At 39.1% G+C, this 144,179-nt stretch overlaps 4 protein-coding genes, 2 long non-coding RNA genes and 6 pseudogenes across 9 annotated transcripts; 5 read left to right on the top strand and 7 right to left on the bottom strand.

Annotated features, from left to right (window-relative positions):
* The first annotated feature begins 784 nt into the window (after positions 1-784).
* On the top strand, positions 785-19,749 carry LOC110041647 (2-(3-amino-3-carboxypropyl)histidine synthase subunit 1-like). Its single transcript, XM_089280282.1, has 12 exons — positions 785-993; positions 1,340-1,425; positions 2,892-2,961; positions 6,073-6,136; positions 11,584-11,705; positions 12,814-12,968; positions 13,388-13,506; positions 15,265-15,333; positions 16,413-16,569; positions 17,350-17,450; positions 18,416-18,494; positions 19,203-19,749. Exons 1-12 carry the CDS (start codon positions 870-872, stop codon positions 19,476-19,478), a joined length of 1,422 nt encoding a protein of 473 aa, XP_089136408.1. The 5' UTR covers positions 785-869; the 3' UTR covers positions 19,479-19,749.
* Positions 19,750-20,517: 768 nt separating this feature from the next.
* Positions 20,518-32,737, bottom strand: LOC110040801 (uncharacterized; annotated as a pseudogene). The gene is made up of 5 exons (XR_016204335.1): positions 31,925-32,737; positions 27,030-27,073; positions 25,397-25,459; positions 24,010-24,743; positions 20,518-21,247 (listed from the first exon to the last, which is right to left on the bottom strand). The product of XR_016204335.1 is annotated as an uncharacterized LOC110040801 (transcript).
* Positions 32,738-37,651: 4,914 nt separating this feature from the next.
* LOC110041646 (2-(3-amino-3-carboxypropyl)histidine synthase subunit 1-like) lies at positions 37,652-59,539 on the top strand. Its single transcript, XM_089280285.1, is given in 13 exon segments — positions 37,652-38,131; positions 39,449-39,966; positions 40,050-40,115; positions 40,362-40,590; positions 44,377-44,498; positions 45,749-45,819; positions 45,822-45,908; positions 46,279-46,397; positions 47,732-47,800; positions 56,278-56,434; positions 57,136-57,236; positions 58,202-58,280; positions 58,993-59,539. Coding segments are annotated over 8 exon segments (741 nt in total). The 5' UTR covers positions 37,652-38,131; positions 39,449-39,966; positions 40,050-40,115; positions 40,362-40,590; positions 44,377-44,401; the 3' UTR covers positions 58,242-58,280; positions 58,993-59,539.
* Positions 49,030-53,949, top strand: LOC110063042 (uncharacterized; annotated as a pseudogene).
* A 775-nt stretch (positions 59,540-60,314) lies between the features above and the next one.
* LOC110040809 (uncharacterized) lies at positions 60,315-61,057 on the bottom strand (annotated as a pseudogene).
* Positions 61,058-63,579: 2,522 nt separating this feature from the next.
* On the bottom strand, positions 63,580-70,576 carry LOC110040822 (uncharacterized). Of its 2 annotated transcripts, XM_089280283.1 has the most exons (4): positions 70,514-70,576; positions 66,720-66,763; positions 65,099-65,161; positions 63,580-64,446 (listed from the first exon to the last, which is right to left on the bottom strand). In XM_089280283.1, exons 1-4 carry the CDS (start codon positions 70,574-70,576, stop codon positions 63,711-63,713), a joined length of 906 nt encoding a protein of 301 aa, XP_089136409.1. In that variant the 3' UTR covers positions 63,580-63,710. The 2 variants fall into 2 exon arrangements, with proteins under 2 accessions (XP_089136409.1, XP_020601753.1); XM_020746094.2 differs by lacking the exons at positions 66,720-66,763; positions 70,514-70,576 and adding an exon at positions 65,716-65,771.
* Positions 70,577-81,249: 10,673 nt separating this feature from the next.
* Positions 81,250-96,761, bottom strand: LOC149097449 (uncharacterized). The gene is made up of 5 exons (XR_016204349.1): positions 96,009-96,761; positions 95,723-95,771; positions 83,283-83,341; positions 82,967-83,023; positions 81,250-81,842 (listed from the first exon to the last, which is right to left on the bottom strand). It is a non-coding gene; the product is annotated as an uncharacterized LOC149097449 (long non-coding RNA).
* A 102-nt stretch (positions 96,762-96,863) lies between these two features.
* On the top strand, positions 96,864-104,077 carry LOC149097450 (2-(3-amino-3-carboxypropyl)histidine synthase subunit 1-like; annotated as a pseudogene).
* Positions 104,078-104,851: 774 nt separating this feature from the next.
* Positions 104,852-105,594, bottom strand: LOC149097451 (uncharacterized; annotated as a pseudogene).
* Positions 105,595-108,116: 2,522 nt separating this feature from the next.
* Positions 108,117-115,128, bottom strand: LOC149097452 (uncharacterized). 2 transcript variants are annotated; one of them, XM_089280356.1, is made up of 4 exons: positions 115,051-115,128; positions 111,257-111,300; positions 109,636-109,698; positions 108,117-108,983 (listed from the first exon to the last, which is right to left on the bottom strand). In XM_089280356.1, the coding sequence occupies exons 1-4, from the start codon at positions 115,111-115,113 to the stop codon at positions 108,248-108,250; spliced, it is 906 nt and encodes a 301-aa protein (XP_089136482.1). In that variant the 5' UTR covers positions 115,114-115,128; the 3' UTR covers positions 108,117-108,247. The 2 variants fall into 2 exon arrangements, with proteins under 2 accessions (XP_089136482.1, XP_089136483.1); XM_089280357.1 differs by lacking the exons at positions 111,257-111,300; positions 115,051-115,128 and adding an exon at positions 110,253-110,308.
* A 10,643-nt stretch (positions 115,129-125,771) lies between these two features.
* On the bottom strand, positions 125,772-137,012 carry LOC149097453 (uncharacterized). Its single transcript, XR_016204350.1, has 5 exons — positions 136,472-137,012; positions 136,186-136,234; positions 127,805-127,863; positions 127,489-127,545; positions 125,772-126,364 (listed from the first exon to the last, which is right to left on the bottom strand). It is a non-coding gene; the product is annotated as an uncharacterized LOC149097453 (long non-coding RNA).
* A 130-nt stretch (positions 137,013-137,142) lies between these two features.
* Positions 137,143-144,179, top strand: part of LOC110041794 (2-(3-amino-3-carboxypropyl)histidine synthase subunit 1-like) — a 7,398-nt pseudogene continuing 361 nt past the window's right edge.

Here is a 144,179-nt window from a genome sequence, read left to right on the forward strand (position 1 = left end):
AGTGAGAAAGTAAAGGCAATTGTAAGACATTCATGCTTGTAGCAGAAGAGTCTTCTCAGAGCTGGCCAACCAACACTGAGAAATGCCAGGACATTGACACAAAATGACAACAGGGCAAGTGCTGACAACAGTGAAACGGATGAAAGTGACAATGATGAGTATGACAGTGATGCCATTGACTCTGGGGAAGAAGATGACTCAAGTGACGTCATTCTTGCATTCATCAATTCAGATGAGGAAGATGCCAATGAGAGGCCAAATGCCACACGCTCAGGGCGAGCCATAACTAGGAGATCCGAAATTGACTTCTCTTTCTTTTGATTTGTTTTTTAAACAACAGCTCTCTGTAGTATAGGGATTGTAAATATTGCCTTCGTAGTGAGCACAATAACGTGAAGTAGGGGGATAATAGAGAAATATTAAAAAAGTTGAAATCTAAATATTGTTTGTTCAATTTTTTTTTTGGGGGGGGTCATCCCAAAAAATTACCGCTGTAAGGGGGGGGGCATGTGAAAAAATTGGTAAGCTGAGGGGGGGTCATGTGATTTTTAAATGGTGCTTCCCAAATCCCACCAGCCCCCCCTCCCTCATAAAAAATGAACGGTCCCTAGGTAGCAACTTTTGAAATTTAGGTAGCAACGTTTTGGATTTTGGGCAACTTTTTAAACAACTTTTTGTCATTTCAGTGGGCAACTTTCCAGCATTTTACGAGCACAATCGGGGTACGTCTAGTTGTCCCTAGGAGAGCGTTTACGAGGGATTTATGGATCGAGGTTTACCCTGGCGTTGAGGTAACCTGTGAGGAAGAAGTATATCTTCGGAATCTTACATGCAGTGAGACTCAGAATGGTCAGCGGAAAAGAAACAGCATGGCGGAAGTAACGGGGGAAAATAAGGAAACGAGTTTAACCCGTGTTTCTGCCAAGAGCAGCAACAGAAGAAGATTTGTTGGAACTAAGTCCCATCCTGGTCAGAAAACAGACAAACTTGCAGGTAAATTTTGATTTTTTTCCCCTAGAAACCCCGTACGTGCATATAGTCACGATTCTCACGTCATTGACATGGAGGTCATGTTAACTTAATAATTGTAAAACCTAAACCTTTACATATATGAAATGTAAACAGTTGAAATGGTGAAAGTATTAGAATTTAATGTTGAAAATTAAAGGGATAACAGGCCCACGTAGTCTCATCTCACATCCTGATGTACTATTAAAGAAGATGTTTCCATATGGGCATTGGGACATTCCATTTTTTTATTCGCACCCCTCACCCCCACCATGTTATCATCTGATCTGCTGTTTCTTTTTTTCCTTTGGAAACTACTATCGTTGTTCAGAGGTTGGTGCAAATTCCCGACGAGTTGTGCGACAAATTCCCGATGAGATACTTCACAATTCAGAGCTACAGGATGCTGTTAGGCAGGTGAAGAATATTTGGAGCATTTCCTTTGCTTATAATTTTTTTAAACCAAGTGGAAATTTACATGGTTTTGGTACCTCTTAGGGTGTTCAGTCTCAAAAGGTCCACAGCGGGAGCTTTTGCAGTACAAAAAGCTCCTCTTAGGGTGTTGAACTAAAAAAAATATGACGTGAGATAATGTGTTGTTTTAGGATTGGCACTTCTTAGTGGTGAAAAAAGTTCACAAAACAGGATCTTGGTGCCCCTTAGGGATTCTTATTCTTGTTTATACTGACCTTCATGTTACTGGGCAATCGACATAGTTCTCAAAGTGACTTTTCCTATTGGGCAATTCCAGAAAATATCCATACCCAACCACAGACAGCTTCCATGTTTTAACCCCCCCTTGCCTTCGGAAATTCCAGAATGCGTTACTCCACCCCCTGATGCCCTCAGAATTCCATAATCGAGAACTCCCCCTCCCCTTCGGAATTTCCGCTTCTTTTGGAAGTACATTTTCGACTTGGCAATGCCTATAGGAACAAACGAACATGAATTTATGCCTCCTCAAGGCTGTGATCTAGCAGCGCCAGGCAACAAGCTTTACTCCTAAGCAACAAGAAAAACCTTCCGCGAGTGGCCAGGCTGTGCAAACTCCTTTTTAAGTCTGAATTTGGCTATAAAAATAAACGCCAGTTATGGTAATTTTCCTCCTCTTTGTTTTCTTTTGTTGTTTTGACATTTACAAAGCAAAATAGCTCAAATTCAGACTGTTAAAATCTTTCGGCGGTCAAAAATACCATTGAGTCTTCGATCTGGCAGGCGTTCCTTGGAAGTGAGGGACTGGTGCAAGTTTTTTGCCATTCATCGGACGGGAGATGGGAGTAACAAGAAATTTGCAAGCGTTAAGTACATAGTAAGATACAATTTCAGATTTTATTCATGTGACAAGAAATTCATCAAGGTAAATGTGAAACCCACGTTTTACCGTTTACTTCTATAAGTTATGAGTGTAAACACGTGTCTGATCAATCGATGCTTGTCTTCTGCTTCTGTGGTCATATGTTCGTGGTTTATTTACGAACTACAAAAGTCCACAACAATAGCGTTTTCAAGGAACCCACTCTACTCTGTTTACTCCAGAAATCCCACCAGTGAAATCCCCCCATGCCTTCAGATTTCTAATCGTAAATACCCCCATGCCCTCAGAATTCCATAATCATAAACTCCCCCTCCCCTTCGGAAATCCTAAGAGCCGTCCGTGGTATAGGTATTGATATTTTCTGGAATCGCCCATTAAAAGCTTCATAAAAATGTGCATTACTTCAATTCATGCTACAGAATCCATGGTAAAATCCTGGTATGTTGGTATATTGACCACTATGGCCTAAGTTCGGACTTAGTGTTATGCGTAAGTTGAAGAATGTAGATGTGTCAATCAGTCATGTATAAATCAGTCTTACCTGTATGACTGTCTTTGTTTACCACAGTTACCTCCCAACTACAATTTTGAAATTTTTAAGACTGTGTGGAGGATCAAAGAAACAAACTCTAAAAGAGGTAAATAAATTCTGAGGTATCTGTTAGATAAGTCATTATTTGGCGTGTACATGTATAGACCTCAATGTTCATACAACTACTCAAGTACTGAGGGTTGTTGGCAACCAAAACTGAGAATTTTATGTAACTAGTGAGTACTCAGTTTTGATCATGGTTTCTCAGTATTACTCATATTTACGGCCTGACAAGTAAGAAATGATGATGATGATGACAATGAATATGATTATGATGCTTGATTTGAAATTTGTTAAATAGCATACATAGTTAATTCAAAGAGAATTGCCATCAGATGAAATATTTTGTGCTTATTAAAAATGATTCTTCATCGTACAATACAGAGTATACAGAAGCCTGTGATTATTTCATTAACTGGAACTGTGCCATGTACATTTGAAGAAGCTAGTCATAAAAGGGGATAAGTGACGATTTTGGTTGCTTTTCTTTTTTCTTGCTCCAAATTAGCTGAAGTTTTGCATGTGGTCTTCAATGTAATAGAAAAACGTTGTTCTGTATTTTTGTCGCTGGTTTTTGCTTTGTTTTCGAGTTAAAACGTAGGCAAAAAACTTGGCTTTTCCTAGCCATGTCTTTAGGAGTTCATTTGTTGAACAGCAAACAGGCAGACTGTTTATAGTGTATGAAGTCAAAACCAAATCCCACAGCATATAGAGCGGAAATCTGGGAACGGATTGTTTACACCGGTTATTGTGACGTGAACACAACACGTGAATCGATCGAGCGTCAAATGAAATGCCATCAAACAAAAAAGAGATGTGCCGCATTAGAGCTCTGTCAACTAATATCTTAAGCATTGTTTTAAAGTACCTTGTATGCCTGCCTGGTGATTGAGAGGCATCATAAAGCCTCGATAAACCCGTAAGTCATCAGCACGTTTTAAAGAATCAAAACGTGTTCTGAAACTTCGAAGGCAGCTGATATACCATAATTGTGTTATCGGCGTTCGAAGTCAGATCGAGCCAGGTAGCAAAGTCCAAGAGCAGTTCTTGCCCAAGAAAAATACCCTCTGGTGAGTTGTGGCCCATTTGCCAAGCATTGCTAGCGTCAAAGTTTGGAAAGCGAGAACTGGTTTTAGACTTATAAAATTTGTCTTGTATTGACCGCCATGTTTTCCCGCGCACGAGGTGTAAAGACCCTTCCCGGCATGCATTGCAATTATGTTCTGTGGACGTTTCTCAAACTGCTAACTAGATTTAAACATAATAATGGCCAGCAAGTGGCGATCGATTGTAACAGATCTGTGATCCAGTTTGCGTTGATTTTATTTCAAATCGGCATGACTTGTAGTGTTTTGAGCTTCTGGGATCAGGGGACATGCAGATGTATGGAGACCCGTACGTTGCGCAGAAGGGTTAATCTGTTAATCTGTCAGCCCTATTTATAGAGCGTTTTCACATGGAGTCATCGAATTCTTAAATCCAAAACTAAACAGCCACCAAAGTTGTTATCCTCATCAGGCATAAGAGGTACCAGCGCATTTTGAACTTGGAAGTTATGGCAGTGCGTGACATAAAGCTACGATCGCGTTTGTCGAAAACTATGTTTTAGCTCGTGATTTTTTAGCCATTTAAGATGTTGCCGTATTTGGAAAAGTGCTTATTGAAATGTTTATTTGTTTCATTTTATTTTTATTTACACCTTTTTTTGACCTGAAATCAATATTTTTGAGCTTATACGTTGCGTGAAATTACCATTTTCAGGAGCCCATCATGGGCTCCTACCATTTTGCCGTTTTCTAAGTGAAACCAACATCCTTGCCGTCACGCGTTAACGTCAAATCAACATTTTAACCTATTTAGACTTGAAATCAACATCATTGAACTTATGCGCTGCGTGAAATTACCATTTTGCTGTTTTCTAAGTGAAATTAACATCCTTGCCGTCATGCGTTAATGCGAAATTAACATTTTAACCTGTTTAGACTTGAAATCAACATCATTGAGCTTATGCGCTGCGTGAACTTGACATTTTGCTGGTTTCTAAGTGAAACCAACATCCTTGCTGTCACGCGTTAACGTGAAATCAACATTTTAACCTATTTAGACCTGAAATCAACATCATTAAGCTTATGCGTTGCGTGAAATTGACATTTTGCTGGTTTCTAAGTGAAACCAACATCCTTGCTGTCACGCATTAACGTGAAATCAACATTTAAACCTTTTTTGACCTAAAATCAACATTTTTGAGCTTATACGTTGCGTGGAATTGACATTTTGCTGGTTTCTAAGAGAAATCAACCTCCTTGCTGTCACGCGTTAACGTGAAATCAACATTTTAACCTATTTAGACCTGAAATCAACATCATTAAGCTTATGCGTTGCGTGAAATTGACATTTTGCTTGTTTCTAAGTGAAATCAACCTCCTTGCCGTCACGCGTTAACGTGAAATCAACATTTAAACCTTCTTTGACCTAAAATTAACATTTTTGAGCTTATACGTTGCGTGAAATTGACATTTTGCTGCTTTCTAAGTGAGACAAAGTCCCCACGGTCGCGGCAGGCCGATCCTTTGTTATGATAAACCGAGGCGAGACTTCGACTTATAACAAAGGCTTGGCTTGGTTATTATAACAAAGGATCGGCTCTGTTTATCATAACAAAGGCCCGGCTTCATTTATTTGCAGCCTCGGCGGGAAAAGGGCGTTAGGTATTTTAATCAAAAGTGAACTTTGACGAAAACGTTCCAAATTTCGCATAGAGTTTTGTTTAGGTATGTTTAGCAATGTCCCGTAGTTTTTCCGCTAAACTTTGCTTCGTTTTCAGGATATTGCATATGCAAAAAACCACTTGGTTTTCCTAGCGGCGTTGTTATAAAGCGAAGCAAAAACCAGCGGCAAAAATACAGGAACACGTTTTTCTATTACATTGAAGACCACATGCAAAAATTCAGCTAATTTGGAGCAAGAAAAAAGAAAAGCAACCAAAATCGTCACTTATCCCCTTTTATGACTAGCTTCTTCATTTATAAGATTATCCACAATGTTTACAGAGATTTAGTGTTGCATGATTATTGCTTTTTTATAGCTAATGATCTATATTTACAATTTACACATCAACACAATTTACAAGTCAACCTGTTTTGTTTTGTTCACATAGTGGCATTACAGTTCCCTGAAGGACTTCTCCTGTTTGCTTGCACTATAGCAGACATTTTGGAAAGGTAAACTGAACCAGTGCAAGCTAATATTGTTGTTGTTTATTTAACATATAAAGAAGCCTAAGCCATGTATTACACTGTGATAAAACACAACAGGCATTTGAGAACACGAGGGAAATGTAGAAAACATGTTGCAGGCAAGTGTTTTCCACATCTCTCGAGTGTTCTCAAATGTCCAAAGTGTTTTATCACAGTGTAATACACGGCTTGGGCTTCTTCATTTGCTTTATATAGAAGTAATGTGGTGAAAAACAATAAAACACACCAGGGATGGCGCTAGGATTTTTCAGTCTGGGTCCAGGGACCCATATATCTGGCCAAATATGGGTCCCTAGCTTTTTTTGTGGGTCCAAATAATTATCTTGACAGCCCTCCAAAAGAAAACTTGTTGCTTTTCAAATGAATAGCAAATAAACCATTTAATTCCAATTACAAATATTTCAACTTAGACACATTGACATTTCATAATGAAACAAGGGGCAACTGAAAGATGGGCACAGGGACACTAAGGCTTCTCTATTTTCTGCGACGACGCTGCTCTTTGAAGATTTCTTTTGCCCTCGCATTGTCACTCGCTGCTTTAAAACGCTGCTGTTGTTGCAAAACCTTAGCTGTACTTCTATGATCAACCTGTTGCATGTGCTGTACAAGTGCAGATCTTTGGAAATTTTGGCATCCAGTCGTGAACGTGTTCTTCTTTCCAGCTTTTAAACAATCCTTACAAAGCATTAATAAATCACCTCCGGTACCTCTGGTCTGGAGCCAATGAAATTCCTTCAGCCATTTATCCAAAAATTTGCCCTGCCTACCACCGGTTGTCATTATCACTTGAATACGCAACATGTGTTTCTTCGAGCGAGAAATCAATTCAAAATGGCGGATGCTTATGCAAGTGTCCCGGATGTGTAATTGTTACCAGTCTCCAACTCTGCTAAATCCAATATGGCAACCACGATTTTCTGACCTTTTCGATTCGTTCTTAAAGTTTCTTTGTTTCTCAAACAACAGAATCTAACTGACCTGTCAAGGCTAATGCGATAAGTCTTCCAAGTAGCCTGTTGTGTCCTGGGACGCATTAAAATTTTAAAAATGCATTTTTCAGGATTTTTTGCGTAAAAATGCACGGTTTCTGTGTTAACGTGATCCCTGCACACTTATCTATGTTTTATTTAACAAATAAAGAAGCCTCAACTGTGCTCTGTTCTGTCATAAAGCACGCAGGAAGTGATAGAGCACGAAAGAAGTGTAGGGGAAAACACGAGACGAAGTCGAGTGTTTTTCCCCACTTCTTGAGTGCTCTACCGCTTCCTAAGTGCTTTACAACGGAACAGAGCACAGTCAAGGCTTCTTTATTTGTCTTATGATAAAGAATCCAATAATATCCCCACGCATTCTGCTGAATTTTCAAGCCAAACTTTATTTTCCAAGTGGCATCAGCTGTACTCTGTTCTCTGATAAAGCACGCTAAAATAAGCCAATCACAATCCTTGACAGAATTGTTCAAGTAATTTGATTGGCTAACAAAGCGACAACTGTCAATCACAAACTGGACTTCATCTAAGCTTTCAGTTTCGAGTAGTTTCGAGCGGCTTTTGAGAGAAGAACAATGCCTTCAAAGTTTGCTTTTTAGTTAATTTTCAAATAAGAATCTAAAGGCAGGTAAAGGTTTGTCAGTTCAGAGGAATCCGGCCATATTGTGGCTCATGAAAATGTGCACTTTTCCAATGGAGATTACGAAACCAGAAGCTCAAAGCTTGCGCATGAAAATGCAAAATGTTGAGTTGAATTTGAAAGGAGCTACACTTATTTACGGCTTGCAGCTGCTTGCAGCAAGATCGCCCGAACTAGCGTAAAAGGTAGACAGACTAAGAGGAGAATACCAGAGCTAGCTTTGAGCTGACCACTGATCGGTTCACTTCGCTGAGATGACCAGAGAGCAAGCGTTACTACAGTGCATGTAAGTGTTGTTTTGAGCAATTGAGCATTTTTACAAAAATAAAGCTTCTCATCATAAACAGAGACAGCTCAGTTGTTGTATTCTGTCATTGTTTTACTTTTTAAGTATAATCCAACTTCGTAACAAATATAATGTCTTTTATCGAAGCACTGGTTAGGTTGAGAATTTGTTTATTTTGCTACGTGTTTTGTCTGCGGGAGTCTAGCAAAACTTGTTATTTTAGTACAGTTTTCACACTACTGTTGCTAACAATGGTCTCTGTGAGCCATATTTACTGTAGACATAGAGCTCGTTTCCATTGCATTTGTCTGAATCACAGGGGATGTTTAATTTGGGTCAAATTTGTCAAAATTCCGAAGCAAACATTTGAAAGCCAGCTTACTGTTATCAACCTGTGCTCAACCCATGCTCTGCTCTCTGATAAAGCACGCTATTTCAGCCAATCAGAGTGCGCGTTATATGGAAACTTTATTATAAACTCTGATAAAACATGGGTTTTTGACCAATCAGAGCATGTGCAGGGTCCTATCTATATTATATTTATATCTATTGCTATTAATAGTGATTAACCTGTAATTTAAGTTAAGTCTACATACGAGTCAAGTGGCTCATCAGGCCAGAGCTTAACCCGGTTTCAGTTGCATGAAGCGACTAGGAATATTTCTACTCCCCCCTGGTGGGATGCTAGTCCATTGCAGGGTTACCCCCAGAATTAAATTCACCAATACCCATTTATATATACCTGGGTGGAGAGAGGCACCATAAGAGTTAAGTGTCTTGCCCAAGAACACAACACAATGTCCCTGGTCAGGGCTCAAACGTAGACCGCTGGCTCCGGAGTCGAGCGCACCAACCATGAGGTTCTTATTGATGCAAAAGAGATCATGAGTCATGTCTGTCAATAACTTTTGCCCCATTATGGTCAATTGACAGTAGCTTATCAGCAGCAAAGTAAGGCACTCATTCATTTGCATTGTATAAGTGAACTATTACCTCATAGAGTGGATTACTCCCTTAAGGGGGCTCTCCAAGCCAACTCATTATTGAGTGGCCCGAGCAAAAGCTCTAATTTCTGGGTAACCTGAAAACACTGACCCCCGGTCTGCGGACCCCCACTATGGACCGGGTCCGCAGACTACCTGTGGACCGGTCCATGGACTCCCCCTACGGACCCCCTCTACGGAACACCCCCCAAAATATGACAAAAATAATAAATAAATAAATACTTCAGTTACAGGTTGTCTAATGGATTACTCATGACAGTGAAATTTCAAAAGTTACATTGTGCAAATGAAACAGACCTGGATTCACATATTGTTTCCTTTGCTGTGGCCATAAAGTATACGAAAGACATGTACAGGGAAGCCTCCAGTAAGCCTCAAAATTTGTGTTCTTTCTCCTCTGCCATTTTGTTCAGCCCATTCTCCCATGGGTTTGTGAACTCGTTCCAGGCTTCACAATTTGCTCAGCAGAATAACAGATACAACCAAGAATAAACAGCCTGAAAATATATCTTCCATAGCCAGATTGAGCCACGAATGGAAGATAAGAACTTTCCTTCTTACCATCGGCATGTCCTTATGCTGAAAATAGCTGTTAGGCATTTTTTTTTTGAGAGGGGGGATGGGGTGTTAAAAACCCAAGTCTGTTACATTTGCACAGTGTAACACTCGAAAAATCACGAACACGAGTCTGAATCTATTGGACAACCCATAAGTGAAATCTTTATTTATTATTGCTGCGGAACGAGCGTAGCAAACGAGCAGCAACATAATCAGGATTTAAGAAGAATATGTAGAAGGGAGCACAAATTCTCGAATTCATCGCTTTTTACCAGAATGCATTGCATTTAACCAGGGTGCACTGCGCCACTTTTTACTAAAGTGCATTGCGCCACGATCAACACGAAGATGTGACTCCATCTTTTCGCGTAGGTTCCAGTGAGAAAGGTTTAATAGTAGTTATGTTTTGCTCTGATTTACCTGTATTTTAAAACGATGTGAAGGAGATCGTGCTTGACTTTTACAAATCTTCCTTTTGTTCTTAATGTAGTATGTGAAAGTTTGTAAGTCTCGACGATCAATTGTGACATCTTAATTTTAAACTTAGTATGTCATTTCTTAGCAGTCTCGCCTCCTTGGTCGAATTCTTAAGTGAAGAGAAATCGTCGTTACTAAAGCTTGTAGAATGATTAAAACAAACGAAAACCGTAGAACACGCTAATTTCATAGATGCTGTGATCTATTCCTTTTCATCCAAACATGAATTTAAGTTAAAGTTTTAGCATTTTCACACATCGCGATGCACGCATCCTCGACACAGTCTGTCAACATTCTAGAGATATTTAATGCATACAAGTACATAATCTATAAGTTAGATTTCTGCTCCAACAATTTCCACATCTTTCGGTTTTCACAATCTGGTAAAGGGGAGGTTGATGTGTGTCGTTTTCTGTCCGAAAAAAGTTCAGATCACTATGTGCTTTTTTATCCCGGCCCTTGTTACAGCTCACCATCGATGCGTCATCATGCATGAAGTTGATGCATACAGGGACAGATTTTAAGTTACACACCACGATTTGACACTACTTTAAGAATTGATGCATTCAAGGACAGATTTTAAGTTACACACCACGATTTGACACTACTTCAGTTAAGAAATAAAGGTTATAGTAAATCTTGGAACACGCAGATAGATGAATTACTGCGTTAAATATGTCACTATCAACAGAATGTCCCACAGCAGTACTATCTTTTAGATACCCTAATTTTTACACTATTTTAGGGTGGTCCGTAGAGGGGGTCCGTAGGGTAGTCTGTGAACCTGGTCCGTTGTGGGGGTCCGTGGACCGGGGATCACTGTTTTCAGGTTACCCCTAATTTCTCCATTTAATGAATCCCTTGAAACCAGCCAACCTGTTAAAATGGTCAGATTTTTGTCACCCATCAATTGCCAAATTAATGTGGCTCCTCTATAATCATTTTTAGCCTTCACACCTGAGTACATGTATTATTAATAATGTACTTTCTCAAACTCATTAATAATTCATCAAATTTAAACAAAGGAAATCATGACGGTGACTGTGTTTGGATATCTGATCTTAATTAGCAACAATTTTTATGATTTTGTTTCTCCATTTTCTCCTTAGTTTTAGTTTCGATTGAGAAGATATATCAAACACTCAAGACAGCGTTTGACCACATTTCCAAACACCTGAAAGTTCGTCAAAAATACTCCGCTATATGTTTTACATATTTTCAACTTTTTTCTCAGTGTTTCAAAATGCAGTCAAACACGGTCTTTTGTGTTTGATATATTACTACAAATTCCTTTCAGTAAAACTGTTGATCAGTTGTACCTGGTATGTTCTGTGTCTTAGTGCTGGCATGAGAAAAATCTTGACTCTTGTGACACATATTCTCTTCTCCGGCCTTAACAATCAAAGTCATCTAAAGCTTACCACCATAAATTACTAATGGCATGATTGTGTCAGATTCACAGGCTGTGATACGGTTATCATGGGAGATGTCACATATGGTGCATGCTGTGTTGATGACTTCACTGCTAGGGCACTAGGATGTGACCTCATGGTCCATTATGGTCATAGTTGCTTGGGTGAGGCCTATAGTTGTAGTTCTAATTTATTTGTGTTATTCACCAGGGGTGGCCTAGGAAATCTTGGGTCCCTGAAAGTTTTGATTTAATCTTGAAATCTTGGAAGGGGTGGAAAATAATACCTAGAAAGTCTTTGGTCTCTGAAACTTGATTTGATCTCAAAATTTTGGAAGCATTTAAGTAAGTAAGTAAGTTTATTGTGTATATACACTTAGCTTTTGTGAGAAAACTCACCAGCTAGTTTGCAGGCATAACACAGAAAGCCAAAATAAAAGAACTAAAATTGAGAAAATACCTTCAACAAATAACTAAGAGGATATAAGTGTAAAATTTAAGATTGAAATCTATTTACATAGGTTGGACTAGATAGAACTTGTTCATAAAATTAGTCGTGAAGATTTATTTTTCTGTGTTTCTTTCATATCACAGTCTAAAATTGCTTGTCTTGAGCAGTCTCAGATTTTTAAACAAGGGTCTCGGTGTCTCGGTTAGTCTCAGATTTTTCCATTCATCACTCTATAAGGCAATGACTGGTATGATGATGTAATATGAATTGCAGCAAATTCAAACAGTCCTCCCACATGGAAGGAATGACTCTGGTCATCTGATTGAATACATGTACAAACTGATGAGGAAATTACTACTGAGTTGCAAACTTATTCTTACAAAGTCTTGGTATGGGTTTGTTGGATATAAAATGCAAAATTTAACATTTTTTTGTGTGTGTGTTTAACAGTTGACATAGACATATAGCAATTTTTCCTGGACAATTCTGTCCCAGGGGGAAAGGTGCTATGAGATAAACCCCACGTGAAGCGCCAACCTGTGAGACAAGGCCAGACCACAACACTGAGAACTTTGTGCCCTACTCTTTGCGTTAAGTTTGTGGGTTCTTTAACATCCCCTGCTAACCACTGCCCATGTAACACTGAAGATGCAGGAGATGGGGCCGTCGATTTATAGTCCTTATCCGAGAATACTAGTTAGAATAGGTACATGTATGTAGTACCCTTAGTGCTCCTACTAGGGATAAGACAAGGTGTAAGCTAGCATTAGATAAAAATGTAATAAATAGTATAGTTAAAAATATTTTTTTCTCTCTTCACAGTTCCAATTGACTCTACAAAAGGAATCAAGATGTTATATGTATTTGTGGACATCAAACTGGATGCCAGCCATTTCGTAGACACAGTTAGGTATAACTTTGAAGCTGGGACATCATTGGCGATAGTGAGCACGATACAATTTGTGGCAACTCTTCAGGTATGTCAACTGTTAGATTTGATTGTATGAATCAGTCGTTTAACATTTTAGAAAATTGGTGGCTGTGAATTCCTTCTGGCATTTTGGAATGAAAATCAAACTGTATTCACACAAGTTGAAATTTTGTGTTGCTCCAGAAAAATATCCATACCCTGCCCATGAAGGGTTATTGGGTTTGAAAACCCCACCCTCCCCCCCCCCCCCCCAACCCTTTACTCAGAAGATCACTGTCCTTTTGGCCTCCCCCTTCCAATCTCCTGTTAATGGTACTTGTGTGGATATTTTCTAGAACCACACATTCAGCGCCCTTTAAATTCCATTTTTCCATTTGAATGCAAAGCTGCATGCTCGTTCATACAGAATTTCAGTGATGCTTTTCTTGATTAAGTGTAATCATTCTTTTTGTGTTGATCATGCAGGCCGTGTATAAAGATTTGTGTAAAGACTACAAGGTGGAGATTCCACAGTGTAAGCCCTTGTCACCTGGAGAGATTCTTGGCTGTACAGCTCCTAGAATAAAAGACAAAGATGCTTTCATGTAAGATTTTGAGGAGAATCTTCACATTTCTGGCTTGAAATTCAAAGGGCTGTGCAAGTTGCACTGTAAGCCTTATTACTGTGCTTTTCAATAACATGTGGACTCTGAAATTCAAAGCTCAACCGACAAATGTGTTTTTCGCTACCGTCAATCAAATGTTCGGCGGCTCCTCCCAGCTTCAGACTATGTTGTCTGAACTGTGCTCAACGATTCGATTTGATCATCGCACACTCGGCAGTAGTCAGAAGCTGGAAAGAGCCGCCGAATATTTGATTGACGGTAGCGAAAGACGCATTCGTCGGTTGAACTTTGAATTTTAGAGTCCGCATGTTATTGAAAGGCTTAGTAACATTTATCAACTGAAATACAAATTTTATAGAAGTACAGTTTACAGCTGTACAGTCAAACTCATAACCATTCATTTGCCTAGAATTAACAACATTCCAAGATTGTTTCAAGTGACTTGCATGGGTTTCACTTAACAAAATCAGCAGAAGGGTTATTTCTCAAATTCCAATTTGATCCTTGAATGCACGGACATTTCTGAACGAGTTCTGTGAACTCCTTGGTGCTCCGTGGGTAAACAAATTACATTTACATTTACATTTACATTTACATTACATTTACAAAAATTACATTTTACATTTATCTGAACTCCTTTACGAGAAAACTTTCCTCTAGATGGTCAAACCAGTTGGAATGGGCAAAATCGTCCTCATAGCCAGTCGATTTTCCCCGATGTCCGACCCTTAATGAAACCCCTGGCCTGTACTCCTCAAGTTGTTTTGCATTCTTCAATATAATTACATGTAGCAATGATTGTGAGACTCCCCAGATTCCCTTCAAATGCAGTTCTGTACATTTTGTAGTAGTTTTAACATTTATTATTGCATGTTAAGAATTTTAAGAAAACGACAAAACGTTTGAGTGTATAAAACATGTTTTAACAGAAACTTCCGTCATCCTCAATTAATTCAAGTGCATGTTCCATTTCCTTGTACCACATTGATGAACTTTTTATGCATGATCCGAGAAACGTTGCCAATTGCTGTCAGTGCTACAAACAGACATACCAAGCAAGTCACGTTCAAACTGTTGAAAATGTGGTTAAAAAAGAAAAAAAGATCTGTACAATGTTCAAACCTTCACTTTAGAAGCAATAATTATTTTTCTCCCATGATAGCGAAACAGCTCTCTGGGTTTCCAGCTAGGACAATGTACATTACACTGACATTACTTGCCAAAAATGTTAATTTCGAGCCCAAAAAGTGTCCGAAAATAAAATCGTTGGAAATTTTCAAGCTTCTGAAATATTAACAGAACAATGTAAAACTTTGAAGTAGTTCCAAAGTGCTAAGTTTCCTTTATTCTGGGATTTATGGAGTGAACTCTAGTTGAGACACGACTTGACATACGTAGCGGCTTGATAGAATTTGTGTTATTTTCTTGTCGGTTTATCTGTAAAACCTTGACAGTGCAGTAAAACTAACATCTTTTGATGTTTTTTCAGTCTAATTCGTGTTTTGTATCCGTAAATTTGCGGTAGCTAAGTGTCCTAAATTTTTGTCTGAAATTTGTCCGAAATGAGATAAAAAGTGTCCGAAAATAAAACGTCCAACATTTTGTGCAAGTAATGTAGGTCATACATTTATCGTGAGGTTCCCAAGCTTTGTGACCTGCAAATTTCCATTTTCTGTGGCCTGCTGACCCAGATGTTAGGTTATTGAAGCCACTGACCAGTATTCTTCATCGTTTTAGTTATCTTGGAGATGGAAGGTTTCATCTGGAAGCTGTAATGATTGCTAACCCGTCTATACCAGCGTACAGGTACGAAACTTAAAAATAGTCAAGGAGTAGTGCCATGCCACATTTGGTTGCTCCAGATGGTATTTCTTTAAAAAAAAAAAAAAAAAAAAAGAATTCAAGATAAATTATTCTAACTCATATCTTCAATTTAAAAGTACAAGAGGTAGAATTTTCTGATGACATCTCAATGAACAAATGAACAAAGATGACTCTTAAAATAGTCAGTAGCTTAGCAGTGTGCGGTTGTTAACAAAATGATGGTCGCCTCTTTGCGTTTTCGAAGTGTCTGTGAAGAGGATTTAGATAAGTGTTTGAACAACTAGTATATGTTTACACTAAAACAATTAGATTATTCGCTCTCGATTTCTATGCAAGATGGAAATCTCGAGGTCATAATATAATATAAAGTATAGCCGTGTACTGTCGAATCGCTAGGGAAGTCCGGCCTGTAATTACTGTGTATTGCAAAGAATTGGTTGGGAGGGAGGGGGGAGGGGAAGGGGAAGGGGGAGGCGGAGGCGAAGGGGAAGGGGGAGGCGGGAGGGAGGGTTGCTGGACTAGCATTCCATCAAGTAACAATAACAATACTCCTGCAATGGTCTATCCATGCTACAGACTGAAAAAGGAATGATGAAGAACCCAAGGCTTGTTTGGCTTGTCAACAGAACGTTGTGTCATTCACAGGGTTGCCAGAGGTTAGGAAATGGCCAGGGAAAAATAAAATTCTTCAAGGTCAGGGAAAAGTCTGGGAATTTTATTCTGAGGCAGGAAAATCGACATTTTGAAGAAAAGTCAGGGGTAATTGAAATAATTTAATACGGCTGATTTAATACCATTGAAGGCTGGAAGAAACATTTGGGGTCACTTTCCTAAAAGAAGAAGGAAAATTTGTTGAAAACTCATCCGTCTTAATGAACGAGTAGAAATTAGGGCGGCTGTACGTTCACGCTAGAAGCCGCTACTATATCTGACATTTTGTGTTTTTTTGATCAGGGAAATTTTAATATTTTTATCAGGGACAAGTCAGGGAATTTTGAAAAGGATGTCTGCGGCAACCATGCATTCATCATTGCATGATAATGTTTATTCCCGTTTCACAGGTACGATCCATACAGTAAAGTATTTTCCAGAGAATATTACGATATTGAAGCCATGTTTAAAGCTAGAAAAGAAGCCATAAGTACCGCATCAAAGGCCAGGAAATTTGGACTTATTCTCAGCACATTAGGGAGACAAGGGAGTCCAAAGGTGTTAGAGGTACAGTAGTGACCAGTAGTTCCTTTATTTTAAGAGGCTTTGTGGTTATGTTTTGCAAATATTCTGTTTGTTTAAGTTTTTCATATGTGAAGTTTTTACACCTAATCGTACTTTTTTTGTACACTTCGGCAGCATATCGGGCGAGTTTCTTCGAGCCCTGGTTCGTATTTTGGCGAGACCACACGAGTCTGATATGCCGCCGAAGTGTACCAAAAAGGTACGATTAGGTATTTACTGTACCGAAATTTTCGGTCAAGTGATTATGATATCGCAGCCGCATCAAGTCAGTGACTTGATATCGCAAGATATCAGGACAGTAGACGCGGCTTCTGATTGGCTAATTGCGAATTTGGGTTACGTAAAAGATTAAATTACATTTTAAGTAGCTACAACCTCTGGGCGTATTGCTCGCCAACTTAAACTGGAATAAAATATTATTAACAGAAAATGTACCGATGTCAATAAATGTGTTTCCGGAAAAGTGCGTATTTCAAATGAACTCGCGCATGTTTAATACGAATTGAATGGGGCAATTTTCAAAAATAAAGCACATTAAGGGGAATGAAATGGCAATGTTTCTCCGTAAAGGAATTTAATGTGAATGTTAAAAAGAAAGTACTTTTTGCGATGAAAACAGAGACAGGGTCAGAGCGCTTATTATGGAGGTGTTAAGAAGCCTACAAGAATAAAGATTAACTTGTTAACTTTTTAACGTTTGAAACCCCTAAACAAAGAAGGCATTTCTAACTAAATTATTTATTATACGATTGTCATTTTCAGAATTTGGAACAGAGGTTTATCAAGGCAGGACTTGAGTATGTGATTGTGTTGATGTCTGAAATTTTCCCGGATAAACTTCGTTTGTTTGAAGATGTTGATGCGTAAGTTTCTTTTAGTGTTGAATTGTCGAATTATTTATCTACATAGAGGACAGTTGCTGTTGATTCTTGCACTAGCCACAGTCGTAACAGAGATGAAGGTAATAGAGGACCATTTTTTCAGTCAGGAACACAATTGTAGTTTTCAGCGAATCTTCGTTGAGGTAGCCGAAGGTTTTGCGATTCTTCTTTTCCAATTGGGCAATAGCGCGAGTATTTGACCGATTTTACGTCGACTTAACGTCATGAGGTGAAGTTCGTAACTAGGTAACACTTTGATGAACACCCCGTCAGGGGTACTCAAGGGAACACAAGACAGAGAGGTGCTAATGTGTGTTTTGAGCCAGACAGCAAAACGCTTCATTGGCCTATTTCTTCAATTACAGTGTAGGTGCATTAGGCAAAGGTAACTATCTTTTCTGTTACTCTGACCAAACCCCTGTTATTTCCTTAATTACACAGCTCCTTCCCTGTGAAGTTACTTCTTTACCACTTAAATGTTTGTCGGTAGAATAGCTTTTCACAGAGCTGTTGCGCAATCATTTCGTATCCATTTATCAGAATTTCCTCTTGTTTACCAACCCGACCAAAGTGCAGAACCTAACAGTGCAACCTGTTCTACCAAGAGAAAATGAGGGGAAAATGAGTCGCTCATTTTCTCTTGGTGGTACTCATGAAAATAGTTATAGTTACGTAGCAGCTCAGTCACGGTATCTGGGTTATTTTGGCTATGTACAAAATTACCTTTAAATTGAAGAAAAACTGAAAAAAGTAGTTTACTAAGATAGAAAAACACCAAAGAGATAATAACAAACCATAAAGGAACAAGGATGGTTAAGGATGGAGACGATTAACACGGATTGCAAACGACGAACTTTTCAGGATGTGCAAACCGTGACGTAGCTCCTTAAGATAATCAAGCCATCGTTACTTAATGGAACTAATCTTCCATCTTATCATTTTAACAGATGGGTACAGGTGGCATGTCCACGACTGTCCATCGATTGGGGTTACGCTTTTCCTAAACCTCTCCTGTCACCTTACGAGGTAAATCAACCGTTTGTTTTTTTTAATTACTTTGCTCTCCGATTTTATAAGTTCAACTTACGATTAACGTCTCGTTACCAGCAATTACATTTTCGTAGCCCATTACTCACTGCCACTATGGGCACACCTTGACAGTGAGACCCAAGTAGGTGACTGGACGAGCAGTCGCCATCTTGGATTGCAGTTCATGTCTTAAGCTTGTTTCTGAGAAGCGCGTGACAGAAGGTGACGTGACGTTAATATGTTTATTGATTTTTCTTACTGACCAATCCAAATGTAAGTAGTAGGAAAAATTGTTATGTCGGCCGCTTGGGAAGATGACGACACTGGCGGTTGAAGTGGATGACTGACAGAGGTTCTTGTTTGCAGTCTGTTTCCGACAACAACTTGACGATTTATCTAGATCAAAGCTCAGCTTGTGGTACAAGTTGTGCTGCTACGAACTAAAGAAGGCTCAATGTTGACTTAAATAATCTGATTCGAATTTCACAAGTTGACGGTTTGAGTGTTTCGATGGAAAAAATTTGGAAAATCAGGCAAAGAATTCTCGCTTTTCAGGCGATGAAAGTGAAAATAAATTCTGCAGAGAATGAAAATACATTGTGGAAATGCATTGTACGTGTACTAGCAAATTCTCAGAAGGAAATCTGTAGCAATTTGTATTAAGGAGTACCCGCTCTGACTAAGAGTTTTATGTCGACCCAACAGGCGTCAGTTGTACTTGAAGAGATTGAATGGCAACGGGATTATCCAATGGATTTCTACGCAAATGTCAGCTTGGGTCCGTGGACCGTGAATAATGAAAATAACAGACAGGTGTCTATAAGTAGGAGGAGAAAGAACTTACACACTGAAAAACTATCCTCAGAAAATATACACTCAAACATGGATAACAAAGATGGCTGTGGCGGACAAAGCACCGAATGTTGTGGAAAATGCCATCAAGAGAACCTACATAAGTTGAACAAGGTTGACGTGAGTTAACAAGAACGCACGCAGAATGATTCGAACGACAGAAGACAGCATTCCAAATAGCAGAGATCTAACTCGCGTGCAAGCTGCAACATAAAAGGGCTGTTGAAATATTTCAACGAAATAATATCTCGTCTGTAATTCTACAATTATACAAGCTGCTACCAGCGTATTGTAAAATATATCGTGAAAAAAGAGTCAAAATGGCAATGGCTAAACGAACGTTCACCCACAGCAATTTCCCAGGAACTGCAAATGAAAAATAAAATGTATGCAATCGTAACTGTACCAGATTCATACTTATTATAATCATATGGTAGAGCGAGGTTGAAAACGAAACCACCTCTTGGGCTTTGATTAAGTGCAAACAAATATGCGACAGCTCAAATTCAGACTTCTTTTCTTCTTACGGGCGTACCCTTAAAAGATCAATTTCCCCTGATATATACATTACCATTTTCCTCTTTATCCCCTGGTCCATGATTCTCCTCAGTATTCTCGTTATTTTTCTGTTTGACAGCGACTCGATATTGTAAGGAGAAATTAGAATTCGATCGCCCTTGAGACAAAAACAACATTAGGGTTGGCTATCATCTTGATTGAGACACATTAATTTTGACTGTTGCGCATTTTCTCCCATTATATTTAAGTATTACATAGCTTCAAAAACTTCGTGAGCCTGCAAGGTTTGAATTCTATTAAGTGGTAAAATACATTGGAAATTAGACAGAAAAAAGTCAAAAGGGGGGGGGGGGGGGTGAATAAACAAAAACGATAAAAAAGGACAAAATTGTTGAAAGGAATTTGTATCAGAACATAGTATGTCTTTGGCATGTGTTTGTCCAACTGATATTCCTTGGAAGGCAGATTGCGCATGAGATGGTTTTCGTCAGAGGACTAATTTTTAAAGAACTGAACTGGTCGTTACTAATGAGGTTGTCATAAAGCCAGACAGTGACGTTCACATTTGTTTGATGATTGTCACCGTCATCATAACGATTGTCACTGCATTTCACTGCATTTCAAGTTTTCGTCTGTGAGCCACACAGTTTTAGTGTCGACCGGGTACAGGAGACACCAGAAATTTGAACATAGACCAGCCAACTGAGCCAATAGTTTCTGCGGAGCCCATCCAATCATCACTGCTTGCATGGCTTGGGGGTGATCGCTTGAAAAATTTGTCTTGGCGGACGACGTACAAGTCGTTATCCGGCATGAAGAAGAGGAACTGAAAATCCTCCCAGCCCCCTGTGCCAATTTGTGAAGGGGTTACTAACCAGCAGTCAGTTGGATCCGTGGGAGGAGAACGCCGATACAGGTTTCCTTTAATGACTCCGTACAAGGTGCCTATTGGATCGAAGAAGAGGAATTTGAAGATTGACCACCCATCGGGTCCCACAAGTGATGCTATACCAAGCCAGTTAGGGTCAGTCCCTGGGAATCCAGGCGGGAGCCTCTTATACAACTTACCGTTGCAAACACCATACAGTATACCGTCAGGATCAAAGAAAAGGAACTGGAAGCACCTCCGTCCCACATTTCCGATAAGGGTGGCTTGGTTGATCCACTCTCTAGCCGAGGAGCTTTGAGGAGGCGGCTCCTTGTAGAACTTGTCATTCGTAACACATATAAGGTACCGTCTGGATGGAAGAATAGATGTTCGAAGTCGTTCCAGCCATCTGTTCCGATTTCTTTAGCTGTTCCAAGCCAGTCGGGGCTGGCACATTGTGGTGAAGTCCTCACGTAGAATTTGCCATCATGGTTCACGACACCAAAGAGTTCAAGACATGCCATGATACTACAAAAAAATAATAATAAAAATAAAAAACCAGACCAGTTCATCATTTTTATTGATTACCTTGTAGGTAATTTAACCTTGGTTTAACGTCTTGGGGCCTGTTTACAAGGAGGGAGGGTTACCCTAGCAAGCAGGTTAGCCCTAGCTGGAGAGCAAAAGATATTCAGGTTTACAAGCAAAATTTCACAGGTAGGGTAACCCTACAACCCCGGACAACTTAATGCAAGGAGTCTGGAAACAATTAGAAAGTTAACCCGGGTTGGCAGGTTAACCCTACCTGGAGTATTTACAGGGGTAAAAGTTGACGCGCCTGCTAGGGTAACCCTAGCACGCAGATAGGGTAACCCGCCTACCCGGGTAACCCTAGCTGCCTTGTAAACACGACGAACGAAAAAAGAGGGAATGTGTGACTGCTAGGGTAACCCGCTTGGCACGGTAACCCGCTTGGCAGGGTAACCCGCCTGGCAGGGTAACCCGCTTGCTAGAGTAACCCTCTTGCTAAGGTAACCCTCTCTCCTCGTAAACAGTCCCTGACTGTTCTTTGCACATTATACTCATTAATAGGGAGACTTGGACAGGTGTGATACATTTACCTGCACTCGTTTCAGTTCGTATAATTTTTTCTTTAAACTAATACAAGCCACTTAACTTAGGCCCTTCGCTCCAGGTGGTGAGTTTGAATGTTTTACCTTGCTTTGTGTTACACTTGAGTGATGTAGAGCTCTTTTGTCTTCTCTTGTGCTGCATGAAATATTAACGTAATTTTGAACATGACTGTTAGATTTATGAAGACCGAAGTTTGACTTGGAACCAATAACAACTCGAACATAATTTGCAAGGTGTGACAACCTATACAGAAGTAAACACGACACGAAGAACCGAACCAATATAACTATACTACTCACAATTAAGCTCCGAATACAGTGCAACGGTTTTTCCTAATCACTAGCATAAAGATACAGTGGAACCCCGTTAATCCGGTCAACAACGGACCACAAAAGTCTGGCCGTATTGACGGGGTGGCCATATTAAGGGGTTCTTTAAATAAGAAAATGACTGACTGAGCTTTTTTTCGGGCTAGAATAAAATGGCCGTAGTAACGTGACCGTATTCACGGGGTGGTCGTAAGGCGGGGTTCCACTCAACCTCGTTCCCAGGGTCTTTTCCCAAGCCAAGGAAAAGACCCTGGGAACGAGCTGAGGTTGGGTTCCACTGTACAATCCTTTTGTAAGTCTAGGTAATATCGCTGAACCAGTGGTATACCGTCGGCAACTAAGCATCATCAAGCGAGCGAACGGTTGAGTAATTTTGGTGTGAACAGATGAAACACTTTAGAATCAGTGGGTCTTTCTCTCTCATTTCGAATTTCCACCGCCACAATAGTCTGTAGAATTCAACTCTACAATCCTACCACTCTGCCTTGCAGTACAGGACATATAGATACAAGGAAGAAGTGGCCTTGCTGCTCGAGATGCGATTAAATTTGTGAAAACTGAAAAATTTGAGATATATTGCGTTGGTGAAAAGTGTTAATTCAAGCTTCCAAGGACGATATGTATTCTTGACAACTATGATGGGTGCTTTTAAATTTCGGTCTAAGCCGAAACAATTCAAGGAGTTGTGGCAAGTCTATAGTCGAATCTTAACAGTTTAAGGTGTTGTGACATTTGACAATTCTGTGAAGTAATTGTGACAAGCATTATTCGAGTCTTTGCTCTAATGCACAAACCTCTTAAGTCATCGTCTTAATTTTGCATATTCTGTTCTGCGATGAGCATGGCGCTTTCACTGATAAACGCGAAATATGGTGACGCTATATACTTACATCTGTCTAATTCGGCTGAAACCTTGTCATGAAATTTTAATAATGAATGGGTCCATCTTATAGTGTAATACCGAAGCGTTTAGTAAGAATACCTGTAGACAATTAAAAGGTATTTTCGAAGGGAAATAGCAAATTCTGTTGCATCCAAAAATATACCTCTTCAAAACTCATGAGCAAACGCCACTTGCCTCGGGTTATAGTAGTTAGGCCGTTCCAAAGCTAGGTAACACGCTCTCCCAAGATAACAAGATGTCTCTTGTATCCAATAGCTTACACTGGAAAACAGCTGTGGGCAAGAGCCTAAGAGGCCGCGCTAAAGCCTACGGGATTATTTTGGGGACCCCAATAATCAATTCAAATAGGATTTTGATCAGACAATTGCTTTTATGAGTGTTGATATTGACAGAGCTGCTTGAAGTCATATAAACTGCAAGTGCTAATTCCTTTTAAACGATATTATTTCTGGCATAGTCTTAATTCTGCTCCCACTACAATTTCTTCAACTGACAAATCTTAATTTAAATTCAGATAATGGTCACATGCTTCATCTAGCATTTCGAGTGTTGGTATTCCTAACTTGCAGAATAGCCCGTGGCTAGTGAGGGCTAGCGCGGAGTGAAAGAAATGAGGCAACCAAGACTTGGATGGTGCTTAGTAGGGAGGTCATCTACTGGGTACGTTCCGGATCTATGTGTTCATTACAACCTTACTCGAAAGACGAGTATAAAGGAAAGAACTCAAAAGTGTTCGTCATTCCCCTTTTATTTCTTGGTATTAACTCGTACAAAGAAAGAAACCCATAAACCATTTACTGATTTAGTGACCATTACAGTTACGTTTGACAGTCTATATTTTAATCCCATGTGTGTTCCCATCTACTAACTGCACTGTTGCAATGACTGCTGGTGCTCACTAGTTAGTGCCTGGTTGGTCCAGAGGCGACATCAGGTATTTGAACACAGACCAGCCACCTGTGCCGATCATCTTCGCGGAGCGCAACCAGTTATCACCTCCATGGGTTGGGACTGATCGTTTGTAGAACTTGCCACTGTGAACGCCGTACAAGTCACCATCAGCCATGAAGAAAAGGAACTGAAAACGATTCCAGCCGCCAGTGCCAATGAGTGTGGCTGATCCTACCCAGTTGTCACTCGCAAATTTGGGAGGAGCCCTCTTGTGAAACTTGCCGTTTTCCACGCCGTATAAGATTCCCAGTGGGTCGAAGAAGAGAAACTGAAAGACCGACCATCCACCTGACCCCACCAGTGTGGCGGATCCAATCCAGTTGTCATGACGGGAAGTTGGTGGGAGCCTTTTGTAAAACTTATCTCCATGAACGCCATACAGCACTCCCTCAGGATCAAAGAAGAGGAACTTGAAGGCGTTCCAACCATTTGTTCCAATCTGGGTGACTTTTTCGATCCAGTCTGCGGCCGAGGAGCCCTCGGGAGGTGGCCCCTTGTAGAACTTGTCATTCCAAACACCATATAAGGTACCATCTGGGTGGAAGAACAGGAATTGGAAGTCATTCCAACCCGCTGTCCCTATTTCTGTGGCTGATCCAAGCCAATTGTCTTTGGCATATTGGGGAGGAGTTCTCGCGTAGAGTTTACCATCAGTCACTCCAAACAGCAGATTCTCGCAAACTGGGGAGCTGGAACAAACGAGACAAGACGAAATGATTTAATCATTTTAATGCTGCATGTAGATGTGAAAATCTGCTGCTTCATTAAGGAAACACCCAGTAATTCCTTAATTTGCTTGCCAACCCTCTCGGCTTAGTGCAATGTATACAGATTTTGATAGTATCTGTTGAAACACTGGAAGTATCATTAACAATATAGGGTTTTTAAGATGCCAAACTTGTTTAAACACCGTAGAACTTGGTTTGTTTCATGTAAATAGTGTTTTGATAGTTTAGTCATGTGGTATTGTTCGCATCCAAAACCTTTTGAAACATCGGTTCGAATATAACCCAAGTATTGTTTGAAACGCAAAAGGATGACATTAAATAAGCATGGCCGGGTACGTGTAAAAAAAAACTTGATAGCAAAAAGATATGAACTCGGAGATTCAAAAGTTTACCAAAATTTTGACATCCTGTCTCGAAATTAAATTTGAAGAGTTGCTCCAAAATACTTGTTCTATTCTACCCTGTAGAATATTTTAATCCTATTTATTTGTATATTTGGTGGCATCTGGCGATATAATGGTGAAATCTGAAAGAAAACGTTCGATAATCATCCGGACCCTTTTAAGAAACGCATTTCCTATAACTTTCTTCAGTCCTTTAATTCTGATACCTACCAGCTAATGGCTCCAAAAACACTCAGCAAAAGGCACAGATGCAACTTGACGTCCATGATTGAACTAGAAAACAAATTTATACTTATATAGTTGAGTAAATTACCGGCTGTTGATAATTAAAACATGCATATGCACTATCTTTGTACTTTGTGATCTCTACATCGGGAGTCAATTCCAGGAGATTTATCGGAAATATTTTCTGACGACTCTATAACATTTTAATAATACTTTTGGGTCATATTGTTGAAACTCAAGAATCTTTGAAGTTCCTCTTGCAAACTATGCCGGATATTGTCGGATTATTTTAAGTGACTTGCTAGTAAAAACGCACTTTCTTTAAACTATTTAGACTAGTCAGATTTCGTAGCCATAATGCTGTAAAGAAATCCTAAACAAGACAGAAGATAAATTTGTACCCAAGTCACCTAGTCAGCATTAGAACAACTTGATTTACACAACAAAAGCGGTGAAGTCTGTATCAAAACAAGGTCACCTCCCGCCTCGCTGCCATTCAAAGGCCAGGTCACCGAGCAGACAACTCTAAAATGGTCTATTGGCAGTCAGTAAGGCAATATTGATATTTTTCATTCCCATTTCGCTTTGTCCACCTCGTTTGCCTTGAATACATCAAGTTCCACAGTCTTGGTAACGGCAATTGTTTTCAAAGGAATTCCAAAGGTAGAAAAGGTGTGAAATTTCCATATATGTTCGTTTAGACGCGGTAAAAGAGAAATGGGGGACTGATTTTATTTTTACTTTCTGCGTGATTCTTTGAAAATTCCTCGAGAATTGGAAGCGCTTGGTGTTATAATAGTCTATACTGACAAATATTCGCCAAATAAGCGAATCACGTTGTAGGAAAAGACATTTCGTCGCAAGAATGTAACTCTGTAATGTTTAATAACCATTTGAGAGCGTTTCATCAGTTTTGCAAATCACAAGGTGAGGCTCAACGACTTTAAGACTTAAATACTTCCTGCGTTTCCCGAAAAAGCGCGTCCTCAACGGCTTTCTATCTGACCAAAACTTTTGAGGACGAAACTCATTTTCGAAAATTGTGAATGGCCTGGAGACTGTCTTCTTTTTAGAAAATATGAGAAACCGTTTCTAGTTCTGTACATTTAACCAGAAAATGCTGCTCATTTGCTAATGGGAATGTTTTGAATTTCAATCTAAAATTGTAGGAAAGAGCCTCATGTTAGAGTTGATAACCACTGCACAGTTGGACATTATAGCATGCGAGAAAAACATTCAGAAAGTGTTACGTATAGGTCTCTTTGTAATTATTAGGAGTTGCCAAGAGATGACTCGATCTTCTCAGTTCCGAACACTTCGCGAACCCAAAACTCCGAGGAGGAGAAGTTAAAGCGCCTGTAACATATCAAGGCAAAGAAAACCTAGCTAAACTCAGACAACCTATTTATCACCGAAACTGCATGCACTCTCCCGGTAATTGTTCATTTAAAAAAAAAAAAAGCATCTCCTTGTGAAAACATATGCCTTGTTCTCAGAAAAAAATAGTAAAAAGCCTGCAACATGCCAAGTTCGCCATCAATAGAGAGTCTAAAACTTAGTTCGTGAACGGCGGTGTCATTAACGCAGTAACATTGCAATCCTTGATCTTTCTACCTACCCGTGATATTCGTGAAGAAAATGGGCACTGTACTGTTTGAAAATCTGCAGAAAAGGAATACATGCAAATCAGCAGTCAGTTTTTCGATTGTAGTTTGAATTTTGGTTGAAGGAGAAAATTTGAAACGGGAAAGTTTTTAGCGTATCCTACCTGTTTTACTCTGGAAAACTGATTGTCTAAATTACAGTGAAAACGGCGATTAAAACCAGTTGTGGGTGTGGATGGTCAAAATTGTCGCCTTTCCAGTGGTGCGTTGATTTATTTTTTTATTTTTTTTATTTTTTATTTAAATGAAGCACTTTATTAATACACCTAAAACACACGCACATTACACTTACATGCACTGTTGAAGTTTTACAATGTTCATTAACTTTTCTCATACATAAAAGAAAAAGAAAACGTGACAGCTAAATAACTACACAGAACAAGAAAAGAAAAAAAAATATACAAATACAAAAAAAACAAAAAACAAAAAAAAACGGGGGTCTATGCATTAGCTTTTATGTATTACAATTTTTTAACACTACATTATTGATATTAATTGAGAGCATTTTTGGATTTACTACGTTAACCTTGTATTGTAATAACTCTGTTAATTAATCAACTTAATACCCCATAAGTGGTGTTTTTTAGATAAGCGATTTTACGTTTAAGCACATTTTTCTAGTTTCCATTGAACGATCAGTTTATTTACAAGTTCATCTAGAGACAATTCTTTCTGAAGATATTTAGAAGCATAGATATATTGTTTGACCAGGATGATGAGCAGATCTAGCTTGCGTTTTAAAGGGTCTGACAGCACATCAGTCACGTGACATGTGTCATGAAAAGCAATTTGTTCTTTTGAAAGTATTATCTCAGTACTTTGAGAATGATTGAACCATGATATAATTTGTGAATAAAGTTTTACAGACTCCTTGAAATCAATGAACGTATGTTCTATTGAATCCGCGTTAAAGCAATATATACATTTATTGTCCTCGGCTAAATGATATAGTTTAAGTTCTTTCTTCGTTACAATTGTTCTATGTAAGAAACGAAAACAAAATTGGCGAAGTTTATTGTCCTTAGTGAGGCGATATATATCTTGAAAGCATCCAATCCAGTCACCAAGTTTTTCAGGAAATTTACTCTGCCACTTTTTTACACCACTCGGGACAATAGGGGTATGATTATTAAACAATTGGTAGTAATTTTTGCAGCGTGCTTCAGCCAGATTAATTAGAGTTTGATTTGAAAGAATGGATGGGGAGGTCGAAGAAAGATCAGCTGCAGGTATAAAAGTTTGAGTTGCTCTCCTTTTCAACTCCGATGGAATGGCTGAAATTAGCTGAAAGTAATGCATATAATTTGTGGTGATGTTAAACTTGTTGCTGAACTCTTCATATGACAGAAACTTTCCCTTAGAATTTAGCACATCCTTTATCGTCACAATTCCGCGTTCAAACCACGATTTCCAAAATAGAGTTGCATTATCTATAATTATTGAATTGTTACTCCAAAGAATGAGTTCGCCATTTGGAAAGATGTTAGCCGTATTTTTGAGATCTTGAAAATATTGAAGAAGTTCTCGATAAAAGAGTGGCAGACCTGTTTTCAAAAGTTTTACATTATAATTACACTTAAGGAGAAATAATAAACCACCATAATTTCGAAAATAGTAATTAGGGATTACCTTCCATTTATCGTCAGACTCTCCTAGTAATCTACCAATCCAAGCCAAGCGTAATGATTTAACGACCATGTAAAAATTAACAAAATTAATTCCTCCTTCTGCTACTGGTTGATACATAACCATTCTCTTTATTTTATCTTTCCTGTTTTTCCATAGAAAGGCGAACAGATTCTCTTGAACTGCCTTAATAACCGATTCTGGAACGGTCAACATAGATGCTGCATACACTAGCTGTGATATACCTAAAGCTTTCACCAGTAAAGACTTGCCATATATTGTGAGGTCTCTTGAAAGCCATAAATTTAATTTTGTTTTCATTTTGTTGATCTTATCATAAAAATTTTTCTCAGTACATTTACTATTGTTGTAGGATAAATGGACGCCAAGAACTTTAATGGGTTCTTTAGTTGTTTTAAAGTCAAGTACTTTCAAATTACTGTCTTTCATGGAGCCGATCCACATAACTTTAGTTTTCTTCTTATTTAATTTCAATCCAGAAATAATTCAAAAACAATCCAAGATCTGTATATAGGGTTTGAGAGATTCAACATTTTTCGTTATTATAGTGGTGTCATCAGTAAATTGTGAGATTTTGATCACCTGGTCATCTGGGAGGTCAACGCCTCTGCAGCTTGGTTCTTGGCGTATCTTTATTGCTAGCAGTTCCACCGCAAGGATAAATAAGAGAGGACTTAGCTGGCAACCTTGACGAACTCCTCTTGATATATTGAAATAGTTGGTCAAAAATCCACTATTTATAACTGCGCTTTGTACACCATTATAAAAGATTGATATCCATCTTTTGACATTTGGGCCAAAATTGATAACATTCAAGGCTTTAGCAATAAGATCCCATTCAAGGCTATCAAAAGCCTTCTCGAAGTCTATAAAAAGGAGAAGTCCCGAGGTCTTTTTAGCATTTAGATATTCCATTATATCGCTTAAAAGTCTTATGTTCTGGCCTATATACCTTCCCTTAACAAATCCGGTTTGATCTGGACCAATTAATTTTGGTAAGTATTTTTCTATTCTTTTTGCCAAAGCTTTAGTCAAAATTTTATAATCACTATTTAGCAGTGATATTGGACGCCAGTTGGAAAGTTCGGACAGATCCCCATCAGCTTTTGGTATTAACGTTATTACTCCCCTCCTTTGAGAAATAGATAAAGACCCACCTTGAAAAGCTGCATTATAAGAATTTAGCAGATCTCGCCAAATGAGATCATAAAAAGACTCATAAAATTCTTTAGTGAATCCATCCTCACCGGGAGTTTTGTTGTCCGAGAAAGAGCTCACCGCCTCTTTTAATTCTTCAAAGGTAAAATCACGTTCTAGCGAATCTTGCTCATCAACATTCAGTTGAGGGATTTCAATACCTTCAACAAAGGACTCGAAACTCTTGTTTTCACCTTGAGATTCACTTTTTAGATTTTTGGATGTGTACATATTACTATAAAATTTCTCCAATTCTTTCTCGATCTGTTTTGGTTCTGATACTCTATCGCCATTCTCTAATTTCACCTCGCGTATAAGCTTTTTTTCATAATTCGTCTTCTCCAAGTTAAAAAAATATTTTGTGGGTTTTTCGCCCTGTTCCAACCATTTTACTTTTGATCTAAAGATAGCCTCTTTTCCTTTCTGTTCATATATCTTTTTCAATTCTTCCTGGCGGCTTCATACTCCACAAAGATGTTTCGATCTAAAATTTCAAAATCCGTATTACAAATTTTATAGTCGAGGTCTTGTAGTTCTTTTTGAATTGTTGATTCCCTTTTCCTAAGTTCTAATCTTTTTTCTTTAGAATATTTAATTATTTTCATTCGTAATTCCATTTTGATTAATTCCCACAATAATTGCTTATCTTTAACATAGACGTATTTCTCGTGTATTTGGGGATAAAAGAATGCAATACGTTCTTTAAAATCATCGTCTTCTAGAAGAGAATTGTTGAATTTCCAGGTGCCCGGACCTCTGTTGAACTCATTTCTAATGCTAATTTTTAAAAAGGTAGCTTTATGATCCGGTGCAATTGACATTCGAATCTCAGCAGTTTGGACTTCAATGGAGATCGAGCGGGAAACAAGAATGAAATCTATTCTCGATTTCAAGTTTATAGTTTTAGATTCGTAGGTAAAGGATTTTGTGTTTGGATACAATTTTCGATAGATATCTAGAAGGTTCAATTCGTTCATAAGATTGCTAACCGCGTCTCTATAGTTTGTGGATTTCCAAACTACACCCCCACTTTTATCTGCTTTAGAAAGTGTACAGTTCCAATCACCCGCGATAATTAACCTAGGGGTGTCTGTTTTTCTCACGAGAAATTCACTTAAATTCTTTATAAATTCGTTTTGTTCTCGATAATCAGTTGGTGCATAGATATTTACAATGAAAAATGTTTCCTCGAAGATTTTAAGTTTTGAAATCAAAATTCTGCCTTGATGATCCGATTGAACGACGTCGAAGTTAATAGATGAATTTGGATTCAATAGAATGCATACGCCCTTAGAATGCGCAGTTCCGTGGCAAAAAAGAATTTTTCCACCCCATTCTGTCGACCATATTTTCTCATCATCCGGTTGCGAATACGTCTCCTGTAAACAAAAGATAGAAGCTTTTTGCTGTTTTAAATAACAAAACATTGCTCTCCTTTTGTTTGGATTTCTTATACCTCGCACATTTAGCGAGAGAATTTTTAATTTGCATGCCATTGCTGTGTGAAAAGGTTGATTGCATAACCTATATTGATAAAGAAATGCATGACCCAAAGACTGAAAATCTTTACGTAAAAAGAGACGAAAAAAGACATAAAGCTAACAAAACACTGCTTAATTAAGGTAAAAAAAGTACAAGACAAATTAAAGTTAAAGAATTAATTAGCAAAAAAAACAGAATAATGTACCTAGTAGCTCAACAAAGAAAGTTGGCACAACTAAACAACAACGTCTTCTCACTTCTGGGAATTAACAAACTAACCGGCTATCTGAGCCTCGAAATCCTAGGTGCTTACTAGAGAGGTCGACAACTTGACGTATTTAAGTATGCAAAATTAACAAAGCTAAAAATTTGTTTATAGTTCATCATTTTAGATTTATAAAGCCTTTAGATCTTCGAAGGAGTCAATCCTTTGAGCTTTGGAAGTGAGTTCCGGTTTGAAGAAAATTTTCCCGTCTACAGTCCACGCTTTGCCGTTATGATATTTTTTTCTAACTTTTCTTACCTCTTTAAAGAGCTCAGTCCTCCATGATGTTAAATTCTCATTGATGTAAATCTTGCCCGGTCCTAAGCCATGTGAGGTCACATTTCTAAGATACGATCTAGCTTTATATAACTTGTTCTTGGCGTTGTAACTTGCAAAACGGACGATAATTGGACGAGGTTCGGTCTTAGATTTTGTGTTTAATCTATGAACAATGTCAATGCCGCCTCGTGTTAAATTCACATTCAAAAGTTTTCCCAATTCAATTACATTCTCCGCATTATCTTCTTCTTCGCGTTCAGCGATCCCATGTATCACTAGATTAAACTTTCGAGTGTACTGTTCTAAATCGTCATGTCTTCCTTCAACATCGTCCACTCTTTGTTCTATTTCTTTCGAATGTGCTTTGGACTTCGACAGGTCATCTTCAAGTGATTTTACTTTGGATTTTAAGCTCTTGTTTTCTTCCATCAAAATATCTACTTGGACCTTTGTGGAAGCTAAATTTTCTTGCAGCTCTTTGTAAGTTACCTTCAACAAGTCACGTCATTTACTAGCTTCTCTGTGTTTGATTTGATTTCCGTGAGAACTTTCCACACATCGGCCAGTGATGGCGCCTCGTCGATGCTGTCTTCGGACGCCATTTGCGGGCCTGAAACTTCGTCTTGCAGTGTTGAAGAGCCTTCTAAACTTGAGGAACTGCTTAACTTCTTGCGTTTTCTTCTTCTATTTCTTGTCATATTCAACTATCCCCTACATTTGCAAGCATTTTGCCTCTCGAGCGAGCGAACTTAAAAACGTGCGTCCATCCTTGGCGTCAGCTCGTCCCAGTCTCCATTGGTGCGTTGATGACATTTCTAATTATTATTCAGCTGCATTCAAATGGTAAAATGTGTTCTACTTATTAAACTGTGTGGGGTTTCTATTGGTTGTTGACGTTTCCATCTTTGCTCTCGCAGTGGATGAGCCAAACACTCTTTCATAGGCTTGGCAATGACCACTGCTTTGTAAGAATTCAAAAGCCGACACGATCTTCAAAAGGCGCTTACATCTATTTCCTCATAACAGTTCTTTCTTTCCTGATATTCTGCGTTTGTCACAATCAAATTAACATTCGAAGTAACAGTAACAGTGTCGTTCTTTAAAAATTCTTAATGCTGTGATTAAAGAGATTGTTACCCCGGCAACAAATGTTTAGTTATTGTTATTTCTCAGGTAGACATAGAGCCGGTTTCAAGCTGTTTTAATACTAAAATAAATAACCTGCCTTCAGGCTGTGATCACCGGGGAGGCAAGGTATGATCGCATGTTAGGAAAAAGAGGACAAACTAGATTTCCTCAACCAAGTTTTTGCGAAATGACAACTTACGATAATGAGAATAGTACATCATTGAACAACGCAACATGAGCCACGTTTACGAAGAAGGACGAAGAAGCATTTGACAATTTTCCCGCCAAAATTTAATTAAAGCGGCGGCTGCACAATACGGGTCACGTACTGCAATCTCGCGGTTGTCCACTTGTTTGCGCCCGAAAACATGTACCTTCGTGTGTCGCTTGTATTTTAAAACCAGTTTCAAAACCGTTGGCTTATGCACTGCAAACGGACAACAACGCAAGCAAAGACATAAATCGGCAAAAAAACTGTGACTCCCGCTGTACTAATATGTCTAATATTTGGTCATACAGATCTTTTCCTCGCGATGCTTAGAGGGTTGTTTAAGTTTACCTTCGTATGTTACGCGAACAATTAGATATTTTTTGTGGGTTATTTTATGGAGAAAACCCTTGACGCATGCCTCCAAAAAAAAAAACAAAGCACAATGCTTTTTCTGAGAGCAAAATATAGGAAAGGTAGGCGAGATCACACAATAGTAAGCTAGAATTTAATTTCGGAGCTGCCTGCGCCTTTCGGAATGATTACGCCGATCAAATATTTTGTACCGTTTTTAAACAAACTACCTGACGCTCTTTAGTAAATATGTAGGTTTAGTAAAATAGTAGCAGTGGTTAAAAAGTATCGAGTTTGGGAAATATGCTGAGAACTCGAACTTTGTTATAGCCAAAGTAGCCTGCGAACAGGCTCCCGGTGAGCTCCCTGTCCCCGCCCCGATCGCTTCACTCTCCGAATTTTTCTGTTTCGCGCTTGCTGAAATTTTTTTCCGTCCTCGCCGGGAGCCTGTTCGCGGGCTATAGCCAAAGAAATCGATCATTGCGTTTTCTTTGTTTTGTTAACTGGTATTATTGAAAGGGTAACTCTTGTTCTTCGAGATGCCAGTCTAGGTTTTATATGCGAAAACTCTTTCACAGCCTTGACAACGGTCATTCATCTACCGCAAAAATGTAAACCCGTCAAGATCTGTGAAATGTGTTTGTACAGGAGCCATAATCGGGGACGGAGACCGTAAGCGCGCGCCATTTCAAGTATTGGGGTTGTCCCCATGATATGGGACAATAATTCTATTTTTAGAACAAATTGCGCCATCACCTGCGGCACACGCGCGTACATGCTGCGAGGATTTTTGCGGATGTCGCGCGGGGGAAATGGCGTCCGAAATTCCCGAAATTTTTCATGTTTTTGGCCCACAACTGAACGTGTTTACGTCTGTTGGAATTTTGCTTAGGTATTTTCGTCGTAAGCTGCTCCAGTTTGAGTGAAGTAAGACAGTGTCGAATTTAGGTATGTTCCGCTGTAAGCTTATATATATCGCTGACCAAGTTGTGTTCCGATGGATGCTTCTTTTGCATGAGCTGTACATTACTCCACTATACATTTCACATATGTTGAAGATTAACAGCTTTTCCATTACACAGCAAAAAACTAGCTGGATATATTACGATATAGCAGAGCTTCAGGACTTCATAGTTTCCTAGCTCCTCTTGCCACACGCTTGCGAGGAATTTGCCAGTCTACGCGACCGAAAACTAAACAAAATAATTGCTAGTTTGAGTTTCGCTTGAATTATAAGCAACGCTTGATGTTTCATCAAGGCCCAATAACTTTACGTCCGTAGATACTGCTCAGTTTTATTCGGGTAAAAGTCCAGTAAATTCTCTGTTGTCGATGAATGAGAGCGCCCGCCGATGCGTGTTTTGCACAGTCAGTAAACATGACAAATTGTAATTCCGCCGCACTTTCGTGTGAAAGCGAACATCGAACTCAAACAATAACTCTGTAGTTTTTAAATATGTTTAAGATTGATAAATGTTTGAGAACATAGTAAAAGCTAAGCTGAAAATATGCGAATAAAGCAGAAATAATCAGCAAAGTTACGACGACGCTTTCTTTAATCCGCTTCGAATAACGATTTCGATTTTGTTGATCGAGTTATCAAAACTCCTTGTCTATTTTCATTTTCGCAATGTAAAACTTCACTATGCTTATTTTGAAGAAACACACATAATGTTAGTAGCCTTTTTTGCGTTCGTGAAATTTGTTGCAGCATCTCAGCACAAAATATAACGAAAGAAATCTTTGTCAAGATTTGTTGACAATTGAAAACACCGACTCGGACTTGAAAGTGCACGAGCTGCACTATGCAAATGAGCAAATTGTACGCGTCAGACTTTCCTTTCCGGCAAAATCTTTTGCAAACTCACCAAACAAGCAGAAACAATAAGAAACCGTCAAAACAGGTTTTGGTTATGATTAACCATTGTCTGAGAAACTCACAAATTAACTCGATACCAGAGTAGAGAGTTTTCTTGCTATATTCTTAAGTCAGAACAAACGCAAAAACATACGCGTAAGCTTGCAACTAGCGTGAGCAGATCTTATTATTCATTCTCAGCGCGAGATTGAAGTCTTGTTTTCTACCCTGAAAAACCCACCTTTTCCGTTAGCTCAGAGCATAAAACTACATATAAGCGCCCCAGTTCGTATTCCCTGCCTTATTCCCTGCCATCGCCGTGAAAAATACGCAAGAGAATCTCTCAACTCTCACCATTAGATCACGCAACGTGACAACATCCACGCGAGAGCCCCCGACATGTGCGTGAATCCGCGCGGATATATGACGTCAGGATGGCGCAATTTGTCCTAAAAATAGAAAAATTGTCCCATATCATAGGTGCGCGCGAATCCCGAGACTTACGGTCTCCGTCCCCGATTATAGCTCCCGGTTTGTATCAATTTCCTTATATCGGTTCGTTCTTTCGCAATATCCTACCGTTAGTCAGTGTCACTCTTAATAATTTGTTAACGTTTTGTTTAATGAGATTGGGTTATTGTAATTTCTCAGCCACTAATGGTGACAATTAAAAACCCAATGTCATCTCAGTTTTTATTTTATTTTATTTTATTTTGTTTTATTTTATTTTATTTTTGACAAATTTCATTTAACGGCAAAACAATTTACACCTTTTGCTGTTCATTTACAGAAAATATCCATTCATTTGTGTTCAAGTTTGTTTCATTATGGCTAATATATTCTCATTATCACCAATATGACATTCATTTACGCGTAAGGAACGTTCAAGAATAACATTTGCATAGGTATTAACATTCAAAATCATCAAAAGATATAAACAATATCTTCCTTTGACATTCATTGGCTGTAAATGTATTTTCATTTTTGTCGGAATAAAATTCGTTGTCACGAAACGAGAATCATTTATACTTTTGGACAATCCTTTTTCAACAAAAGACTTCCAATAACACAATTTGCACGAGCACTCACAATCAATTGCATTATACAATCTTATCCGTGAAGGTGACAATCTTTAGTAAGTTGAGAGAGACATTGCCGTGTTTTCACCTAACGTTAAGAGAAAACAATAGCTCATTAGCGTAATTTTTTAGAACAGAGATATCGCGCCCAATTTTCCTCGAATATTTGATTATAGAACTAGGGACCGTATGTACCTTTTTTTAATCGTATTTTCACACTCCCCCCCTTGCAGATATAAATTCAGCCTCTTACGAACCTTTTGCGTACAACTCAGAGGGCGCACTACAGTATACATGTGATACATGTAATGTGACAGTTAGATTTCCCCACAAATGCCACGAAGAAATAGAATCCCATTTGAACACAGCGAAAGGATAACGAGGGCCTAAATGTGGACAATGGTATCGTTTCATGCAAACATATTTGCCACGATGCCTCAAAAGTGAGGCAATTGAGGGATAAATTGTTCAGCAAATTTGATATTCCCTCTTCCAAAAATAAATATTATTATGGCTGTAATGTTTCTCTCCCCGCGCTTACGATTGTCACCTTCATGGATATGGTTGTATAATAATGCAATTGATTGTGAGTGCTCGTGCAAATTGTGTTATTGAAAATCTTTTGTTGAAAAAGGATTGTCCAAAAGTGTAAATGATTCTCGTTTCGTGACAACGAATTTTATTTCGACAAAAATGAAAATACATTTACAGCCAATGAATGTCAAAGGAAGATATTGTTTATCTTTTGATGATTTTGAATGTTAAGAGTGCCTGCCTGTAAAAATCAAACAAATTCTTAATTTCGCGGCAAGGGTCGAAAATTTGATTTCGCTCATATTTTCATGGTAGACAGGAGTACCCGTCGGATCCGCTCCGCAAAATATCCGCTCTGCAGACTAAAGTTGAGCTGGCTGGGAATCTTAGCAATAAACAGAATCTTGCTGAGAATTTAGCTTATCGAGAGCTAGCTAGCTGGAAATTTTTTTTTGGTGTTCAAATAGCTTACATTGTGGTTTTACAAATCAGTTCTGGCTGGAAATTACATTCCGGATGCAATCACTGACTGAAGTGTATCACTTGACACTCTCTGACTGCTTGACCTTTTGTTTGAAAACATGCTTACAATATAATGTTAGTTGTTTATTAAAGTTTTATTTACCAGCAAACAATAGAAGTCTGTTCTGCTGTCATTTATAGCGTGAAATTAGATCGCTTTCTTTTCCCTTGACGCTCCTTTTTCCCACGTTCAGTTGTATGTTTTTAAACCACCGTTGATCCGGTCGCGGAAAATCATCGTCTGTTCTGCTTTCATGTTCTACCGTGATACAACTGGTTATCTAGTAATGGCGTTTCTTCGTTCGTGCAGTCTTTTCACATTTTTGACTGGGGCCCGGTGAGACTCCGGCAACCTCGTAATATTTTGGAACTAAAACACAGTTCCCGTATAATTTTGTGTCCAACGGTCGGTCTCAAGCGCGGTCAGATTTTGCCGACCAGTTGTTTGAGGGTTTGGCTGCCAGAGAACTCTGAGGACTCCACTGATAAATTCAAAGGTTCAGGTAAGAACTACTTTGGAGTTGAACTAGTTGAATCAGCCTATGTATTTAATATTGATAATATTAAGCAATGTGTGCGGGAAAAGCCGGCGCAGTTTTTCAAACTGTATTCGCCACTGTATTGTATTTCAAACCCAACGGAAAGTGCAGCTTCAGTGAAGACAGTGAAAGCAAGAAAAGGCCTAATATGTCTCAGAACTTGGAAGGGTTTTGGAAATTGTGAGTCCATTCATCCACAGTGATCCTACTTCCAAGTGTAATTTCAATTCTGTAATTTTAACGACCAGTAAAATCCGATCCCGGTGCTGCAGTCGACGATGACCGCTTTTTAACGCGTCGAACGTTAAACACGAGCTATTGAAACACATTTGCCGCGTCTTGGACAAACTGACGAGATATTGAAATGATCATTTTTTCCCGGTGTAAGAAAGTATTGTTTCCATCGCTTTCTTTACTGAAGTCCGATCATGTTCTTTGTATAACTGAAGGCTGGTTACCTATTGCTGCCTTTTGGTATCGCCGAAAATTTGCCCTGAAAGAGCTGTTGACCAGCACACCTGATTGATCTAGTTCCATGCTAATTGTACTGTACTTTGGCATTTAAAAGTAGGCAATCATATCATTCCAGATTTCGTTCTTTCGGTGCCGATAGCGCCAGGACAATAATGTGTAATTTAATTTCTTATGCTTTCCCATTTGTTAACGCGCGTGTTTTTCGCACATTCAGTTTCTGTCAGAGAACAAGTTATTTTGCATGCCTGCGTTGCTACCGGAATTGGAGACATTTCGCCTTATTGTCCCTCTTTTTATGACGGCACAGACAGTGATTTTGTGGTGGAACAATTATCGCGCGGTTCAGTTCATGTAGCTTAATGGCAAAGCGCGAAACATGGCACACGAAAAAAAGGGGAGGGATGTGGCACCAGTTCACACCATTCACTGAATTCACGCTTCTGGGTTATAGTTTGATGACGAAATGAGCGGTAAAAAATTATTCCACAATTATTGCTTTCTTAAACAGTTAAATCCTTGCTTCTTTGACTTGCCCCAGGGAATGTAATTTTCAGCAATTTAACATCAGTTAAAATCTAAGACATTTCATTGAATACTCTCATGAATGAGCTATTTTTGTGAACATAGTTCTTGATCTAGATCTTACATTGAGGGGCCCGATAGTATCACCAGCTTTGTATATTATTATGTGTCCGTGGCTGTATGCGTATTTGGATGCATTAATGTGTGTGTGTGGACGCGGGGAGGACGCCGGTATAAGAGGGATTGTGCAGTATGTTACATTTTCTAAAACATATCATTTTTCAGGTGTAAAATTAATTGCGTGAACTATAAGAAGCACAGCTGAAGATGCTACAAACGTTACCTGATGTCATGGACTGGTACCCAAGAAAAGATGAGCAAATTTGTTGATGAAACCACGAGATTAAGTTTGTGATCTTTTATGCTGATCGTCCAGTGTATATTTATGACATTAGATTGATCTGATTGATACATTTTGTTAACGAGTCTCTAGACGTAATGATGCTGTTAATAGCAATACTTCAGTTACGGTGAACGGCCTATAACATCCCAACAATGCCGGGGTCTTTGCTGCGAAACTTTGCACTTAACTGTGTGAAACTTTTACGGTGAACGGCCTTTAACATCCCTTCAATGGGTATTTATGAAATTTTTACGGTAAACTACCTCTAGGAATATGAGTGTCTTTAGTTGTTTAGCTTTCAAGTTAATTAATTTTGTGAAAGTTGTGTTGACAGTGCTTTGCAGTCTTGGGCAAGGCATGAAGCAGTGACATGGACTGAGATGGATCACCAACATTCAAGGTATGTATTATCAAGATTTTTTTTTATTCATTTTATGATAAAGATTCTAATGTGGTTTATACACTTTTATCTCGCAATTTCAGAGTGGGAAGCTCAGAGAAGACAGTGGTCCAAAGAAGAAGAAAAAGATGTTTTTCAATACTTTTGAGGTAAACATGGTGTTACTAATCAATACTAAACCAGCTCCCTTTAGTTGTTTTAGGGAGCTAGCATAGCCCTTTATTTTTCAAAAAAATCATTAGAAATAATTTTAAACTACTAAATCGGGGTAAACATATAAAGTGTGCTGCTGTTGTTGAAATTACAATCATTATTGGGCTAGCAATGTAGAAGTAAGGCCGATGTGTATTAGTAAAGGACTTCAATATTATTTTTTTTGTTCATTTCCCTTACAGCATTATATAAAAGTAATTTTGCAACAAACGTTTCTTTGGTGAAAGCAAGTTTAATCTGAATGTCTACAAGGATTAGAGGGGTCTTATTTTAAACATTAGCGTGAATCATTTTAGATGTCAGAACGTAAAGTGCCAAACTGTCACACGTATGCTGAACCTGGAAGGCATCTGAAGTATCGGAAAACAACGTGCTGGGAGACACCTTGCCCGACCACTTAAGACGTAAATGGTAAGTTGCATTGTTTTTAAGGGATAAGATAATCAAAGTGTAGATTTTGCTTATAGCGGCAAAAATAACCACATATTGCTAATTTATCTCTAATAATAGTCAACAGACAATAGGCTGTTCAATAAAGGTCCTAAACAGTGCGTTTGTTTTTAATCTAGGTCAAAACGCTGGCCAGAACATTTTTTTTCGCCTATAATTGCCTTGCTGGCATTTCAAATGTTACTCTTTACTGCTGGCTGGCTACTTGGCTAATTGCCATTTTTCTAGCTCGGTATTCAAAATTTTCATTATGTCTGGCTGGGAGTTTTATGAAATAAAGTCGATCTTGCTAGCAGTGAAGAGCGGATATTTTTTTCCCAGGAAAGTTAATTATTAATGGTAATTGACGTGGGAGCACAGAATCAGTGCTTGGGAAGTCACATCTTAAATTTCCAGTTAAAGTGTCGTTGGGTACTCCTGGGTAGATAGGCTAGGGCATGACAAAAACTACTGGACAGTTTTTTGGCAAAATATCCTTTTATTTCAAAGAAATATGCAAATTACCAAATTCCGTTGAAATCGTCATTTGACGCACCATTTTATTACACAAGTTTGAGAGCCTCGCATGCAAAACCACATCATTCTTCCGTCTTTAAAACACTCAAATATTTTTGTGCAATGTTTAAATATGTACTGGGTTGATTTTAGGGAATGTTGCGTTGTCTTTTTGGGTGCAAAATAATTAAATTTCGAAGACATGTATTTCATTCACTTAAAAGTACTTCGTGAATATAATTAATTTTCACCATGTGCGAAACCTTCAAATGGATCAAGCTTCTGATGTTTGAATCGCAGAAGGATGGTCTACAGACTCCTGTAAAAATTTCTTTGGGCAAATGATTGTGAACGACGCGAGAGCTTTTCAAAGTACGTCAAAAATGCAAATATGTGACCATCCGTCGTCAAATTTCAATTTACGGGTTAGACGTATATTTTAGCATGCGCCACACGACTTGACCTATAATAAGTTGAAATAGACACATGCACAGAGCTGATAATTTCGAAATGTTCTAACCTTATTTGTTGGTAAAGGCAGGTCCAAAGCCGATTTGACGTGTTTCTAGTCGATCTCTCACCATTCGTCGCACATAAAGCAGAAGTTTGCTATTGTTTACACAAGGTTAACGTCCGATGTACATCGCCTACTGTCAACCTACTATTGGTCGAATACTATGAATCTGTGACCATCTTTCTGCGCTTATGAACATCACTGCATCTAAGTCTAAAACGGCTAAGTCATTTGGAGAACGCACTAACTAATGGAATTGTTAGGCGTTGTATCACAGTAAACTAATGCATTGTAAATCACAGGCGGCCCAAGCTCACAATGCGAGGAGTTTTTTTTTTTTAATCTTTATGGGAACGTTCAGCGCGCGAAACGTGACACGGTTACCGGCGACATCTACTATTACATGGCCCTATTACATAACGACTGAGTTTGGTTACGCGAAACGTGACCTTCGCCTTGCAGTATGTGGTGGTGTTGTGTTACAACGGTTTGAATTTATAAAGGTTTGTATGGGGAAAAACGGTAATCGACATTATAGCTGAAATTTTGGTATTTTTGCAATAAAAATGACTCACCTCAATGCCTTGTTGTCTTTTCTATTGTCATCTCGCTTCTCAGCTCGATCCGAAGCCTTTTAAGCAAGTTGTCGCTTTTTGGTTTTCCTAAACACTCTTTCCTCTCAAGTGAATTGCTTAAAGGACAATTTTTTTTAGATTTTTATCTGAACATAATTAATAAACACCACTTGGCTTTGAATTGAATTTTCTACAGTCATCAGTATCACGATCCTTCAGAATATGTCATTTTTCTGTCAGTGGTATTATTTTCCTATAGATGTGATTTGTGGCTGTACCTGATCACTTTAATATATTTATTAATTAATGAAATGTTGTGCTTATTTAGTGTTGGAGTTAAAAGAAAATATTACTGGCATCATTTTCGGCATATGTCTAACTTACAGAAAAAAAGGACTTAAAACTAACAGCTTTGGGTTACATTGACATGCAATTGGCAGACACTATAGAAAATAGTACAAGTACACTAATTGCAAGACGATAATTATTACTAAAAAACAATAGAAAGCTTTGTTGAGGCACGCTGCCTGGAGTACAGTATAATTATAAATTTTAATATTCAGCATCTGTACTATAATTGTTATTAATAGTGACTAACCTGTAATTTAAGGGTTCTTATTAATCCAAAAGAGATCATGAGTCCAGACTGTCATTACGGTCAATTGCCAGTAGCCTAGCAGCGGCAAAGTAATGCACTCACTCATTCACATTGCATAAGTGAACTTTTGTCTCATTGAGTGGATCACTCCCTTAATGGGGTTCTTCAAGTCAACTGATTGTTGATTGGCCCGAGCAAAAGCTCTAATTTCTCTATTTAATGAATTGCTTTAAAACAGCCAACCTATTAGAATGGTCAGATTTTTGTCACCCATCGATTGCCAAATTAATGTGGTTCCTCTAGGAGGGGGTGAATAGGTTTGCGGATCGACAGATTTGGCCTTCAAAAGCGAATGGATTGCGGAATTTCGCAATAAATTGAGTGGATTCGCAAATTTCTAAAATACGGCGGATCGTGGATCAGCTGTGAGTTTCAGTGCAGATTCCGGACTATACATCTCTTGAAGTTCAGATCATGGATCCTCAACAAAGTTTTGGTCATAGATCTTTGGTCGGTAAGTTCAAGTTTCATCGACTTTATTTCTTTTTTCGGACGAAACTCAGTTATTTAAACTTGGGTTTGACCTTGTTATTGGAATTGTGTGATCCTTATCCAGTATGTTGAATCCTTTACAACTTTTGAAAACTTGACAATGGCATCCACATTAATTTTAGCAGTTTATGTAGCGATGAACTTTTACACTTCTGTTTCTTTCTCGCGCAAAACCAAGTGGCAAATCTGTTACTCAGATCAGTTATCCATTGTCTTAAGATTAGGAATTGAATTATCGTCCCATAATTTCCAAAATACTGCGATGTCCTCCGGTCTAGTTCAGACCAAAAGGCTCAAACACCATGGCCTTTGGTGTCGCATATACTTGTACGCACATACCCCAAAAGGGGGAGGGAAAAGTTGCAGTGAATCTACGCCACAGAAAGTTTTCAAAAAATGCGATTTCGTATTTGAACGAAAATGTTGGCGGATCAGCGGAAATGGCGAAAAAAAAAGCACGGATTGGCAGATTTATGTACCCCAATTTACCCCCCTCCTCCAGAATCCATTTTAGCCTTCAGCTCTGAGTGCATGTATTGTTAATAATTTACTTTCTCAAACTCATTAATAATTCATCAAGTTTAAACAAAGGAAATCATGACCTTGATGGTGTCTGGATATCTGATCTTAATTGGCAACAATTTTTATGATTTTGTTTCTCCATTTTCTCCTTAGTTTTAGTTTTGATTGAGAAGATATATCAAACACTCAAGACGGTGTTTGACCACATTTCCAAACACCTGAAAGTTTGTGAAAAATACTCCGCTATACGTTGTATTTTCAACTTTTTCTCTGTGTTCCAAAATGTGGTCAAACATGGTCTTTTTCTTGTTTGATACATAACTACAAAATCCCTTCAATTAAACTATTGATTAGTTGTACCTGGTATGTTCTGTGTCTTAGTCCTGGTATGAGAAAAATCTTGACTCTTGTGACACATATTCTCTTCTCCGACGTTAACAAAGTCATCAAAAGCTTACTACCGTAAATTACTAATGGCATGATGGTGTCAGATTCACAGACTGTGATACGGTTATCATGGGAGATGTCACGTATGGTGCATGCTGTGTTGATGACTTCTCCGCTAGGGCACTAACATGTGACCTCATGGTCCATTATGGTCATAGTTGCTTGGGTGAGGCCTATAGTTGTAGCTGTTCTAATTTATTTGCGTTATTCACCAGGAGTGGCCTAGAAAATCTTGGGTCCCTGAAAGTTTTGATTTAATCTTGAGATCTTGGAAGGGGTGGAAAATAATACCTAGGAAATCTTGGGTCTCTAAAACTTTTGATTTGATCTCAAAATTTTGGAAGTATTTATTATTAGTCATGAAGATTTTTTTAATTCTGTGTTTAGTTCATATCACAGTCTAAAATCGCTTGAGCACTCTCAGATTTTTAAACAAGGGTCTTGGTGTCTCAGTTAGTCTACTCAGATTTTTCCATTCATCACCCTACATGGCAATGACTGGTATGATGATGTAATATGAATTGTATCAACTAACAAGCAGCAAATTCAAGCAGACATCTACCATGGAAGGGATGACTCTGGTCTTTTGCTTCAATACATGTACAAATCGATGATGGAATTAGTAGTGAGTTACAAAGTTATTCTTACAAAGTCTTGGTATGGGTTTGTTGGATAGTATACACAAAATTTAACATTTCTTTTCTGTTAGTGATTAAAAGTTGACATAAATATATAGCAATTTTTCCTGGGCAATTCTGTGCAAGGGGGAAAGGTGCTATGAGATTGACCCTATATGAAGCACCAACCCGTGAGACAAGGCCAGACCACAACACTGAGAACTTCGTGCCCTACTCTTTGCGATAAGTGTGTGGGTTCTTTAACGTCCCCTGCTATTATAAACCATGTAACACTGAAGATGCAGGAAATGGAGCCTTTGATTTATAGTCGTTATCCGACAATACTAGTTAGAACACACAGGTACATGTATGTAGTACCCTTAGTGCTCCTACTAGGGATATAGGACAAGGCTAAAGCTAGCATTAGATAAAAATATAGTAACTAGTAGACATGATGATAGATGCGAATGCAGCTATAACACTACTGGAAAAACACCTGAAAAAATTTTCAGGCTTTGAACAGGATTCAAACCCACGACCTTCTCGATACTGGTGCAATGCTCTCCCAACTAAGCTATCAAAGCCACATGAGAGCGGTTGTGTGTTGGTTGGCCCTTTATGTTCATTGGACGTAATACTTGGCTCAAGTATGTAAATTCCATAGTAATAGTTGTCCAACAATAGCAATTAAATGTAGACATGATGATAGATATGATTGCAGCCATAACACTACTGGAAAAAGATCTGAAAAAATTTGAAAAAATTGACCTGTTAAAAATACTGATTACTCTCTTCACAGTTCCAATTGACTCTACAAAAGGAATCAAGATGTTATATGTACTTGTGGACATCAAACTGGACGCCAGCCATTTTAATTTGTAGACACAGTCAGGTACAACTTTGAAGCTGGGACATCATTGGCGATAGTGAGCACGATACAATTTGTGGCAACTCTTCAGGTATGTCAACTGTTAGATTTGATTGTATGAATCGGTTGTTTAACATTTTAGAAAATTGGTGGCCATGAATTCCCTTCTGGCATTTTGGAATAAAAATCAATAAAAATATCTATACCCTACCCATGAAGGGTTATTGAGTTTGAAGCCCCCACCCTCCCCTCCCAGCCCCTTACTCAGGAGATCACTGTCCTTTTGGCCTCCCTCTTCCAATCTCCTGTTAATGGTACTTGTGTGGATATTTTCTAGAGCCACGCATTCAGCACCTTTTAAATTCCATTTTCCCATTTGAGTGCAAAACTACATGCTCCTTCATACAGAATTTAAGTTATGCTTAACTAGGTATAATCTTCCTTTTGTGTTCATCATGCAGGCCGTGTATGAAGATTTGTGTAAAGACTACAAGGTGGAGATTCCACAGTGTAAGCCCTTGTCCCCTGGAGAGATTCTTGACTGTAGAGCTCCTAGAATAAAACACAAAGATGCTTCCATGTAAGATAGTGAGGCTCAGAATCTTCATATTTCTGGCTTGAAATTCAAAGGGCTGTGCAAGTTACACTGTAAGCCTTATTAGCATTTATTAACTGAAATACAAATTTTATAGTACAGTTTACAGCTGTACAGTCAAACTCATATCCACTCATTTGCCTAGAATAAGCAACATTCCAAGATTGTCTCAAGTGACTTGCAGGGGTTTCACTTAACGATTTCAGCAGGAAGGCTATTTTATCTGAACTCCTTTATAAAAAAACTTTCCTCTAGATGGTCAAACCAGTTAGAATAGGCAAAATCGTCCTCATAGCCAGTCGATTTTCCCGATCTCTGGCCCTTAATGAAACCCCTGCCCTGTACTCCTAAAGGTGTTTTGCATTCTTCAATGTAATTACACGTAGCAATGATTGTGAGACTCCCCAAATTTCCTTCAAATGCAGTTCTTTACATTTTGTAGTAGTTTTAACATTTATTGCAGATTAAGAATTTTAAGAAAACGACAAAACGTTTGAGTTTATAAAACATGTTTCGACAGAAACTTCTGTCATCCTCAGCTGACCCAAGTGCATGTTCCATTTCCTTGCACCACACTGATGAACGTTTTATGCATGACCCGAGAAACGTTGCCAATTGCTGTCAGTGCTACAAATAGACATACCAAGCAAGTCACGTTCAACCTGTTAAAAATGTGTTAAAAAAAGAAAAAAAGAACTGTACAATGTTCAAACCATCACTCTAGAAGCAATAATTATTTATCTCCCATGATAGTGAGACAGCTCTCTGGTTTTCCAGTTAGGACAACGTACATTACACTGACATTACTTGCCAAAAAGTTTAATTTGGAGCAAGGCAAGTGTCCGAAAACTTTCAAGCGTCTGAAATATTAACAGTACAATGTAAAACTTTGAAGTAGTTCCAAAGTGCCAAGTTTCCTTTATGCCGGGATTTATGGAGTGAACTCTAGTTGAGACACGACTTGACATACGCAACGGCTTGATAGAATTTGTTTTATTTTCTTGTTGGTTTATCTGTAAAACCTTGACAGTGCAGTAAAAGTAACATCTTTGATGTTGTTTCAGTCTAATTCGTGTTTTGTATGGCTATCCGTAAATTTACGGTAGCTATGTTTCAGCAAAGTGTCCTAAATTTTTGTCTGAAATTTGTCCGAAATGCGATAAAAAGTGTATGGAAATAAAACGTCCAACACGTTTTGCAAGTAATGTAGATAATACATTTTCCCAAGCTTTGTAAACTGCTAATTTCTATTTTCTGTGGCCTGCTGACCCAGATTTTAGATTATTGAAGCCATTGACCAGTATTCTTCATTGTTTTAGTGATCTTGGAGATGGAAGGTTTCATCTGGAAGCTGTAATGATTGCTAACCCGTCTATACCAGCGTACAGGTACGAAACTTAAAAAGAATCAAGGGGTAGTGTCATGCCACATCTGATTGCTCCAGATGGCAGTTCTTAAAAAAAAAAAAAAAGAATTCAAGATAAATTATTCTAACTCATATCTTCAAGTTAAAAGTATAAGAGGCAGAATTTCTTCAATTTGCCATTTCCACATCCCCCATAATACGCCTTGTTTGCCCCCCAAAATTCTCCATAACCTTTGTTTCCCGTTTCTCCTGGGTATTACAGTCATCCCAAGAGAAACTGAAGACAATGCTTATGCAAAATTTTTGGGGGGCAAACTAGGTGTATTATGGGGGATGTGGAAATGGCGAATAAACAAATGAACAAAAATGACTCTTAAAATAGTCAGTAGCTTAGCAGTGTGTGGTTGTTAACAAAGTGATGGCCGCTCCTTTGCGTTTTCGAAGTGTCTGTGAAGAGGATTTAGATAAATTTTTGAACGACTAATATATATTTATACTAAAACAGATTATTCGCTCTCGATTTCTATGCAAGATGGAAATCCCGAGCTCATAATGTAATTGTTAAGTATAGACGTGTACTGTTCAATCGCTAGGGAAGTCTGGCCTGTAATTACTGTATATTGCAAAGAATTGGTTGGGAGGGAGGGGGGATGGGGAGGGGAAGGGGAAGGGGAAGGGTGAGGTGGGAGGGGGGGTTGCGGGACTAGCATCCTATCAAGTAACAATAACAATACTCCTGCAATGGTCTATCCATGCTACAGACTGAAAAAGGAATGACGAAGAGCCCAAGGCTTGTTTGGCTTGTCAACAGAACGTTTTGTTATTTACAGGGTTGCCAGAGGTTAGGAAATGGCCAGGGAAAAATAAAATTCTTCAAGGTCAGGGAAAAATCTGGGAATTTTATTCTGAGTCAGGAAAAAATTGACATTTTGAAGAAAAGTCAGGGGAAATTGAAATATCTTAACACGGCTGATTTAATACCATTAAAGGCTGGAAGGAACATTTGGTATCACTGTGATCTCAATGATATTTTTCCTAAAAGAAGGAAATTTTTTTTTTTCCTAAAAGAAAGAAATTTGTTGAAAACTCATCCGTCTTAATGAACGAGTAGAAATTAGGGCGGCTCTACGTTCATGCTAGAAGCCGCTACTATATCTGACATTTTGTGTTTTGTTGATCAGGGAAATTTTAATACTTTTATCAGGGAAAAGTCAGGGAATTTTGAAAAGTGACGTTTGTGGGAAGCATGCATTCATCATTGCATGATAATATTTATTCCCGTTTCACAGGTACTGTTGCAGCCGCATTTAATTGTTATTTTTTCCGTTTGTGCGTGCATTCTTTCGTGATCATCGCATTCTTTTCGTGTATCTCGCTTTCACGTTATCGATGTTCTGTTAGGTTTTTTCGCTTAATTTTGCTTTGTTTCAGTCCCCTTTTGTATGCGTCTTTCTAGTTTATTTGTGCATTTTCTTCGCGACGCTACCGTCATCTCGTCTCGTTTACCTCCCTGTCGTTGTCCTTTTTTTTTTACGTGTACCTTAGCTTCCTAGTCATACAACGTTTGTAAGTATCGTCTACCTTCGGCTCGTTATTTCTGTTTCTTTTATTGTATTCGTCTATAACTTGTAATTTATTTTGTTTGTAGCAACCGCTCCCTTTTCATCGCTTCTGTTCGCACTCGTTAAATTGTACATTTCGTCTTAACGGTTAAAGGCCAAGTAGCGTGTTGGACGTTGACTACAATATTCGTTGAAACGTTATGGATCCAATCGAAAGCACTGGAAGCCAACAGGAACAAATCGGATTGGAAAGCGACAGTTTAGAATCTGCGGGCGCGGCCCTCGCAACCGGTGTAACAAGGTGAAGGCAGCGCACCGAGAAAGGAAAGGCCTATATCGCTCATCTTCGATGGACAGACTGTCAAACTGTCGATAAAAGAATCCAACGGCAAATTAAGGAAATTGTTTCTTCTGCGAGTATCGAAGAAAACGTGCACGTCATGGAAAAGAATCTGACTGCATTTCGTGTTACCGTGGAAGAATTAACGAGATGCGTCGCTGTATTGTTGGACGACCTCGAGGGTGAAGGTGACCAGCTAACCGTAGCTAACGATTGGTATGCCGAAAAGAGTAAGCAAATAAGCGATTTTATTGAAAAAACCATTCGTTGGATTTCGTCTGCGAAAGAGGTCCTCGAGCAGAATTTGGAGGTTAGATCTCAAGCCAGTTCAAGACGTACGCGAGCATCGCATCGCTCTCACGCAACATCGAGATCCTTAATCATCTCCAGCAGAGCGAAAGAAAAGGCGAAAGCGGCCGAATTAATGGCAAAAGTGGCTATGTTGGAACAAAGGCAAGAGCTAGAGAAAAGGGCCGAGAGGTTACGTTTAGAAGAACAATTAGCAGTCGCCCAAGTTCGTGAACGTGTGTTCGCAGAAATCGAGAATGGCGTCAAGGAAGATTTAAGCCACCAGCCGGAAATGCCTTCAGAAGCCTCTCGTGTACCAGGAATTTCTCTCTCTGGGCCGTCTTTTCTGCCTGTGTCCAGTATTTACACCGTTCCAAGCGCAACGTCGAACACTGTAACGAACGTGAACTTTACTGCGGGTTTCCATGATGACGCTCCTATTACACAAACACCTCCTAAGCCGACGCGATATCCTACGAAGTTAAACCCTCTCGCACCTGAGTTTCTCGTCGCCGACACGCAGCCAAATACGCAGTTTCGTGACGTTCTTCAGAAACAAAACAGATTAACTGAACTGTTGGCGGAACAACAACAACAGAGTTTACTTCCGTCACTCACGCTGACTAAATTTACTGGCGATCCTTTGGAATATTCCACATTTACTAGAAGCTTTGAATCCCAAGTGGAAGCTAGAGTGAGCGCTAACGATGTTCGTTTGCAATACTTGGAGCAATACTTACAAGGAGAACCGAAGGAGCTCATCAAAGGATGTCTTCACTTGGATAGAAACAGCGGCTACATAGAAGCTAAGAAACTCCTAAAGGAGAAGTACGGGGATCCTTACAAGATATCGAACGCGTACATTAAGAAGATTAACGAGTGGCCTCACATACGGTCAGGAGATGAACTGGCATTAGACCGACTTTCCATCTTTCTTGGTCAGTGCCGGAGCGCGATGTCGACCCTAACCTTTCTATCCATCCTCAACCACCCACACAACTTACAAAGTACGGTGTCAAAGCTTCCTTTTCCGCTCCAAGACCGATGGAGGCGAGAAGCCAATAAAAGTAGACTTGCTAGAGGAACGATCCCCACGTTTGATGATTTCGTGACCTTCGTAAACACCGAAGCAGGGATTGCAACAGATCCAATCTTTTCGTGAGAAGCCCTCCGTCGCCTGGATGGCTCATCGGATCGCCCTGATCGCTCCAACAAAGGCAAAGGTTCCGGGGAGCCTAAAACTTTCGGGGACCGTGCTCGCGCCCCGCATCACGTCTCCAATCACGCAACAGATGTAACCGCTGACCAAACGATTGCTTCACGTAACCCTACCATCATTTGTAAGCTTTGCAACAAGGGGCACGACTTAGACGATTGCCAAGCCTACTTGAAGAGATCTTTACCAGATAGGAAGGAGTTCCTCAAAGAAAAGGAGCTCTGTTTCGCATGTTACGATCCTGGCCACAGATCTAACGGGTGCGCCCAGAGGAGAACTTGTAAGAAGTGTTCACGTCGTCATCCCACGGGACTTCATGATGACAACTTCCGCATCAATCAAGTAGCCTCCAAGCAGCAGATCCCCCCGCCTCCGCAGCGTAAGGATCATGTTGCGAATGCTCACACTGAAATGGCCCAAGCAACGTGTAATGCCACTGGCGCTGAGAAATCTGTCTGCGCTGTACCCATCGTTCCTGTCAGGTTGAGATCTGAGAAAGTGAAGTCCTCACTTACGCCATGCTTGATACTTGCAGCACCGGTTCCTTTGTTCTAGAAGATATCGCATCCAGTTTGGGTGTAAACGGCACCGATACACAGCTGATGGTGAAGACCGTCAACGGCACCAAATTACACGACGCCAAGGTTTTGAACGGATTGGTCGTTTCAGATTTAAAGGGTGACAATACCGTGCAATTACCGAAGATCTTCGCCAAAAAGGACCTTTCTACCTGCGATAACATCCCTACGCCTGAACTTGCTCATCGATGGAAACATCTTAAAGGCATAGAAGCAGATCTGCCACTACAGTTACCTAATGCCAAGATCGGTCTTCTGATTGGCTCTAATTGTCCGAAAGCTCTTGAGCCAATGGATGTATTAGCAAGCGAAGATGGTGGTCCATTTGCAATTAAAACGTTTGCTGGATGGGCAATAGTTGGGCCCTTATACATGTGCTATGCAGAGCATCCTACTGTAAATTGCCATAGAGTTGCTGCAATGGAAGTCTGTTCTGGTAGACACCTCGATCACCACTTCATGGTAGAGAACAAAGTCAGAGAAATCGTTACTCCACAAGTGCTGAACAAGATGTTTGAGCTAGACTTCAGCGAGCGAACTGATGATAAGGAACAAGGATACTCACAAGAGGACAAGAAGTTTCTCAAGATAGTTACCCAGGGTATTCGGCATACAGAAGATAGTCATTACGAGATTCCCCTTCCATTCCGCCGTGACGATGTACGCTTTCCTGAGAACAAGGAGCAGGTCCTTCAAAGAGCACACTGGTTAAGAAAGAAGTTTATCAATAATGAGACATTTTACAAGGACTATGTCAATTTCACGAACAGTATTATTGCCAAGGGATTTGCTAGGAAGGTGCCGTCAGATCGTCTATTTGCTAAGACAGGCCAACTTTGGTACATACCCCACCATGGCGTCTACCACGCTAAGAAGCCCAACAAGATCAGGGTCGTATTCGACTGTAGTGCCAGGTTCGGAGGAACATCGCTAAACGACCAATTGTTGCAGGGGCCTGACCTGACGAATCGACTCGTGGGTGTTCTGACAAGATTCCGCCAAGGACCGGTCGCCTTCATGAGTGATATTGATGCCATGTTCCATCAAGTCCGGGTACCAGAAGGCCAGCGAGACTTGTTGCGCTTCCTATGGTGGCCTGATGGAGATTTAACGCAGAATCTTGAGGAGTATCAGATGAACGTCCATTTATTTGGTGCGGTTTCCTCGCCGAGTTGTTCAAACTTCGCGCTACGAAAAGCAGCTGATGACGCCGAGGAGGCCGTTGGTCCAGAAACCGCTAACGTGTTGAGGAAGAATTTCTATGTTGACGACTGCCTTCGCCCAGAAGATACGGAGGAGTCCGCTATTCAAAGAATACGTGGTGTTCGCCATGCCTGTGCACATGGAGGTTTCAATCTGGCCAAGTTCGTTAGCAACCGTAGACCCGTACTAGAAAGTGTCCCAGACGAAGCTCGTGCCCAAGACGTGAGAGCATTAGAGCTGGGCAGTGGTGAACTTCCGTTTGAGAGGGCTCTCGGCGTACAGTGGGCAATCGAGTCGGATACGTTTGGTTTCAGAATCGTCCTTAAAGACCAGCCGCTAACCCGAAGAGGAATATTGTCTACGATATCTTCCGTTTACGACCCTCTGGGAATAGCAGCACCCTTTCTGTTGGTCGGAAAGTCAATACTGCAGGATCTGTGTCGCACCAAGTTAAGCTGGGATGAAGACATTGGCGAAGAGTACCGTGTACGTTGGGAGAATTGGAGAAGCCAGTTGCCTGCCCTGGAACGTTTCTCTATGGAGCGATGTTTCAAACCTGCAAACTTTGGTACAGTCGTCTCCAGACAAATCCACAACTTCTCTGATGCTAGCTCAACGGGTTACGGTCAAGTGACATACCTCAGAATCAAGAATGAGAAAGGAGACATCCATTGTGCGTTCCTTATGGGGAAAGCCCGCGTAGTTCCCGTCAAGACCATGACGATTCCACGCCTCGAGCTTACGGCGGCCACAGTTTCAGTTAGAGTGGGAGAGATGATTGCTAGAGAGTTAGACGAACCTGCCGAGAGTAAGACTTATTGGACAGACAGTACAACTGTTTTGAAGTACATCCGAAATGACAAGAAGCGTTTCCACGTGTTTGTGGCGAATCGCGTGCAAACAATAAGAAATGCAACAAATCCTAACCAGTGGAGGTACGTTGGGACCGACATTAATCCGGCTGATGACTCTCACGTGGTTTGAAAGGCCATGAGTTATCCAAACAGCATCGTTGGATTACAGGTCCAAATTTCCTATGGCTACCCGAGAGCGAATGGCCTCAACTTCCTGGTGACTTGGACGACGTTTCCTACAATGATCCTGAGGTTAAGAAGGTTCTTGTGAACAGCATGGATGTTGAAGAGAACGCAGACCTTTTGAAGAGGCTCACACGCTTTTCCGAGTGGCACCGTATGAAAAAATCCATTGCCTGGATACTCCGTCTAAAACCTAACTCCGATGAGAGGGCATTGCTTCCCAAGGATGGAGCTGACAAAGTGAGACGTACAGCAAACGTGAAACGCAAGCCCTTAAGAGTAGAAGAATTAGACAGAGCGGAGAAGACCATTCTGAAATTGGTACAAAGCGGTACATTTCCCAAAGAAATAGAAGCTCTGCAGAAAGTTCGACGAGTAGATTGTGAGAGTGACCGCCAATTTGCAAAGGCAATAAAGTCCGAAATCAAGAAATCTAGCACGTTGTATCGCCTTGATCCTTTCCTGGACCAGGACGGACTCATACGTGTTGGCGGAAGACTAAGCAAGTCAGAAGAGTTTTCAGAAGGCTTTAAGCATCCTGTGATCCTCCCGAAGAAGAGTTTCATCGTGGACCTCATAATTCGCGACGCCCATACGAAGGTCGCCCATGCTGGTAGGGGCATTACGCTGAGCGAACTAAGAAGTCAATATTGGATACTTAACGCCAATTCTGTTGTGAGACATTTCATCTCCAAGTGCGTGGTTTGTCGTCGTCTTCGTGGAACGACAGGTGAACAAAAGATGGCTGACCTTCCTAAGGAGCGAATAACACCCTCCCATCCCTTCACATATAGTGGCGTTCATTACTTTGGTCCCTTCTACATCAAACAAGGACGGAGAGATGTTGAACGCTATGGAGTACTATTTACCTGCCTAGCTAGCCGAGTGGTGCACATTGAAACGGCCGACTCATTGGAAACGGATTCCTTCATTAACGCCCTTCGACGATTCATAGCAAGGAGAGGGTCAGTACGTGAGATCAGATCAGACCAAGGCACCAACATCGTAGGAGCAGAGAGAGAACTAAAGAAAGCTTTAGACGAGCTGGACCACAGCGCAATCCAAAGGAATCTTTGCAGAGACTTCAATGCTGACTGGATTATCCAATGGAAACAGAATCCTCCGGCAGCGTCCCACATGGGTGGCGTTTGGGAGCGCCAGATACGATCTGTCAGATCAGTTTTGTCTGCATTGATGCGAGAACACGGCCACACCCTCGACGATGAGTCCTTTAGAACCCTGTTAACCGAGGTAGAATGCATCATCAACAGTCGCCCGCTCACTGTCCCGTCAAGCGATCCCGAGGATCTGGATCCACTCACACCAAATCACATACTGACTATGAAGTCAAGGGTTGTCATGCCTCCGCCAGGAAACTTTCAGAAAGTTGACTTGTACCTCCGCAAAAGATGGAAACGTGTGCAGTATCTTTCCAATGTCTTTTGGTCGAGATGGAGAAAAGAGTACGTCCAAAATCTACAAAAGAGAGTAAAATGGAACCGCCCCCGAAGAAACTTCGAAAAGGGAGACCTGGTACTGATCGTAGATGATCGAGCCTCAAGATACGACTGGAGCATGGCCCGATGTTGTCGACGTACACCCGGATTCAAATGGACAGGTCAGATCGGTCAGAGTTACCACGGCAACAACAACCCTAGATCGCCCAATCGACAAACTCGTGCTGATACTGGAGAATGAAGAATAAAGACCAGGGTAAATCCCAGCCAGAGAAGCCATAAGGAGTAGAGAACTGTGTTATGAACTTTAACGTTAAAAACTGAGAACTTAAGAGTTTTAGTAAACTCTTAGAGGAGCCAGATGTTGCAGCCGCATTTAATTGTTATTTTTTCCGTTTGTGCGTGCATTCTTTCGTGATCATCGCATTCTTTTCGTTTATCTCGCTTTCACGTTATCGATGTTCTGTTAGGTTTTTTCGCTTAATTTTGCTTTGTTTCAGTCCCCTTTTGTATGCGTCTTTCTAGTTTATTTGTGCATTTTCTTCGCGACGCTACCGTCATCTCGTCTCGTTTACTTCCCTGTCGTTGTCCTTTTTTTTTTACGTGTACCTTAGCTTCCTAGTCATACAACGTTTGTAAGTATCGTCTACCTTCGGCTCGTTATTTCTGTTTCTTTTATTGTATTCGTCTATAACTTGTAATTTATTTTGTTTGTAGCAACCGCTCCCTTTTCATCGCTTCTGTTCGCACTCGTTAAATTGTACATTTCGTCTTAACGGTTAAAGGCCAAGTAGCGTGTTGGACGTTGACTACAATAGGTACGATCCATACAGTAAAGTATTTTCCAGGGAATATTACGATATTGAAGCCATGTTTAAAGCTAGAAAAGAAGCCATAAGTACCGCATCAAAGGCCAGGAAATTTGGACTTATTCTCAGCACATTAGGGAGACAAGGGAGTCCAAAGGTGTTAGAGGTACAATAGCGACCAGCAGTTCCTTTATTTCGGCGGCATATCAGGCGAGTATTTTCGAGCCCTGGTTCGTATTTTGGCGACACGCAGTCGAGCCAAAATACTCATGGCGAGACCAAACGAGCCTGAGCGTGCCGAAAAGGTACGATTAGTTATTACCGTACCCAAATTTTCGGTCAAGGGAGCATGATATCGTAGCCGTATCAGGTCAGTGACTTGATATTGCAGGATATCAGGACAGTAGACACGGCTTGTTATTGGGTAATTGCGAATTTGGGTACGGTAAAAAATTAAATTGCATCGTAGTCTAGTAGCTACAACCTCTGGGCGTATTGCTCTCCTACTTCAACTGAACTAAAGTATTTTTAACAGAAAATGTGCGGTTTTGTTTCTAGAAAAGTACGTATTTCAAATGAACGCGCGTATGTTTAATTCGTATTGGATGGGGAAATCTTCAGAAATAAAGCACATTAAGGGGAATGAAATGGCAATGTTTCTCCGTAAAGGAATTTAATGTGAAACTAAATGGCAAAAAGGAAGTGCTTTTTGTGATAAAAACAGAGACAGGGTCAGAGCGCTTGTTGTGGAGGTATTAAGGAGCCTACAAGAATGAAGATTAACTCCTTGACTTTTTAACGTTTGAAACCCTCAAAAAGAGATTGCATTTTTAACTAAATTCTTTATTATACGATTGTCATTTTCAGAATTTGGAACGGAGGTTTATCAAGGCAGGACTTGAGTATGTGATTGTGTTGATGTCTGAAATTTTCCCGGATAAACTTCGTTTGTTCGAAGATGTTGATGCGTAAGTTTCTTTTAGTGTTGAATTGTCGAATTATTTCTCTACATAGAGGACAGTTGTTATTGATTCTTGCACTAGCCACAGTCGTAACAGAGATGAAGGTAATAGAGGACTATTTTTTTCAGTCAGGAACACAATTGTAGTTTTCGGCGAATCTTCGTCGAGGTAGCCGAAGATTTTCCGATTCTTGTTTTCCATTTGGACAATAGCGCGAGTACTCGAACGATTTTACGTCGACTTAACGTCATAAGGTGAAGTTCGTAACTAGGTAACACTTTGATGCAAACCCCGTCGGGAGTACTCAAGGGAACACAAGACAGAGAGGTGCTAATGTGTGTTTTGAGCCAGACAGCGAAACACTTCATTCGCCTATTCCTTCAGTTACAGTGCAGGTGCATTAGGCAAAGGTAGTTTTTCTGTTACTCTGTCCCACCCCTACTATTTCCTAAATTACACAGCTCCTTCCCTGTGAAGTTACTTCTTTGCCGCTTAAATGTTTGTCGGTAGAATAGCTTTTCACAGAGCTGTTGCGCAATCATTTCGTATCCATTTATCAAAATTTCCTCGTGTTTATCACATTTTTTGTTCAGTTCACACTCTTACGGTTTCCTGACTCTTTGTTGAAACCAACCCGACCAAACTGTAGAACCGAACAGTGCAACCTGTTCTACTCATGAAAATAGTTATGGCTACTTAGCAGCTCAGGCACGGTATCCAGGTTATTTTGGCTATGTACAAAATTACCTTTAAATTGAAGAAAAACTGAAAAAAGTAGTTTACTAAGATAGAAAAACACCAAAGAGATAATAATAAACCATAAAGGAACAAGGATGGTTAAGGATAGAGACGATTAACACGGATTCCAAACGACGAACTTTTCAGGATGTGCAAACCGTGACGTAGCTCCTTAAGATAATCAAGCCATCGTTACTTAATGGAACTAATCTTCCATCTTATCATTTTAACAGATGGGTACAGGTGGCATGTCCACGACTGTCCATCGATTAGGGTTACGCTTTTCCTAAACCTCTCCTGTCACCTTACGAGGTAAATCAACCGTTTGTTTTTTTAATTACTTTGCTCTCCGATTTTATAAGTTCAACTTACGATTAACGTCTCGTTACCAGCAATTACATTTTCGTAGCCCATTACTCACTGCCACTATGGGCACAGCTTGACAGTGAGACCCAAGTAGGTGACTGGACGAGCAGTCGCCATCTTGGATTGCAGTTCATGTCTTAAACTTGTTTCTGAGGCACGCGTGACAGAAGGTGACGTGATGTTAATAGATTTTATTATTGATTTTTCTTACTGACCAATCCAAATTTAAGTAGTAGGAAAAATTGTTATGTCGGCCGCTTGGGAAGATGACGACACTGGCGATCTTAGTGGTTGACTGACATTGGTTCTTGTTCGCAGTCTGTTTCCATCAACAACTAGACAATTTACCTAGATCAAAGCTCACCTTGTGGTACGCATTGTGCTGCTACGAACTAACGAAGGCTCAATGTTGACTTAACTAATCTGATTGGAATTTCACAAGTTGACGGTTTGAGTGTTTCGATGGAAAAAAATTGGGAAAATCAGGCAGAGAATTCCCGCTTTTCAGGCGGTGAAAGTGAAAATAAATTCTGCAGAGAATGAAAATACATTGTGGAAATGCATTGTACGTGTACTCGCAAATTCTCAGAAGGAAATCTCTAGCAATCTGTATTAAGGAGTACCCGCTCTGACTAAGAGTTTTATGTCGACCCAACAGGCGTCAGTTGTACTTGAAGAGATTGAATGGCAACGGGATTATCCAATGGATTTCTACGCAAATGTCAGCTTGGGTCCGTGGACCGTGAATAATGAAAATAACAGACAGGTGTCTATAAGTAGGAGGAGAAAGAACTTACACACTGAAAAACTATCCTCAGAAAATATACACTCAAACATGCATAACAAAGATGGCTGTGGCGGACAAAGCACCGAATGTTGTGGAAAATGCCATCAAGAGAACCTACATAAGTTGAACAAGGTTGGCGTGAGTTAACAAGAACGCACGCAGAATGATTCAAACGACAGAAGACAGCATTCCAAATAGCAGAGATCTAACTCGCGTCCAAGTTGCGACATAAAAGGGCTGTTGAAATATTTAAACGAAATAATATCTCGTCCGTAATTCTACAATTATACAAGCTGCTACCAGCGTATTGTAAAATATACCGTGAAAAAAGAGTCAAAATGGCAATGGCTAAACGAACGTTCACCCACAGCAATTTCCCAGGAACTGCAAATGAAAAATAAAATGTATGCAATCGTAACTGTAGCAGATTCATACTTATTATAATCATATGGTAGAGCGAGGTTGAAAACGAAACCACCTCTTGGGCTTTGATTAAGTGCAAACAAATATGCGACAGCTCAAATTCAGACTTCTTTTCTTCTTACGGGCGTACCCTTAAAAGATCAATTTCCCCTGATATATACATTGCCATTTTCCTCTTTATCCCCTGGTCCATGATTCTCTTCAGTATTCTCGTTATTTTTCTGTTTGACAGTGACTCGATATTGTAAGGAGAAATTAGAATTCGATCGCCCTTGAGACAAAAACAACATTAGGATTGGCTATCATCTTGATTGAGACATTAATTTTGACTGTTGCGCATTTTCTCCCATTATATTTAAGTATTACATAGCTTCAAAAACTTCGTGAGCCTCCAAGGTTTGAATTCTATTAGGTGGTAAAATACATTGGAAATTAAACAGAAAAAAGTCAAAAGGGGGGGGGGGGGGGGAGGGTGAATAAACAAAAACGATAAAAAAGAACAAAAAATTGTTGAAAGGAATTTGTATCAGAACATAGTATGTCTTTGGCATGTGTTTGTCCAACTGATATTCCTTGGAAGGCAGATTGCGCATGAGATGGTTTTCGTCAGAGGACTGTAATTTTTAAAGAACTGAACTGGTCGTTACTAATGAGGTTGTCATAAAGCCAGACAGTGACGTTCACATTTGTTTGTTGATTGTCACCGTCATCATAACGATTGTCACTGCATTTCACTGCATTTCAAGTTCTCGTCTGCGAGCCACACAGTTTTAGTGTCGACCGGGTACAGGAGACATCAGAAATTTGAACATAGACCAGCCAACTGAGCCAATAGTTTCTGCGGAGCCCACCCAATCATCACTGTTTCCATGGGTTGGGGGTGATCGCTTGAAAAATTTGTCTTGGCGGACGACGTACAAGTCGTTATCCGGCATGAAGAAGAGAAACTGAAAATCCTCCCAGCCCCCTGTGCCAATTTGTGAAGGGGTTACTAACCAGCAGTTAGCTGGATCCGTGGGAGGAGAACGCCGATACAGGTTTCCTTTAATGACTCCGTACAAGGTGCCTATTGGATCGAAGAAGAGGAATTTGAAGATTGACCACCCGTCGGATCCCACAAGTGATGCTATACCAAGCCATTTAGGGTCAGTCCCTGGGAATCCAGGCGGGAGCCTCTTATAAAACTTACTTTTGTAAACACCATACAGTATACCGTCAGGATCAAAGAAAAGGAACTGGAAGCACCTCCGTCCCACATTTCCGATAAGGGTGGCTTGGTTGATCCACTCTCTAGCCGAGGAGCCTTGAGGAGACGGCCCCTTGTAGAACTTGTCATTCATAACACATATCAGGTACCGTCTGGATGGAAGAATAGATGTTCGAAGTCGTTCCAGCCATCTGTTCCGATTTCTTTAGCTGTTCCAAGCCAGTCGGGGCTGGCACATTGTGGTGAAGTCCTCACGTAGAATTTGCCATCATGGTTCACGACACCAAAGAGTTCAAGACATGCCATGATACTACAAAAAAATAATAATAAAAATAAAAAAAACCAGACCAGTTCATCATTTTTATTGATTACCTTGTAGGTAATTTAACCTTGGTTTAACGTCTTGGGGCCTGTTTACAAGGAGGGTTACCCTAGCAAGCGGGTTAGCCCTAGCTGGAGGGCAAACGAAATTCGGGTTTACAAGCAAAATTTCACAGGTAGGGTAACCCTACAACCCGGGACAACTTAATGCAAGGAGTCTGGAAACAATTAGAAAGTTAACTCGGGTTGGCAGGTTAACCCTACCTGGAGTATTTACAGGGGTAAAAGTTGACGCGCCTGCTAGGGTAACCCTAGCACGCAGATAGGGTAACCCGCCTACCCGGGTAACCCTAGCTGCCTTGTAAACACGATGAAGAAAAAAGAGGGAATGTGTGAGTGCTAGGGTAACCCGCTTGGCAGGGTAACCCTCTTGCTAGGGTAACCCTCTCCTCGTAAACAGTCCTTTACTATCCTTTGCACATTATGCTCGCCAAAAGTCCAGATTTTGTTGTTTTTTAATAGGGAGACTTAGACAGGTGTGACACATTTACCTGCAATCGTTTCAGTTCGTATTATTTTTTCTCTAAATTAATACAAGCCACTTAACTCCAGGTGGTGGGTTTGCATGTTTTACCTTGCTTTGTGTTACACTTGAGTGATGTAGAGCTCTTTTATCTTCTCTTGTGCTGCATGAATTATTAACGTAATTTTGAACATGACTTAGATTTATGAAGACCGAAGTTTGACTTGGCACCAATAACAACTCGAACAGAATTTGCAAGGTGTGACAACCTATACAGAAGTAAACACGACACGAAGGACCGAACCAATATAACTGTACTAGTCACAATTAAGCTCCAAATACAGTGTAACGGTTTTTCCTAATCACTAGGATAAAGATACAGTGGAACCCCGTTATTCCGGTCAACAACGGGCCACAAAAGTCTGGCCGTATTGACGGGGTGGCCATATTAAAGAGTTCTTTAAATAAGAAAATGACTGACTGAGCTTTTTTTCGGGCTTGAATAAAATGGCCGTAATAACGTGACCGTATTCACGGGGTGGTCGTAAGGCGGGGTTCCACTCAACCTCGTTCCCAGGGTCTTTTCCCAAGCCAAGGAAAAGACCCTGGGAACGAGCTGAGGTTGGGTTCCACTGTACAATCCTTTTGTAAGTCTAGGTAATACCGCTGAACCAGTGGTATACCGTCGGCAACTAAGCGTGATCAAGCGAGCGAACGGTTGAGTAATGTTGGTATGAACAGATGAAACACTTTAGAATCAGTGGGTCTTTCTCTCTCATTTCGAATTTCCACCGCCACAATAGTCTGTAGAATTCAGCTCTGTAATCCGACCACTCTGCCTTATAGTACAGTACAAATAGATACAAGGAAAAAGTGGCCTTCTTGCTCGAGATACGATTAAATCTGCTAAAATTGAAAAATGTGAGATATATTGCGTTGGTGAAAAGTGTTAATTCAAGCTTCCAAGGACGATATGTATTCTTGACAACTATGAGGTGTGCTTTTAAATTTCGGTCTAAGCCGAAACAATTCAAGGAGTTGTGGCAAGTCTCTAGTCGAATCTTAACAGTTAAAGGTGTTGTGACATTTGACAATTCTGTGAAGTAATTGTGACAAGCATTATTCGAGTCTTGGCTCTAATGCACAAACCTCTTAAGTCATCGTCTTAATTTTGCATATTCTGTTCTGCGATGAGCATGGCGCTTACACTGATAAACGCGAAATATGGTGACGCTATTTACTTACATCTGTCTAATTCGGCTGAAACCTTGTCATGAAATTTTAATAATGAATGGCTCCATCTTATAACGTAATAGCGAAGCGTTTAGTAAGAATACCTGTGGATAATTAAAAGGTATTTTCGAAGGGAAATAGCAAATTCTGCTGCATCCAAAAATATACCTCTTCAAAACTCATGAGCAAACGCCACTTGCCTCGGGTTATAGTACTTAGGCCGTTCCAAAGCTAGGTAACACGCTCTCCCAAGATAACAAGATGTATCCAATAGCTTCCACTGGAAAACAGCTGTGGGCAAGAGCCTAAGTGGCCGCGCTAAAGCCTACGGGATTATTTTGGGGACCCCAATAATCAATTCAAATAAGATTTTGATCAGACAATTGCTTTTATGAGTGTTGATATTGACAGAGCTGCTTGAAGTCATATAAACTGCAAGTGCTAATTCCTTTTAAACGATATTATTTCTGGCATAGTCTTAATTCTGCTCCCACTACAATTTCTTCAACTGACAAATCTTAATTTAAATTCAGATAATGGTCACATGCTTCATCTGGCATTTCGAGTGTTGGTATTCCTAACTTGCAGAATAGGCCGTGGCTATAGTGAGAGCTAGCGCGGAGTGCAAGAAATGAGGCAACCAAGACTTGGATGGTGCTTAGTAGGGAGGTCATCTACTGGGTACGTTCCAGATCTATGTGTTCATTACAACCTTACTCGAAAGACGAGTATAAAGGAAAGATCTCAAAAGTGTTCGTCATTCCCCTTTTATTTCTTGGTATTAACTCGTACAAAGAAAGAAACCCATAAACCATTTACTGATCTAGTGACCATTACAGTTACGTTTGACAGTCTATATTTTAATCCGATGTGTGTTCCCATCTACTGCCTGCACTGTTGCAGAGGCGACATCAGGTATTTGAACACAGACCAGCCACCTGTGCCAATCATCTTCGCGGAGCGCAACCAGTTATCACCTCTATGGGTTGGGACTGATCGTTTGTAGAACCTGCCACTGTGAACGCCGTACAAGTCACCATCAGCCATGAAGAAAAGGAACTGAAAACGATTCCAGCCGCCAGTGCCAATGAGTGTGGCTGATCGTAGCCAGTTGTCACTCGCAAATTTGGGAGGAGCCCTCTTGAGAAACTTGCCGTTTTCCACGCCGTATAAGATTCCCCGTGGGTCGAAGAAGAGAAACTGAAAGACCGACCATCGACCTGACCCCACCAGTGTGGCGGATCTAATCCAGTTGTCACGACGGGAAGTTGGTGGGAACCTTTTGTACAACTTATTTCCATAAACGCCATACAGCACTCCCTTAGGATCAAAGAAGAGGAACTTGAAGGCGTTCCAACCACTTCCAATCTGGGTGGCTTTTTTGATCCAGTCTGCGGCCCAGGAGCCCTGACGAGGTGGCCCCTTGTAGAACTTGCCATTCCAAACACCATATAAGGTACCATCTGGGTGGAAGAACAGGAATTGGAAGTCATTCCAACCCGCTGTCCCTATTACTCTGGCTGATCCAAGCCAATTGTCTTTGGCATATTGGGGAGGAGTTCTCGCGTAGAGTTTACCATTTGTCACTCCAAACAGCAGATTCTTGCAAGCTGGGGAGCTGGAACAAAGGAGACAAGACGAAATGATTTAATCATTTTAATGCTGCATGTAGATGTGAAAATCTGCTGCTTCATTAAGGAAACACCCACTAATTCCCTAATTTGCTTGCCAACCCTCTCGGCTTAGTGCAATGTATACAGATTTTGATGGTATCCGTTGAAACACTGGAAGTATCATTAACAATATAGGCTTTTTAAGATGCCAAACTTGTTTAAACACTGTAGAGCTTGGTTTGTTTCATGTAAATAGTGTTTTGATAGTTTAATCATGTGGTATTGTACGCATCCAAAACCTTTTGAAACATCGGTTCGAATATAACCCAAGTATTGTTTGAAACGCAAAAAGATGACATTAAATAAGCATGGCCGGGTACGTGTAAAAAAAACTCGATAGCAAAAAGATATGAACTCGGAGATTCAAAAGTTTACCAAAATTTTGACATCCTGTCTCGAAATTAAATTTGAAGAGTTCCTCCAAAATACTTGTTCTACTCTACCCCGTAGAATATTTTAATCCTATATCTTTGGATATTTGGTGGCATCTGGCGATATAATAGAGGAATCTGAAAGAAAACGTTCGATAATCATCCGGACCCTTTTAAGAAACGCGTTTCCTATAACTTTCTTCAGTCCTTTAATTCTGATACCTACCAGCTAATGGCTCCAAAAACACTCAGCAAAAGGCACAGATGCAACTTGACGTCCATGATTAACCTAGGAAATAAATTTATACTTATTTAGTCGAATAAATTACCGGTTGTTGATAATTAAAACATGCATATGCACTATCTTTGTACTTTGTGATCTCTACATCGGGAGTTAATTCCAGGAGATTTATCGGAAATATTTTCTGACGACTCTATAACATTTTAATAATACTTTTGGGTCATATTGTTGAAACTCCAGAATCTTTGAAGTTCCTCTTGCAAACTATGCCGGATATTGTCGGATTATTTTAAGTGACTTGCTAGCAAAAATGCACTTTCTTTAAACTATTTAGACTAGTCAGATTTCGTAGCCATAATGCTGTAAAGAAATCCTAAACAAGATAGAAGATAAATTTGTACCCAAGTCACCTAGTCAGCATTAGAACAACTTGATTTACACAACAAAAGCGGTGAGGTCTGTATGAAAACAAGGTCACCTCCCGCCTCGCTGCCATTCAAAGGCCAGGTCACCGAGCAGACAACTCTAAAATGGTCTATTGGCAGTCAATAACTCAATATTGATATTTTTCATTCCCATTTCGCTTTGTCCACCTCGTTTACCTTGAATACATCAAGTTCCACAGTCTTGGTAACGGCAATTGTTTTCAAAGGAATTCCAAAGGTAGAAAAGGTGTGAAATTTCCATATATGTTCGTTTAGACGCGGTAAAAGGGGACTGATTTTATTTTTACTTTCTGCGTGATTCTTTGAAAATTCCTCGAGAATTGGAAGCGCTTGGTGTTATAATAGTCTATACTGACAAATATTCGCCAAATAAGCGAATCACTTTGTAGGAAAAGACATTTCGTCGCAAGAATGTAACTCTGTAATGTTTAATAACCATTTAAGAGCGTTTCATCAGTTTTGCAAATCACAAGGTGAGGCTCAACGACTTTGAGACTTAAATACTTCCTGCGTTTCCCGAAAAAGCGTGTCCTCAACGGCTTTCTATCTGACCAAAAATTTTGAGGACGAAACTCATTTTCGAAAATTGTGAATGGCCTGGAGGCTGTCTTCTTTTTAGGAAATATGAGAAACCGTTTCTAGTTCTGTACATTTAACCAGAAAATGCTGTTTCATTTTCTAATGAGAATGTTTTGAATTTCAAACTAAAATTGTAGGAAAGAGCCTCATGTTAGAGTTGATAACCACTGCACAATTGGACATTATAGCATGCGAGAAAAACATTCAGAAAGTGATACGTATAGGTCTCTTTGTAATTATAAGGAGTTGCCAAGAGATGACTCGATCTTCTCAGTTCCGAACGCTTCGGGAACCCAAGACTCCGAGGAAGAGAAGTTAAAGCGCCTGTAACATATCAAGGCAAAGAAAACCTGGCTAAACTCAGACAACCTATTTATCACCGAAACTGCACCACTCTACCGGTAATTGTTCATTTAAAAAAAAAGCATTTCCTTGTGAAAACATGTGCCTTGTACTCAGAAAAAAATAGTAAAAAGCCTGCAACATGCCAAGTTCGCCATGTATAGAGAGTTTAAAACTTAGTTCGTGAACGGCGGTGTCAATAACGCAGTAACATTGCAATCCTTGATCTTTCTACCTACCTGTGATATTCGTGAAGAAAATGGGCACTGTACTGTTTGAAAATCTGCAGAAAAGAAATACATGCAAATAAGCAGTCAGTTTTTCGATTGTAGTTTCAATTTTAGTTGAAGGAGAAAATTTGAAACGTGAAAGTTCTTAGCGTATCCCACCTGTTTTACTCTGGAAAACAGACTGTCTAAATTACAGTGAAAACGGCGATTAAAACCAGTTGTGGGTGTGGATGGTCAAAATTGTCGCCTTTCCATTGGTGCGTTGATGACATTTCTAATTATTATTTAGCTGCATTCAAATGGTGAAATGTGTTCTACTTATTAAACTGCGTGGGATATTGTTATTTCTCAGGTAGACATAGAGCCGGTTTCAAGCTGTTTTAATACTGAAATAAATAACCTGCCTTCAGCCTGTGATCATCGGGGAGGCAAGGTATGATCGCATCTTAGAAAATAGAGGACAAACTAGATTTCCTCAACCAAGTTTTTGCGAAATGACAACTTACGATAATGAGGGTAGTGCATCATTGAACAACACAACATGAACCACGGTTACGAAGAAGCATTTGACACGCTAAAATAAAGCGGCGGCTGCACAAATACGGGTCCCGTACAGCAATCTCGCAGTTGTCCACTTGTTTTCGCCCGAAAACATGTACCTTCGTGTGTCGCTTGTATTTTAAAACCAGTTTCAAAACCGTTGGTTTATGCACTGCAAACGGACGACAACGCAAGCAAAGACATAATTCGGCCAAAAAAAACTGTGACTCCCGCTGTTACTAATATGTCTAATATTTGGTCATACAGATCTTTTCCTCGCGATCCTTAGGAGTTTGTTTAACTTTACCTTCTTATGTTACGCGAACAATTACTAGTAGATATTTTTTGTGGGTTATTTTATGGACAAAAACCTTGACGCATGCCTATAAAAAAACAAAGCACAATATTTTTTCTGAGAGCAAAATATAGGAAAGGTACGCCGAGATCACACAATAGTAAGCTAGAATTTAACTTCGGAACTGCCTGCGCCTTTCGGAATGATTACGCCCATCAAATTGTGTACCGTTTTTTAAACAAACTACTTGACGCTCTTTTGCAAAAATGTAGGTTTAGTAAAATAGTAGCAGTGGTTAAAAAGTATCGAGTTTGGGAAATATGCTGAGAACTCGATCTTTGTTATAGCAAAAGAAATCGATCTTTGCGTTTTCTTTGTTTTCATGATTGACAGCATTCAAAGGATAGCACTTGTTCTTCAAGATGTTTAGTCTAGGTTTTATAAGCGAAAACTCTTTCACAGCCTTCACAATGGCAACTGGTTTACCGCAGAAATGTAAACCCGTCAAGATCTCTAAAATGTGTTTGTATTGATTTCGTTCTATCAGTGCGTTCTTTCGCAATATCCTACGTTAGTCAGTGTCGCTCTTAATAATTTGTTAACGTTTTGTTTAGTGAGATTGGGTTATTGTAATTTCTCAGCCAGTCATGGTGACAATTAAATCCCCAATGTCATCTCAGTTTTTATTTTGTTTTATTTTTGACAAATTTCATTTAATGGCAAAATAATTTATTTCACTGAGATATAATAATAATATTATTATCGAAATAAAGAAAGAAAATAAAGAAATATCCTTTGTTTGCCCTCGTTTTGTGTACAAACGACAAAGACATGTAAAGTAGGGCCAAGCAATTAGATATTGGAAGTAAATAATTTAATGAATCGCAACACGATTAAAAGCCGCAACTGGCAAGAGGCAAACCACTGTACTCGTGTTTTGTTTTGTTTTTAATGTTTTGTTTTTAACAGAAATGCTCAGTAATTCATTTCAATTATAATGAACCGTTGATAAAAAAAATGTTGCCAGTCCCAGCCTGTAAACCTATCACTAAAGATAAATAAACCAAGAAATTATTCCTGCTAACGAAGTGCAAATCAGCCGCCCTTCGAGAAGTGACCATATTAGCTAGACGGAGAAGAGAAGGAGGAACAGACGTTTTTCGCGAGTGGAAGTCGTAGCGAATGAGCTAATTTCATGGGATAAAAGAAATGAGAGCTTTTCTTCTTGTACAAGCGCCGTTTCCCTCCAACTACTAAGGTCATCTTAATTCATAGACGAAAGAAACAACTCACCAAAACAGAGAGGATCTAAATGCGCCAATCAACACTGTTAAAAACCAACCAATCACAGCGAAGCATTGAGCTCCAGGTGAGGCGTAACCAGGCGACTTAGTCGAAACTCAAAAGCCTCGGCGCCGCTCTCAACCTAGATGAGACGTCATATTTTATTTCCGCGAGGACTGAAATAAAATTTATTTCCGCGAGGAAATTCTCGAGTGAAATTCAACTCGTCCTAACCAATCCCCGCTGCGCCGGTTGCAGCCGCGGTGGCTTAGTCAGAACCAGCGTATGTAAATTGTTTGTTTTTCTTGCAGCAGGTCAGTAAAATTTTTTTCATTTCCTGGTTGGAGCCAGAGTCGTTTAACAGGTAGTACTGGTTCTTTTTTCGGTCTGTGGGTAACGAAAGCTGTTACTGAGTTCTACGGTCTTGAAATAAAATAAAATAGCGTTCGTTTTGGACTTAGACGGGCTGATATGGAGCTGTGGCGACGTTGACTTTTACGTGCATAGGTTTGTCTCTGAATAACCCAGGGGTTATTTTTGAGTTCTAGAGTCTTGAAACTAAATTGCAAAAAGCTTGCCTTTGCGTTTGAACGGCTCAGTAAAGATTACGATAAGCGTTGGTCCAGGTCATTGTATTCCTACACAGTAAAATTGACGTTGCCGTTTCGTTTTTGTTTTTTCAGTCTAGTGCAAGATCATGGTGTTCGGTCGTTCTCTTTTCCTGAACAGGACCGCGATCTTGCTGAAACAATTCCTAGCTGTCATAGCTCTTTAAAAGCGAGGAAACATGTTTCCAGAAACATATTTTTACTTTCTGCGTGATTCTTTGAAAATTCCTCGAGAATTGGAAGCGCTTGGTGTTATAATAGTCTATACTGACAAATATTCGCCAAATAAGCGAATCACTTTGTAGGAAAAGACATTTCGTCGCAAGAATGTAACTCTGTAATGTTTAATAACCATTTAAGAGCGTTTCTTCAGTTTCGCAAATCACAAGGTGAGGCTCAACGACTTTGAGACTTAAATACTTCCTGCGTTTCCCGAAAAAGCGTGTCCTCAACGGCTTTCTATCTGACCAAAAATTTTGAGGACGAAACTCATTTTCGAAAATTGTGAATGGCCTGGAGGCTGTCTTCTTTTTAGGAAATATGAGAAACCGTTTCTAGTTCTGTACATTTAACCAGAAAATGCTGTTTCATTTTCTAATGAGAATGTTTTGAATTTCAAAATTAAATTGTAGGAAAGAGCCTCATGTTAGAGTTGATAACCACTGCACAATTGGACATTATAGCATGCGAGAAAAACATTCAGAAAGTGATACGTATAGGTCTCTTTGTAATTATAAGGAGTTGCCAAGAGATGACTCGATCTTCTCAGTTCCGAACGCTTCGGGAACCCAAGACTCCGAGGAGGAGAAGTTAAAGCGCCTGTAACATATCAAGGCAAAGAAAACCTGGCTAAACTCAGACAACCTATTTATCACCGAAACTGCACCACTCTACCGGTAATTGTTCATTTAAAAAAAAAGCATTTCCTTGTGAAAACATGTGCCTTGTACTCAGAAAAAAATAGTAAAAAGCCTGCAACATGCCAAGTTCGCCATGTATAGAGAGTTTAAAACTTAGTTCGTGAACGGCGGTGTCAATAACGCAGTAACATTGCAATCCTTGATCTTTCTACCTACCTGTGATATTCGTGAAGAAAATGGGCACTGTACTGTTTGAAAATCTGTAGAAAAGGAATACATGCAAATAAGCAGTCAGTTTTTCGATTGTAGTTTCAATTTTAGTTGAAGGAGAAAATTTGAAACGTGAAAGTTCTTAGCGTATCCCACCTGTTTTACTCTGGAAAACAGACTGTCTAAATTACAGTGAAAACGGCGATTAAAACCAGTTGTGGGTGTGGATGGTCAAAATTGTCGCCTTTCCATTGGTGCGTTGATGACATTTCTAATTATTATTTAGCTGCATTCAAATGGTGAAATGTGTTCTACTTATTAAACTGCGTGGGATATTGTTATTTCTCAGGTAGACATAGAGCCGGTTTCAAGCTGTTTTAATACTGAAATAAATAACCTGCCTTCAGCCTGTGATCATCGGGGAGGCAAGGTATGATGGCATCTTAGAAAATAGAGGACAAACTAGATTTCCTCAACCAAGTTTTTGCGAAATGACAACTTACGATAATGAGGGTAGTACATCATTGAACAACACAACATGAACCACGGTTACGAAGAAGCATTTGACACGCTAAAATAAAGCGGCGGCTGCACAAGTACGGGTCACGTGCTGCAATCTCGCAGTTGTCCACCTGTTTTCGCCCGAAAACATGTACCTTCGTGTGTCGCTTGTATTTTAAAACCAGTTTCAAAACCGTTGGTTTATGCACTGCAAACGGACGACAACGCAAGCAAAGACATAATTCGGCAAAAAAAACTGTGACTCCCGCTGTAACTAATATGTCTAATATTTGGTCATACAGATCTTTTCCTCGCGATCCTTAGGAGGTTGTTTAACCTTACCTTCTTATGTTACGCGAACAATTACTAGTAGATATTTTTTGTGGGTTATTTTATGGACAAAACCCTTGACGCATGCCTATAAAAAAACAAAGCACAATATTTTTTCTGAGAGCAAAATATAGGAAAGGTACGCCGAGATCACACAATAGTAAGCTAGAATTTAACTTCGGAACTGCCTGCGCCTTTCGGAATGATTACGCCCATCAAATTGTGTACCGTTTTTTAAACAAACTACTTGACGCTCTTTTGCAAACATGTAGGTTTAGTAAAATAGTAGCAGTGGTTAAAAAGTATCGAGTTTGGGAAATATGCTGAGAACTCGATCTTTGTTATAGCAAAAGAAATCGATCTTTGCGTTTTCTTTGTTTTCATGATTGACAGCATTCAAAGGATAGCACTTGTTCTTCAAGATGTTTAGTCTAGGTTTTATAAGCGAAAACTCTTTCACAGCCTTCACAATGGCAACTGGTTTACCGCAGAAATGTAAACCCGTCAAGATCTCTAAAATGTGTTTGTATTGATTTCGTTCTATCAGTGCGTTCTTTCGCAATATCCTACGTTAGTCAGTGTCGCTCTTAATAATTTGTTAACGTTTTGTTTAGTGAGATTGGGTTATTGTAATTTCTCAGCCAGTCATGGTGACAATTAAATCCCCAATGTCATCTCAGTTTTTATTTTGTTTTATTTTTGACAAATTTCATTTAATGGCAAAATAATTTATTTCACTGAGATATAATAATAATATTATTATCGAAATAAAGAAAGAAAATAAAGAAATATCCTTTGTTTGCCCTCGTTTTGTGTACAAACGACAAAGACATGTAAAGTAGGGCCAAGCAATTAGATATTGGAAGTAAATAATTTAATGAATCGCAACACGATTAAAAGCCGCAACTGGCAAGAGGCAAACCACTGTACTCGTGTTTTGTTTTGTTTTTAATGTTTTGTTTTTAACAGAAATGCTCAGTAATTCATTTCAATTGTAATGAACTGTTGATAAAAAAAAATGTTGCCAGTCCCAGCCTGTAAACCTATCACAAAAGATAAATAAACCAAGAAATTATTCCTGCTAACGAAGTGCAAATCAGCCGCCCTTCGAGAAGTGACCATATTAGCTAGACGGAGAAGAGAAGGAGGAACAGACGTTTTTCGCGAGTGGAAGTCGTAGCGAATGAGCTAATTTCATGGGATAAAAGAAATGAGAGCTTTTCTTCTTGTACAAGCGCCGTTTCCCTCCAACTACTAGGGTCATCTTAATTCATAGAAGGAAGAAACAACTCACCAAACCAGAGAGGATCTAAATGCGCCAATCAACACTGTTAAAAACCAACCAATCACAGCGAAGCATTGAGCTCTAGGTGAGGCGTAACCAGGCGACTTAGTCGAAACTCAAAAGCCTCGGCGCCGCTCTCAACCTAGATGAGACGTCATATTTTATTTCCGCGAGGACTGAAATAAAATTTATTTCCGCGAGGAAATTCTCGAGTGAAATTCAACTCGTTCTAACCAATCCCCGCTGCGCCGGTTGCAGCCGCGGTGGCTTAGTCAGAACCAGCGTATGTAAATTGTTTGTTTTTCTTGCAGCAGGTCAGTCAAATTTTTTTCATTTCCTGGTTGGGGCCAGAGTAGTTTAACAGATAGTACTGGTTCTTTTTTCGGTCTGTGGGTAACGAAAGCTGTTACTGAGTTCTACGGTCTTGAAATTAAACAGCCTTTCAATTAGAGCGGATGGATAAAGATTTCGACGAGCTTGTTTGTCTAGGTTATTGTATTCTTGCTCAGTAAAATAGCGTTCGTTTTGGACTTAGACGGGCTGATATGGAGCTGTGGCGACGTTGACTTTTACGTGCATAGGTTTGTCTCTGAATAACCCAGGGGTTATTTTTGAGTTCTAGAGTCTTGAAACTAAATTGCAAAAAGCTTGCCTTTGCGTTTGAACGGCTCAGTAAAGATTACGATAAGCGTTGGTCCAGGTCATTGTATTCCTACACAGTAAAATTGACGTTGCCGTTTCGTTTTTGTTTTTTCAGTCTAGTGCAAGATCATGGTGTTCGGTCGTTCTCTTTTCCTGAACAGGACCGCGATCTTGCTGAAACAATTCCTAGCTGTCATAGCTCTTTAAAAGCGAGGAAACATGTTTCCAGAAACATATTTTTACTTTCTGCGTGATTCTTTGAAAATTCCTCGAGAATTGGAAGCGCTTGGTGTTATAATAGTCTATACTGACAAATATTCGCCAAATAAGCGAATCACTTTGTAGGAAAAGACATTTCGTCGCAAGAATGTAACTCTGTAATGTTTAATAACCATTTAAGAGCGTTTCATCAGTTTTGCAAATCACAAGGTGAGGCTCAACGACTTTGAGACTTAAATACTTCCTGCGTTTCCCGAAAAAGCGTGTCCTCAACGGCATTCTATCTGACCAAAAATTTTGAGGACGAAATTCATTTTCGAAAATTGTGAATGGCCTGGAGGCTGTCTTCTTTTTAGGAAATATGAGAAACCGTTTCTAGTTCTGTACATTTAACCAGAAAATGCTGTTTCATTTGCTAATGAGAATGTTTTGAATTTCAAACTAAAATTGTAGGAAAGAGCCTCATGTTAGAGTTGATAACCACTGCACAATTGGACATTATAGCATGCGAGAAAAACATTCAGAAAGTGATACGTATAGGTCTCTTTGTAATTATTAGGAGTTGCCAAGAGATGACTCGATCTTCTCAGTTCCGAACGCTTCGGGAACCCAAGACTCCGAGGAGGAGAAGTTAAAGCGCCGTGACATATCAAGGCAAAGAAAACCTGGCTAAACTCAGACAACCTATTTATCACCGAAACTGCATGCACTCTCCCGGTAATTGCTCATTTAAAAAAAAAAGCATTTCCTTGTGAAAACATGTGCCTTGTACTCAGAAAAAATTAGTAAAAAGCCTGCAACATGCCAAGTTCGCCATGAATAGAGAGTTTAAAACTTAGTTCGTGAACGGCGGTGTCAATAACGCAGTAACATTGCAATCCTTTATTTTTCTACCTACCCGTGATATTCGTGAAGAAAATGGGCACTGTACTGTTTGAAAATCTGCAGAAAAGGAATACATGCAAATAAGCAGTCAGTTTTTCGATTGTAGTTTCAATTTTAGTTGAAGGAGAAAATTTGAAACGGGAAAGTTCTTAGCGTATCCTACAAGTTTTACTCTGGAAAACAGACTGTCTAAATTACAGTGAAAACGGCGATTAAAACCAGTTGTGGGTGCGGATGGCCAAAATTGTCGTCTTTCCATTGGTTTTTTGATGACATTTCTCGTTATTGTTTGGCTGCATTCAAATGGTGAAATGTGCTCTACTTATTAAACTTTTTGGGGTTTCTATTAGTTGTTGACAGTTCGACCTTTGCTCCCGCAGTGGATAAGCCAAACACTCTTTCATAGCCTTGGTAATGACCATTGCTTTGTAAGAATTCAAAAGCCGACACGATCTTCAAAAGGCGCTTACATCTATTTCCTGATAACAGTTCTTTCTTTCCTGATATTCTGCGTTTGTCATAATTAAATTAACATTCGAAGTAACAGTAACAGTGTCGTTCTTTAAAAATTCTTAATGCTGTGATTAAAGAGATTGTTACCCCGGCAACAAATGTTTAGGTATTGTTATTTCTCAGGTAGACATAGGGCCGGTTTCGAGCTGTTTTAATACTAAAATAAATAACCTGCCTTCAAGCTGTGATCATCGGGGAGGCAAGGTATGATCGCATCTTAGAAAATAGAGGACAAACTAGATTTCCTCAACCAAGTTTTTGCGAAATGACAACTTACGATAATGAGGATAGTACATCATTGAACAACGCAACATGAGCCACAGTTACGAAGAAGCATTTGACAATTTTCCCGCTAAAATTTAATTAAAGCGGCGGCTGCACAAATACGGGTCACGTACTGCAATCTCGCGGTTGTCCACTTGTTTGCGCCCGAAAACATGTACCTTCGTGTGTCGCTTGTATTTTAAAACCAGTTTCAAAACCGTTGGCTTATGCACTGCAAACGGACGACAACGCAAGCAAAGACATAATTCGGCCAAAAAAAACTGTGACTCCCACTGTAACTAATATGTCTAATATTTGGTCATACAGATCTTTTCCTCGCGATCCTTAGGAGGTTGTTTAACTTTACCTTCGTATGTTACGCGAACAATTACTAGTAGATATTTTTTATGGGTTATTTTATGGACAAAACCCTTGACGCATGCCTATAAAAAAACAAAGCACAATATTTTTTCTGAGAGCAAAATATAGGAAAGGTACGCCGAGATCACACAATAGTAAGCTAGAATTTAACTTCGGAACTGCCTGCGCCTTTCGGAATGATTACGCCCAGCAAATTTTGTGTACCGTTTTTGAACAAACTACCTAACGCTCTTTGGTAAATATGTAGGTTTAGTAAAATAGTAGCAGTGGTTAAAAAGTATCGAGTTTGGTAAATATGCTGAGAACTCGATCTTTGTTATGGCCAAAGAAATCGATCCTTGCCTTTTCTTGTTTTGGGTGATTGATATTATTGATAGGGTAACTCTTGTTCTTTGAGATTTCTAGTCTAGGTTTTATATGCGAAAACATTGTGACGATTAAAAGCCCAATGTCATCTCAGTTTTTTGTTGTTTGTTTTTTTGGACAAATTTCATTTAATGGCAAAACAATTTATTTCAGATACTATCTAAATAAAGAAAGAAAATAAAGAAATATCCTTTGTTTGCCCTCGGTTTGTGTACAAACGAAAAAGACATGTAAAGTGGGATCGAGCAATTAGATATCGAGAGCAAATAATTTAATGAATCGTAACACGATTGAAAACACAACTGGCAAGAGGCAAACCACTCGTGTTTTGTTTTGTTTTTAACAGAAATGTTCAGTAATTCATTTCAATTGTAATGAACCGCTGATAAAAAAAAATGTTGCCAGTCCCTGTAAACCTATCACAAAAGATAAACAAACCAAGAAATTATTCCTCCTAGCGAAGTGCAAATCAGTCGCCCTTCGAGAAGTGACCATATTAGTGGGGGTGGGGGGGGGGGTGGGGGGGGAGGGACAGGCGGGTGAGAACCTCCCGCCTCCCGTACCCTGCTCTCCCGCTTCCCGTACCTATATCTCCCGCCTCCCGCCCTTTTGCGTGCTGCTCCCGTTCCCTGTAAATTGGCAGTCAAAACACATCCTAGTCATTTAGCTTCGCAATTCTTAAGCATTTCCTTTGTTTTTAAATAATTTAACAAGATTACCACTGCCATATGTTTATATTCAATGAAGTTTTGACCTACTTGTTTATCTTCTTTGAGTTTCACCATTTCAGTCCATTTCCATCGGCTCTTCAGATCTGTTTCTGAAATCCGTTTTCAGTGACGACAGTCTCAAAAGTTAATTCTAAGTTGTCTCGTGTTCTGATAAAGTATACGCATTTCCAGTAACCAGTCCGGCGTTTATTGGGATCAGACAATTAAATCATGGAAGTAGGTAGTCTCACCTTTTTGCAATTTGACAGCTTACGCGACACGTGCACTCATGCCGCTTGATATTTCGTGACTTATGACGTAACCACTGTAAACGGCTTTACTATTTCACCGGACGTAAGCCTGTTTTTCAGCCCAAGCGCAAATTTTCGTTTGCTTTTTTGCTCAGAAGTCTCAGAAGTGACTGAGAAGACGTTTAATGCAAGTCAAATGTATTTTGGGTTCTTGTTTTTGAAAGTATTCTAAGGCATTGTTGAATTAAAAAAATTAGCGTTTCGCATTTCTCTCCCGCTTCCCGCCCTCTTAGAACTCCCGCTTCCCGCCCTTTCCTCTCCCGCCTCCCGTACCCCTCCCGCCCCCTATTCTCCCGGGCTCCCGCCCCCCTGTCCCCCCCCCCCCCCGCCCCATATTAGCTAGACGGAGAAAAGAAGGAGGAACAGGCGTTTTTCGCGAGTGGAAGTCGTAGCGAATGAGCTAATTTCATGGGATAAAAGAAATGAGAACTTTTGTTCTTGTACAAGCGCCATTTCCCTCCAACCATTAGGTTCTTCTTAATTCATAGAAGGAAGAAACAACTCACCGAAACAGAGAGGATCCAAATGCGCTAATTACAGCTGTTAAAAACCAACCAATTACAGCGGTGAGGTGAGGTGAGGTGAGGCGTAACCAGGCGACTTCCTCGCCTGGCTGCAGTATGTAGTCGAAACTCAGTAGCCTCGATTTCCGCCGCTCTCAGCCTAGATGAGACGTCATATTTTACTTCCGCGAGAACTGAAATAAAATTTATTTGCGCGAAGAAATTCTCGAGTAAAATTCAACTCGCCCTCACCAATCTGCGCTGCGCCGGTTGCAGCCGCGGTGGCTTGGTCAGAATCAGCGTATCAAAAACAAACAATTTAAAATTGTTTGTTTTTCTTGCCGCAGATCAATAAAATTTTGGTGATTTTCTGGTTGGGGCCCGAGTAGTTTAACAGGCAGTACTGGTCTTTCATTCGGTCTGTGGATAACGAAAGCTGTTACTGAGTACTACGGTCTTGAAATTAAACAACCTTTCAGTTAGAGCGGATCGGTAAAGATTTCGACGAGCTTGTTTGTCTAGGTTATTGTATTCTTGCCTGGTAAAAGAGCGGTCGTTTTGGACTTAGACAGGCTGCTATGGAGCTGTGGCGACGTTGATTTTTACGTACATAGGTTTGACTCTGAATAACGCAGGGGTTATTTTTGAGTTTTAGAGTCTTGAAACTAAAAGAGCTTGCCTTTCTTGCAAAGAGCTTGCCTTTCCGTTTGAACGGCTCAGTAAAGATTACGACAGGCGTGCTGGCCTAAAGGTCATTGTATTCTTACCCAGTAAAATTGAGGTGCCAATTGACGGTGCCGTTTCGTTTTTGTTTTTCCGGTCGATTGCAAGATCATGGTGTTCGGCCGTTCTATTTTCTGTTCCTAAACAGGACCGCGATCGCGCTGAAACAATTCCTGGCTGGCATGGCTCTTTAAAGTGGTATGGTACCCTAAAATGGACGAAAAAGTTTGTTTAAATATGGTGAAGAAAGATCAATTGCGTGCTGTTGCACTCAAGAAGAGAAATTACATTTTGAAAGTTTTACTCAAAATGGTTGCTATGGAAACCAGCCACAGCCTTCTGAGGTAGTGATTTACAGTATTGACGCCAACACTTCCTGCTCTTTTACAAAACAAGATTTGACTGTCAAATAAGCATGTCGTGTAAGTTTCTGTAAACATTGTTTCCAGCGTCAATTTTTGTTTTCAAAAACAAAATATGTTTCTGCTACTCTGCAGAAACATTCTTTGTTCCCGTCCGGCATTGAACGTTTCGCGGTTTTGCCACGACCGGCAACATTCGTTACTTGGCAACCATCGCTCGCTCGTTCCCAGGTAAAAGCTAATCCGCAGTTGGGAACAAATGACTGGAAATAAGGCGTTCAATTTTTTTTTTTTTTTTTTTTTTTTTTTCATGCAGTGTACATTTTAATCAGATTTAATTACAGAATAGAGAAGTCGAGTGAAAATAAAACAATATATCTTTAAATTACTGTATAAATCGGAACGTAACGTAATGTGAAAAAGCAGCAGGGAGAAGTCCAAGAACTGTGAACTGTACAGGTTTTTTAAAGAGAACAATGTCGGGCTTCTGGGTTTTACATTTTCAAAGTTCATGCATCAAGTTTAAGTGGAACAATACATTTCTTAATTTCGTATAAACCACACAGCTGCTTCAAAGTAAATTTAACGTTTTGGACTACGGTTCACTGTCTGTTTTGGCTTGTCACGTATTGACAGACATGGTTCGAGTTATCGAGGGTAAAATTATAAAGAAAGTCACCTGAAGGGAAACGAAAATTGCTTCGAGTTAGCGGGAGGTTCGAGTTATCGAGGGTTCGAGTTACCTGGGGTAAAATTACAGTAAATATATGACGGAAATCCAGGGAAAATCGATTTTGGTTTCGAGTTAGCGGGAGGTTCGAGTTATCGAGGGTTCGAGTTACCTAGGGTAAAATTACAGTAAATATATGACGGAAATCCAGGGAAAATCGATTTTGGTTTCGAGTTAGCGCGAGGTTCGAGTTAGCGAGGGCTCGAGTTATCGGGTAAAGTCTGCATGCGAGCCAAGTGGCCCATCAGGCCGGAGCTTATCCCGGTTTCCATAGCATGAAGCGACTAGGAGTATTTCTACTCCCCCCTGGATGGGATGCTAGTCCATCGCAGGGTTACCCCCAGCATTAAGTTCGCCAGTAACCATTTATATACCTGGGTGGAGAGGGGCACTGTGAGAGTAAAGTGTCTTGCCCAAGAACACAACACAATGTCCCCGGCCAGGGCTCGAACCCGGACCGCTCGATCCGGAGACGAGCGCACTAACCATGAGGCCACCGCACCACCCACAGGAGTTATCGGGAGTCGACTGTATTTCTACGAGTATTGTGAGTCTGCTGACAAATCTTAAAAAAATTGGGTGTTTGGAAAAAAAAAAGATTACGTTGTGTGATAAGGATCGCTGAAGGTCTGTTGGTAGTTGTTTTACGACAGTTATGAAGATTGGTAGAGTTTGCTTTATTAGTAATCTGTTGTACATATATTTGGGCTTTTATATGAGCACAGCTGTTTGGCTGTTTGTAAATAGTTGCTCAACCTGTGACTTTTCACGTGCTGTTGAAACAACAAATCAAGCCGTTGCAACTAATTCAAAATTGCGACTGAAAAGTTTGATACTATCTGTCCCGTTAGGTTGAGCCAACCACCACTCTACAACAAGAGAAATTCAGTGTGAGTTGTGACTCGGTCAGCCAAAAGATTTTCACAACAAAGGTAAGAATTTTCTTTAGAAATCCTCTTTCAGTGAGAGAGTTTCCAACCTAACCATCCGTTAGGCTATGACTTCTATGGGCTAACGGGCTTAGTTACAAGCTAGAAATCAGCGAATTGACTCTAGTAATTTCAATTGTATTGCAGTACAATCTTGCCCTTGCCACGAATTGCCACATTAATTAAGATTAGCGCTTGTCTGGCTTTGTAGCTCAGTCCCTTGTGCGTTTGAATCCCAACCCTGCCAAAAGAATCAGCTTTCTTTCTTCTTGTGGTCTATTTTTTCTTCGCTGGGGCTAACGCGCAGGAAGACATTTACTGAAGATAATTTCACCTTCTATAGTATTGTTTCTGAGTGTATCAACAACGCGCGACAACTGAAGCCTCAGTTGTGCTGCGCTCGAAGAAATGCCTTACAGAATAAATAACGTTTTCAGGAGTGCTCAACGGGAAAAATTTTAAAATTGACTTGTTGTTGCTCGAAAGTATTAATTGACATCCAATAAGAGATAAATAGTTAATAATTAACAACCGCGGGAAAATAATATCCGCTCCGCACTGCCAGCTAGTAGAAGATAACTAAATGAAGTTGCCAGCCAGGAACCGTTTGGGGGATGCTTTTTCCCAGCCAGCACAACTTAAGAAACGCTGGTTTTCCCAGCAATTTTTACATTACTTTTTGCGCCAGCCAGGAAGAGTATAAATAACTTTTTAAATTCAATTTTAATTTAATTAATTGAGTTAATTAAATTAAAATTCCGTTGAATCTAATTAATTAATCAATTAATTAATTTGACTCAGTTATAATTAATCAATTAATTAATTATAATTACTTAATCAATTATGACTAAATTAACTAGTGAACATGAAAAAACAAAAAATTTTACTTACCTCAAAAAGGAAACACTACAATTATCATTGAATGGCAGTAAGATTAGGACAGTTCTCCATCCATGCAATAATTCATCTAGCGGTAATTTATAGCCTTCCGCAAAACAATTGTCGCTGAATGTATCATAATTGAACTGTGTCCAAGGCCACAAAGACTACAAGAACTCATTGCTCCATTCAGCTGTTAATGAAAAATACAAAGTAGATTGCATTTTTTCTTCCAAATGTATACAGGCTTCAATGGAGATGTAGCATGCATAAAAAAAGAGTAAAATCCAATAGAATTAAATGTTTGTTGTAAAAAAATCTATAGAAACCATTTATTTTGCCATAAAATGAGCAATACCTAGAAAATGAAAACTTACGATAAACTAATTGCTTAACTGCCACTGCTGTTTAGGGTTGTCAGCGTTTTTAGGAAACCAATACCGCAACGGACCCAGGTTCAGACTGCCTTAGTTACCTTCTGAAACTGGCAGATAATTTCAAATGTACTATAGTGGATTTCATGCTCGGATCTGTTCAATACCTAGAGTTAGCTCTACTAATTTACAAATTGTAATTGAATTTTTCCTCTCAGTCCATAATGGGAGGAACAAGGGCTGGAAATGAACCTCGAGCTCACACATTCCAGTTTTTAAACTGCTCTGGTGTACCTGCCCCCTTCAAACTTAACGACATAACTTTTTGACAGCCCCGAGTATATCTTTAAGTATTGGTGGCACTTATGAGAAATCGTACCTGTTCCTCAGAATCTATAATCCAGACTGTATTAATAACCCCTTGCTAGCTACAAATACAAAAACTCAACATTGAGAAAAACCAGCAGACATTTTGAACTAGTTTTCATTCTCGGGCCAGAGCAATATTAATAGTTCATTCGTTTGCAAATTTTGAAAGAATTGTGAGAAAACAAAACTGCTCTGGTGCACCTGCCCCTTCAACCATAGTCCCAACTACAAGTGAATATGTGAAAGACCATATATCTTCTTATAATCCCAACTGTAGCTCCGAGTCAAGTGTTGGCGGCAATTGTGAGAAATCGTACCCAGAATCTATAATCCAAAACATCCTAATCCTCGTTAGCAGATGCACTAAAGAAAGTGCATTCTTGCCCAAACAGCGTCCCTCTAGGAAGCTACAACATCATCTAACGATCTATTTTTCTAACTGACCATATGCAAAAATGGCTACCAATGCCTTCTGTTGTCTGGTCACGTTTCTTATAACGTGATCACACTAAAAAACCAAATGGAACAAAATACTAAAAACGCTTTGGCGTTTTTTGGTTTAAAGGTTACAAAGTAGAGACTTATTTAACGGATTATAAGGGAATAAAACGACTCTGGCCTACATAGCCTCGTTTTCACTTTTTTGATAACGTATATGTAATTGTGATCTCCAATTAGAGAAGAAGATAGCCTTAAAACTCGACACAGTGATTTATTTTGTCCTAATCTTCAAGGTAAATAGTTTTAATTCCTTTAGGGAAGTGTTTCTTCTGGGCGACATACATTTAGGCTGCTATTTTTGCATTGGATATTTTCTACTGGAGGCTTTCGAGTTTCTGACAGAAAACTGAATCTTGTTACTGATTAATTATATCTGATTTTAACGCTACTAATTATTTAATATGCTTTACTAAACAAAACGTTTGCCAGGAAGGCACTATCTTGACCTCGAAGCCTGTAAACTGCATAATTCCAGTTTCCATTTGCATAACACTTCTTCTAACTGCTTATGTCAGATGCTCAACAACCATCACCACGTCCGACGCTAGCATTTCTACCAGAAATTAGTAATATGCAGCTGACCATATGTCTACTTATTTTCGTGAAACTGAGCTGTTAAAAAGAGCTTTCCTTAGAATCTTTTTGCGGTCCTTAACGTTATTATATGAGGTGAATTACCTACCTGAATTACCTGAATTGTTGACGCAAAATGGTCTCACAGTCAACTCTCTCTTTCAACCTGTGTAAAAAGGAAAGGAACAAAATTTAGCATGCGCGCGTTGATCTTTATCTTGAAAAATGGTATTGACTTTTTTGACCTTCAAAAGGAAAAATTGACAGTTTTGTACCTTTATCTTTGAAATTGCCTAATAAAACTAAAAAAAAAACCACTCTTTCCTTCATAAAAAAACTCGTGTCTAACTGTTAAAAAAACACCTCTATATGGACGCGAGTCCCTTCTTTTCCCTTTTCAAATTGCAGGAAAGCCTATATCATACCTGAAATGCAATTTGTTCAGCAAAACACCAACAAAGTACTCCACGTTCCACTCTAGAACCTGCGGAGAAACTTACATCATGTGAACACAATAAAATACAATCACGAAGAACAGTCGTAAATAATAACACTTCACGTAAATGGGTATAATTGTTTAAAATAACCTATATGTAACTGCACTTCTTCTAAGTAAAATCTTTGTAAACCCTTCAATGATTAGGAAACTTTCATAAATTAAAAAACACTCATACAGTTGAATAACAAACTACGATGTTCAAGGAACCTTCAGGAGAACCAAAGAGAGTTTTGAAGTATTTCTCTTAGTATAGGTAGTGAATTTCTTTTTTTTTTTCTGCAGTTTTCGAAAACCTTGTTACAGCATTCATCTAGTTAAATAAACTGTAGGAGTTTTGGAATCCCTTGCGAGATCACAAACACTTCTCTAATATAAGTTAAGATGTTCAAAAGAAGTTTTGGAATCCCTTGCGAGATCACAAACACTTTTCTAAAGTAAGTTAAGATGTTACGAAGTTTTGGAATCCCTTGCGAGATCACAAACACTTCTCTAAAATAAGTTAAGATGTTTAGAAGAAGTTTTGGAATCCCTTGCGAGATCACAAACACTTTTCTAAAGTAAGTAAAGATGTTACGAAGTTTTGGAATCCCTTGCGAGATCACAAACACTTCTCTAAAATAAGTTAAGATGTTTAGAAGAAGTTTTGGAATCCCTTGCGAGATCACAAACACTTTTCTAAAGTAAGTTAAGATGTTACGAAGTTTTGGAATCCCTTGCGAGATCACAAACACTTTTCTAAAATAAGTTAAGATGTTTAGAAGAAGTTTTGGAATCCCTTGCGAGATCACAAACACTTTTCTAAAGTAAGTAAAGATGTTACGAAGTTTTGGAATCCCTTGCGAGATCACAAACACTTCTCTAAAATAAGTTAAGATGTTTAGAAGAAGTTTTGGAATCCCTTGCGAGATCACAAACACTTCTCTAAAATAAGTTAAGATGTTTAGAAGAAGTTTTGGAATCCCTTGCGAGATCACAAACACTTTTCTAAAGTAAGTAAAGATGTTACGAAGTTTTGGAATCCCTTGTGAGATCACAAACACTTCTCTAAAATAAGTTAAGATGTTTAGAAGAAGTTTTGGAATCCCTTGCGAGATCACAAACACTTTTCTAAAGTAAGTTAAGATGTTACGAAGTTTTGGAATCCCTTGCGAGATCACAAACACTTCTCTAAAATAAGTTAAGATGTTTAGAAGAAGTTTTGAAATCCCTTGCGAGATCACAAACACTTCTCTAAAATAAGTTAAGATGTTAGGAAGTTTTGGAATCCCTTGTGAGATCACAAACACTTTTCTAAAGTAAGTTAAGATGTTACGAAGTTTTGGAATCCCTTGTGAGATCACAAACACTTCTCTAAAATAAGTTAAGATGTTTAGAAGAAGTTTTGGAATCTCTTGCGAGATCACAAACACTTTTCTAAAGTAAGTAAAGATGTTACGAAGTTTTGGAATCCCTTGCGAGATCACAAACACTTCTCTAAAATAAGTTAAGATGTTTAGAAGAAGTTTTGGAATCCCTTGCGAGATCACAAACACTTTTCTAAAGTAAGTTAAGATGTTACGAAGTTTTGGAATCCCTTGTGAGATCACAAACACTTCTCTAAAATAAGTTAAGATGTTTAGAAGAAGTTTTGGAATCCCTTGCGAGATCACAAACACTTTTCTAAAGTAAGTTAAGATGTTACGAAGTTTTGGAATCCCTTGTGAGATCACAAACACTTCTCTAAAATAAGTTAAGATGTTTAGAAGAAGTTTTGGAATCCCTTGCGAGATCACAAACACTTTTCTAAAGTAAGTTAAGATGTTACGAAGTTTTGGAATCCCTTGCGAGATCACAAACACTTTTCTAAAGTAAGTAAAGATGTTACGAAGTTTTGGAATCCCTTGCGAGATCACAAACACTTCTCTAAAATAAGTTAAGATGTTTAGAAGAAGTTTTGGAATCCCTTGCGAGATCACAAACACTTCTCTAAAATAAGTTAAGATGTTTAGAAGAAGTTTTGGAATCCCTTGCGAGATCACAAACACTTTTCTAAAGTAAGTTAAGATGTTACGAAGTTTTGGAATCCCTTGCGAGATCACAAACACTTCTCTAAAATAAGTTAAGATGTTTAGAAGAAGTTTTGGAATCCCTTGCGAGATCACAAACACTTTTCTAAAGTAAGTAAAGATGTTACGAAGTTTTGGAATCCCTTGCGAGATCACAAACACTTCTCTAAAATAAGTTAAGATGTTTAGAAGAAGTTTTGGAATCCCTTGCGAGATCACAAACACTTTTCTAAAGTAAGTTAAGATGTTACGAAGTTTTGGAATCCCTTGCGAGATCACAAACACTTTTCTAAAATAAGTTAAGATGTTTAGAAGAAGTTTTGGAATCCCTTGCGAGATCACAAACACTTTTCTAAAGTAAGTTAAGATGTTACGAAGTTTTGGAATCCCTTGTGAGATCACAAACACTTCTCTAAAATAAGTTAAGATGTTTAGAAGAAGTTTTGGAATCCCTTGCGAGATCACAAACACTTTTCTAAAGTAAGTTAAGATGTTACGAAGTTTTGGAATCCCTTGCGAGATCACAAACACTTTTCTAAAGTAAGTAAAGATGTTACGAAGTTTTGGAATCCCTTGCGAGATCACAAACACTTCTCTAAAATAAGTTAAGATGTTTAGAAGAAGTTTTGGAATCCCTTGCGAGATCACAAACACTTCTCTAAAATAAGTTAAGATGTTTAGAAGAAGTTTTGGAATCCCTTGCGAGATCACAAACACTTTTCTAAAGTAAGTTAAGATGTTACGAAGTTTTGGAATCCCTTGCGAGATCACAAACACTTCTCTAAAATAAGTTAAGATGTTTAGAAGAAGTTTTGGAATCCCTTGCGAGATCACAAACACTTTTCTAAAGTAAGTAAAGATGTTACGAAGTTTTGGAATCCCTTGTGAGATCACAAACACTTCTCTAAAATAAGTTAAGATGTTTAGAAGAAGTTTTGGAATCCCTTGCGAGATCACAAACACTTTTCTAAAGTAAGTTAAGATGTTACGAAGTTTTGGAATCCCTTGCGAGATCACAAACACTTTTCTAAAATAAGTTAAGATGTTTAGAAGAAGTTTTGGAATCCCTTGCGAGATCACAAACACTTTTCTAAAGTAAGTTAAGATGTTACGAAGTTTTGGAATCCCTTGTGAGATCACAAACACTTCTCTAAAATAAGTTAAGATGTTTAGAAGAAGTTTTGGAATCCCTTGCGAGATCACAAACACTTTTCTAAAGTAAGTTAAGATGTTACGAAGTTTTGGAATCCCTTGTGAGATCACAAACACTTCTCTAAAATAAGTTAAGATGTTTAGAAGAAGTTTTGGAATCCCTTGCGAGATCACAAACACTTTTCTAAAGTAAGTTAAGATGTTACGAAGTTTTGGAATCCCTTGCGAGATCACAAACACTTTTCTAAAGTAAGTAAAGATGTTACGAAGTTTTGGAATCCCTTGCGAGATCACAAACACTTCTCTAAAATAAGTTAAGATGTTTAGAAGAAGTTTTGGAATCCCTTGCGAGATCACAAACACTTCTCTAAAATAAGTTAAGATGTTTAGAAGAAGTTTTGGAATCCCTTGCGAGATCACAAACACTTTTCTAAAGTAAGTTAAGATGTTACGAAGTTTTGGAATCCCTTGCGAGATCACAAACACTTCTCTAAAATAAGTTAAGATGTTTAGAAGAAGTTTTGGAATCCCTTGCGAGATCACAAACACTTTTCTAAAGTAAGTAAAGATGTTACGAAGTTTTGGAATCCCTTGCGAGATCACAAACACTTCTCTAAAATAAGTTAAGATGTTTAGAAGAAGTTTTGGAATCCCTTGCGAGATCACAAACACTTTTCTAAAGTAAGTTAAGATGTTACGAAGTTTTGGAATCCCTTGCGAGATCACAAACACTTTTCTAAAATAAGTTAAGATGTTTAGAAGAAGTTTTGGAATCCCTTGCGAGATCACAAACACTTTTCTAAAGTAAGTTAAGATGTTACGAAGTTTTGGAATCCCTTGTGAGATCACAAACACTTCTCTAAAATAAGTTAAGATGTTTAGAAGAAGTTTTGGAATCCCTTGCGAGATCACAAACACTTTTCTAAAGTAAGTTAAGATGTTACGAAGTTTTGGAATCCCTTGTGAGATCACAAACACTTCTCTAAAATAAGTTAAGATGTTTAGAAGAAGTTTTGGAATCCCTTGCGAGATCACAAACACTTTTCTAAAGTAAGTTAAGATGTTACGAAGTTTTGGAATCCCTTGCGAGATCACAAACACTTTTCTAAAGTAAGTAAAGATGTTACGAAGTTTTGGAATCCCTTGCGAGATCACAAACACTTCTCTAAAATAAGTTAAGATGTTTAGAAGAAGTTTTGGAATCCCTTGCGAGATCACAAACACTTCTCTAAAATAAGTTAAGATGTTTAGAAGAAGTTTTGGAATCCCTTGCGAGATCACAAACACTTTTCTAAAGTAAGTTAAGATGTTACGAAGTTTTGGAATCCCTTGCGAGATCACAAACACTTCTCTAAAATAAGTTAAGATGTTTAGAAGAAGTTTTGGAATCCCTTGCGAGATCACAAACACTTTTCTAAAGTAAGTAAAGATGTTACGAAGTTTTGGAATCCCTTGCGAGATCACAAACACTTCTCTAAAATAAGTTAAGATGTTTAGAAGAAGTTTTGGAATCCCTTGCGAGATCACAAACACTTTTCTAAAGTAAGTTAAGATGTTACGAAGTTTTGGAATCCCTTGCGAGATCACAAACACTTTTCTAAAATAAGTTAAGATGTTTAGAAGAAGTTTTGGAATCCCTTGCGAGATCACAAACACTTTTCTAAAGTAAGTAAAGATGTTACGAAGTTTTGGAATCCCTTGCGAGATCACAAACACTTCTCTAAAATAAGTTAAGATGTTTAGAAGAAGTTTTGGAATCCCTTGCGAGATCACAAACACTTTTCTAAAGTAAGTTAAGATGTTACGAAGTTTTGGAATCCCTTGCGAGATCACAAACACTTCTCTAAAATAAGTTAAGATGTTTAGAAGAAGTTTTGGAATCCCTTGCGAGATCACAAACACTTTTCTAAAGTAAGTAAAGATGTTACGAAGTTTTGGAATCCCTTGTGAGATCACAAACACTTCTCTAAAATAAGTTAAGATGTTTAGAAGAAGTTTTGGAATCCCTTGCGAGATCACAAACACTTTTCTAAAGTAAGTTAAGATGTTACGAAGTTTTGGAATCCCTTGCGAGATCACAAACACTTCTCTAAAATAAGTTAAGATGTTTAGAAGAAGTTTTGGAATCCCTTGCGAGATCACAAACACTTCTCTAAAATAAGTTAAGATGTTAGGAAGTTTTGGAATCCCTTGTGAGATCACAAACACTTTTCTAAAGTAAGTTAAGATGTTACGAAGTTTTGGAATCCCTTGTGAGATCACAAACACTTCTCTAAAATAAGTTAAGATGTTTAGAAGAAGTTTTGGAATCTCTTGCGAGATCACAAACACTTTTCTAAAGTAAGTAAAGATGTTACGAAGTTTTGGAATCCCTTGCGAGATCACAAACACTTCTCTAAAATAAGTTAAGATGTTTAGAAGAAGTTTTGGAATCCCTTGCGAGATCACAAACACTTTTCTAAAGTAAGTTAAGATGTTACGAAGTTTTGGAATCCCTTGTGAGATCACAAACACTTCTCTAAAATAAGTTAAGATGTTTAGAAGAAGTTTTGGAATCCCTTGCGAGATCACAAACACTTTTCTAAAGTAAGTTAAGATGTTACGAAGTTTTGGAATCCCTTGTGAGATCACAAACACTTCTCTAAAATAAGTTAAGATGTTTAGAAGAAGTTTTGGAATCCCTTGCGAGATCACAAACACTTTTCTAAAGTAAGTTAAGATGTTACGAAGTTTTGGAATCCCTTGCGAGATCACAAACACTTTTCTAAAGTAAGTAAAGATGTTACGAAGTTTTGGAATCCCTTGCGAGATCACAAACACTTCTCTAAAATAAGTTAAGATGTTTAGAAGAAGTTTTGGAATCCCTTGCGAGATCACAAACACTTCTCTAAAATAAGTTAAGATGTTTAGAAGAAGTTTTGGAATCCCTTGCGAGATCACAAACACTTTTCTAAAGTAAGTTAAGATGTTACGAAGTTTTGGAATCCCTTGCGAGATCACAAACACTTCTCTAAAATAAGTTAAGATGTTTAGAAGAAGTTTTGGAATCCCTTGCGAGATCACAAACACTTTTCTAAAGTAAGTAAAGATGTTACGAAGTTTTGGAATCCCTTGCGAGATCACAAACACTTCTCTAAAATAAGTTAAGATGTTTAGAAGAAGTTTTGGAATCCCTTGCGAGATCACAAACACTTTTCTAAAGTAAGTTAAGATGTTACGAAGTTTTGGAATCCCTTGCGAGATCACAAACACTTTTCTAAAATAAGTTAAGATGTTTAGAAGAAGTTTTGGAATCCCTTGCGAGATCACAAACACTTTTCTAAAGTAAGTTAAGATGTTACGAAGTTTTGGAATCCCTTGTGAGATCACAAACACTTCTCTAAAATAAGTTAAGATGTTTAGAAGAAGTTTTGGAATCCCTTGCGAGATCACAAACACTTTTCTAAAGTAAGTTAAGATGTTACGAAGTTTTGGAATCCCTTGCGAGATCACCAACACTTTTCTAAAGTAAGTAAAGATGTTACGAAGTTTTGGAATCCCTTGCGAGATCACAAACACTTCTCTAAAATAAGTTAAGATGTTTAGAAGAAGTTTTGGAATCCCTTGCGAGATCACAAACACTTCTCTAAAATAAGTTAAGATGTTTAGAAGAAGTTTTGGAATCCCTTGCGAGATCACAAACACTTTTCTAAAGTAAGTTAAGATGTTACGAAGTTTTGGAATCCCTTGCGAGATCACAAACACTTCTCTAAAATAAGTTAAGATGTTTAGAAGAAGTTTTGGAATCCCTTGCGAGATCACAAACACTTTTCTAAAGTAAGTAAAGATGTTACGAAGTTTTGGAATCCCTTGTGAGATCACAAACACTTCTCTAAAATAAGTTAAGATGTTTAGAAGAAGTTTTGGAATCCCTTGCGAGATCACAAACACTTTTCTAAAGTAAGTTAAGATGTTACGAAGTTTTGGAATCCCTTGCGAGATCACAAACACTTTTCTAAAATAAGTTAAGATGTTTAGAAGAAGTTTTGGAATCCCTTGCGAGATCACAAACACTTTTCTAAAGTAAGTTAAGATGTTACGAAGTTTTGGAATCCCTTGTGAGATCACAAACACTTCTCTAAAATAAGTTAAGATGTTTAGAAGAAGTTTTGGAATCCCTTGCGAGATCACAAACACTTTTCTAAAGTAAGTTAAGATGTTACGAAGTTTTGGAATCCCTTGCGAGATCACAAACACTTTTCTAAAATAAGTTAAGATGTTTAGAAGAAGTTTTGGAATCCCTTGCGAGATCACAAACACTTTTCTAAAGTAAGTTAAGATGTTACGAAGTTTTGGAATCCCTTGTGAGATCACAAACACTTCTCTAAAATAAGTTAAGATGTTTAGAAGAAGTTTTGGAATCCCTTGCGAGATCACAAACACTTTTCTAAAGTAAGTTAAGATGTTACGAAGTTTTGGAATCCCTTGCGAGATCACAAACACTTCTCTAAAATAAGTTAAGATGTTTAGAAGAAGTTTTGGAATCCCTTGCGAGATCACAAACACTTCTCTAAAATAAGTTAAGATGTTAGGAAGTTTTGGAATCCCTTGTGAGATCACAAACACTTTTCTAAAGTAAGTTAAGATGTTACGAAGTTTTGGAATCCCTTGCGAGATCACAAACACTTCTCTAAAATAAGTTAAGATGTTTAGAAGAAGTTTTGGAATCCCTTGCGAGATCACAAACACTTCTCTAAAATAAGTTAAGATGTTAGGAAGTTTTGGAATCCCTTGTGAGATCACAAACACTTTTCTAAAGTAAGTTAAGATGTTACGAAGTTTTGGAATCCCTTGCGAGATCACAAACACTTCTCTAAAATAAGTTAAGATGTTTAGAAGAAGTTTTGGAATCCCTTGCGAGATCACAAACACTTTTCTAAAGTAAGTAAAGATGTTACGAAGTTTTGGAATCCCTTGTGAGATCACAAACACTTCTCTAAAATAAGTTAAGATGTTTAGAAGAAGTTTTGGAATCCCTTGCGAGATCACAAACACTTTTCTAAAGTAAGTAAAGATGTTACGAAGGTTTGGAATCCCTTGCGAGATCACAAACACTTCTCTAAAATAAGTTAAGATGTTTAGAAGAAGTTTTGGAATCCCTTGCGAGATCACAAACACTTTTCTAAAGTAAGTTAAGATGTTACGAAGGTTTGGAATCCCTTGCGAGATCACAAACACTTCTCTAAAATAAGTTAAGATGTTTAGAAGAAGTTTTGGAATCCCTTGCGAGATCACAAACACTTTTCTAAAGTAAGTTAAGATGTTACGAAGTTTTGGAATCCCTTGTGAGATCACAAACACTTCTCTAAAATAAGTTAAGATGTTTAGAAGAAGTTTTGGAATTCATTGCAAGATCACAAACACTTTTCTAGAGTAGGTTAAGATGTTACGAAGTTTTGGAATCCCTTGTGAGATCACAAACACTTCTCTAAAGTGAGTTAAGATGTTTAGAAGAGGTTTTGGAATCCCTTGCGAGATCACAAACACTTTTCTAAAATATGTAAAGATGTTACGAAGGTTTGGAATCCCTAGCGAGATCACAAACACTTCTCTAAATTAAGGTAAGGTGTTCAGAAGACGTTTTGGAATCCCTTGCGAGATCACAAACACTTTTCTAAATTAAGTTAAGATGTTACGAAGTTTTGGAATCCCTTGTGAGATCACCATCACTTCTCTAAATTAAGTTAAGTTGTTCAGAAGAAGTTTGGACTCCCTTGCGAAATCGCAAACACTTCTCTAAACATTAAGTTAGGTTTACATGTTTCAAGCAAAATTTATCTCCATTAAGCTTACTTTATTGTATTTTGGCAGACAACACTTTTCTCCTAATTAGCTGACGTGTTTTCGCCAGTTTAGGAAAGTCTTTTGAGATCAAACACTTGTTCAAATGCCTCCGAATTTCTCGAAAAGACATCAGGATTCTGGGATAATTTGGGAAAATTACCAGCAGTCGTCTACAAGTAAAATAATCTTTTGGTGTTTCCAAACCTCCCTTCAGAGATAACAAATACTTTCGCGGCACAACCTTCCATGTGTTGGAGCCTCCAACGAGATCACTTAAAATTAGCTTACGATGAGCCGTTAAAGAGGTAACTTCATTTTTGTTGGGAGGCTCTGTCACGGGACACTTTCGGTTAGTGAGAAAGCGGTTAACTCACTTCCTGTATACCATTCAGCATGTGGTCTTTAAGCATTAAACAACCACTAAATAGTTCACAAACGTTTTTTCTCTAACGTTTTTTTCTCTATTAGTTAACAAAGATATGGTTAGAAGTAACTAGCTCATTAATTTTTGCAAACCCTTTTCCTCTTGCTGTGAGCTGTGAGCTCGGTAGCCAATGGTGTGCCTCTCATGTTTCCTTCAACACCGCGATTGTTCGAGGCGGCATCATTTCATGATTCCCTACAGAAACAAAGAATGCTCCAAAGAGGCCAGTTCAAACGGAGTCGCAAAATATGGAAAGCTAGAGTCTCTTTTTCTGTAAAGCCTTTTTTATAGAACATCACATTGAAATTACGTAAACGCATTGAGACTGATATTACGATCAAAACGTCTTTATTTTAAGGGCAATTAATAGCAAGTTTGATACTGATTGTGCTGCCTAACAAGAACAAAATGCTCTGTTATGAGGAGGAATTTTAAGTAGAGTGGAGCCGTCTGACTGTGCTATAGGTATGGGTCGCACTTGGGAAATCTTTGCCAGAATTTGTTTACTTTGCGGTGGAAATCTGTCATCGCGGGCCTTTGCCTAGAGCGACCGCAGGTTTTTCGCTTTGGCAAAAACTTTGCGAATCGGCAAAACATCAAAGACGCCGTAGTGTTTGGGTGGGGCAGGCAGATTTTCGAAAAGTCGAGCCAAACAATGGGAATCACAGCGGTAACTGTGAACGCTTGTCAGCGTAACATGAAAAACGAGGTTTTCAAGCTTTTTACGGCGAGAGCATGGAATACCCGCAGTATGCTCCCGTCTACAATGATATGACTGGAAGGGGAACGTAACCGAGCACTTCACATGCGAGCATTGCGCAGGAAAGCGCTCTACCGACCAGGTCCATGCAAGCAAGCACTTCACAAACGTCGTCATCTTCGCCTTCCCAATCGTCTCCTGATCCTGAACCCGTAGATACTGGAAAACGATCTTATGTAAGATGGTTAGATGACGAAGAAAAAATGCTATTCAACCTGTGAGCCGAGAATTTCGATCGCATCAATAGCAGTCAAGCCCGCAAAGCTTGGGATGACATTGCCAAGCAAATAAATTTGAAATTTGGTACTGACAATTATCTCCCACTAGTGCGACCCTCCGTTTCTGTCTAAAAGTTTTCCTTTCCCGTTGCGGTTTCAAATTTTTGTGGTTTTTTAGCCGGCAAAGATGAAAACTTTTCCCAAGTGGTCAAGGGCGTGGTTTCCGAACTTTCCGCTGTTATCTACATGTCGCTTAGCAGAGTTCGACACCTCTATCATTTGCTAATAATTTCTTTAGGCTCACTTCGGTGTTGCAAAATATGTTTTAAGCTCTCTAAATATTGGCTCTGGAGGGACAAAATTTGAAATGTTCCGTGAACATGTTACTTACGCCGGGCCTGGCTGAATGATTAAGTCGATTAGATCTGTTTGCCAGTACAGAAAATGTAGCTTCTTGACAGGTCTAATTACCTCATTGATTGATTTGTTGCAGCTTAACACAAACGGCGGATAGGCACATCAAATATATAAGTCTACAGGCTACCCTGTCCCGCCCCGATCGCTTCACTCTCCGAATTATTCTGTTTCGCGCTCGCCAAATTTTTTTCTGTCCTCGCCGGGAGCCTTTTCGAAGGCTAAAAGTATTTTTTTTTCTTCATCTTAACTTCATCTTCATCTCAAGTCGACCCATATGTTTCATAAACATTTGCAAGACCACAGCACCTACCCTAATTCAAAATTTGGGCATTTTTTAGCGCCCTTCGTTCGTACTAGTATGAAAGTTAACCCGGTATTATGTTAATCAAACATGCTTCAGTTATTTCGTATTTAGGAAGGAGTGGCCTGAGAGAGTGTTTTTTCGAGGCAAGGTCATCATATCTGGTCATCGGTGGGCAACCATATTTTCGCGCCAATGTTAAATAAATTAAATTTCAACTCGTGCGTGTTGGCGGAACGAGAAGACTTCTCGCAGTTACACTTGTTCCGCTTCAAGAAAGAGTCGACTTATGGCAAACCTAAAAAAATGAACTGTTATTCTGGCGTCACGCGCCGCTGAAGAAACTATGGCACACGCGATAAAATTTCGCTGCTTTGCATCGCGATACCGTTCTTTCGGTATTTGCGTCAAAATTGCACGAAAATACAAACGCCAAAAAATTGCATCGTTTGTAACCCTGGAAATCCAAGTTACCTTTTTCTTAAAACAAGCTTTGTGAATGTAGAAACAACGGAATGTTAAGCTACGTATAAAACCTTGTTTGTCTCCTTGCTTGGGACGCGTTCAAGCCGAACTCATACAAATAAAATATACATACGTATATTCGCGCGCGCTATTAAACTAAGAATAACCTGATTGGAAATCATAGAAATGAAGCACGAAAGTCGCTCACAGAATTCCACCCTTGAGACTTCAAGACGTAAATTTCGTAGCAAAACATCAGGGACACCCAAGGGAACGGTGGAATATCTTTTCGGAAGAAGTGTAAAATCAAAGGAAACAACAGCTCATAAGTTCAGATAATAAGATTTCGTTCTCTTAAAGTTTCTGCCACATTACCATTATTCTAAAAATTCCGAGCGAAACGAACTGTTCCATTTTCCATAAATATAGCAGTATCATAAATATAACAGTATCAATAGCCCAAAAACGATATAGCGAAAAACAAAACAACTACAATCCGCGACTTTTGCTTAAATGTCCTGGTCTGTCTGTCTGTCGATGTATGGTAAGCACACACTCGATGAAATGTTCGCGATATGATGAGAATACTTGTGCCTAGAATTTGATTTAAATTTAAATACTAAGTGTATATAAGCTTATTAGCTATACAAGTAAACATGTTACATCTAAAGTAGACGGCGCGCATAAGCATTTGTCAAAGACGATACTATTTCCGGTACTATTGCACGAAAGACATACAACAGCTCACAAGACTGAGATACCTCAGTAAATGGTCTTTAGCTGCGTTACACGAAACGATTCTGACGATTGCTGAAACAAAATTGTCAACATCTGAATAAGTAAATCAAGAATTTTCGACATGTGTTAAACAACAAAGAAGATCTGGTTGTCTAAACGGAAAGCACACCAAGAAGATAATGCTCGGGGATAATGCACATAAAATTAATTGTTATCCAACTTGGTCAGAACAATAACGGCAAATACAGAATAGTAGAGTAGGTCTGAAACTACACAGCTAACAGACAAGAGAAGGTACAGGAAACTTACCTTGTTGAAATAAAATCAACTCTCTTATTAAGAAACCGTTCCCGACTCTGTAGAGCGCTGTAGCCAAAAGCTTTGGCTGGGACGTGACCGCGCCTGCAATAGCAACGTTTACGCTTTCAAAGTCGACAGCTCAGCTGTCACACAGGGGTCATATAATTGCTGTGTAATATGACGCAGCGCATGCCTGGATAGACGAATCCTAAGTGATCATATCACTAGGCGGCACCCTGAGTCCATTCTTCGCGCGAAATGCCTTCGGTTGATGAGTGCATGCTAATTTCCCGGGGCTAATTTTCCAGAGTGGCGGCTGTTAATGGAGCTAGTCTACCAGGGAAAACCTCACATTAAAATTTACCAGCTAGATTCATGCCAAAAATGCGCATTTTCCAGCTAGGATAAGCTTCCGAGTATAAACCAGTAAGCAAGCAATTGTTTTGAAGCGGGCTTCCCAGCAAGTTCCATGCCAAAGCTTAAGAATCCCAGCCAGCGTACTAAGCCCTGCGGAGCGGATATTTTGTATATCGGCTCCGGTGAGCACTCCTGATGGAGCCTTTGATTTATAGTCGTTATCCGACAATACTAGTTAGAACACACAGGTACATGTATGTAGTACCCTTAGTGCTCCTACTAGGGATATAGGACAAGGCTTAAGCTAGCATTAGATAAAAATATAGTAAATAGTAGACATGATGATAGATGCGAATGCAGCTATAACACTACTGGAAAAACACCTGAAAAAATTTTCAGGCTTTGAACAGGATTCAAACCCACGACCCTCTCGATACTGGTGCAATGCTCTCCCAACTAAGCTATCAAAGCCACATGAGAGCGGTTGTGTGTTGGTTGTCCCTTTATGTTCATTGGACGTAATACTTGGCTCAAGTATGTAAATTCCATAGTAATAGATGTCCAACAATAGCAATTAAATGTAGACATGATGATAGATATGATTGCAGCCATAACACTACTGGAAAAAGATCTGAAAAAATTTGAAAAAATTGACCTGTTAAAAATACTGATTACTCTCTTCACAGTTCCAATTGACTCTACAAAAGGAATCAAGATGTTATATGTATTTGTGGACATCAAATTGGACGCCAGCCATTTTAATTTGTAGACACAGTCAGGTACAACTTTGAAGCTGGGACATCATTGGCGATAGTGAGCACGATACAATTTGTGGCAACTCTTCAGGTATGTCAACTGTTAGATTTGATTGTATGAATCGGTTGTTTAACATTTTAGAAAATTGGTGGCCATGAATTCCCTTCTGGCATTTTGGAATAAAAATCAATAAAAATATCTATACCCTACCCATGAAGGGTTATTGAGTTTGAAGCCCCCACCCTCCCCTCCCAGCCCCTTACTCAGAAGATCACTGTCCTCTTGGCCTCCCTCTTCCAATCTCCTGTTAATGGTACTTGTGTGGATATTTTCTAGAGCCACGCATTCAGCACCTTTTAAATTCCATTTTCCCATTTGAGTGCAAAACTACATGCTCCTTCATACAGAATTTAAGTTATGCTTAACTAGGTATAATCTTCCTTTTGTGTTCATCATGCAGGCCGTGTATGAAGATTTGTGTAAAGACTACAAGGTGGAGATTCCACAGTGTAAGCCCTTGTCCCCTGGAGAGATTCTTGACTGTACAGCTCCTAGAATAAAACACAAAGATGCTTTCATGTAAGATAGTGAGGCTCAGAATCTTCATATTTCTGGCTTGAAATTCAAAGGGCTGTGCAAGTTACACTGTAAGCCTTATTAGCATTTATTAACTGAAATACAAATTTTATAGTACAGTTTACAGCTGTACAGTCAAACTCATATCCACTCATTTGCCTAGAATAAGCAACATTCCAAGATTGTCTCAAGTGACTTGCAGGGGTTTCACTTAACGATTTCAGCAGGAAGGCTATTTTATCTGAACTCCTTTATAAAAAAACTTTCCTCTAGATGGTCAAACCAGTTGGAATAGGCAAAATCGTCCTCATAGCCAGTCGATTTTCCCGATGTCCGGCCCTTAATGAAAACCCTGCCCTGTACTCCTAAAGGTGTTTTGCATTCTTCAATGTAATTACACGTAGCAATGATTGTGAGACTCCCCAAATTACCTTCAAATGCAGTTCTTTACATTTTGTAGTAGTTTTAACATTTATTGCAGATTAAGAATTTTAAGAAAACGACAAAACGTTTGAGTTTATAAAACATGTTTCGACAGAAACTTCTGTCATCCTCAGCTGACCCAAGTGTATGTTCCATTTCCTTGTACCACACTGATGAACGTTTTATGCATGACCCGAGAAACGTTGCCAATTGCTGTCAGTGCTACAAATAGACATACCAAGCAAGTCACGTTCAACCTGTTAAAAATGTGTTAAAAAAAGAAAAAAAGAACTGTACAATGTTCAAACCTTCACTCTAGAAGCAATAATTATTTACCTCCCATGATAGTGAGACAGCTCTCTGGTTTTCCAGTTAGGACAACGTACATTACACTGACATTACTTGCCAAAAAGTTTAATTTCGAGCAAAGCAAGTGTCCGAAAACTTTCAAGCGTCTGAAATATTAACAGTACAATGTAAAACTTTGAAGTAGTTCCAAAGTGCCAAGTTTCCTTTATGCCGGGATTTATGGAGTGAACTCTAGTTGAGACACGACTTGACATACGTAACGGCTTGATAGAATTTGTTTTATTTTCTTGTTGGTTTTTTTGTAAAACCTTGACAGTGCAGTAAAAGTAACATCTTTTGATGTTGTTTCAGTCTAATTCGTGTTTTGTATGGCTATCCGTAAATTTACGGTAGCTATGTTTCAGCAAAGTGTCCTAAATTTTTGTCTGAAATTTGTCCGAAATGAGATAAAAAGTGTATGGAAATAAAACGTCCAACATGTTTTGCAAGTAATGTAGATAATACATTTTCCCAAGCTTTGTAAACTGCTAATTTCTATTTTCTGTGGCCTGCTGACCCAGATTTTAGATTATTGAAGCCATTGACCAGTATTCTTCATTGTTTTAGTTATCTTGGAGATGGAAGGTTTCATCTGGAAGCTGTAATGATTGCTAACCCGTCTATACCAGCGTACAGGTACGAAACTTAAAAAGAATCAAGGGGTAGTGTCATGCCACATCTGATTGCTCCAGATGGCAGTTCTTTAAAAAAAAAAAAAAGAATTCAAGATAAATTATTCTAACTCATATCTTCAAGTTAAAAGTACAAGAGGCAGAATTTCTTCAATTTGCCATTTCCACATCCCCCATAATACGCCTTGTTTGCCCCCCAAAATTCTCCATAACCTTTGTTTCCCGTTTCTCCTGGGTATTACAGTCATCCCAAGAGAAACTGAAGACAATGCTTATGCAAAATTTTGGGGGGGCAAACTAGGTGTATTATGGGGGATGTGGAAATGGCGAATAAACAAATGAACAAAAATGACTCTTAAAATAGTCAGTAGCTTAGCAGTGTGTGGTTGTTAACAAAGTGATGGCCGCTCCTTTGCGTTTTCGAAGTGTCTGTGAAGAGGATTTAGATAAATTTTTGAACGACTAATATATATTTATACTAAAACAGATTATTCGCTCTCGATTTCTATGCAAGATGGAAATCCCGAGCTCATAATGTAATTGTTAAGTATAGACGTGTACTGTTCAATCGCTAGGGAAGTCTGGCCTGTAATTACTGTATATTGCAAAGAATTGGTTGGGAGGGAGGGGGGATGGGGAGGGGAAGGGGAAGGGGAAGGGTGAGGTGGGAGGGGGGGTTGCGGACTAGCATCCTATCAAGTAACAATAACAATACTCCTGCAATGGTCTATCCATGCTACAGACTGAAAAAGGAATGACGAAGAGCCCAGGGCTTGTTTGGCTTGTCAACAGAACGTTTTGTCATTTACAGGGTTGCCAGAGGTTAGGAAATGGCCAGGGAAAAATAAAATTCTTCAAGGTCAGGGAAAAATCTGGGAATTTTATTCTGAGTCAGGAAAAAATTGACATTTTGAAGAAAAGTCAGGGGAAATTGAAATATCTTAACACGGCTGACTTAATACCATTGAAGGCTGGAAGGAACATTTGGTATCACTGTGATCTCAATGATATTTTTCCTAAAAGAAGGAAATTTTTTTTTTCCTAAAAGAAAGAAATTTGTTGAAAACTCATCCGTCTTAATGAACGAGTAGAAATTAGGGCGGCTCTACGTTCATGCTAGAAGCCGCTACTATATCTGACATTTTGTGTTGATCAGGGAAATTTTAATATTTTTATCAGGGAAAAGTCAGGGAATTTTGAAAAGTGACGTTTGTGGGAAGCATGCATTCATCATTGCATGATAATATTTATTCCCGTTTCACAGGTACTGTTGCAGCCGCATTTAATTGTTATTTTTTCCGTTTGTGCGTGCATTCTTTCGTGATCATCGCATTCTTTTCGTTTATCTCGCTTTCACGTTATCGATGTTCTGTTAGGTTTTTTCGCATAATTTTGCTTTGTTTCAGTCCCCTTTTGTATGCGTCTTTCTAGTTTATTTGTGCATTTTCTTCGCGACGCTACCGTCATCTCGTCTCGTTTACCTCCCTGCCGTTTTCCTTTTTTTTTTACGTGTACCTTAGCTTCCTAGTCATACAACGTTTGTAAGTATCGTCTACCTTCGGCTCGTTATTTCTGTTTCTTTTATTGTATTCGTCTATAACTTGTAATTTATTTTGTTTGTAGCAACCGCTCCCTTTTCATCGCTTCTGTTCGCACTCGTTAAATTGTACATTTCGACTTAGCGGTTAAAGGCCAAGTAGCGTGTTGGACGTTGACTACAATAGGTACGATCCATACAGTAAAGTATTTTCCAGAGAATATTACGATATTGAAACCATGTTTAAAGCTAGAAAAGAAGCCATAAGTACCGCATCAAAGGCCAGGAAATTTGGACTTATTCTCAGCACATTAGGGAGACAAGGGAGTCCAAAGGTGTTAGAGGTACAATAGCGACCAGCAGTTTCTTTATTTCGGCGGCATATCAGGCGAGTATTTTCGAGCCCTGGTTCGTATTTTGGCGACACGCAGTCGAGCCAAAATACTCATGGCGAGACCAAACGAGCCTGAGCGTGCCGAAAAGGTACGATTAGTTATTACCGTACCCAAATTTTCGGTCAAGGGAGCATGATATCGTAGCCGTATCAGGTCAGTGACTTGATATTGCAGGATATCAGGACAGTAGACACGGCTTGTTATTGGGTAATTGCGAATTTGGGTACGGTAAAAAATTAAATTGCATCGTAGTCTAGTAGCTACAACCTCTGGGCGTATTGCTCTCCTACTTCAACTGAACTAAAGTATTTTTAACAGAAAATGTGCGGTTTTGTTTCTAGAAAAGTACGTATTTCAAATGAACGCGCGTATGTTTAATTCGTATTGGATGGGGAAATCTTCAGAAATAAAGCACATTAAGGGGAATGAAATGGCAATGTTTCTCCGTAAAGGAATTTAATGTGAAACTAAATGGCAAAAAGGAAGTGCTTTTTGTGATAAAAACAGAGACAGGGTCAGAGCGCTTGTTGTGGAGGTATTAAGGAGCCTACAAGAATGAAGATTAACTCCTTGACTTTTTAACGTTTGAAACCCTCAAAAAGAGATTGCATTTTTAACTAAATTCTTTATTATACGATTGTCATTTTCAGAATTTGGAACGGAGGTTTATCAAGGCAGGACTTGAGTATGTGATTGTGTTGATGTCTGAAATTTTCCCGGATAAACTTCGTTTGTTCGAAGATGTTGATGCGTAAGTTTCTTTTAGTGTTGAATTGTCGAATTATTTCTCTACATAGAGGACAGTTGTTATTGATTCTTGCACTAGCCACAGTCGTAACAGAGATGAAGGTAATAGAGGACTATTTTTTTCAGTCAGGAACACAATTGTAGTTTTCGGCGAATCTTCGTCGAGGTAGCCGAAGATTTTCCGATTCTTGTTTTCCATTTGGACAATAGCGCGAGTACTCGAACGATTTTACGTCGACTTAACGTCATAAGGTGAAGTTCGTAACTAGGTAACACTTTGATGCAAACCCCGTCGGGAGTACTCAAGGGAACACAAGACAGAGAGGTGCTAATGTGTGTTTTGAGCCAGACAGCGAAACACTTCATTCGCCTATTCCTTCAGTTACAGTGCAGGTGCATTAGGCAAAGGTAGTTTTTCTGTTACTCTGTCCCACCCCTACTATTTCCTAAATTACACAGCTCCTTCCCTGTGAAGTTACTTCTTTGCCGCTTAAATGTTTGTCGGTAGAATAGCTTTTCACAGAGCTGTTGCGCAATCATTTCGTATCCATTTATCAAAATTTCCTCGTGTTTATCACATTTTTTGTTCAGTTCACACTCTTACGGTTTCCTGACTCTTTGTTGAAACCAACCCGACCAAACTGTAGAACCGAACAGTGCAACCTGTTCTACTCATGAAAATAGTTATGGCTACTTAGCAGCTCAGGCACGGTATCCAGGTTATTTTGGCTATGTACAAAATTACCTTTAAATTGAAGAAAAACTGAAAAAAGTAGTTTACTAAGATAGAAAAACACCAAAGAGATAATAATAAACCATAAAGGAACAAGGATGGTTAAGGATAGAGACGATTAACACGGATTCCAAACGACGAACTTTTCAGGATGTGCAAACCGTGACGTAGCTCCTTAAGATAATCAAGCCATCGTTACTTAATGGAACTAATCTTCCATCTTATCATTTTAACAGATGGGTACAGGTGGCATGTCCACGACTGTCCATCGATTAGGGTTACGCTTTTCCTAAACCTCTCCTGTCACCTTACGAGGTAAATCAACCGTTTGTTTTTTTAATTACTTTGCTCTCCGATTTTATAAGTTCAACTTACGATTAACGTCTCGTTACCAGCAATTACATTTTCGTAGCCCATTACTCACTGCCACTATGGGCACAGCTTGACAGTGAGACCCAAGTAGGTGACTGGACGAGCAGTCGCCATCTTGGATTGCAGTTCATGTCTTAAACTTGTTTCTGAGGCACGCGTGACAGAAGGTGACGTGATGTTAATAGATTTTATTATTGATTTTTCTTACTGACCAATCCAAATTTAAGTAGTAGGAAAAATTGTTATGTCGGCCGCTTGGGAAGATGACGACACTGGCGATCTTAGTGGTTGACTGACATTGGTTCTTGTTCGCAGTCTGTTTCCATCAACAACTAGACAATTTACCTAGATCAAAGCTCACCTTGTGGTACGCATTGTGCTGCTACGAACTAACGAAGGCTCAATGTTGACTTAACTAATCTGATTGGAATTTCACAAGTTGACGGTTTGAGTGTTTCGATGGAAAAAAATTGGGAAAATCAGGCAGAGAATTCCCGCTTTTCAGGCGGTGAAAGTGAAAATAAATTCTGCAGAGAATGAAAATACATTGTGGAAATGCATTGTACGTGTACTCGCAAATTCTCAGAAGGAAATCTCTAGCAATCTGTATTAAGGAGTACCCGCTCTGACTAAGAGTTTTATGTCGACCCAACAGGCGTCAGTTGTACTTGAAGAGATTGAATGGCAACGGGATTATCCAATGGATTTCTACGCAAATGTCAGCTTGGGTCCGTGGACCGTGAATAATGAAAATAACAGACAGGTGTCTATAAGTAGGAGGAGAAAGAACTTACACACTGAAAAACTATCCTCAGAAAATATACACTCAAACATGCATAACAAAGATGGCTGTGGCGGACAAAGCACCGAATGTTGTGGAAAATGCCATCAAGAGAACCTACATAAGTTGAACAAGGTTGGCGTGAGTTAACAAGAACGCACGCAGAATGATTCAAACGACAGAAGACAGCATTCCAAATAGCAGAGATCTAACTCGCGTCCAAGTTGCGACATAAAAGGGCTGTTGAAATATTTAAACGAAATAATATCTCGTCCGTAATTCTACAATTATACAAGCTGCTACCAGCGTATTGTAAAATATACCGTGAAAAAAGAGTCAAAATGGCAATGGCTAAACGAACGTTCACCCACAGCAATTTCCCAGGAACTGCAAATGAAAAATAAAATGTATGCAATCGTAACTGTAGCAGATTCATACTTATTATAATCATATGGTAGAGCGAGGTTGAAAACGAAACCACCTCTTGGGCTTTGATTAAGTGCAAACAAATATGCGACAGCTCAAATTCAGACTTCTTTTCTTCTTACGGGCGTACCCTTAAAAGATCAATTTCCCCTGATATATACATTGCCATTTTCCTCTTTATCCCCTGGTCCATGATTCTCTTCAGTATTCTCGTTATTTTTCTGTTTGACAGTGACTCGATATTGTAAGGAGAAATTAGAATTCGATCGCCCTTGAGACAAAAACAACATTAGGATTGGCTATCATCTTGATTGAGACATTAATTTTGACTGTTGCGCATTTTCTCCCATTATATTTAAGTATTACATAGCTTCAAAAACTTCGTGAGCCTCCAAGGTTTGAATTCTATTAGGTGGTAAAATACATTGGAAATTAAACAGAAAAAAGTCAAAAGGGGGGGGGGGGGGGAGGGTGAATAAACAAAAACGATAAAAAAGAACAAAAAATTGTTGAAAGGAATTTGTATCAGAACATAGTATGTCTTTGGCATGTGTTTGTCCAACTGATATTCCTTGGAAGGCAGATTGCGCATGAGATGGTTTTCGTCAGAGGACTGTAATTTTTAAAGAACTGAACTGGTCGTTACTAATGAGGTTGTCATAAAGCCAGACAGTGACGTTCACATTTGTTTGTTGATTGTCACCGTCATCATAACGATTGTCACTGCATTTCACTGCATTTCAAGTTCTCGTCTGCGAGCCACACAGTTTTAGTGTCGACCGGGTACAGGAGACATCAGAAATTTGAACATAGACCAGCCAACTGAGCCAATAGTTTCTGCGGAGCCCACCCAATCATCACTGTTTCCATGGGTTGGGGGTGATCGCTTGAAAAATTTGTCTTGGCGGACGACGTACAAGTCGTTATCCGGCATGAAGAAGAGAAACTGAAAATCCTCCCAGCCCCCTGTGCCAATTTGTGAAGGGGTTACTAACCAGCAGTTAGCTGGATCCGTGGGAGGAGAACGCCGATACAGGTTTCCTTTAATGACTCCGTACAAGGTGCCTATTGGATCGAAGAAGAGGAATTTGAAGATTGACCACCCGTCGGATCCCACAAGTGATGCTATACCAAGCCATTTAGGATCAGTCCCTGGGAATCCAGGCGGGAGCCTCTTATAAAACTTACTTTTGTAAACACCATACAGTATACCGTCAGGATCAAAGAAAAGGAACTGGAAGCACCTCCGTCCCACATTTCCGATAAGGGTGGCTTGGTTGATCCACTCTCTAGCCGAGGAGCCTTGAGGAGACGGCCCCTTGTAGAACTTGTCATTCATAACACATATCAGGTACCGTCTGGATGGAAGAATAGATGTTCGAAGTCGTTCCAGCCATCTGTTCCGATTTCTTTAGCTGTTCCAAGCCAGTCGGGGCTGGCACATTGTGGTGAAGTCCTCACGTAGAATTTGCCATCATGGTTCACGACACCAAAGAGTTCAAGACATGCCATGATACTACAAAAAAATAATAATAAAAATAAAAAAAACCAGACCAGTTCATCATTTTTATTGATTACCTTGTAGGTAATTTAACCTTGGTTTAACGTCTTGGGGCCTGTTTACAAGGAGGGTTACCCTAGCAAGCGGGTTAGCCCTAGCTGGAGGGCAAACGAAATTCGGGTTTACAAGCAAAATTTCACAGGTAGGGTAACCCTACAACCCGGGACAACTTAATGCGAGGAGTCTGGAAACAATTAGAAAGTTAACTCGGGTTGGCAGGTTAACCCTACCTGGAGTATTTACAGGGGTAAAAGTTGACGCGCCTGCTAGGGTAACCCTAGCACGCAGATAGGGTAACCCGCCTACCCGGGTAACCCTAGCTGCCTTGTAAACACGATGAAGAAAAAAGAGGGAATGTGTGAGTGCTAGGGTAACCCGCTTGGCAGGGTAACCCTCTTGCTAGGGTAACCCTCTCCTCGTAAACAGTCCTTTACTATCCTTTGCACATTATGCTCGCCAAAAGTCCAGATTTTGTTGTTTTTTAATAGGGAGACTTAGACAGGTGTGACACATTTACCTGCAATCGTTTCAGTTCGTATTATTTTTTCTCTAAATTAATACAAGCCACTTAACTCCAGGTGGTGGGTTTGCATGTTTTACCTTGCTTTGTGTTACACTTGAGTGATGTAGAGCTCTTTTATCTTCTCTTGTGCTGCATGAATTATTAACGTAATTTTGAACATGACTTAGATTTATGAAGACCGAAGTTTGACTTGGCACCAATAACAACTCGAACAGAATTTGCAAGGTGTGACAACCTATACAGAAGTAAACACGACACGAAGGACCGAACCAATATAACTGTACTAGTCACAATTAAGCTCCAAATACAGTGTAACGGTTTTTCCTAATCACTAGGATAAAGATACAGTGGAACCCCGTTATTCCGGTCAACAACGGGCCACAAAAGTCTGGCCGTATTGACGGGGTGGCCATATTAAAGAGTTCTTTAAATAAGAAAATGACTGACTGAGCTTTTTTTCGGGCTTGAATAAAATGGCCGTAATAACGTGACCGTATTCACGGGGTGGTCGTAAGGCGGGGTTCCACTCAACCTCGTTCCCAGGGTCTTTTCCCAAGCCAAGGAAAAGACCCTGGGAACGAGCTGAGGTTGGGTTCCACTGTACAATCCTTTTGTAAGTCTAGGTAATACCGCTGAACCAGTGGTATACCGTCGGCAACTAAGCGTCATCAAGCGAGCGAACGGTTGAGTAATGTTGCTATGAACAGATGAAACACTTTAGAATCAGTGGGTCTTTCTCTCTCATTTCGAATTTCCACCGCCACAATAGTCTGTAGAATTCAGCTCTGTAATCCGACCACTCTGCCTTATAGTACAGTACAAATAGATACAAGGAAAAAGTGGCCTTCTTGCTCGAGATACGATTAAATCTGCTAAAATTGAAAAATGTGAGATATATTGCGTTGGTGAAAAGTGTTAATTCAAGCTTCCAAGGACGATATGTATTCTTGACAACTATGAGGTGTGCTTTTAAATTTCGGTCTAAGCCGAAACAATTCAAGGAGTTGTGGCAAGTCTCTAGTCGAATCTTAACAGTTAAAGGTGTTGTGACATTTGACAATTCTGTGAAGTAATTGTGACAAGCATTATTCGAGTCTTGGCTCTAATGCACAAACCTCTTAAGTCATCGTCTTAATTTTGCATATTCTGTTCTGCGATGAGCATGGCGCTTACACTGATAAACGCGAAATATGGTGACGCTATTTACTTACATCTGTCTAATTCGGCTGAAACCTTGTCATGAAATTTTAATAATGAATGGCTCCATCTTATAACGTAATAGCGAAGCGTTTAGTAAGAATACCTGTGGATAATTAAAAGGTATTTTCGAAGGGAAATAGCAAATTCTGCTGCATCCAAAAATATACCTCTTCAAAACTCATGAGCAAACGCCACTTGCCTCGGGTTATAGTACTTAGGCCGTTCCAAAGCTAGGTAACACGCTCTCCCAAGATAACAAGATGTATCCAATAGCTTCCACTGGAAAACAGCTGTGGGCAAGAGCCTAAGTGGCCGCGCTAAAGCCTACGGGATTATTTTGGGGACCCCAATAATCAATTCAAATAAGATTTTGATCAGACAATTGCTTTTATGAGTGTTGATATTGACAGAGCTGCTTGAAGTCATATAAACTGCAAGTGCTAATTCCTTTTAAACGATATTATTTCTGGCATAGTCTTAATTCTGCTCCCACTACAATTTCTTCAACTGACAAATCTTAATTTAAATTCAGATAATGGTCACATGCTTCATCTGGCATTTCGAGTGTTGGTATTCCTAACTTGCAGAATAGGCCGTGGCTATAGTGAGAGCTAGCGCGGAGTGCAAGAAATGAGGCAACCAAGACTTGGATGGTGCTTAGTAGGGAGGTCATCTACTGGGTACGTTCCAGATCTATGTGTTCATTACAACCTTACTCGAAAGACGAGTATAAAGGAAAGATCTCAAAAGTGTTCGTCATTCCCCTTTTATTTCTTGGTATTAACTCGTACAAAGAAAGAAACCCATAAACCATTTACTGATCTAGTGACCATTACAGTTACGTTTGACAGTCTATATTTTAATCCGATGTGTGTTCCCATCTACTGCCTGCACTGTTGCAGAGGCGACATCAGGTATTTGAACACAGACCAGCCACCTGTGCCAATCATCTTCGCGGAGCGCAACCAGTTGTCACCTCTATGGGTTGGGACTGATCGTTTGTAGAACCTGCCACTGTGAACGCCGTACAAGTCACCATCAGCCATGAAGAAAAGGAACTGAAAACGATTCCAGCCGCCAGTGCCAATGAGTGTGGCTGATCGTAGCCAGTTGTCACTCGCAAATTTGGGAGGAGCCCTCTTGAGAAACTTGCCGTTTTCCACGCCGTATAAGATTCCCCGTGGGTCGAAGAAGAGAAACTGAAAGACCGACCATCGACCTGACCCCACCAGTGTGGCGGATCTAATCCAGTTGTCACGACGGGAAGTTGGTGGGAACCTTTTGTACAACTTATTTCCATAAACGCCATACAGCACTCCCTTAGGATCAAAGAAGAGGAACTTGAAGGCGTTCCAACCACTTCCAATCTGGGTGGCTTTTTTGATCCAGTCTGCGGCCCAGGAGCCCTGACGAGGTGGCCCCTTGTAGAACTTGCCATTCCAAACACCATATAAGGTACCATCTGGGTGGAAGAACAGGAATTGGAAGTCATTCCAACCCGCTGTCCCTATTACTCTGGCTGATCCAAGCCAATTGTCTTTGGCATATTGGGGAGGAGTTCTCGCGTAGAGTTTACCATTTGTCACTCCAAACAGCAGATTCTTGCAAGCTGGGGAGCTGGAACAAAGGAGACAAGACGAAATGATTTAATCATTTTAATGCTGCATGTAGATGTGAAAATCTGCTGCTTCATTAAGGAAACACCCACTAATTCCCTAATTTGCTTGCCAACCCTCTCGGCTTAGTGCAATGTATACAGATTTTGATGGTATCCGTTGAAACACTGGAAGTATCATTAACAATATAGGCTTTTTAAGATGCCAAACTTGTTTAAACACTGTAGAGCTTGGTTTGTTTCATGTAAATAGTGTTTTGATAGTTTAATCATGTGGTATTGTACGCATCCAAAACCTTTTGAAACATCGGTTCGAATATAACCCAAGTATTGTTTGAAACGCAAAAAGATGACATTAAATAAGCATGGCCGGGTACGTGTAAAAAAAACTCGATAGCAAAAAGATATGAACTCGGAGATTCAAAAGTTTACCAAAATTTTGACATCCTGTCTCGAAATTAAATTTGAAGAGTTCCTCCAAAATACTTGTTCTACTCTACCCCGTAGAATATTTTAATCCTATATCTTTGGATATTTGGTGGCATCTGGCGATATAATAGAGGAATCTGAAAGAAAACGTTCGATAATCATCCGGACCCTTTTAAGAAACGCGTTTCCTATAACTTTCTTCAGTCCTTTAATTCTGATACCTACCAGCTAATGGCTCCAAAAACACTCAGCAAAAGGCACAGATGCAACTTGACGTCCATGATTAACCTAGGAAATAAATTTATACTTATTTAGTCGAATAAATTACCGGTTGTTGATAATTAAAACATGCATATGCACTATCTTTGTACTTTGTGATCTCTACATCGGGAGTTAATTCCAGGAGATTTATCGGAAATATTTTCTGACGACTCTATAACATTTTAATAATACTTTTGGGTCATATTGTTGAAACTCCAGAATCTTTGAAGTTCCTCTTGCAAACTATGCCGGATATTGTCGGATTATTTTAAGTGACTTGCTAGCAAAAATGCACTTTCTTTAAACTATTTAGACTAGTCAGATTTCGTAGCCATAATGCTGTAAAGAAATCCTAAACAAGATAGAAGATAAATTTGTACCCAAGTCACCTAGTCAGCATTAGAACAACTTGATTTACACAACAAAAGCGGTGAGGTCTGTATGAAAACAAGGTCACCTCCCGCCTCGCTGCCATTCAAAGGCCAGGTCACCGAGCAGACAACTCTAAAATGGTCTATTGGCAGTCAATAACTCAATATTGATATTTTTCATTCCCATTTCGCTTTGTCCACCTCGTTTACCTTGAATACATCAAGTTCCACAGTCTTGGTAACGGCAATTGTTTTCAAAGGAATTCCAAAGGTAGAAAAGGTGTGAAATTTCCATATATGTTCGTTTAGACGCGGTAAAAGGGGACTGATTTTATTTTTACTTTCTGCGTGATTCTTTGAAAATTCCTCGAGAATTGGAAGCGCTTGGTGTTATAATAGTCTATACTGACAAATATTCGCCAAATAAGCGAATCACTTTGTAGGAAAAGACATTTCGTCGCAAGAATGTAACTCTGTAATGTTTAATAACCATTTAAGAGCGTTTCTTCAGTTTCGCAAATCACAAGGTGAGGCTCAACGACTTTGAGACTTAAATACTTCCTGCGTTTCCCGAAAAAGCGTGTCCTCAACGGCTTTCTATCTGACCAAAAATTTTGAGGACGAAACTCATTTTCGAAAATTGTGAATGGCCTGGAGGCTGTCTTCTTTTTAGGAAATATGAGAAACCGTTTCTAGTTCTGTACATTTAACCAGAAAATGCTGTTTCATTTTCTAATGAGAATGTTTTGAATTTCAAACTAAAATTGTAGGAAAGAGCCTCATGTTAGAGTTGATAACCACTGCACAATTGGACATTATAGCATGCGAGAAAAACATTCAGAAAGTGATACGTATAGGTCTCTTTGTAATTATAAGGAGTTGCCAAGAGATGACTCGATCTTCTCAGTTCCGAACGCTTCGGGAACCCAAGACTCCGAGGAAGAGAAGTTAAAGCGCCTGTAACATATCAAGGCAAAGAAAACCTGGCTAAACTCAGACAACCTATTTATCACCGAAACTGCACCACTCTACCGGTAATTGTTCATTTAAAAAAAAAGCATTTCCTTGTGAAAACATGTGCCTTGTACTCAGAAAAAAATAGTAAAAAGCCTGCAACATGCCAAGTTCGCCATGTATAGAGAGTTTAAAACTTAGTTCGTGAACGGCGGTGTCAATAACGCAGTAACATTGCAATCCTTGATCTTTCTACCTACCTGTGATATTCGTGAAGAAAATGAGCACTGTACTGTTTGAAAATCTGCAGAAAAGGAATACATGCAAATAAGCAGTCAGTTTTTCGATTGTAGTTTCAATTTTAGTTGAAGGAGAAAATTTGAAACGGGAAAGTTCTTAGCGTATCCCACCTGTTTTACTCTGGAAAACAGACTGTCTAAATTACAGTGAAAACGGCGATTAAAACCAGTTGTGGGTGTGGATGGTCAAAATTGTCGCCTTTCCATTGGTGCGTTGATGACATTTCTAATTATTATTTAGCTGCATTCAAATGGTGAAATGTGTTCTACTTATTAAACTGCGTGGGATATTGTTATTTCTCAGGTAGACATAGAGCCGGTTTCAAGCTGTTTTAATACTGAAATAAATAACCTGCCTTCAGCCTGTGATCATCGGGGAGGCAAGGTATGATCGCATCTTAGAAAATAGAGGACAAACTAGATTTCCTCAACCAAGTTTTTGCGAAATGACAACTTACGATAATGAGGGTAGTACATCATTGAACAACACAACATGAACCACGGTTACGAAGAAGCATTTGACACGCTAAAATAAAGCGGCGGCTGCACAAGTACGGGTCACGTGCTGCAATCTCGCAGTTGTCCACCTGTTTTCGCCCGAAAACATGTACCTTCGTGTGTCGCTTGTATTTTAAAACCAGTTTCAAAACCGTTGGTTTATGCACTGCAAACGGACGACAACGCAAGCAAAGACATAATTCGGCCAAAAAAAACTGTGACTCCCGCTGTAACTAATATGTCTAATATTTGGTCATACAGATCTTTTCCTCGCGATACTTAGGAGGTTGTTTAACTTTACCTTCTTATGTTACGCGAACAATTACTAGTAGATATTTTTTGTGGGTTATTTTATGGACAAAACCCTTGACGCATGCCTATAAAAAAACAAAGCACAATATTTTTTCTGAGAGCAAAATATAGGAAAGGTACGCCGAGATCACACAATAGTAAGCTAGAATTTAACTTCGGAACTGCCTGCGCCTTTCGGAATGATTACGCCCATCAAATTGTGTACCGTTTTTTAAACAAACTACTTGACGCTCTTTTGCAAACATGTAGGTTTAGTAAAATAGTAGCAGTGGTTAAAAAGTATCGAGTTTGGGAAATATGCTGAGAACTCGATCTTTGTTATAGCAAAAGAAATCGATCTTTGCGTTTTCTTTGTTTTCATGATTGACAGCATTCAAAGGATAGCACTTGTTCTTCAAGATGTTTAGTCTAGGTTTTATAAGCGAAAACTCTTTCACAGCCTTCACAACGGCAACTGGTTTACCGCAGAAATGTAAACCCGTCAAGATCTTTAAAATGTGTTTGTATTGATTTCGTTCTATCAGTGCGTTCTTTCGCAATATCCTACGTTAGTCAGTGTTGCTCTTAATAATTTGTTAACGTTTTGTTTAGTGAGATTGGGTTATTGTAATTTCTCAGCCAGTCATGGTGACAATTAAATCCCCAATGTCATCTCAGTTTTTATTTTGTTTTATTTTTGACAAATTTCATTTAATGGCAAAATAATTTATTTCACTGAGATATAATAATAATATTATTATCGAAATAAAGAAAGAAAATAAAGAAATATCCTTTGTTTGCCCTCGTTTTGTGTACAAACGACAAAGACATGTAAAGTAGGGCCAAGCAATTAGATATTGGAAGTAAATAATTTAATGAATCGCAACACGATTAAAAGCCGCAACTGGCAAGAGGCAAACCACTGTACTCGTGTTTTGTTTTGTTTTTAATGTTTTGTTTTTAACAGAAATGCTCAGTAATTCATTTCAATTATAATGAACCGTTGATAAAAAAAATGTTGCCAGTCCCAGCCTGTAAACCTATCACTAAAGATAAATAAACCAAGAAATTATTCCTGCTAACGAAGTGCAAATCAGCCGCCCTTCGAGAAGTGACCATATTAGCTAGACGGAGAAGAGAAGGAGGAACAGACGTTTTTCGCGAGTGGAAGTCGTAGCGAATGAGCTAATTTCATGGGATAAAAGAAATGAGAGCTTTTCTTCTTGTACAAGCGCCATTTCCCTCCAACTACTAAGGTCATCTTAATTCATAGACGAAAGAAACAACTCACCAAAACAGAGAGGATCTAAATGCGCCAATCAACACTGTTAAAAACCAACCAATCACAGCGAAGCATTGAGCTCCAGGTGAGGCGTAACCAGGCGACTTAGTCGAAACTCAAAAGCCTCGGCGCCGCTCTCAACCTAGATGAGACGTCATATTTTATTTCCGCGAGGACTGAAATAAAATTTATTTCCGCGAGGAAATTCTCGAGTGAAATTCAACTCGTCCTAACCAATCCCCGCTGCGCCGGTTGCAGCCGCGGTGGCTTAGTCAGAACCAGCGTATGTAAATTGTTTGTTTTTCTTGCAGCAGGTCAGTCAAATTTTTTTCATTTCCTGGTTGGAGCCAGAGTCGTTTAACAGGTAGTACTGGTTCTTTTTTCGGTCTGTGGGTAACGAAAGCTGTTACTGAGTTCTACGGTCTTGAAATAAAATAAAATAGCGTTCGTTTTGGACTTAGACGGGCTGATATGGAGCTGTGGCGACGTTGACTTTTACGTGTATAGGTTTGTCTCTGAATAACCCAGGGGTTATTTTTGAGTTCTAGAGTCTTGAAACTAAATTGCAAAAAGCTTGCCTTTGCGTTTGAACGGCTCAGTAAAGATTACGATAAGCGTTGGTCCAGGTCATTGTATTCCTACACAGTAAAATTGACGTTGCCGTTTCGTTTTTGTTTTTTCAGTCTAGTGCAAGATCATGGTGTTCGGTCGTTCTATTTTCCTGAACAGGACCGCGATCTTGCTGAAACAATTCCTAGCTGTCATAGCTCTTTAAAAGCGAGGAAACATGTTTCCAGAAACATATTTTTACTTTCTGCGTGATTCTTTGAAAATTCCTCGAGAATTGGAAGCGCTTGGTGTTATAATAGTCTATACTGACAAATATTCGCCAAATAAGCGAATCACTTTGTAGGAAAAGACATTTCGTCGCAAGAATGTAACTCTGTAATGTTTAATAACCATTTAAGAGCGTTTCTTCAGTTTCGCAAATCACAAGGTGAGGCTCAACGACTTTGAGACTTAAATACTTCCTGCGTTTCCCGAAAAAGCGTGTCCTCAACGGCTTTCTATCTGACCAAAAATTTTGAGGACGAAACTCATTTTCGAAAATTGTGAATGGCCTGGAGGCTGTCTTCTTTTTAGGAAATATGAGAAACCGTTTCTAGTTCTGTACATTTAACCAGAAAATGCTGTTTCATTTTCTAATGAGAATGTTTTGAATTTCAAACTAAAATTGTAGGAAAGAGCCTCATGTTAGAGTTGATAACCACTGCACAATTGGACATTATAGCATGCGAGAAAAACATTCAGAAAGTGATACGTATAGGTCTCTTTGTAATTATTAGGAGTTGCCAAGAGATGACTCGATCTTCTCAGTTCCGAACGCTTCGGGAACCCAAGACTCCGAGGAGGAGAAGTTAAAGCGCCTGTAACATATCAAGGCAAAGAAAACCTGGCTAAACTCAGACAACCTATTTATCACCGAAACTGCACCACTCTACCGGTAATTGTTCATTTAAAAAAAAAGCATTTCCTTGTGAAAACATGTGCCTTGTACTCAGAAAAAAATAGTAAAAAGCCTGCAACATGCCAAGTTCGCCATGTATAGAGAGTTTAAAACTTAGTTCGTGAACGGCGGTGTCAATAACGCAGTAACATTGCAATCCTTGATCTTTCTACCTACCTGTGATATTCGTGAAGAAAATGAGCACTGTACTGTTTGAAAATCTGCAGAAAAGGAATACATGCAAATAAGCAGTCAGTTTTTCGATTGTAGTTTCAATTTTAGTTGAAGGAGAAAATTTGAAACGGGAAAGTTCTTAGCGTATCCCACCTGTTTTACTCTGGAAAACAGACTGTCTAAATTACAGTGAAAACGGCGATTAAAACCAGTTGTGGGTGTGGATGGTCAAAATTGTCGCCTTTCCATTGGTGCGTTGATGACATTTCTAATTATTATTTAGCTGCATTCAAATGGTGAAATGTGTTCTACTTATTAAACTGCGTGGGATATTGTTATTTCTCAGGTAGACATAGAGCCGGTTTCAAGCTGTTTTAATACTGAAATAAATAACCTGCCTTCAGCCTGTGATCATCGGGGAGGCAAGGTATGATCGCATCTTAGAAAATAGAGGACAAACTAGATTTCCTCAACCAAGTTTTTGCGAAATGACAACTTACGATAATGAGGGTAGTACATCATTGAACAACACAACATGAACCACGGTTACGAAGAAGCATTTGACACGCTAAAATAAAGCGGCGGCTGCACAAGTACGGGTCACGTGCTGCAATCTCGCAGTTGTCCACCTGTTTTCGCCCGAAAACATGTACCTTCGTGTGTCGCTTGTATTTTAAAACCAGTTTCAAAACCGTTGGTTTATGCACTGCAAACGGACGACAACGCAAGCAAAGACATAATTCGGCCAAAAAAAACTGTGACTCCCGCTGTAACTAATATGTCTAATATTTGGTCATACAGATCTTTTCCTCGCGATCCTTAGGAGGTTGTTTAACTTTACCTTCTTATGTTACGCGAACAATTACTAGTAGATATTTTTTGTGGGTTATTTTATGGACAAAACCCTTGACGCATGCCTATAAAAAAACAAAGCACAATATTTTTTCTGAGAGCAAAATATAGGAAAGGTACGCCGAGATCACACAATAGTAAGCTAGAATTTAACTTCGGAACTGCCTGCGCCTTTCGGAATGATTACGCCCATCAAATTGTGTACCGTTTTTTAAACAAACTACTTGACGCTCTTTTGCAAACATGTAGGTTTAGTAAAATAGTAGCAGTGGTTAAAAAGTATCGAGTTTGGGAAATATGCTGAGAACTCGATCTTTGTTATAGCAAAAGAAATCGATCTTTGCGTTTTCTTTGTTTTCATGATTGACAGCATTCAAAGGATAGCACTTGTTCTTCAAGATGTTTAGTCTAGGTTTTATAAGCGAAAACTCTTTCACAGCCTTCACAATGGCAACTGGTTTACCGCAGAAATGTAAACCCGTCAAGATCTCTAAAATGTGTTTGTATTGATTTCGTTCTATCAGTGCGTTCTTTCGCAATATCCTACGTTAGTCAGTGTCGCTCTTAATAATTTGTTAACGGTTTGTTTAGTGAGATTGGGTTATTGTAATTTCTCAGCCAGTCATGGTGACAATTAAATCCCCAATGTCATCTCAGTTTTTATTTTGTTTTATTTTTGACAAATTTCATTTAATGGCAAAATAATTTATTTCACTGAGATATAATAATAATATTATTATCGAAATAAAGAAAGAAAATAAAGAAATATCCTTTGTTTGCCCTCGTTTTGTGTACAAACGACAAAGACATGTAAAGTAGGGCCAAGCAATTAGATATTGGAAGTAAATAATTTAATGAATCGCAACACGATTAAAAGCCGCAACTGGCAAGAGGCAAACCACTGTACTCGTGTTTTGTTTTGTTTTTAATGTTTTGTTTTTAACAGAAATGTTCAGTAATTCATTTCAATTGTAATGAACTGTTGATAAAAAAAAATGTTGCCAGTCCCAGCCTGTAAACCTATCACAAAAGATAAATAAACCAAGAAATTATTCCTGCTAACGAAGTGCAAATCAGCCGCCCTTCGAGAAGTGACCATATTAGCTAGACGGAGAAGAGAAGGAGGAACAGACGTTTTTCGCGAGTGGAAGTCGTAGGGAATGAGCTAATTTCATGGGATAAAAGAAATGAGAGCTTTTCTTCTTGTACAAGCGCCATTTCCCTCCAACTACTAGGGTCATCTTAATTCATAGAAGGAAGAAACAACTCACCAAACCAGAGAGGATCTAAATGCGCCAATCAACACTGTTAAAAACCAACCAATCACAGCGAAGCATTGAGCTCCAGGTGAGGCGTAACCAGGCGACTTAGTCGAAACTCAAAAGCCTCGGCGCCGCTCTCAACCTAGATGAGACGTCATATTTTATTTCCGCGAGGACTGAAATAAAATTTATTTCCGCGAGGAAATTCTCGAGTGAAATTCAACTCGTTCTAACCAATCCCCGCTGCGCCGGTTGCAGCCGCGGTGGCTTAGTCAGAACCAGCGTATGTAAATTGTTTGTTTTTCTTGCAGCAGGTCAGTCAAATTTTTTTCATTTCCTGGTTGGGGCCAGAGTAGTTTAACAGATAGTACTGGTTCTTTTTTCGGTCTGTGGGTAACGAAAGCTGTTACTGAGTTCTACGGTCTTGAAATTAAACAGCCTTTCAATTAGAGCGGATGGATAAAGATTTCGACGAGCTTGTTTGTCTAGGTTATTGTATTCTTGCTCAGTAAAATAGCGTTCGTTTTGGACTTAGACGGGCTGATATGGAGCTGTGGCGACGTTGACTTTTACGTGCATAGGTTTGTCTCTGAATAACCCAGGGGTTATTTTTGAGTTCTAGAGTCTTGAAACTAAATTGCAAAAAGCTTGCCTTTGCGTTTGAACGGCTCAGTAAAGATTACGATAAGCGTTGGTCCAGGTCATTGTATTCCTACACAGTAAAATTGACGTTGCCGTTTCGTTTTTGTTTTTTCAGTCTAGCGCAAGATCATGGTGTTCGGTCGTTCTCTTTTCCTGAACAGGACCGCGATCTTGCTGAAACAATTCCTAGCTGTCATAGCTCTTTAAAAGCGAGGAAACATGTTTCCAGAAACATATTTTTACTTTCTGCGTGATTCTTTGAAAATTCCTCGAGAATTGGAAGCGCTTGGTGTTATAATAGTCTATACTGACAAATATTCGCCAAATAAGCGAATCACTTTGTAGGAAAAGACATTTCGTCGCAAGAATGTAACTCTGTAATGTTTAATAACCATTTAAGAGCGTTTCATCAGTTTTGCAAATCACAAGGTGAGGCTCAACGACTTTGAGACTTAAATACTTCCTGCGTTTCCCGAAAAAGCGTGTCCTCAACGGCTTTCTATCTGACCAAAAATTTTGAGGACGAAACTCATTTTCGAAAATTGTGAATGGCCTGGAGGCTGTCTTCTTTTTAGGAAATATGAGAAACCGTTTCTAGTTCTGTACATTTAACCAGAAAATGCTGTTTCATTTGCTAATGAGAATGTTTTGAATTTCAAACTAAAATTGTAGGAAAGAGCCTCATGTTAGAGTTGATAACCACTGCACAATTGGACATTATAGCATGCGAGAAAAACATTCAGAAAGTGATACGTATAGGTCTCTTTGTAATTATTAGGAGTTGCCAAGAGATGACTCGATCTTCTCAGTTCCGAACGCTTCGGGAACCCAAGACTCCGAGGAGGAGAAGTTAAAGCGCCGTGACATATCAAGGCAAAGAAAACCTGGCTAAACTCAGACAACCTATTTATCACCGAAACTGCATGCACTCTCCCGGTAATTGCTCATTTAAAAAAAAAAGCATTTCCTTGTGAAAACATGTGCCTTGTACTCAGAAAAAATTAGTAAAAAGCCTGCAACATGCCAAGTTCGCCATGAATAGAGAGTTTAAAACTTAGTTCGTGAACGGCGGTGTCAATAACGCAGTAACATTGCAATCCTTTATCTTTCTACCTACCCGTGATATTCGTGAAGAAAATGGGCACTGTACTGTTTGAAAATCTGCAGAAAAGGAATACATGCAAATAAGCAGTCAGTTTTTCGATTGTAGTTTCAATTTTAGTTGAAGGAGAAAATTTGAAACGGGAAAGTTCTTAGCGTATCCTACAAGTTTTACTCTGGAAAACAGACTGTCTAAATTACAGTGAAAACGGCGATTAAAACCAGTTGTGGGTGCGGATGGCCAAAATTGTCGTCTTTCCATTGGTTTTTTGATGACATTTCTCGTTATTGTTTGGCTGCATTCAAATGGTGAAATGTGCTCTACTTATTAAACTTTTTGGGGTTTCTATTAGTTGTTGACAGTTCGACCTTTGCTCCCGCAGTGGATAAGCCAAACACTCTTTCATAGCCTTGGTAATGACCATTGCTTTGTAAGAATTCAAAAGCCGACACGATCTTCAAAAGGCGCTTACATCTATATCCTGATAACAGTTCTTTCTTTCCTGATATTCTGCGTTTGTCATAATTAAATTAACATTCGAAGTAACAGTAACAGTGTCGTTCTTTAAAAATTCTTAATGCTGTGATTAAAGAGATTGTTACCCCGGCAACAAATGTTTAGGTATTGTTATTTCTCAGGTAGACATAGGGCCGGTTTCGAGCTGTTTTAATACTAAAATAAATAACCTGCCTTCAAGCTGTGATCATCGGGGAGGCAAGGTATGATCGCATCTTAGAAAATAGAGGACAAACTAGATTTCCTCAACCAAGTTTTTGCGAAATGACAACTTACGATAATGAGGATAGTACATCATTGAACAACGCAACATGAGCCACAGTTACGAAGAAGTATTTGACAATTTTCCCGCTAAAATTTAATTAAAGCGGCGGCTGCACAAATACGGGTCACGTACTGCAATCTCGCGGTTGTCCACTTGTTTGCGCCCGAAAACATGTACCTTCGTGTGTCGCTTGTATTTTAAAACCAGTTTCAAAACCGTTGGCTTATGCACTGCAAACGGACGACAACGCAAGCAAAGACATAATTCGGCCAAAAAAAACTGTGACTCCCACTGTAACTAATATGTCTAATATTTGGTCATACAGATCTTTTCCTCGCGATCCTTAGGAGGTTGTTTAACTTTACCTTCGTATGTTACGCGAACAATTACTAGTAGATATTTTTTATGGGTTATTTTATGGACAAAACCCTTGACGCATGCCTATAAAAAAACAAAGCACAATATTTTTTCTGAGAGCAAAATATAGGAAAGGTACGCCGAGATCACACAATAGTAAGCTAGAATTTAACTTCGGAACTGCCTGCGCCTTTCGGAATGATTACGCCCAGCAAATTTTGTGTACCGTTTTTGAACAAACTACCTAACGCTCTTTGGTAAATATGTAGGTTTAGTAAAATAGTAGCAGTGGTTAAAAAGTATCGAGTTTGGTAAATATGCTGAGAACTCGATCTTTGTTATGGCCAAAGAAATCGATCCTTGCCTTTTCTTGTTTTGGGTGATTGATATTATTGATAGGGTAACTCTTGTTCTTTGAGATTTCTAGTCTAGGTTTTATATGCGAAAACATTGTGACGATTAAAAGCCCAATGTCATCTCAGTTTTTTGTTGTTTGTTTTTTTGGACAAATTTCATTTAATGGCAAAACAATTTATTTCAGATACTATCTAAATAAAGAAAGAAAATAAAGAAATATCCTTTGTTTGCCCTCGGTTTGTGTACAAACGAAAAAGACATGTAAAGTGGGATCGAGCAATTAGATATCGAGAGCAAATAATTTAATGAATCGTAACACGATTGAAAACACAACTGGCAAGAGGCAAACCACTCGTGTTTTGTTTTGTTTTTAACAGAAATGTTCAGTAATTCATTTCAATTGTAATGAACCGCTGATAAAAAAAAATGTTGCCAGTCCCTGTAAACCTATCACAAAAGATAAACAAACCAAGAAATTATTCCTCCTAGCGAAGTGCAAATCAGTCGCCCTTCGAGAAGTGACCATATTAGTGGGGGTGGGGGGGGGGGGAGGGACAGGCGGGTGAGAACCTCCCGCCTCCCGTACCCTGCTCTCCCGCTTCCCGTACCTATATCTCCCGCCTCCCGCCCTTTTGCGTGCTGCTCCCGTTCCCTGTAAATTGGCAGTCAAAACACATCCTAGTCATTTAGCTTCGCAATTCTTAAGCATTTCCTTTGTTTTTAAATAATTTAACAAGATTACCACTGCCATATGTTTATATTCAATGAAGTTTTGACCTACTTGTTTATCTTCTTTGAGTTTCACCATTTCAGTCCATTTCCATCGGCTCTTCAGATCTGTTTCTGAAATCCGTTTTCAGTGACGACAGTCTCAAAAGTTAATTCTAAGTTGTCTCGTGTTCTGATAAAGTATACGCATTTCCAGTAACCAGTCCGGCGTTTATTGGGATCAGACAATTAAATCATGGAAGTAGGTAGTCTCACCTTTTTGCAATTTGACAGCTTACGCGACACGTGCACTCATGCCGCTTGATATTTCGTGACTTATGACGTAACCACTGTAAACGGCTTTACTATTTCACCGGACGTAAGCCTGTTTTTCAGCCCAAGCGCAAATTTTCGTTTGCTTTTTTGCTCAGAAGTCTCAGAAGTGACTGAGAAGACGTTTAATGCAAGTCAAATGTATTTTGGGTTCTTGTTTTTGAAAGTATTCTAAGGCATTGTTGAATTAAAAAAATTAGCGTTTCGCATTTCTCTCCCGCTTCCCGCCCTCTTAGAACTCCCGCTTCCCGCCCTTTCCTCTCCCGCCTCCCGTACCCCTCCCGCCCCCTATTCTCCCGGGCTCCCGCCCCCCTGTCCCCCCCCCCCGCCCCATATTAGCTAGACGGAGAAAAGAAGGAGGAACAGGCGTTTTTCGCGAGTGGAAGTCGTAGCGAATGAGCTAATTTCATGGGATAAAAGAAATGAGAACTTTTGTTCTTGTACAAGCGCCATTTCCCTCCAACCATTAGGTTCTTCTTAATTCATAGAAGGAAGAAACAACTCACCGAAACAGAGAGGATCCAAATGCGCTAATTACAGCTGTTAAAAACCAACCAATTACAGCGGTGAGGTGAGGTGAGGTGAGGCGTAACCAGGCGACTTCCTCGCCTGGCTGCAGTATGTAGTCGAAACTCAGTAGCCTCGATTTCCGCCGCTCTCAGCCTAGATGAGACGTCATATTTTACTTCCGCGAGAACTGAAATAAAATTTATTTGCGCGAAGAAATTCTCGAGTAAAATTCAACTCGCCCTCACCAATCTGCGCTGCGCCGGTTGCAGCCGCGGTGGCTTGGTCAGAACCAGCGTATCAAAAACAAACAATTTAAAATTGTTTGTTTTTCTTGCCGCAGATTAATAAAATTTTGGTGATTTTCTGGTTGGGGCCCGAGTAGTTTAACAGGCAGTACTGGTCTTTCATTCGGTCTGTGGATAACGAAAGCTGTTACTGAGTACTACGGTCTTGAAATTAAACAACCTTTCAGTTAGAGCGGATCGGTAAAGATTTCGACGAGCTTGTTTGTCTAGGTTATTGTATTCTTGCCTGGTAAAAGAGCGGTCGTTTTGGACTTAGACAGGCTGCTATGGAGCTGTGGCGACGTTGATTTTTACGTACATAGGTTTGACTCTGAATAACGCAGGGGTTATTTTTGAGTTTTAGAGTCTTGAAACTAAAAGAGCTTGCCTTTCTTGCAAAGAGCTTGCCTTTCCGTTTGAACGGCTCAGTAAAGATTACGACAGGCGTGCTGGCCTAAAGGTCATTGTATTCTTACCCAGTAAAATTGAGGTGCCAATTGACGGTGCCGTTTCGTTTTTGTTTTTCCGGTCGATTGCAAGATCATGGTGTTCGGCCGTTCTATTTTCTGTTCCTAAACAGGACCGCGATCGCGCTGAAACAATTCCTGGCTGGCATGGCTCTTTAAAGTGGTATGGTACCCTAAAATGGACGAAAAAGTTTGTTTAAATATGGTGAAGAAAGATCAATTGCGTGCTGTTGCACTCAAGAAGAGAAATTACATTTTGAAAGTTTTACTCAAAATGGTTGCTATGGAAACCAGCCACAGCCTTCTGAGGTAGTGATTTACAGTATTGACGCCAACACTTCCTGCTCTTTTACAAAACAAGATTTGACTGTCAAATAAGCATGTCGTGTAAGTTTCTGTAAACATTGTTTCCAGCGTCAATTTTTGTTTTCAAAAACAAAATGTTTCTGCTACTCTGCAGAAACATTCTTTGTTCCCGTCCGGCATTGAACGTTTCGCGGTTTTGCCACGACCGGCAACATTCGTTACTTGGCAACCATCGCTCGCTCGTTCCCAGGTAAAAGCTAATCCGCAGTTGGGAACAAATGACTGGAAATAAGGCGTTCAATTTTTTTTTTTTTTTTTTTTTTTTCATGCAGTGTACATTTTAATCAGATTTAATTACAGAATAGAGAAGTCGAGTGAAAATAAAACAATATATCTTTAAATTACTGTATAAATCGGAACGTAACGTAATGTGAAAAAGCAGCAGGGAGAAGTCCAAGAACTGTGAACTGTACAGGTTTTTTAAAGAGAACAATGTCGGGCTTCTGGGTTTTACATTTTCAAAGTTCATGCATCAAGTTTAAGTGGAACAATACATTTCTTAATTTCGTATAAACCACACAGCTGCTTCAAAATAAATTTAACGTTTTGGACTACGGTTCACTGTCTGTTTTGGCTTGTCACGTATTGACAGACATGGTTCGAGTTATCGAGGGTAAAATTATAAAGAAAGTCACCTGAAGGGAAACGAAAATTGCTTCGAGTTAGCGGGAGGTTCGAGCTATCGAGGGTTCGAGTTACCTGGGGTAAAATTACAGTAAATATATGACGGAAATCCAGGGAAAATCGATTTTGGTTTCGAGTTAGCGGGAGGTTCGAGTTATAGAGGGTTCGAGTTACCTAGGGTAAAATTACAGTAAATATATGACGGAAATCCAGGGAAAATCGATTTTGGTTTCGAGTTAGCGCGAGGTTCGAGTTAGCGAGGGCTCGAGTTATCGGGTAAAGTCTGCATGCGAGCCAAGTGGCCCATCAGGCCGGAGCTTATCCCGGTTTCCATAGCATGAAGCGACTAGGAGTATTTCTACTCCCCCCTGGATGGGATGCTAGTCCATCGCAGGGTTACCCCCAGCATTAAGTTCGCCAGTAACCATTTATATACCTGGGTGGAGAGGGGCACTGTGAGAGTAAAGTGTCTTGCCCAAGAACACAACACAATGTCCCCGGCCAGGGCTCGAACCCGGACCGCTCGATCCGGAGACGAGCGCACTAACCATGAGGCCACCGCACCACCCACAGGAGTTATCGGGAGTCGACTGTATTTCTACGAGTATTGTGAGTCTGCTGACAAATCTTAAAAAAATTGGGTGTTTGGAAAAAAAAAAGATTACGTTGTGTGATAAGGATCGCTGAAGGTCTGTTGGTAGTTGTTTTACGACAGTTATGAAGATTGGTAGAGTTTGCTTTATTAGTAATCTGTTGTACATATATTTGGGCTTTTATATGAGCACAGCTGTTTGGCTGTTTGTAAATAGTTGCTCAACCTGTGACTTTTCACGTGCTGTTGAAACAACAAATCAAGCCGTTGCAACTAATTCAAAATTGCGACTGAAAAGTTTGATACTATCTGTCCCGTTAGGTTGAGCCAACCACCACTCTACAACAAGAGAAATTCAGTGTGAGTTGTGACTCGGTCAGCCAAAAGATTTTCACAACAAAGGTAAGAATTTTCTTTAGAAATCCTCTTTCAGTGAGAGAGTTTCCAACCTAACCATCCGTTAGGCTATGACTTCTATGGGCTAACGGGCTTAGTTACAAGCTAGAAATCAGCGAATTGACTCTAGTAATTTCAATTGTATTGCAGTACAATCTTGCCCTTGCCACGAATTGCCACATTAATTAAGATTAGCGCTTGTCTGGCTTTGTAGCTCAGTCCCTTGTGCGTTTGAATCCCAACCCTGCCAAAAGAATCAGCTTTCTTTCTTCTTGTGGTCTATTTTTTCTTCGCTGGGGCTAACGCGCAGGAAGACATTTACTGAAGATAATTTCACCTTCTATAGTATTGTTTCTGAGTGTATCAACAACGCGCGACAACTGAAGCCTCAGTTGTGCTGCGCTCGAAGAAATGCCTTACAGAATAAATAACGTTTTCAGGAGTGCTCAACGGGAAAAATTTTAAAATTGACTTGTTGTTGCTCGAAAGTATTAATTGACATCCAATAAGAGATAAATAGTTAATAATTAACAACCGCGGGAAAATAATATCCGCTCCGCACTGCCAGCTAGTAGAAGATAACTAAATGAAGTTGCCAGCCAGGAACCGTTTGGGGGATGCTTTTTCCCAGCCAGCACAACTTAAGAAACGCTGGTTTTCCCAGCAATTTTTACATTACTTTTTGCGCCAGCCAGGAAGAGTATAAATAACTTTTTAAATTCAATTTTAATTTAATTAATTGAGTTAATTAAATTAAAATTCCGTTGAATCTAATTAATTAATCAATTAATTAATTTGACTCAGTTATAATTAATCAATTAATTAATTATAATTACTTAATCAATTATGACTAAATTAACTAGTGAACATGAAAAAACAAAAAATTTTACTTACCTCAAAAAGGAAACACTACAATTATCATTGAATGGCAGTAAGATTAGGACAGTTCTCCATCCATGCAATAATTCATCTAGCGGTAATTTATAGCCTTCCGCAAAACAATTGTCGCTGAATGTATCATAATTGAACTGTGTCCAAGGCCACAAAGACTACAAGAACTCATTGCTCCATTCAGCTGTTAATGAAAAATACAAAGTAGATTGCATTTTTTCTTCCAAATGTATACAGGCTTCAATGGAGATGTAGCATGCATAAAAAAAGAGTAAAATCCAATAGAATTAAATGTTTGTTGTAAAAAAATCTATAGAAACCATTTATTTTGCCATAAAATGAGCAATACCTAGAAAATGAAAACTTACGATAAACTAATTGCTTAACTGCCACTGCTGTTTAGGGTTGTCAGCGTTTTTAGGAAACCAATACCGCAACGGACCCAGGTTCAGACTGCCTTAGTTACCTTCTGAAACTGGCAGATAATTTCAAATGTACTATAGTGGATTTCATGCTCGGATCTGTTCAATACCTAGAGTTAGCTCTACTAATTTACAAATTGTAATTGAATTTTTCCTCTCAGTCCATAATGGGAGGAACAAGGGCTGGAAATGAACCTCGAGCTCACACATTCCAGTTTTTAAACTGCTCTGGTGTACCTGCCCCCTTCAAACTTAACGACATAACTTTTTGACAGCCCCGAGTATATCTTTAAGTATTGGTGGCACTTATGAGAAATCGTACCTGTTCCTCAGAATCTATAATCCAGACTGTATTAATAACCCCTTGCTAGCTACAAATACAAAAACTCAACATTGAGAAAAACCAGCAGACATTTTGAACTAGTTTTCATTCTCGGGCCAGAGCAATATTAATAGTTCATTCGTTTGCAAATTTTGAAAGAATTGTGAGAAAACAAAACTGCTCTGGTGCACCTGCCCCTTCAACCATAGTCCCAACTACAAGTGAATATGTGAAAGACCATATATCTTCTTATAATCCCAACTGTAGCTCCGAGTCAAGTGTTGGCGGCAATTGTGAGAAATCGTACCCAGAATCTATAATCCAAAACATCCTAATCCTCGTTAGCAGATGCACTAAAGAAAGTGCATTCTTGCCCAAACAGCGTCCCTCTAGGAAGCTACAACATCATCTAACGATCTATTTTTCTAACTGACCATATGCAAAAATGGCTACCAATGCCTTCTGTTGTCTGGTCACGTTTCTTATAACGTGATCACACTAAAAAACCAAATGGAACAAAATACTAAAAACGCTTTGGCGTTTTTTGGTTTAAAGGTTACAAAGTAGAGACTTATTTAACGGATTATAAGGGAATAAAACGACTCTGGCCTACATAGCCTCGTTTTCACTTTTTTGATAACGTATATGTAATTGTGATCTCCAATTAGAGAAGAAGATAGCCTTAAAACTCGACACAGTGATTTATTTTGTCCTAATCTTCAAGGTAAATAGTTTTAATTCCTTTAGGGAAGTGTTTCTTCTGGGCGACATACATTTAGGCTGCTATTTTTGCATTGGATATTTTCTACTGGAGGCTTTCGAGTTTCTGACAGAAAACTGAATCTTGTTACTGATTAATTATATCTGATTTTAACGCTACTAATTATTTAATATGCTTTACTAAACAAAACGTTTGCCAGGAAGGCACTATCTTGACCTCGAAGCCTGTAAACTGCATAATTCCAGTTTCCATTTGCATAACACTTCTTCTAACTGCTTATGTCAGATGCTCAACAACCATCACCACGTCCGACGCTAGCATTTCTACCAGAAATTAGTAATATGCAGCTGACCATATGTCTACTTATTTTCGTGAAACTGAGCTGTTAAAAAGAGCTTTCCTTAGAATCTTTTTGCGGTCCTTAACGTTATTATATGAGGTGAATTACCTACCTGAATTACCTGAATTGTTGACGCAAAATGGTCTCACAGTCAACTCTCTCTTTCAACCTGTGTAAAAAGGAAAGGAACAAAATTTAGCATGCGCGCGTTGATCTTTATCTTGAAAAATGGTATTGACTTTTTTGACCTTCAAAAGGAAAAATTGACAGTTTTGTACCTTTATCTTTGAAATTGCCTAATAAAACTAAAAAAAAAACCACTCTTTCCTTCATAAAAAAACTCGTGTCTAACTGTTAAAAAAACACCTCTATATGGACGCGAGTCCCTTCTTTTCCCTTTTCAAATTGCAGGAAAGCCTATATCATACCTGAAATGCAATTTGTTCAGCAAAACACCAACAAAGTACTCCACGTTCCACTCTAGAACCTGCGGAGAAACTTACATCATGTGAACACAATAAAATACAATCACGAAGAACAGTCGTAAATAATAACACTTCACGTAAATGGGTATAATTGTTTAAAATAACCTATATGTAACTGCACTTCTTCTAAGTAAAATCTTTGTAAACCCTTCAATGATTAGGAAACTTTCATAAATTAAAAAACACTCATACAGTTGAATAACAAACTACGATGTTCAAGGAACCTTCAGGAGAACCAAAGAGAGTTTTGAAGTATTTCTCTTAGTATAGGTAGTGAATTTCTTTTTTTTTTTCTGCAGTTTTCGAAAACCTTGTTACAGCATTCATCTAGTTAAATAAACTGTAGGAGTTTTGGAATCCCTTGCGAGATCACAAACACTTCTCTAATATAAGTTAAGATGTTCAAAAGAAGTTTTGGAATCCCTTGCGAGATCACAAACACTTTTCTAAAGTAAGTTAAGATGTTACGAAGTTTTGGAATCCCTTGCGAGATCACAAACACTTCTCTAAAATAAGTTAAGATGTTTAGAAGAAGTTTTGGAATCCCTTGCGAGATCACAAACACTTTTCTAAAGTAAGTAAAGATGTTACGAAGTTTTGGAATCCCTTGTGAGATCACAAACACTTCTCTAAAATAAGTTAAGATGTTTAGAAGAAGTTTTGGAATCCCTTGCGAGATCACAAACACTTTTCTAAAGTAAGTTAAGATGTTACGAAGTTTTGGAATCCCTTGCGAGATCACAAACACTTTTCTAAAATAAGTTAAGATGTTTAGAAGAAGTTTTGGAATCCCTTGCGAGATCACAAACACTTTTCTAAAGTAAGTAAAGATGTTACGAAGTTTTGGAATCCCTTGCGAGATCACAAACACTTCTCTAAAATAAGTTAAGATGTTTAGAAGAAGTTTTGGAATCCCTTGCGAGATCACAAACACTTTTCTAAAGTAAGTTAAGATGTTACGAAGTTTTGGAATCCCTTGCGAGATCACAAACACTTCTCTAAAATAAGTTAAGATGTTTAGAAGAAGTTTTGGAATCCCTTGCGAGATCACAAACACTTTTCTAAAGTAAGTAAAGATGTTACGAAGTTTTGGAATCCCTTGTGAGATCACAAACACTTCTCTAAAATAAGTTAAGATGTTTAGAAGAAGTTTTGGAATCCCTTGCGAGATCACAAACACTTTTCTAAAGTAAGTTAAGATGTTACGAAGTTTTGGAATCCCTTGCGAGATCACAAACACTTCTCTAAAATAAGTTAAGATGTTTAGAAGAAGTTTTGGAATCCCTTGCGAGATCACAAACACTTCTCTAAAATAAGTTAAGATGTTAGGAAGTTTTGGAATCCCTTGTGAGATCACAAACACTTTTCTAAAGTAAGTTAAGATGTTACGAAGTTTTGGAATCCCTTGTGAGATCACAAACACTTCTCTAAAATAAGTTAAGATGTTTAGAAGAAGTTTTGGAATCTCTTGCGAGATCACAAACACTTTTCTAAAGTAAGTAAAGATGTTACGAAGTTTTGGAATCCCTTGCGAGATCACAAACACTTCTCTAAAATAAGTTAAGATGTTTAGAAGAAGTTTTGGAATCCCTTGCGAGATCACAAACACTTTTCTAAAGTAAGTTAAGATGTTACGAAGTTTTGGAATCCCTTGTGAGATCACAAACACTTCTCTAAAATAAGTTAAGATGTTTAGAAGAAGTTTTGGAATCCCTTGCGAGATCACAAACACTTTTCTAAAGTAAGTTAAGATGTTACGAAGTTTTGGAATCCCTTGTGAGATCACAAACACTTCTCTAAAATAAGTTAAGATGTTTAGAAGAAGTTTTGGAATCCCTTGCGAGATCACAAACACTTTTCTAAAGTAAGTTAAGATGTTACGAAGTTTTGGAATCCCTTGCGAGATCACAAACACTTTTCTAAAGTAAGTAAAGATGTTACGAAGTTTTGGAATCCCTTGCGAGATCACAAACACTTCTCTAAAATAAGTTAAGATGTTTAGAAGAAGTTTTGGAATCCCTTGCGAGATCACAAACACTTCTCTAAAATAAGTTAAGATGTTTAGAAGAAGTTTTGGAATCCCTTGCGAGATCACAAACACTTTTCTAAAGTAAGTTAAGATGTTACGAAGTTTTGGAATCCCTTGCGAGATCACAAACACTTCTCTAAAATAAGTTAAGATGTTTAGAAGAAGTTTTGGAATCCCTTGCGAGATCACAAACACTTTTCTAAAGTAAGTAAAGATGTTACGAAGTTTTGGAATCCCTTGTGAGATCACAAACACTTCTCTAAAATAAGTTAAGATGTTTAGAAGAAGTTTTGGAATCCCTTGCGAGATCACAAACACTTTTCTAAAGTAAGTTAAGATGTTACGAAGTTTTGGAATCCCTTGCGAGATCACAAACACTTTTCTAAAATAAGTTAAGATGTTTAGAAGAAGTTTTGGAATCCCTTGCGAGATCACAAACACTTTTCTAAAGTAAGTTAAGATGTTACGAAGTTTTGGAATCCCTTGTGAGATCACAAACACTTCTCTAAAATAAGTTAAGATGTTTAGAAGAAGTTTTGGAATCCCTTGCGAGATCACAAACACTTTTCTAAAGTAAGTTAAGATGTTACGAAGTTTTGGAATCCCTTGCGAGATCACAAACACTTTTCTAAAGTAAGTAAAGATGTTACGAAGTTTTGGAATCCCTTGCGAGATCACAAACACTTCTCTAAAATAAGTTAAGATGTTTAGAAGAAGTTTTGGAATCCCTTGCGAGATCACAAACACTTCTCTAAAATAAGTTAAGATGTTTAGAAGAAGTTTTGGAATCCCTTGCGAGATCACAAACACTTTTCTAAAGTAAGTTAAGATGTTACGAAGTTTTGGAATCCCTTGCGAGATCACAAACACTTCTCTAAAATAAGTTAAGATGTTTAGAAGAAGTTTTGGAATCCCTTGCGAGATCACAAACACTTTTCTAAAGTAAGTAAAGATGTTACGAAGTTTTGGAATCCCTTGTGAGATCACAAACACTTCTCTAAAATAAGTTAAGATGTTTAGAAGAAGTTTTGGAATCCCTTGCGAGATCACAAACACTTTTCTAAAGTAAGTTAAGATGTTACGAAGTTTTGGAATCCCTTGCGAGATCACAAACACTTTTCTAAAATAAGTTAAGATTTTTAGAAGAAGTTTTGGAATCCCTTGCGAGATCACAAACACTTTTCTAAAGTAAGTTAAGATGTTACGAAGTTTTGGAATCCCTTGTGAGATCACAAACACTTCTCTAAAATAAGTTAAGATGTTTAGAAGAAGTTTTGGAATCCCTTGCGAGATCACAAACACTTTTCTAAAGTAAGTTAAGATGTTACGAAGTTTTGGAATCCCTTGCGAGATCACAAACACTTTTCTAAAATAAGTTAAGATGTTTAGAAGAAGTTTTGGAATCCCTTGCGAGATCACAAACACTTTTCTAAAGTAAGTTAAGATGTTACGAAGTTTTGGAATCCCTTGTGAGATCACAAACACTTCTCTAAAATAAGTTAAGATGTTTAGAAGAAGTTTTGGAATCCCTTGCGAGATCACAAACACTTTTCTAAAGTAAGTTAAGATGTTACGAAGTTTTGGAATCCCTTGCGAGATCACAAACACTTCTCTAAAATAAGTTAAGATGTTTAGAAGAAGTTTTGGAATCCCTTGCGAGATCACAAACACTTCTCTAAAATAAGTTAAGATGTTAGGAAGTTTTGGAATCCCTTGTGAGATCACAAACACTTTTCTAAAGTAAGTTAAGATGTTACGAAGTTTTGGAATCCCTTGCGAGATCACAAACACTTCTCTAAAATAAGTTAAGATGTTTAGAAGAAGTTTTGGAATCCCTTGCGAGATCACAAACACTTCTCTAAAATAAGTTAAGATGTTAGGAAGTTTTGGAATCCCTTGTGAGATCACAAACACTTTTCTAAAGTAAGTTAAGATGTTACGAAGTTTTGGAATCCCTTGCGAGATCACAAACACTTCTCTAAAATAAGTTAAGATGTTTAGAAGAAGTTTTGGAATCCCTTGCGAGATCACAAACACTTTTCTAAAGTAAGTAAAGATGTTACGAAGTTTTGGAATCCCTTGTGAGATCACAAACACTTCTCTAAAATAAGTTAAGATGTTTAGAAGAAGTTTTGGAATCCCTTGCGAGATCACAAACACTTTTCTAAAGTAAGTTAAGATGTTACGAAGGTTTGGAATCCCTTGCGAGATCACAAACACTTCTCTAAAATAAGTTAAGATGTTTAGAAGAAGTTTTGGAATCCCTTGCGAGATCACAAACACTTTTCTAAAGTAAGTTAAGATGTTACGAAGGTTTGGAATCCCTTGCGAGATCACAAACACTTCTCTAAAATAAGTTAAGATGTTTAGAAGAAGTTTTGGAATCCCTTGCGAGATCACAAACACTTTTCTAAAGTAAGTTAAGATGTTACGAAGTTTTGGAATCCCTTGTGAGATCACAAACACTTCTCTAAAATAAGTTAAGATGTTTAGAAGAAGTTTTGGAATTCATTGCAAGATCACAAACACTTTTCTAGAGTAGGTTAAGATGTTACGAAGTTTTGGAATCCCTTGTGAGATCACAAACACTTCTCTAAAGTGAGTTAAGATGTTTAGAAGAGGTTTTGGAATCCCTTGCGAGATCACAAACACTTTTCTAAAATATGTAAAGATGTTACGAAGGTTTGGAATCCCTAGCGAGATCACAAACACTTCTCTAAATTAAGGTAAGGTGTTCAGAAGACGTTTTGGAATCCCTTGCGAGATCACAAACACTTTTCTAAATTAAGTTAAGATGTTACGAAGTTTTGGAATCCCTTGTGAGATCACCATCACTTCTCTAAATTAAGTTAAGTTGTTCAGAAGAAGTTTGGACTCCCTTGCGAAATCGCAAACACTTCTCTAAACATTAAGTTAGGTTTACATGTTTCAAGCAAAATTTATCTCCATTAAGCTTACTTTATTGTATTTTGGCAGACAACACTTTTCTCCTAATTAGCTGACGTGTTTTCGCCAGTTTAGGAAAGTCTTTTGAGATCAAACACTTGTTCAAATGCCTCCGAATTTCTCGAAAAGACATCAGGATTCTGGGATAATTTGGGAAAATTACCAGCAGTCGTCTACAAGTAAAATAATCTTTTGGTGTTTCCAAACCTCCCTTCAGAGATAACAAATACTTTCGCGGCACAACCTTCCATGTGTTGGAGCCTCCAACGAGATCACTTAAAATTAGCTTACGATGAGCCGTTAAAGAGGTAACTTCATTTTTGTTGGGAGGCTCTGTCACGGGACACTTTCGGTTAGTGAGAAAGCGGTTAACTCACTTCCTGTATACCATTCAGCATGTGGTCTTTAAGCATTAAACAACCACTAAATAGTTCACAAACGTTTTTTCTCTAACGTTTTTTTCTCTATTAGTTAACAAAGATATGGTTAGAAGTAACTAGCTCATTAATTTTTGCAAACCCTTTTCCTCTTGCTGTGAGCTGTGAGCTCGGTAGCCAATGGTGTGCCTCTCATGTTTCCTTCAACACCGCGATTGTTCGAGGCGGCATCATTTCATGATTCCCTACAGAAACAAAGAATGCTCCAAAGAGGCCAGTTCAAACGGAGTCGCAAAATATGGAAAGCTAGAGTCTCTTTTTCTGTAAAGCCTTTTTTATAGAACATCACATTGAAATTACGTAAACGCATTGAGACTGATATTACGATCAAAACGTCTTTATTTTAAGGGCAATTAATAGCAAGTTTGATACTGATTGTGCTGCCTAACAAGAACAAAATGCTCTGTTATGAGGAGGAATTTTAAGTAGAGTGGAGCCGTCTGACTGTGCTATAGGTATGGGTCGCACTTGGGAAATCTTTGCCAGAATTTGTTTACTTTGCGGTGGAAATCTGTCATCGCGGGCCTTTGCCTAGAGCGACCGCAGGTTTTTCGCTTTGGCAAAAACTTTGCGAATCGGCAAAACATCAAAGACGCCGTAGTGTTTGGGTGGGGCAGGCAGATTTTCGAAAAGTCGAGCCAAACAATGGGAATCACAGCGGTAACTGTGAACGCTTGTCAGCGTAACATGAAAAACGAGGTTTTCAAGCTTTTTACGGCGAGAGCATGGAATACCCGCAGTATGCTCCCGTCTACAATGATATGACTGGAAGGGGAACGTAACCGAGCACTTCACATGCGAGCATTGCGCAGGAAAGCGCTCTACCGACCAGGTCCATGCAAGCAAGCACTTCACAAACGTCGTCATCTTCGCCTTCCCAATCGTCTCCTGATCCTGAACCCGTAGATACTGGAAAACGATCTTATGTAAGATGGTTAGATGACGAAGAAAAAATGCTATTCAACCTGTGAGCCGAGAATTTCGATCGCATCAATAGCAGTCAAGCCCGCAAAGCTTGGGATGACATTGCCAAGCAAATAAATTTGAAATTTGGTACTGACAATTATCTCCCACTAGTGCGACCCTCCGTTTCTGTCTAAAAGTTTTCCTTTCCCGTTGCGGTTTCAAATTTTTGTGGTTTTTTAGCCGGCAAAGATGAAAACTTTTCCCAAGTGGTCAAGGGCGTGGTTTCCGAACTTTCCGCTGTTATCTACATGTCGCTTAGCAGAGTTCGACACCTCTATCATTTGCTAATAATTTCTTTAGGCTCACTTCGGTGTTGCAAAATATGTTTTAAGCTCTCTAAATATTGGCTCTGGAGGGACAAAATTTGAAATGTTCCGTGAACATGTTACTTACGCCGGGCCTGGCTGAATGATTAAGTCGATTAGATCTGTTTGCCAGTACAGAAAATGTAGCTTCTTGACAGGTCTAATTACCTCATTGATTGATTTGTTGCAGCTTAACACAAACGGCGGATAGGCACATCAAATATATAAGTCTACAGGCTACCCTGTCCCGCCCCGATCGCTTCACTCTCCGAATTATTCTGTTTCGCGCTCGCCAAATTTTTTTCTGTCCTCGCCGGGAGCCTTTTCGAAGGCTAAAAGTATTTTTTTTTCTTCATCTTAACTTCATCTTCATCTCAAGTCGACCCATATGTTTCATAAACATTTGCAAGACCACAGCACCTACCCTAATTCAAAATTTGGGCATTTTTTAGCGCCCTTCGTTCGTACTAGTATGAAAGTTAACCCGGTATTATGTTAATCAAACATGCTTCAGTTATTTCGTATTTAGGAAGGAGTGGCCTGAGAGAGTGTTTTTTCGAGGCAAGGTCATCATATCTGGTCATCGGTGGGCAACCATATTTTCGCGCCAATGTTAAATAAATTAAATTTCAACTCGTGCGTGTTGGCGGAACGAGAAGACTTCTCGCAGTTACACTTGTTCCGCTTCAAGAAAGAGTCGACTTATGGCAAGCCTAAAAAAATGAACTGTTATTCTGGCGTCACGCGCCGCTGAAGAAACTATGGCACACGCGATAAAATTTCGCTGCTTTGCATCGCGATACCGTTCTTTCGGTATTTGCGTCAAAATTGCACGAAAATACAAACGCCAAAAAATTGCATCGTTTGTAACCCTGGAAATCCAAGTTACCTTTTTCTTAAAACAAGCTTTGTGAATGTAGAAACAACGGAATGTTAAGCTACGTATAAAACCTTGTTTGTCTCCTTGCTTGGGACGCGTTCAAGCCGAACTCATACAAATAAAATATACATACGTATATTCGCGCGCGCTATTAAACTAAGAATAACCTGATTGGAAATCATAGAAATGAAGCACGAACGTCGCTCACAGAATTCCACCCTTGAGACTTCAAGACGTAAATTTCGTAGCAAAACATCAGGGACACCCAAGGGAACGGTGGAATATCTTTTCGGAAGAAGTGTAAAATCAAAGGAAACAACAGCTCATAAGTTCAGATAATAAGATTTCGTTCTCTTAAAGTTTCTGCCACATTACCATTATTCTAAAAATTCCGAGCAAAACGAACTGTTCCATTTTCCATAAATATAGCAGTATCATAAATATAACAGTATCAATAGCCCAAAAACGATATAGCGAAAAACAAAACAACTACAATCCGCGACTTTTGCTTAAATGTCCTGGTCTGTCTGTCTGTCGATGTATGGTAAGCACACACTCGATGAAATGTTCGCGATATGATGAGAATACTTGTGCCTAGAATTTGATTTAAATTTAAATACTAAGTGTATATAAGCTTATTAGCTATACAAGTAAACATGTTACATCTAAAGTAGACGGCGCGCATAAGCATTTGTCAAAGACGATACTATTTCCGGTATTATTGCACGAAAGACATACAACAGCTCACAAGACTGAGATACCTCAGTAAATGGTCTTTAGCTGCGTTACACGAAACGATTCTGACGATTGCTGAAACAAAATTGTCAACATCTGAATAAGTAAATCAAGAATTTTCGACATGTGTTAAACAACAAAGAAGATCTGGTTGTCTAAACGGAAAGCACACCAAGAAGATAATGCTCGGGGATAATGCACATAAAATTAATTGTTATCCAACTTGGTCAGAACAATAACGGCAAATACAGAATAGTAGAGTAGGTCTGAAACTACACAGCTAACAGACAAGAGAAGGTACAGGAAACTTACCTTGTTGAAATAAAATCAACTCTCTTATTAAGAAACCGTTCCCGACTCTGTAGAGCGCTGTAGCCAAAAGCTTTGGCTGGGACGTGACCGCGCCTGCAATAGCAACGTTTACGCTTTCAAAGTCGACAGCTCAGCTGTCACACAGGGGTCATATAATTGCTGTGTAATATGACGCAGCGCATGCCTGGATAGACGAATCCTAAGTGATCATATCACTAGGCGGCACCCTGAGTCCATTCTTCGCGCGAAATGCCTTCGGTTGATGAGTGCATGCTAATTTCCCGGGGCTAATTTTCCAGAGTGGCGGCTGTTAATGGAGCTAGTCTACCAGGGAAAACCTCACATTAAAATTTACCAGCTAGATTCATGCCAAAAATGCGCATTTTCCAGCTAGGATAAGCTTCCGAGTATAAACCAGTAAGCAAGCAATTGTTTTGAAGCGGGCTTCCCAGCAAGTTCCATGCCAAAGCTTAAGAATCCCAGCCAGCGTACTAAGCCCTGCGGAGCGGATATTTTGTATATCGGCTCCGGTGAGCACTCCTGATGGAGCCTTTGATTTATAGTCGTTATCCGACAATACTAGTTAGAACACACAGGTACATGTATGTAGTACCCTTAGTGCTCCTACTAGGGATATAGGACAAGGCTTAAGCTAGCATTAGATAAAAATATAGTAAATAGTAGACATGATGATAGATGCGAATGCAGCTATAACACTACTGGAAAAACACCTGAAAAAATTTTCAGGCTTTGAACAGGATTCAAACCCACGACCCTCTCGATACTGGTGCAATGCTCTCCCAACTAAGCTATCAAAGCCACATGAGAGCGGTTGTGTGTTGGTTGGCCCTTTATGTTCATTGGACGTAATACTTGGCTCAAGTATGTAAATTCCATAGTAATAGATGTCCAACAATAGCAATTAAATGTAGACATGATGATAGATATGATTGCAGCCATAACACTACTGGAAAAAGATCTGAAAAAATTTGAAAAAATTGACCTGTTAAAAATACTGATTACTCTCTTCACAGTTCCAATTGACTCTACAAAAGGAATCAAGATGTTATATGTATTTGTGGACATCAAATTGGACGCCAGCCATTTTAATTTGTAGACACAGTCAGGTACAACTTTGAAGCTGGGACATCATTGGCGATAGTGAGCACGATACAATTTGTGGCAACTCTTCAGGTATGTCAACTGTTAGATTTGATTGTATGAATCGGTTGTTTAACATTTTAGAAAATTGGTGGCCATGAATTCCCTTCTGGCATTTTGGAATAAAAATCAATAAAAATATCTATACCCTACCCATGAAGGGTTATTGAGTTTGAAGCCCCCACCCTCCCCTCCCAGCCCCTTACTCAGAAGATCACTGTCCTCTTGGCCTCCCTCTTCCAATCTCCTGTTAATGGTACTTGTGTGGATATTTTCTAGAGCCACGCATTCAGCACCTTTTAAATTCCATTTTCCCATTTGAGTGCAAAACTACATGCTCCTTCATACAGAATTTAAGTTATGCTTAACTAGGTATAATCTTCCTTTTGTGTTCATCATGCAGGCCGTGTATGAAGATTTGTGTAAAGACTACAAGGTGGAGATTCCACAGTGTAAGCCCTTGTCCCCTGGAGAGATTCTTGACTGTACAGCTCCTAGAATAAAACACAAAGATGCTTTCATGTAAGATAGTGAGGCTCAGAATCTTCATATTTCTGGCTTGAAATTCAAAGGGCTGTGCAAGTTACACTGTAAGCCTTATTAGCATTTATTAACTGAAATACAAATTTTATAGTACAGTTTACAGCTGTACAGTCAAACTCATATCCACTCATTTGCCTAGAATAAGCAACATTCCAAGATTGTCTCAAGTGACTTGCAGGGGTTTCACTTAACGATTTCAGCAGGAAGGCTATTTTATCTGAACTCCTTTATAAAAAAACTTTCCTCTAGATGGTCAAACCAGTTGGAATAGGCAAAATCGTCCTCATAGCCAGTCGATTTTCCCGATGTCCGGCCCTTAATGAAAACCCTGCCCTGTACTCCTAAAGGTGTTTTGCATTCTTCAATGTAATTACACGTAGCAATGATTGTGAGACTCCCCAAATTACCTTCAAATGCAGTTCTTTACATTTTGTAGTAGTTTTAACATTTATTGCAGATTAAGAATTTTAAGAAAACGACAAAACGTTTGAGTTTATAAAACATGTTTCGACAGAAACTTCTGTCATCCTCAGCTGACCCAAGTGCATGTTCCATTTCCTTGTACCACACTGATGAACGTTTTATGCATGACCCGAGAAACGTTGCCAATTGCTGTCAGTGCTACAAATAGACATACCAAGCAAGTCACGTTCAACCTGTTAAAAATGTGTTAAAAAAAGAAAAAAAGAACTGTACAATGTTCAAACCTTCACTCTAGAAGCAATAATTATTTACCTCCCATGATAGTGAGACAGCTCTCTGGTTTTCCAGTTAGGACAACGTACATTACACTGACATTACTTGCCAAAAAGTTTAATTTCGAGCAAAGCAAGTGTCCGAAAACTTTCAAGCGTCTGAAATATTAACAGTACAATGTAAAACTTTGAAGTAGTTCCAAAGTGCCAAGTTTCCTTTATGCCGGGATTTATGGAGTGAACTCTAGTTGAGACACGACTTGACATACGTAACGGCTTGATAGAATTTGTTTTATTTTCTTGTTGGTTTATCTGTAAAACCTTGACAGTGCAGTAAAAGTAACATCTTTTGATGTTGTTTCAGTCTAATTCGTGTTTTGTATGGCTATCCGTAAATTTACGGTAGCTATGTTTCAGCAAAGTGTCCTAAATTTTTGTCTGAAATTTGTCCGAAATGAGATAAAAAGTGTATGGAAATAAAACGTCCAACATGTTTTGCAAGTAATGTAGATAATACATTTTCCCAAGCTTTGTAAACTGCTAATTTCTATTTTCTGTGGCCTGCTGACCCAGATTTTAGATTATTGAAGCCATTGACCAGTATTCTTCATTGTTTTAGTTATCTTGGAGATGGAAGGTTTCATCTGGAAGCTGTAATGATTGCTAACCCGTCTATACCAGCGTACAGGTACGAAACTTAAAAAGAATCAAGGGGTAGTGTCATGCCACATCTGATTGCTCCAGATGGCAGTTCTTTAAAAAAAAAAAAAGAATTCAAGATAAATTATTCTAACTCATATCTTCAAGTTAAAAGTACAAGAGGCAGAATTTCTTCAATTTGCCATTTCCACATCCCCCATAATACGCCTTGTTTGCCCCCCAAAATTCTCCATAACCTTTGTTTCCCGTTTCTCCTGGGTATTACAGTCATCCCAAGAGAAACTGAAGACAATGCTTATGCAAAATTTTGGGGGGGCAAACTAGGTGTATTATGGGGGATGTGGAAATGGCGAATAAACAAATGAACAAAAATGACTCTTAAAATAGTCAGTAGCTTAGCAGTGTGTGGTTGTTAACAAAGTGATGGCCGCTCCTTTGCGTTTTCGAAGTGTCTGTGAAGAGGATTTAGATAAATTTTTGAACGACTAATATATATTTATACTAAAACAGATTATTCGCTCTCGATTTCTATGCAAGATGGAAATCCCGAGCTCATAATGTAATTGTTAAGTATAGACGCGTACTGTTCAATCGCTAGGGAAGTCTGGCCTGTAATTACTGTATATTGCAAAGAATTGGTTGGGAGGGAGGGGGGATGGGGAGGGGAAGGGGAAGGGGAAGGGTGAGGTGGGAGGGGGGGTTGCGGGACTAGCATCCTATCAAGTAACAATAACAATACTCCTGCAATGGTCTATCCATGCTACAGACTGAAAAAGGAATGACGAAGAGCCCAAGGCTTGTTTGGCTTGTCAACAGAACGTTTTGTCATTTACAGGGTTGCCAGAGGTTAGGAAATGGCCAGGGAAAAATAAAATTCTTCAAGGTCAGGGAAAAATCTGGGAATTTTATTCTGAGTCAGGAAAAAATTGACATTTTGAAGAAAAGTCAGGGGAAATTGAAATATCTTAACACGGCTGACTTAATACCATTGAAGGCTGGAAGGAACATTTGGTATCACTGTGATCTCAATGATATTTTTCCTAAAAGAAGGAAATTTTTTTTTTCCTAAAAGAAAGAAATTTGTTGAAAACTCATCCGTCTTAATGAACGAGTAGAAATTAGGGCGGCTCTACGTTCATGCTAGAAGCCGCTACTATATCTGACATTTTGTGTTGATCAGGGAAATTTTAATATTTTTATCAGGGAAAAGTCAGGGAATTTTGAAAAGTGACGTTTGTGGGAAGCATGCATTCATCATTGCATGATAATATTTATTCCCGTTTCACAGGTACTGTTGCAGCCGCATTTAATTGTTATTTTTTCCGTTTGTGCGTGCATTCTTTCGTGATCATCGCATTCTTTTCGTTTATCTCGCTTTCACGTTATCGATGTTCTGTTAGGTTTTTTCGCATAATTTTGCTTTGTTTCAGTCCCCTTTTGTATGCGTCTTTCTAGTTTATTTGTGCATTTTCTTCGCGACGCTACCGTCATCTCGTCTCGTTTACCTCCCTGCCGTTTTCCTTTTTTTTTTACGTGTACCTTAGCTTCCTAGTCATACAACGTTTGTAAGTATCGTCTACCTTCGGCTCGTTATTTCTGTTTCTTTTATTGTATTCGTCTATAACTTGTAATTTATTTTGTTTGTAGCAACCGCTCCCTTTTCATCGCTTCTGTTCGCACTCGTTAAATTGTACATTTCGACTTAGCGGTTAAAGGCCAAGTAGCGTGTTGGACGTTGACTACAATAGGTACGATCCATACAGTAAAGTATTTTCCAGAGAATATTACGATATTGAAACCATGTTTAAAGCTAGAAAAGAAGCCATAAGTACCGCATCAAAGGCCAGGAAATTTGGACTTATTCTCAGCACATTAGGGAGACAAGGGAGTCCAAAGGTGTTAGAGGTACAATAGCGACCAGCAGTTTCTTTATTTCGGCGGCATATCAGGCGAGTATTTTCGAGCCCTGGTTCGTATTTTGGCGACACGCAGTCGAGCCAAAATACTCATGGCGAGACCAAACGAGCCTGAGCGTGCCGAAAAGGTACGATTAGTTATTACCGTACCCAAATTTTCGGTCAAGGGAGCATGATATCGTAGCCGTATCAGGTCAGTGACTTGATATTGCAGGATATCAGGACAGTAGACACGGCTTGTTATTGGGTAATTGCGAATTTGGGTACGGTAAAAAATTAAATTGCATCGTAGTCTAGTAGCTACAACCTCTGGGCGTATTGCTCTCCTACTTCAACTGAACTAAAGTATTTTTAACAGAAAATGTGCGGTTTTGTTTCTAGAAAAGTACGTATTTCAAATGAACGCGCGTATGTTTAATTCGTATTGGATGGGGAAATCTTCAGAAATAAAGCACATTAAGGGGAATGAAATGGCAATGTTTCTCCGTAAAGGAATTTAATGTGAAACTAAGTGGCAAAAAGGAAGTGCTTTTTGTGATAAAAACAGAGACAGGGTCAGAGCGCTTGTTGTGGAGGTATTAAGGAGCCTACAAGAATGAAGATTAACTCCTTGACTTTTTAACGTTTGAAACCCTCAAAAAGAGATTGCATTTTTAACTAAATTCTTTATTATACGATTGTCATTTTCAGAATTTGGAACGGAGGTTTATCAAGGCAGGACTTGAGTATGTGATTGTGTTGATGTCTGAAATTTTCCCGGATAAACTTCGTTTGTTCGAAGATGTTGATGCGTAAGTTTCTTTTAGTGTTGAATTGTCGAATTATTTCTCTACATAGAGGACAGTTGTTATTGATTCTTGCACTAGCCACAGTCGTAACAGAGATGAAGGTAATAGAGGACTATTTTTTTCAGTCAGGAACACAATTGTAGTTTTCGGCGAATCTTCGTCGAGGTAGCCGAAGATTTTCCGATTCTTGTTTTCCATTTGGACAATAGCGCGAGTACTCGAACGATTTTACGTCGACTTAACGTCATAAGGTGAAGTTCGTAACTAGGTAACACTTTGATGCAAACCCCGTCGGGAGTACTCAAGGGAACACAAGACAGAGAGGTGCTAATGTGTGTTTTGAGCCAGACAGCGAAACACTTCATTCGCCTATTCCTTCAGTTACAGTGCAGGTGCATTAGGCAAAGGTAGTTTTTCTGTTACTCTGTCCCACCCCTACTATTTCCTAAATTACACAGCTCCTTCCCTGTGAAGTTACTTCTTTGCCGCTTAAATGTTTGTCGGTAGAATAGCTTTTCACAGAGCTGTTGCGCAATCATTTCGTATCCATTTATCAAAATTTCCTCGTGTTTATCACATTTTTTGTTCAGTTCACACTCTTACGGTTTCCTGACTCTTTGTTGAAACCAACCCGACCAAACTGTAGAACCGAACAGTGCAACCTGTTCTACTCATGAAAATAGTTATGGCTACTTAGCAGCTCAGGCACGGTATCCAGGTTATTTTGGCTATGTACAAAATTACCTTTAAATTGAAGAAAAACTGAAAAAAGTAGTTTACTAAGATAGAAAAACACCAAAGAGATAATAATAAACCATAAAGGAACAAGGATGGTTAAGGATAGAGACGATTAACACGGATTCCAAACGACGAACTTTTCAGGATGTGCAAACCGTGACGTAGCTCCTTAAGATAATCAAGCCATCGTTACTTAATGGAACTAATCTTCCATCTTATCATTTTAACAGATGGGTACAGGTGGCATGTCCACGACTGTCCATCGATTAGGGTTACGCTTTTCCTAAACCTCTCCTGTCACCTTACGAGGTAAATCAACCGTTTGTTTTTTTAATTACTTTGCTCTCCGATTTTATAAGTTCAACTTACGATTAACGTCTCGTTACCAGCAATTACATTTTCGTAGCCCATTACTCACTGCCACTATGGGCACAGCTTGACAGTGAGACCCAAGTAGGTGACTGGACGAGCAGTCGCCATCTTGGATTGCAGTTCATGTCTTAAACTTGTTTCTGAGGCACGCGTGACAGAAGGTGACGTGATGTTAATAGATTTTATTATTGATTTTTCTTACTGACCAATCCAAATTTAAGTAGTAGGAAAAATTGTTATGTCGGCCGCTTGGGAAGATGACGACACTGGCGATCTTAGTGGTTGACTGACATTGGTTCTTGTTCGCAGTCTGTTTCCATCAACAACTAGACAATTTACCTAGATCAAAGCTCACCTTGTGGTACGCATTGTGCTGCTACGAACTAACGAAGGCTCAATGTTGACTTAACTAATCTGATTGGAATTTCACAAGTTGACGGTTTGAGTGTTTCGATGGAAAAAAATTGGGAAAATCAGGCAGAGAATTCCCGCTTTTCAGGCGGTGAAAGTGAAAATAAATTCTGCAGAGAATGAAAATACATTGTGGAAATGCATTGTACGTGTACTCGCAAATTCTCAGAAGGAAATCTCTAGCAATCTGTATTAGGGAGTACCCGCTCTGACTAAGAGTTTTATGTCGACCCAACAGGCGTCAGTTGTACTTGAAGAGATTGAATGGCAACGGGATTATCCAATGGATTTCTACGCAAATGTCAGCTTGGGTCCGTGGACCGTGAATAATGAAAATAACAGACAGGTGTCTATAAGTAGGAGGAGAAAGAACTTACACACTGAAAAACTATCCTCAGAAAATATACACTCAAACATGCATAAC

Source organism: Orbicella faveolata, unplaced genomic scaffold (assembly GCF_042242905.1).
Source record: "Orbicella faveolata isolate gen_17 unplaced genomic scaffold, um_ofav_v1 contig_47, whole genome shotgun sequence".
Lineage (NCBI taxonomy): Eukaryota > Metazoa > Cnidaria > Anthozoa > Scleractinia > Merulinidae > Orbicella > Orbicella faveolata.

What these genes read in the sequence shown, in the direction of transcription:
- LOC110041647 (XM_089280282.1), top strand. Translation starts at nt 870, where the DNA reads ATGGCGGAAGTAACGGGGGAAAATAAGGAAACGAGTTTAACCCGTGTT. An exon ending in AATTTGTGGCAACTCTTCAG is followed by an intron (nt 12,969 to 13,387) that starts GTATGTCAACTG and finishes TTGATCATGCAG; the next exon opens with GCCGTGTATAAAGATTTGTG. An exon ending in AAAGACAAAGATGCTTTCAT is followed by an intron (nt 13,507 to 15,264) that starts GTAAGATTTTGA and finishes TCATCGTTTTAG; the next exon opens with TTATCTTGGAGATGGAAGGT.
- LOC149097452 (XM_089280356.1), bottom strand. Translation starts at nt 115,113, where the DNA reads ATGTATTCCTTTTCTGCAGATTTTCAAACAGTACAGTGCTCATTTTCT. An exon ending in TTTCTTCACGAATATCACAG is followed by an intron (nt 111,301 to 115,050) that starts GTAGGTAGAAAG and finishes CCTTTTCTGCAG; the next exon opens with ATTTTCAAACAGTACAGTGC. An exon ending in TTTCTTCACGAATATCACAG is followed by an intron (nt 109,699 to 111,256) that starts GTAGGTAGAAAG and finishes TTTATTTCCTAG; the next exon opens with GTTAATCATGGACGTCAAGT.
- LOC110040822 (XM_089280283.1), bottom strand. Translation starts at nt 70,576, where the DNA reads ATGTATTCCTTTTCTACAGATTTTCAAACAGTACAGTGCCCATTTTCT. An exon ending in TTTCTTCACGAATATCACAG is followed by an intron (nt 66,764 to 70,513) that starts GTAGGTAGAAAG and finishes TCTTTTCTGCAG; the next exon opens with ATTTTCAAACAGTACAGTGC. An exon ending in TTTCTTCACGAATATCACAG is followed by an intron (nt 65,162 to 66,719) that starts GTAGGTAGAAAG and finishes TTTATTTCCTAG; the next exon opens with GTTAATCATGGACGTCAAGT.